The 144,179-nt window shown below is 43.8% G+C and overlaps 1 protein-coding gene across 1 annotated transcript; it reads right to left on the minus strand.

The window, feature by feature from the left end:
- Nucleotides 1-20,617: 20,617 nt before the first annotated feature.
- On the minus strand, nucleotides 20,618-111,567 carry LOC309550141 (von Willebrand factor A domain-containing protein 5A-like). Its single transcript, XM_082250580.1, has 18 exons — nucleotides 111,497-111,567; nucleotides 106,112-106,314; nucleotides 94,932-95,154; nucleotides 91,573-91,742; nucleotides 88,640-88,781; nucleotides 81,606-81,775; nucleotides 71,426-71,514; nucleotides 68,670-68,814; nucleotides 67,574-67,653; nucleotides 66,717-66,831; nucleotides 62,818-62,976; nucleotides 57,377-57,414; nucleotides 54,954-55,168; nucleotides 41,927-41,977; nucleotides 39,120-39,170; nucleotides 32,590-32,768; nucleotides 27,941-28,067; nucleotides 20,618-21,006 (listed from the first exon to the last, which is right to left on the minus strand). Exons 1-18 carry the CDS (start codon nucleotides 111,549-111,551, stop codon nucleotides 20,927-20,929), a joined length of 2,292 nt encoding a protein of 763 aa, XP_082106706.1. The 5' UTR covers nucleotides 111,552-111,567; the 3' UTR covers nucleotides 20,618-20,926.
- Nucleotides 111,568-144,179: the final 32,612 nt, after the last annotated feature.

The raw sequence follows: 144,179 nt of genomic DNA on the forward strand, positions 1-144,179 counted from the left end.
TGAGCTCAGGGCTCTGTGTTCAGTAGGGTTAAACTAAGGGCTCTGTGTTCAGTAGGGTTAAACTAAGGGCTCTGTGTTCAGTAGGGTTGAGCTAAGGGCTCTGTGTTCAGTAGGGATGAGGTCAGGACTCTGTGTTCAGTAGGGTTGAGCTCAGGGCTCTGTGTTCAGTAGGGTTGAGGTCAGGGCTCTGTGTTCAGTAGGGTTGAGCTCAGGGTTCTGTGTTCAGTAGGGTTGAGCTCAGGGCTCTGTGTTCAATAGGGTTAAACTAAGGGCTCTGTGTTCAGTAGGGTTGAGCTAAGGGCTCTGTGTTCAGTAGGGTTAAACTAAGGGCTCTGTGTTCAATAGGGTTGAGGTCAGGGCTCTGTGTTCAGCAGGGTTGAGCTCAGGGCTCTGTGTTCAGTAGGGTTGAGCTAAGGGCTCTGTGTTCAGTAGGGTTAAACTAAGGGCTCTGTGTTCAGTAGGGTTGAGCTCAGGGCTCTGTGTTCAGTAGGGTTGAGCTCAGGGCTCTGTGTTCAGTAGTGTTAAACTGAGGCCTGTGTGTTCAGTAGGGATGAGGTCAGGACTCTGTGTTCAGTAGGGTTGAGATCAGGGCTCTGTGTTCAGTAGGGTTGAGATCAGGGCTCTGTGTTCAGTAGGGTTGAGATCAGGGCTCTGTGTTCAGTAGGATTGAGCTCAGGGCTATGTGTTCCGTAGGGTTGAGCTCAGGGCTCTGTGTTCAGTAGGGTTGAGCTCAGGATCCTATCCAAGTGACTTGAGTTCCTCCACAAACTGGCCAAATTATGTCTTTATGGAGCTGACTTTGTGCATGGGCACAGTCATGCTGGAATAGAAAATGGCCTTCCCACACAGGGTGGAAGAGCAATTGTTTAAAATGTCCTTGTATTCTGTAGCAATAAAATATAACTAAAGGCAAAGCTTTTTTTTTTTTTCATTTTGGATAGAGTAAGGGAGGGTTTATAACCCCCATAAGTTTTTTTTTTTGTTTGCCATCTGTGTCCCATTGTGGAAATGTACCTTCACTTCCTGTCCCATAGCCAAAAAGGGAGTGACAGAAAATCCCTCCAAAGTGAGGAAATTCCAGAGTGTCACCAGAATTTCCCATTAGAAGATTTCCCCTTGATTACTGTTCTGATGTCAACCCAAAATATGGGATTTTCTTTTACTTTCACATTCGAGGATAATGATAAACAGGACTAACAGAGAGGGTAATTCTCCCTAATGGGGACGCAGACAGCTATAAAACTTGACATGGGGTTCTAATCGCTCTTAACTGTATCCAAAAAGGACAAAAAAAAGTTTTGCCTTTACCCTTTAACAGTACCCTTCACCAGAAACACCTGAACTCAATCATTTGGTGGCCGTATAGGTAGATGTGATGGGCAGGTGTCCACATAGTTTAGTGTAGTTGAATGCCGATGCAGCCATCAATAAAACTGGCCACAAAGCTATAGGTATACTTTTTGAATTATAGCTTGAGATATCGATCTCCATGATTAAACCCCGGGTGTTGGGCGAAACATGTTGGAGGTGTGGTCTGGATGAATCCAGCTGAGGCTGCTTTTACCGGCTAATTACTCAGGCCGGATGAGGTGTGCAGCAACCAGGCTATCTCTTACTATTTCTGCAGTATGCTTTGGGTCTGGCCGGACCCTTCCTCGGCCCCCATCCTCAATAGTCAGCGGCATCCAACTCATCAGACCTCGACAGCCGGAACGGGGACCCTTAAGCATTTATCATGGTATTCTCCTCTTATGATTTTCTGCTTTTGATGGCATTAGGTCTCAGATTTTTTCGAGCGTCAAACTATAAACGTTTGCATAAAATTACCATTAAAAAGCAATGCTAGTTCAGGGTTACCTATTTATGGCCTTGACTGGTGCTCACAATTATTCTGCCTTTCCTGATGGCATTGGGTGAAGCCACCTTTACTTGTATTCATAAGCAAGCCTAGGACATTTCTTATACCGGAGAAAATCTACCAGGCTGCCTCTGTTACAATTGTGGCCCCCAAGACCACCCTTATCTGCCCCTTCATCTGCATTGACATGGTTCAGAGCTTTTTATTGAGCACAACTCTCTGTTTCCATGAGTTTCTGACTGATCCTGTTTACGGAGGTTCGACCTCATACGTTTGAAGGCCGCCATGAATCAGTGTAGGATCACATGAGAGCTTTCACATCATCAGTAGGCAGCAATAGTGATGCCCTCTCTTTCGAAAAATTGAGTCCCTGAAAATCTCAGTGTAGGTCTTTTTGATCTGTAAAGAATCAAGGATCATGAATTCATGTGGTTTTTATACGAAGACATTTGCCCAGTGATGGCGAACCTTGGCACCCCAGATGTTTTAGAACTACATTTACCATGATGCTCAGCTACACTGCAGAGTGCATGAGCATCATGGGAAATGTAGTTCCAAAACATCTGGGGTGCCAAGGTTCGCCATCACTGTTAGCCTGTATCTGTAATATTTTTAAAAGAACATTATCTAGAATCAAAAAGTTAAAATTGTATCAGTTATTTTTTTTTCTTTATAGTAATCTAGAGCTGTGTATATAACATTTCCTTTATTCAAAGACAACGTTTCCGAGTTCCTCCCAGTATGGGTTGGGTTGTGTTGTAAAAATTACATTTTTTGAGAATGCTATCGATAGGAAAGAGATTGTGAGGCTTTAATAGGAATGGGGTCTCCTAATAAAAAATTGAATTTGCTGTTATAGGAACGGAGTGACGTGATACTAATGTTGCTAGGGTTATTGATGGGAAAGAGATTGTGAGGTTGTAGGAATGGAGGCACGTAGAAAAAATATTAGTTTTTACCAGAGTTATCTATGGTTGTAAGCTCTAACAACCATCTGATTCCTCCTGTATTGAATTGTATTGTAACTCTACTGTCTGTCCTCACGGAATGGAATCACCTAAAAAAAAAAAAATGAGTTTTTGCCATCGTATTGATAGGTAAGTGACCCTGAAGCTGTTGTAGAAATGGAGTCACCTAAAAAAAATTAGCTTTTGCCATCGTTGTTAATAAGAGAGTGACCCTGAAGCTGTTGTAAGTATGGGGTCACCTAAAATAATTTAGTTTTTGCCATCATTATTGATAGGAAGGTGACCCTGAAGCCGTTGTACAAATGGGGTTACCTAATAAAAATTGAATTTTTGCCATTATTATTGATAGGAAAGTGACCCTGAAGCTGTTGTAGAAATGGAGTCACCTAAAATAATTGAGCTTTTGTCATCGTTATTGATAGGAAAGTGACCATGAAGCTGTTGTAGGTATGGGGGTCACCTAATAAAAATTGAGTTTTTGCCATCGTTATTGATAGGAAAGTGACCCTGAAGCTGTTGTAGGAATGAGGTCACCTAATAAAAATTGAATTTTTGCCATCGTTATTGATAGAAAAGTGACCATGAAGATGTAGAAATTGGGTCACCTAAAAAAAATGAGTTTTTGCCATCTTTAATAATAGGAAAGTGACCCTAAAGCTGTTGTAAGAATGGGGTCACCTTATAAAAATTTAGTTTTTGCCATCGTTATTGATAAGAGAGTGACCCTGAAGCTGTTGTAGAAATAGTCACCTAAAATAATTGAGCTTTTGCCATCATTATTGATACGAAAGTGACCATGAAGCTGTTGTAGGTATTGGGTCACCTAATAAAAATTGAATTTTTGCCACCGTTATTGATAGGAAAGTCACCATGAAACTGTTGTAGAAAGGGGGGTCACCTAAAAAAAATTTAGCTTTTGCCATCGTTATTGATAGGAAAGTGACCATGAAGATGTTGTAAAAATTGGGTCACCTAAAAAAATTGAGCTTTTGCCATCGTTATTGATAGGAAAGTGACCCTAAAGCTGTTGTAAGAATGGGGTCACCTAATAAAAATTTAATTTTTGCCACCGTTATTGATAGGAAAGTGTAGATGAATTTATTGTAGGAATGGGGTCACCTAATAAAAATTGAGTTTTTGCCATCATTATTGATAGGAAAGTGACCATGAAGCTGTTGTAGGAATGGGGTCACCTATAAAAATTGAGCTTTTGCCATAGTTATTGATAAGAGAGTGACCCTGAAGCTGTTGTAAGTATGGGGTCATCTAATAAAAATTTAATTTTTGACACAGTTATTGATAGGAAAGTGATCATGAATCTGTTGTAGAAATGGAGTCACCTAATAAAAATTGAGCTTTTGCCATCGTTATTGATAGGAAAGTGACCATGAATTTGTTGGAGGAATGGGGTCATCTAATAAAAATTTAATTTTTGCCATCGTTATTGATAGGAAAGTGACCAAGAAGAAGAATGGAGTCACCTTATAAAAAAATAATGTTTTCCATTGTTATTGATTGGAAATAAATCGTGAGGCTGTTGTAGGACTGGAGTCAGCTAATAAAAATTTCGTTTTTGCCAGGATAACCGATGTGAAAGAGACCGTAGGAGGCTGTTGTAGGAATGAGGGTCACCTAAAAAAAACTGAGTTTTTGCCATCGTTATTGATAGGATAGTGACCATGAAGATGTTGTGGGAATGGGAGGGGGGGGGGTCGCCTAATTTCAAGTACCCCATGATGCAGGCACATATATCTTCTTTTGTCTTTACATGTTTTCCAAACAATCCAGTATGCTTTTAATTGTCTAAACATACTTAAAAATATCCATTTTTGTATATGAATTTTTTTTTTTCATAATAATAAATTCAGAAAGGGATTAAAGAAACGCCCATTGAACCACATAAGACGTACTTCCTGCGGTATGTGTAAAACATCTAATCAGGACTACGGTAGACCATAAAGATGATTAAAAACATATAAATACGGCATATCGCACTTATACAGGAAATAAAAGGCGGTAGCGCAGGTAAAGTAGCGTCCAGAAAATACTTTGTATAATAAAATGGATAAATGTACAGTACAGTAAGCAATAAAAGGTAGAACTTACCTGACGCCATGAATAGGAAGAATATTTTATACCACATAATGACACCGTTACAATCCTACAGAACACAGCTGTATTTGTGTTTTCGAACCATAAAAGAATGGGTGGGATTCTTCTGTGCTAATGGCTGAATTCTTAAAGCTATCCAATGGGTGGGATTGTTTTTGGTGTTTCCTGAAGGCACATGACCTGCTACAACCAATGGAGATCTGCCAGATCAGAAATCCCCCAAGCAAACATCCCTTTCCGGTAGCGCTGCCACGTTTCTATGATATCAAACAAAGGAAACTTCCATACTCCATTTTCTATGCCTGTGGTTTCTTCACATGAAACTTCTCGTACGCTGCTTCTGTACACCACACTAAGGCCTCTTGTATGCGAAAGTAATCATGTAGTGATCACTACTTCAGCTCCAGGCCTTTTCTGACACTTATTGTTTACAAGTAAAAAGTATTTTTTTGCTAGAAAATACCCAAGCATTAGATATATATATATACATATATATATATATATATATATATATATATACATATATATACACAGGGCTTTTTTTCAGCGGGAACGCGGGGGAAAGCAGTTCCGGGACCTCCAGAACTGAATGTATGTAATGGCAAGAGGTGCTGGGGTGTGCTGGAGGGTCTATTGATGCTGGCTAATAGGGAATCTATTGCTGCTGGAGGGGATCTATTTATGCAGAGGATGGGGGTCTATTGTTGCTGGGGAGGTCTTCTGTTGCTCATGGGTATTTATTGTTGCTGGGGTGGGTCTTTTGTTGCTGGTGGGTCAGTTGTTGCTGGGAGGGATTTATTGTTGAGGGAGGGATCTTTATTGTTGGCTGCTGGAGGGCCTATTGATGCTGACTACTGGGTAATCATGTGTTGCTGGAGGAGATCTATTTGTTTCTGGAGGGGATCTATTTGTGCAGAGGGTCTATTGTTGCTGGGGAAGTCTGTTGTTGCTGGTGGGGTATCATGTTGCAGGGAATCAATCATTGCTGGGAGGGATCTACTGTTGAGGGAGGGGTCTGATGCTGCTGGAGAGTCTATTGATGCTGGATGTTGGAAGTCCATTGTTGCAGGGGTGGATCTATTGTCGCTGGGGTGTCGATTGTTTCTAGATCTATTATATTGCCTTTCTTGTTATTGTTAATTCTCTAAAAGGGGTGGTACTGGGAGGTGGGTAGGAGGTGAAACCAAGGAATGGTGCTCAGGGGTGGGTAGGGGACGGAGTCAAGGGGTGACTCAGAAGGGAGGAGTTCCTGCACCTATTCTCTGAGAAAAAAAGCCCTGTATATAAATATATATATATATATATATATATATATATATATATATATATATATATTTAGCAGAGAATAAAATAAAATGGCGATTGTTGCAATTTTTATGTCACACGGTATTGGCGCAACTGTTTTTTTTTTTTAATGCAATTTTCTGGGGGGAAAAAATACACTTTAACCACTTTAAAGAGGTTGTAAACTCATTAAAAAAAATGTTTTTCCAACCTGAAAGAAAAACACATAATGAGCTAGTATGCATCACATACTAACTAGCTCATTATGAAATACTTACCTTAGAACGAGCCCCGCCGTGCCGCCCGCTTACCTGTATGACGGGCGACATGTTCAGTCGCCCGTCTTCCGGGATTGCGGCATCCGGCCATCTGATTGGCCGGACCCGCGATTACGTCACTCCCGCGCATGCGCGCGGGAGCCGACGGTCATGGCACGGGGCTCTAAAGGAACGGCACCAGTGGCCGTTCCTTCAGAGCGCATGCGCCAGTGACGTCACTGGCTGCATGTAAGGTAGATATCTCCTAAACGGTACATGTTTAGGAGATATTTACACTACCTATGGATAAGCCTTATCAAAGGCTTACCTATAGGTAAAAGTTGCAGAGGAGGGTTTACTTCCTCTTTAAGACCGGAAAGGATTTGGCCCCCTTTCCTGACCAGGCTCTATTTTGCGATTCGGTACTGCGTTATTTTACCGAACAATTGCGCGGTTGTGCCTAAATAAAATTGATGTCCTTTTTTTTCCCCCACAAACAGAGCTTTCTTTTGGTGGTATTTGATCACCTGTGCGATTTTTTTTATTTTTTGCGCTATAAAAAAAAAAGGAGCGACAATTCTTAAAAAAAAAAAAAACGAAAAAAAAACAATATTTTTCACATTCTGCTATATAACCTTCCCAAAGGAAAAAAAAAAATCAAAAATCAAAATTTTTTAACATTTTAGGCCAATTTGTTTTCTGCTACATATTTTTGGTAAACAAAATCGCAATAAGCGTATTTTGATTGGTTTGTGAAAAAGTTATTGCGTTTACTAACTACAGGAAAGATTTATGTCATTTTTATTGTTTTTTTTTTACTAGTAATGGCGGCGATCTGCGATTTTTTTTTTTTTTGGGGACTGCGACATTGCGGCAGACAGATCGGACCCTTGACTGACATTTTTGACACTTTTGGGGGGGACCAGTGACATTACTACAGTAATCAGTGCTATACATATGCACTGTTACTGTCAAAATGACACTGGCAGGGAAGGGTTTACATTATGGGTGATCAAGGGGTTAAATGTGAGCCTAGGGGGCCGATTCTGACTGTGGGGGGGCGTGGCTTCTGAAATGACCATAGAGACCTGTGATCCTATATAGAAGGATCACAGGCGCTCTGTGATCCTTCCAGAGAGAAGAACGGTCAGCTGTGTTCACAACAGCCGAGTGTCCTTCTCTCTCAGCGGGGAGCGATCGCGGGTGTCAGGTGGCTATAGGAGCTGCCTGCCCGCTGCATCGCCTTCCCCGCTGACGAGCGGGGGCGGGAGCTCGCCGCCCCCTATCCTCCTGAGAGGGAGCAACGTACAGCTATGGCGATTCGCCCAGGAGTGGCTGCCTTCTGCCGTACAAGTGCGGCGGACGCTCGTTAAGCGGTTAATGAATTTAAATGCAAAAACAATATGTAACCCAATCTTGTGGTAAAATATACAAGATGATGTTACACCGAGTGCACAGATACCCAACATTTCACGCTTTAAAATTGCGCACATTAATGGAATAGTGACAGACGACAATACTTAAAAATCTCTATAGGGGACACGTTAACATTTTTTACTGGTTACCCATTTAGAGTTACAGAGGAGGTCTAGCGCTAGAATTATTGCTCTCCCTCTAACGTTTGCAGAGATACCTCACATGTGTGGTGCGAAGATCGTTTACATATGCATGCGCGACTTGTGTATTTGTTCATTTCTGAGCATGAGCAAAGAGGAATGGGGGCGCTTTAACCACTTGCCGACTGCTCACTGAGCTGGTACTGCGGCACAGTGTCTCGTTATCGTCTGGCGACGTAGACCTACATCACCAGACTCTCCCCTCTCTCTGCGGCGCGCGCGCGCCACCGGAGGCTCGCTCCCGCTGTATTCAGACACAGCGGGAGTCGGGCCAGGGGAGCAGAGGCGGGGATCACCGCTGCTCTTCCCCGATCGTCGGGGATCGAGTGAGGAAATCCGCCCGCCTGTGTAAACAAAGCAGGCGGATCTCCTAAGTGACAGACAGGGACAGATCACAGGATTTAGCATAGCTGAACCTGCGATCTGTGTCTGTGTCACACAACCCCCTCCCCCCACACAAGTCAGTAAGCATGAGGCATACATTTAACCCCTTGATCACAATTAAAGTTAACCCCTTCCCTGCCAGTGTCATTATTACAGTAACAGTACATATTTATAGCACTGATTACTGTAGTTATGTCACTGGTCCCCCCAAAAGTGTCAAAAATGTTAGTTAGGGGTCCGATCTGTCCACCGCAATGTCGCAGTCCCGCAAAAAAAAAAAAAAAAAACGCAGATCGCCGCCATTACTAGTAAAAAAAAAAATAAACAATAAAAATGACATAAATCTTTCCCGTAGTTAGTAAACGCGATAACTTTTGAGCAAACCAATCAAAATACGCTTATTGTGATTTTTTTTTACCAAAAATATGTAGCAGAAAACAAATTGGCCTAAAATGTTAAAAAATGTTGATTTTTAAATTTTTTTGGGAATGTTATATAGCAGAATGTAAAAAAATATTTTTTTTTTCCAAAATTGTCGCTATTTTTTTCAAAAATTAAAAATCGCACAGGTGATCAAATACCACCAAAAGAAAGCTCTATTTGTGGGGAAAAAAAGGACATAATGTAATTTGAGTACAGCGTCGCACGACCGCGCAATTGTCCGTTAAAGTCACACAATGCCGAATCGCAAAATAAAGCCTGGTCAGGAATGGGGTAAAATCTTCCGGTCTTAAAGCGGTTAAAAATACGCTCATTGAGGATTTTTTTGTCAAAGACATGTAGCTAAATACATTTTGGCCTAAATATATGACAAACATTGAATATATTGGATATATTTTAACTGTCAAAGTAGAAAATGTCAATTTTTTCGCAAAATTTTCACTCTTTTTTTATTAATATCGCAAAAAATGAAAAGCGCAGAGGTGATCAAATACCATCAAAAGAAAGCTCTGTTTGTGGGGAAAAAAGGACGTAAATTTCGGTTGGGTACAGGGTTGCATGACCGCGCAATTGTCAGTTAAAGTCGCGCAGTGCCGAGTTGCAAAAAGTGGCCTGGACGTAAAGCAGGAAAATCCTCCGGTGGTAAAGTGGTTAAAAAAAAAAAGTATTTATTTTATTTTTACATATACCTTTTTATTTATTTTTTATCACTTTTATTTCTATTACAAGGAATGTAAACATCCCTTGTGATAGAAATAAGAGATGACAGGTCCTCTTTATGGACTTTTAATAAGACCCCTAATCTCTGCTCTACCTTTGAATGAAAAGGATGAAAAAAAAAAATATTGATCTTTTGTTTAAAAAAAAAAAAAGAAATTATTTACTTCCGCCCTAGACCAGAAGTGACTTCATGACATCGCTCCAGTCCTCCCAGATCATAGAGGTAATCAGAGACGATCTGGTCTCTGTTCACCTCTGTGACTAGCTGGGTGGACTGTTGGATTCCCAGGCTCGCCAGTAAGAAAGGAAAGCCAAAGAAACAGCGTGTACGTGCTGCCCAGGCCCCCCTGTCCCCCATCCCCCCTGCAGTGCTGCCAGCTGCCCTCCTCTGCTTCCCGCAGGCAGCTGCAAGCACACAATAGGATCCTTCAAGATTGAGAGTAGGGGAAGGGTCCAGTAAATATGTAATATTTACCAGCCCCTTCCTTTCCTGAATAAATACGAGTGATCAGTACTGATCACTCACTGTGTTCTTTAATACCTGCAATATTGGCTGTATGGGGTCCCATGTCAGGTTGTCTGTATGGGGCTCCGTATCAGGGTGTCAGTATGGGGCTCCGTGTCAGGTTGTCTGTATGGGGCCCCGTGTCAGGTTGTCTGTATGGGGCCCCATGTCAAGTTGTCAGTATGGGGCCCCTTGTCAGGGTGTCAGTATGGGGCCCCGTGTCAGGTTGTCTATATGGGGCCCCATGTCAGGTTGTCAGTATGGGGCCCCGTGTCAGGTTGTCTGTATGGGGCCCCCTTGTCAGGGTGTCAGTATGGGGCCCTGTGTCAGGTTGTCTGTATAGGGCCCCATGTCAGGTTGTCAGTATGGGGCCCCGTGTCAGGTTGTCTGTCTGGGGCCCCGTGTCAAGTTGTCAGTAGGGGGCCCCTTGTCAGGTTGTCAGTATGGGGCCCCATGTCAGGTTGTCTGTATGGGGCCCTATGTCAAGTTGTCAGTATGGGGCCCCTTGTCAGGTTGTCTGTATGGGGCCCCGTGTCAGGTTGTCAGTATGGGGCTCCGTGTCAGGTTGTCTGTATGGGGCCCCGTGTCAGGTTGTCTGTATGGGGCCCCATGTCAAGTTGTCAGTATGGGGCCCCATGTCAGGTTGTCTGTATGGGGCCCCATGTCAAGTTGTCAGTATGGGGCCCCGTGTCAAGTTGTCAGTATGGGGCCCCGTGTCAGGTTGTCTGTATGGGGCCCCATGTCAGGTTGTCAGTATGGGGCCCCATGTCAGGTTGTCAGTATGGGGCCCCTTGTCAGGTTGTCAGTATGGGGCCCCGTGTCAGGTTATCTGTATCGGGCCCCGTGTCAGGTTATCTGTATCGGGCCCCATGTCAGGTTGTCTATATGGGGCCCCGTGTCAGGTTGTCTGTATGGGGCCCCGTGTTAGGTTGTCTGTATGGAGCTCCGTGTCAGGGTGTCTGTATGGGGCCCCGTGTCAGGTTGTCTGTATGGGGCCCCGTGTCAGGTTGTCTGTATGGAGCCCCGTGTCAGGTTGTCTGTATGGAGCCCCGTGTCAGGTTGTCTGTATGGGGCCCCTTGTCAGGTTGTCTGTATGGGGCCTGTGTCAGGTTGTCTGTATGGGGCCCCGTGTCAGGTTGTCTGTATGGGGCCCCATGTCAGGTTGTCTGTATGGGGCCCCGTGTCAAGTTGTCAGTATGGGGCCCCGTGTCAAGTTGTCAATATGGGGCCCCATGGTTTATAACAGCAGTCCTGCCCGGATGTAATAATTTCCTGATGATTATACTCACAATCTTGTTGACAGAAAGATCCTGAGTGGAATGTTTTGTAAAGACCTTGCATAAACATGCAGATAGCGATGGCCTTGCGGTTCGCCCGGCGGTCGGTTCGCGGCAAATTTTGCTTGTTCGCAGCCCGCCAATTTTGCGAACACATGGCGTTGTTCGCGGCGCCCATATTAGTTTACATTGGGAAGAACTTTGACCCATGACACAGGTGGAACGGGACAGCCAATTGAAACATTCCAGCACATGGACATACCCCCTACCTTATAAATAGACCTGAACTGTCAGCCATTTCACATTCTGCTTTGTATCAGTGTAGGGAGAGGTTGGCGAGTACATCAGGGACAGATTGCCAGTGACACAAATGGCTCTGTTAAGATCCACAAAAGTCCTTTTCAGGGCTGGCATTTGGTATAGGTCTACAGTCTCTTTTCAGTGTAGGGACAGGTATGCTGTGTTCATCAGGGACAGATCGTCAGTGACACAAATCACTCTGTTAAGGTCCATAAAAGTCATTTTAAGGTCTGCAATTTGGTATAGGTGTGCAGTGCACTATATAGGTGTGTAATCCACGTATAATATACTTTGTAATATAGAAAGCATATTATAGTGGATTTGTATTGTGACTGGTGTGGTGAGCGTTGCTGCAGCAATACTACAAACAGTGACAAAAGCACTTTTAATGTATTATAACTGGTGTGATAGACCAGTGGCCCCCCAATACCACATATTGAAGTGGGGTGTTATCAGAGTATACTTTTATAAGTGTATTTGTGTCTTGCAACAATATTACCTCTTTTGCTGCATTTACTCTGCTACACACAGTGCCAAACTCACTGGCCAATTTTTTGAACAACTGGTGTGATAAACCAGTGGCCCCCCAATACCACATATTGAAGTGGGGTGTTATTTAACGGTATACTTTTCTAAGATTTTATTTTAGTCCTGCAAAAATTTGGCCTCTTTTGCTGCGTTAACTGTGCTACACACAGTGACAACAGTTACTGGTCAATTATTTGTAGAACTGGTGTGATACACCTGTGGCCCCCCAACACCACATATTGAAGTGGGGTGTTATCTGAGTATACTTTTTATAAGTGTATTTGTGTCCTGCAACAATATTGCCTCTTTTGCTGCATTAACTCTGATACACAGTGCCAAACTCACTGGCCAATTTTTTAAACAACTGGTGCGATAAACCAGTGGCCCCCCAATACCACATATTGAAGTGGGGTGGTATCTGAGTATACTTTCATAAGTGTATTTGTGTCCAGCAACAATATTGCCTATTTTGCTGCATTAATTCTGATACATACCGTGCCAAACTCACTGGCCAATTTTTTGAACAACTGGTGTGATAGACCAGTGGCCCCCCAAAACCACATATAGAAGTGGGGTGTTATTTAATAGTATACTTTTCTAAGAGTGTATTTTAGTCCTGCAAAAATGTGACCTCTTTTGCTGTGTTAACTGTGCTACACACAGTGCCAAACTCACTGGCCAATTTTTTGAACAACTGGTGTGATAGACCAGTGGCCCCTCCAATACCACAGATTGAAGCGGGGTGTTATATACCTTTTTCCAGATATACTGTGATTCTCTAGAGACTTTTGTCACAGGTTAATTTAAAAAATGACAGGCAGAGGAAGAGGCAGGCCCTTACGCAGTGGTGGTAGGGGTAGGGCAGGAGCAGTAGGCCGGAATCAAAGTGTGAAGTTTCAAAAGCCGTGTGCAATTACGTCAAAGGACGCACCAGACTTGGTTGAGTGGCTCACTCAGCCTTCCTCTTCTGCACCCTCCTCATCTTCTCTATCTGCACCCTCTTCACTCTCTGCTGTGTGCACCCCCAAAGACACCACCACAAACACCACCACCATATACCCTCCGCTTGAGTCACTGGAATTATTTTCTGATCCATCACAAGACATTTGCGATGCGCAGCCATTGTTGGCATCGGATCAGGAAGAGGAGGTAGCAACAGCCACCACTCAGCAGTCTGACGACAGTACCCACATCAGCCCAAGGAGGTTGGTCCCCGCTTTTGCTGCCTACTCCGAGATCTCAAATGTTAGTGGTGGGGAAGGTGACGTGGATGATGACGTGTCTATGGACATCACTTGGGTGGCCACAAGAGAGGAAGAGGAGGGGTGTTCAGAGGGAGAGACGGACCAGCAGATAGGGAGGAGAGGCAGGCGCACAAGAGGTACAAAGCAGACTGCAAATGTATCAGGAGCAGCCATCAACCATGTACAGTCACATCTGGCACTCACAGGACGCCGGCACATGGCTCCGCAGTGTGGGCTTTTTTTAAGGTGTCCGCTGCTAACAACAGTGTTGCCATCTGCAGCCAACGCATAAGTCCCGGTAAGCCCAACACTCACCTAGGAACAAATACCTTAAGAAGGCACCTGAACTCCCATCACCGAGCCCAGTGGGAGCAATGCCGTCAGAACCCCCAAAGTCCCACTTCAGGCTCTCACCGTCCAGCCTCTTCTCCTTCTCCTCTCTCCTCACAATTGTCCTCCACTCCACCTTCCATGATGCCGTCGTCACGTTGTTCTGGAAAAAGGCAGGCTTCTGTGGCCCAAATGTTGGAGCAGAAAAAAATGATGACGCCGAATAACCCTCCTGCCCAACGTTTGACTGCTGGCTTGTCGGAACTGATAGCCCGCCAACTGCTGCCATATCAACTGGTGAACTTGGAGGCCTTTCATAAATTTGTGGCCATTGGAACACCACAATGGAAAGGCCCAGGCAGGAAATATTTCTCACAGAAGGGCATTCCAGAGCTGTATGGCCATGTTCAGCGGCAAGTGAATATATCTCTGGCACACAGTGTTGGTGCCAAGATACATCTGACCACAGACACATGGTCTAGCAAACACGGGCAGGGAAGGTATATCACTTTTAATGCCCACTGGGTGAACCTTCTGATGGCCATCAAGCATGTAACCCGTGGCAACCGTGTAGATTTGGTTGTATCACAATGGATTTCATGCAGGCCTGCCTCTTCTTCTCCTCCTCCTCCATCCTCCCTCTCCTCCTCGGCTGACTCCTCCTTTTCCGCTGCTACCGTCTCTTCCACTGCGCCGCCAAAGATCCCCAGAACCTATTCCACATGCCAAGTGAGACGTTGCCATGCTGTGCTGCGTCTGTTGTGGAAGGACTTTTGTGGACCTATTAGCTAGCAATTTGTGTCTGTCCCTGCTCCACACAGCAAACCTCTCCCTACACTGACAAAAGACAGAATGTAAAATGGCAGCCAGATCAGGTCTATTTATAAGGTAGGGGGTATGTCCATGTGCTGAAATGTCTCAATTGGCTGTCCTGTACCACCTGATGGATGTGTCATGGGTCAAAGTTCTTCACAATGTAAACGAATATGGCGGTCGCGAATATCGCCATATGTTCGCATGTTCGGTGAACGAGCAAAGTTCGCCACGAACCGACCGCTGGGCGAACCGCAAGGCCATCTCTACAGGGCAACAGGCTATACATGGAGGTTCCTGGTTTATGTGGGTAAAGATAGTCATGTGGAGCCCCGCGACTGCCCAGACTACATAGGGAGCAGCGGCAAGATAGCATGGGACTTGGTGTCACCCTTATTCCAAAAGGGGTACCACTTTTAGGTGGACAATTATTGTACAAGCGTGCCACTTTTTAGACTTGGAATTGGCTCATGTGGCACCTTGCGATCTAATCACTGGGGCTTCCTCCAATGGCTTGTAAATATCCGACTTAGAAAGGGAATGAGAGAGCCTGCTTGAGAAATAATGAATTGCTTGCAAGTAAAGTGGAAAGACAAACGGGATGTTTTTGTTCTGTCTTCCATTCACGCAGACAAGACAATACAAATCACAACAGTGAGTGGTGTTCTTGAGGTGCTCTTTGTGTCCATTACTACAACCTTAACATGGGAGGAGTCAGGGCCTGACCAGCCCCAGTGGCGTAACGTGGGTTGTCAGCACCCAAGGCGAGGCAAGTAAATTGCGCCCCTATGCCGCGGACATTTAGCGCTCTCTGAGTCCCTTCCACTCATACAGAATTAAAACCCCTTATGGTACATGTTAGGATTTACAACTCTTTCTCTTTGTTCTCCTCTCTTTCCCTTTTATTTCTCTCTATCCAAATTTCTTGTTTTTATTCTCCATCTCTCTCTATTCGTCTTTCTTGTTATTTTTCCTATTCTTCCTATCCCTTTTTCTTTTTTCCTCCCCCTCTTTTCCTCTCTCTTCCAGGTATTCTCTTTTTATTCCTTCTCTTACTCCTTGTTGGGGGGTGGGGGGGGGGGTGAGTGGCAGTGCTAGGGAGGGTGTAATCAGTGGCAGTGCTGGTGGGGGGGGGAGAACAGGGGCAGTGCTGGAGGGGGGGGGGCAGGGGCAGTGCTGGGGGGGTGACAGCAGCCCCAGGGAAGACGGCCTACCGGGAAATTTCCCACTATCCCGGCAGGCCAGGGAGGGGTGGACCTGTGAAGCCAGACGCTGGTACTATATATATATATATATATATATATATATATTAAAAAAACAACTGCGATCACTAAAAGATATTCCTAAACAAGCTGCTGGCACTACAATACAACAATATTGTTAAAAACATCCAAACTATAAACAACGCCGCGCTAAAGATAACATTTGGGAAAAGTTAAGTTCAACATGTGTTATAACACATAATGTGTAATAAAATTGCAAAATCCGGTGCAAATATATAAACTGTGTAAAATGAAAATAGCAAAAGTGCTTATGTGCAAAAAGTCTTTCAATGAAGTTCAATGGTACTTTCACCTTTTCAATGGAAAAAAAGGTATAGTGCAAATAGGGTTGCAGAGACAATATATATCAAACAAGGAAAAAGGAAAAAGGAAAACCACAGCCAGTGCTTTAATCACCAAATGAAGAGAAATTGGGAGCGCTTACCAGAAATAATGGGTCTACTGTCGATGATAGAGAGTTGCATGAGCGACTCTCTGTCTATACGCGCAAGGGTATAGAAGTCTTGTTGAAATGGCCCTGGGTTTATGGTCCTTCTTCTATCAGCTCAGGTACTCAAAGAAAGAAAGAAGCTCCACATAGTGTGATAACGTCCAGAAATTAGTATTTATTGCAAGGTTAAAAAACTTACATTTTCCACATGAAAAACAAGCATTGGATAAGATCACATGTGTCTCAGAAAGCGCAGTATTGAGAGAGAAGCTCACTCCAACCCCAATTACGTTTCGTCCACCTGGACTTCATCTGGGGTATCCCAGATATGTGGAAAATGTACATTTTGTACCTGACGGGAGTGTTAGATGGATTAGCAGATTAAAATTAACTAACAAAGTGAAGCCAAACTTCAGCTCGCACTTTATAATCAATAAAGACATAATGAATAAAGGTTTGACATATATATATATATATAAATGGTGATTGCAAGCACCCCTGCCAATGGTAAATTGTTTGTTATATCCCTCTAACTGATACAGTACATCTGGAAGAGAGCTTGTTCTTTTCAAAAACAACCGACATACTGGCTGGATCACCAGATGACAATAGAAGAAAGAAAGCCTAAAATATAAAACAAATGCAGCCATCACATCTAAGAATTGGTAGGCGGCAATGTAATAAATGTAAGTTTTTGGGTTTAATATCACTTTATCCATGGTTTGGCTGTCTCAGCTACCCCGATCTCTCAATACGGTATTATATACAGAGTTGCTAATAGAAATCACAGGGCCCCGTTCAGCCTGCCTAACAGGGTCCCCCTCCTCTGAAAATATCAAATTATATTTTTGCTAAAATGTAACAGCTGTGATTCTATGTTTTTGCAGCCATGGAAGAAATTATACCCTGAACACGTCAAAGAAGACCAATTCAAGTGAATATTGACACAGAAGCAATATCTGCACCCTCACAGTGAGCGATTGACATTCCAGGAAGATTCCAGAATCCATCAGGAGAAGCCTTCCGCCATCTTGGTTCCTCAAGATGTCTACTCTTATAGCACTTTTCCACTGCAAGTACCGGCTCGGCTCCACTTGGCCCTGCTTGGCCCGGTTTGGTTTTTCCACTGCATGGTACCACATGGTACGGTGTAGGAACAGTTTGGTACGGTTTGCTTTTCCACTAAAATAGTACTAAAGTAAGTGGGTGGGATAACAACGATTCTCTGACCAATCAGTGGCTAGTAGTGACAAACAGTCAAGGCTGCATGCAAAGGATTGTGGGATATGGTACCGGAACGGCCCTCTTGGAACCACAACTGAGGTGGTACTGTTTTTGGTACTGTTTAGAGAGCCGTACCGTTCGGTTCCATGTAGTGGAAAAGCGTCGCCGTACCGAACCGTACAGTACAGAAGGGTATGGTGCCAGCTGATTGGAAAAAAGCCAACGTGGTACCAATATTTAAAAAAGGGCAGAGATATATCCCGGGTAACTATAGGCCGGTCAGCCTAACATCAGTAGTCTGCAAGATTTTGGAGGGGATGTTAAGGGACCACATACAAGACTTTAGTAATGAAAACTGTATTATTAGTAGTAATCAGCATGGATTCATGAAAAATCGTTCTTGCCAAACCAATCTATTAACCTTCTATGATGAAGTGAGCTGCCACCTAGATAAAGGAAAGCCTGTGGACGTGGTGTATCTGGACTTTGCAAAGGCTTTTGACACCGTTCCCCACAAACGCTTACTGTACAAACTAAGGAAGGTAGGTATGGACCATAAGGTGAGTACCTGGATAGAGAACTGGCTCTAGGGGAGAGTCCAGAGGGTGATGATTAATGGGGAATACTCGGATTGGGCGGGGGTGGAAAGTGGGGTCCCCCAGGGTTCGGTCCTGGGACCAATCCTGTTTAATTTATTCATAAATGATCTAGAGGAGGGGATATCTAGTACAATCTCAGTATTTGCGGATGATACTAAACTAGGCTTGCCAATATCTTCTATGCAGGATGTGGAAACCTTACAAGCGGACCTGAACAAAATAACGGGGTGGGCAACTACATGGCAGATGAGGTTTAATGTTGAAAAATGTAAAGTAATGCACTTGGGGCCAGAAACCAGAAAGAAAGCTACTCACTAGGGGGGGAACCTCTGGGTGAGTCAAGGATGGAAAAGGACTTGGGGGTACTGGTAGACAACAGGCTTGGCAGTGGCATGCAATGCCAAGCCACTGCAAGCAAAGCCAACAGAATACTGGGATGTATAAAAAAGGGGATTCACTCCAGAAATAAAGAGATTATTCTCCCGCTCTACAAGACTCTGGTCCGGCCACATCTGGAGTATGCTGTCCAGTTCTGGGCACCGGTCCTCAGGAAGGATGTGCTGGAACTGGAAAGAGTCCAGAGAAGGGCAACAAAAATAATTAGGGGAATGTAGGACATCAGCTATGAGGAAAGACTACAAGCACTGAACTTATTCTCTCTGGAGAAGAGACGATTGAGGGGGGATATGATATCAATGTACAAATATTGTACTGGCGACCCTAGCATAAGGAACAAACTATTCAGAGAAAGGGAATACAATAAGACACATGGCTTCTCACTAAAACTAGAGGAAAGGCGGTTTAACCTTAAAATGCGTAAGCTGTTCTTCACTGTAAGAGCGGTAAGGATGTGGAATTCTCTTCCACAAGCAGTCGTATCAGCAGGGAGCATTGATAGTTTCAAAAAACTATTAGATGGGCACCTTAGAGACCACAACATACAGGGGTATACAATGTACGGTTAGCAACAAACACACACACATCATAGGTTGAACTGGATGGACTGATGTCTTTTTTCAACCTCAGTAACTATGTAACTGTTCGGCCTGTAATGGTGCTTTTCCACTGCATGGAACCGAACGGTTCGGCTCGCTTTTGTGCTTTTCCACTGCTGGTACCGCATAGTACTATGCGGTACCAGCAGTGGAAAAGCACAAAAGCGAGCCAAACCGTTCGGTTCCATGCAGTGGAAAAGCACCATTACAGGCCGAACAGTTTGGGGTCCACGGAGGATTTAAGCAGCTCATTCCCGACTCTGACAAGTTCACCCAGCTGGAGGGAGGAAAGAAAAGTAGAAGCCGGCAGCACTGCACAAGGGTCACAAGTGTCAGCAATAGGGCAGTACTGCCAGCCCTCCTGTTTGGCAGGTGCCCAGGCCCCCCTTTTAAACTGATGAGGCCTGGGCCCAGTACAGGAGGGCTGGCTGTACTGCCTTGTCAGTGCCAGCGGCCCTGATTATATAGGAAGCTGATATATTGTAGCCTTGTACCCTGTATGACCTCCTATGAATGGATGGACTCAGACACTCTATAAGTTTTCAGCATATTCAAGTTTATTGTTAAAGTATTCTATCATTACCAAACATGAAAAAAATAACCTTGTAATGTCAATGCTGAATGAAATAAATAAATAAATACATCAAGAAATAAAAAAAAAAAAATGCTGTGGCAGGAAAAGTGTAATCTCGTTGTGGAGCCTACAAATGATCTTCAGCACTTTGCGCTTCCACGGTAGAAGTTCACTTTAGAGGCTCCCACCTACTAGTAAGATATTATTTCCTCTTTATATAAGTATTTCCCCAAGTGCTGGGTAATGTTTGTGTTCCTCTAATGAAAGATCAGTAATTGTGGGGCTCTCTAAAGCCTCGTTTCCACTGATCGGAACGGTTCGGGTCGGTACAGTTTCAAAGGGTTAGAATGGTCCGGCCTATTCAGGTGAGCGTTTCAACTGCAAGTCGAACCGCCAGGGGCCATGCGTGTTTGTTTTGCGCTTTCGTTTGACGTGAGCATTGGTGTTTTCCTATTCGCCAATCAGTGGAATGTATCGTGTGACGCCACCGTACCATACCATTTCCTATGGCCCTAAATCTGAAGGAGGACCAGGAATGGTGCGGTTTGGTTTGGTTGTATGGGCCACTTTCATAATGGAAACACTCAAAATAGCGTACCGCACCGATCCGACCCGTTCGTTGGAAACGAGGTATAACTAAGCCAAATACAAAGCAGCTTCTCCATCGTGCTTTCACATTTCACTCACTGCCCCCTACAGGTACAATCTAGAATGGCACCTTACCCATACAGCTATAAAGGCTCTCTATGAGCAGTGTTATATCTGAAGGAACACTCAGCAGGACAAGGACTCATCTCTGATTAATAGGGAGACTGTTAGTGGGCCTCTACTACTACACTGAGATTTTATTTCCGTTTAATGAAGAGTCTCCCTTTAATCTTTATGGATCTACAGATAAAGTGGTTTTCTCCTTTAAACATTACTTCAACAAAGTATTTCTCTGCGTGCGACGGAACATTGCAAACTACGCAGAATAGTAAAGAACAATGGCCTGTTAATGGTGCAAATGGTTATCATACGCTAACAGTAAACATCTAGCTTTGGTATCACTCACAGATACAGGAGCGGAGTACAAAGGTACAAAACTGTTTAGGCACAAAATGAAATGCAGCGACGTTCCAGGAAGATTCCAGAATCCATCCGGAGAAGCCTTCCGCCATCTTGGTTCCTCCAGACGTCTCCTCTTACAAGCCGAACACTTTGGGGTCCACGGAGGATTTCAGCAGCTCGTTCCCGACTCTGACAAACTCTCCCAGAGAGGAACCTGAGGGACACATCAAATGTCACTTTTATTTATTTCAAGGGCCGCGTAATGGGTGGTAAGTTACAATCTGATCTGAGAATTATTAAGTAGAACCAAGAGGCAGAAATAAATCCCATCGCAATAGATTTACTTTGACAGGGCGGCAGCTGCAGGCTCAGCAATGTAACTAAAGTTTACAAGCCTGCATGACCGCGCAATTGTCAGTTAAAGTCGCACAGTGCCGAATCGCAAAAAGTGGCCCGGACGTAAGACAGCAAAATCCTCCGGTGGTAAAGTGGTTAAAGCACAATTAAACCCGCCTATCCTTTACCGCCATGGAAACTGCTTATGTTTAAACTGCCATGGTGCTGCACATGCGATCACGTATGACACCCTGCCATTTGATGGTTTGACAGTTTGGTTGAGGACACTGCAAATGTGGCAGTTAGCAATCCCTGCATTCCAGGAACGTGACTATTTTTTGAAACTGGTAAATCAATGGGTTTAGTTCCACTTTATGATTTACTGCTGTTTGGGGGCTCTGGGCTTCAGCAAAATGGCAGTCTCTAGCAAGAAGCAAGTTGTTATGGGTAAAGTTCTGCTTTAACCATCTTAAGACCACTTGTAGATATACTGCGGCAGGCAGGCTCTCCTGCGCAAACCGTCGTACCTGTACGACAGCTCGCGGGAGCGGGCCTCGGTGCATGCGTGCACCACCAACGGCGCGATTGCATGCCCGCTCTCTAGCCCTGCAGCTAAGCAACAGGTCCAGCGGCCGCGATGGCCACCGGGAACCCGGCGATCGCTGCAGGGACTGACAGAAGGCGTTGTGCCGTTGTGAACACGGCACACCGCTTATCTGTCACTGATCGACACGGGGCTCCTGTGTTCCTGTTATTTCCAAAGAGAGGAGCCCTGTTTCCATCCACCAAGTCTGGCCCCCACACAGTTAGAATCACCCCCTAGGTACAAATTTAACCCTTTGATCGCCCCTGGTGTTAACCCCCTCCCTGCCAGTGTCATTATTACATTAACAGTGCATATTTTTAGCACTGATTACTGTAGTAATGTCACTGGTCCCCCAAAAAGTGTCAGAAATGTCAGTTAGGGGTCTGATCTGTCCGCCGCAATGTCGCAGTCCAGCTAAAAATCACAGATCGCCACCATTATTAGTTAAAAAAAATAAAAAATACATACATTTTTCCCCTAGTTTGTGGACACGATAACTTTTGTGAAAACCAATCAAAATACGCTTATTGAGATTTTTTTTTTTTTTTTTTTACCAAAAATATGTGGCCAAAAATGATGAAAAAAAATTGATTTTTATTTTTTTTTTTATTGGGAATGTGTTATAGCAGAAAGTGAAAAATACTGCTCTTTTTTTTTTTTTCTAAATTGTCACTCTTTTTTTGTTTATAGCGCATAATCAAAAAAGCACAGAGTTTCTGGTTGTTACAGTTGTTATAGTTTATAACTTGAATTTCTTATTAATGATCACCTAATTCTGGCTTATGTTCATTGCTTGACTTTGTTATCAATCCAAAGACTGTAACCTTCTCTAATATTGACATTTCTGTTCTGTAAGTATGTTCTCTTTTGTTTGCAAATCTAATAAAAATTTTATCTGTAAAAAAAAAAAAAAAAAAGCACAGAGGTGATAAAATGCCACAAAAAAAGCCCTGTTTGTGGGGAAAAAAAGGATGTTAATTCTATTTGGGTACAGCGTCGCACGACCACGCAGGTGTCAGTAACGCAGTGCCAAATCGCAAAAAATGACCTAGTCATTAAGGGGGCAAATCCTTTCAGTCCAGAAGTGGTTAAAAAAGGACCTGTAATGTGGAAGATATGCAAAAAAAAAAAAAAAACTAGCAGAGGACAAAGGACTAGTCAGCAGTGTCTCTCGGCAGCCGATCCTTTCCCCAATACAGTTTTACCATATTTAGTTCTGCACTGTGTTCTGCATGAGGGTGCCCATCTTAGCAGAGTCAGGACTATGCTTCCTCATGTCAGCCCCCACTCGTTCCCCGATGACTGATGATCTGAGGACTGATGTGGAAACAGCAGGTGGAGGAAGCACTGATCTACAAAATAAATAAAGCAGAAGCAGGGAGATCCTACCACTGCAGGTCCTCAGGTACAGCTTTCCCTCCAGCAAGGAGAACAGTGAGCAGCACAATAATCACATCAGTAAATCTCACTTCATATCTTCTGAGACTAGCAATCAGGGGCAGCAGTGCCTTAGATCTCACACTGCAGATATACAGCTAAAAGGCTACAGAACTGGAGCGCCTAGGCACAGGAAGTGCACTGTTATTTGTGAAGGGGGCGTAGGAAGTAACTTCAGTTGGCAAACTGACATCCGGTCCCAATAAGGGTTCTCACAATGGGGGAACGTTTGTGAACAGTAACTATATACAGTAAATATATTGGCGGTATAAGAGATGTCATCAAGATGTTTTATACATTGTACAAGGGTCTAAAGTATTGTAGGTAGGTATAATACGCAAAAAACAAAAAGAGGGAAAGGTAACCAAAAATTAGATAAATTTGAAGAAGTTTACCCACTCGCTCATAAGTGAACGGTACTCAAATGGCAAAACAGCATACTCAAAAAAGGAATGGGACAACTAGAAAAAGCGCCATACAATAGAGTAACAGGGGTATAACTACACAAAAATAGAGTCTCAAAGGAAAACACAACAACGGAACCACTGCTAATGAAAAATAGAAAATTTATTGAATACAAAAAGCAGAACACACGGTAACGTTGTAAAATACGATACAACACCTTCCACCTCACCACTAAAAATATACCACGTGGTGATTAAAAACAAAGGACAAACACAGATATAGTAGGTGGACTGCTGACACCTAAAGAGCAATCTGCATGCACATATGAGTAGCCGAATCACAAAGCACTAATGGATAGAGCACAAATCAATAGTGACCCCACAGAAGCTAGGATTCGGACGAAGGAACGTCACCTAGTGATAATCCAAAAAAGGAAAATCAACACTCAGGTGGTACACGATCGTCCGAAGCAGCGGAATCAAAAATTCAATCGCATGAAGTGATCGACCACTCAATGTGTCATGTAGGGGGTGCCAAACTGAATGAACACAAATTAGAGAGAGACTCAACAGAGGGCAGACACCCCGCTCCCACCAAGTGGATGCAGGGATGGCTGCGGACTGTTGAGCTAAAGGAGCTAAATCAATTAAATAAAGGTAGACGGTGTGACCAGAATCATGGAGGCAATATAACGAAAATAACCAAATTCAAAAATGGAAATGAAAATAGATAAATAACAAACCTGGGCGCGATAAATAAAACCAGATTTGCCTCACGATGAAAAAGCCACCGAGACTGGGCGCACCTTCAAACCTGCATGAGGGGAATCAAGACCAGCCTGGAGTGATTGGACACTGAATAAATAAATAACTAGAAATGCTGGAAGTCACACTGGGACTGTCATCTCAGAAAGACTGCACTCCATGAATAGGGATCAAAAATACTGAGCTGATGACACTGATAGAATGAACAACAAAGTAGCAAAACAGTACATTCCTTTTCCTTTTTTGGATTATCACTAGGTGACGTTCCTTCATGCGAATCCTAGCTTCTGTGGGGTCACTATTGATTTGTGCTCTATCCATTAGTGCTTTGTGATTCGGCTACTCATATGTGCATGCAGATTGCTCTTTAGGTGTCAGCAGTCCACCTACTATATCTGTGTTTGTCCTTTGTTTTTAATCACCACGTGGTATATTTTTAGTGGTGAGGTGGAAGGTGTTGTATCGTATTTTACAACGTTACCGTGTGTTCTGCTTTTTGTATTCAATAAATTTTCTATTTTTCATTAGCAGTGGTTCCGTTGTTGTGTTTTCCTTTCAGACTCTATTTTTGTGTAGTTATACCCCTGTTACTCTATTGTATGGCGCTTTTTTTGGGGTGACACCTCTTTTTCTAGTTGTCCCATTCCTTTTTTGAGGTATAATACGCAATAGCATTTAATCTTACACATTTTTACAAAAAAAGGAAAGAGGAAGGCGCCTCTATGTACAGTGTAAACCATTTATTGACATACAATTAGGAATCACTTACACGATCATTCGTGAGAGCAGGCATGAAGGGACATCTTGGAGGTTCCTTCCGGAGACTCCCTGTGGGGGGGGGGGGGTGGAAGGAGAGATGTGGAGCATTAAGGGGAAGGTCCCCAGCCAAGGTCACGGTGGAACGCATGCCTCGCTCATGGACCACAGGAATGTGGTGATGTCATGGGGGCGTTTCGTCGCCTGCATAATAACCATTGGTCTGACGAAGGAGCGTTACTGCGCATGCTCTGCTCTGAAACGCGCTACCGCCCCCACATTTCTGCGGTCCACGAGCAAGGCATGCGTTCCACCGCGTCCTCGGCCCAAGGCCTTCCCCTTAGTGCTCCACAACCCTCCTTCCATCCCTGGCTTCGGGGAAAGGGAGCCCGCAGGGAGTCTCCGGAAGGAACCTCCGTGATGTCCCTTCATGCCTGCTCTCACGAATAATCGTGTAAGTGATTCTTAATTGTATGTCAATAAATGGTTTACACTGTACTTAGAGGCACCTTCCTCTTTCCTTTTTATGTAACCTTTTGGAGCGTTCTTCTGCTCTCTGGAAGAGTGACCCTGGGGACAGCAAAGATACCATTTACCCACACAGGAGGCCAATATTGTGTGTTTTAAAGACTGATTGCTCCTACAGAACCGCCCTATGATCCTTATATTTTTGTAAACCTTACACATTGTGAGCATTGTTTGATCGTTAGCAATTCATTCGTAATACTTGTGTCCAGCACTCCATAGGGAGCTATTTGTTCCAAAACTGTAGTGACTGCTTACTACCATTGCTAGTGATTTTGGTAGCATGAATGTACAACAAAATGCTGCCCATATACTCCAGGCCCCAGGGGTGATGAAGAACCATTTACATCTAAACAGCTTCCAGTGCAATTTTAGAAACAAAAGCCATTTTGTACAGACAAAAACACTTAGAGGGTTATTAACCTCCCTGGAGGTCTGATTATGTCAGGGTTTCTGTGCTCAAAGCGATACATTGTTTTGCATGGAAATCTGTTGTTTAACATTTTAAAACTCACCTTCCCCTGCGATACCCCGCCGTCCTCCCCCATTGTCCTCCCCTGTTGTTCTCCTGCTGTGTGCTTGGCCAATGCCGGCAGCTGTCTACCAGTTCCCTTCTCAGCAAGCGTTGCGACGCAGGGGGGTGGAACCGGCGGCAATTTAAAAAGTGTAAATGCACCAAATGAGATGATACAAAGCTGTGATCCTAACGGATTACACTGTATCATCCCATTTCACCACAGGATTTCACCTGGTGACTTTTCTAGTGCCCTGCCTGTGCTTTTCCAGTTCTTTGTGCCTGGAAAATAGAGAACGACCATGGCGTCCAAAAAGCATTTTTTTTTTTTGTGCAAAAGCGCTTTTAGACGAACTGGAAAACAGCCACAGGGAAACAGAGCAGTGTTAATTTTGGCAGCAAATTTCAATTTAGTTTTAGTCTTAGTCTTAGGACTAAAATGGCATTTTAGTTTTAGTCCCATTTTAGTCTTCTGCAAGTGTTTTAGTTTTAGTCGTATTTAGTCAACTAAAACTCCAGTACATTTTAGTCGACTAAAACTCATTTTAGTCATCTATAATCAAATGGGTGTAGTTCAATTGTAATTTGTAATGCATTATTTAAGCATTTCTCTACAATTTCCAAACTCATTATATACTACTGCTGGTCCTGGAGTGAAAAATCTAATATGTTATTATTTATGGTATTAAGCTTTGAGCATGCACCAGTGTTAATTTTGGCAGCAAATTTCAATTTAGTTTTAGTTATAGTCTTTTGACTAAAATGCCATTTTAGTTTTAGTCGTATTTTAGTCATCTGAATTGTTTTAGTTTTAGTCGTATTTAACGAAATTAACACTGAAACAGAGTTACTTGAAGAACTGAGCGATAGCGATTGGTGGGAAAATTCGTCATCAGGTACGGAAAGTGAGGACAGCGACGATTCTGATATCTCTTTCTGGCACATCGCTCCGTTGGAAATTCTGAAGAATCATTTGGTATACTTCCCAATTTTTTTTTTGTTTTGGTGCAGAATGAGTAGTTTGAATATAATGAAGAATTTGATGAAACTCCTCATTCTACACCAAAACTAAACAAAATTTGGGAAGTATATCAAATGATTCTTCAGAATTTCTAACGGAGCGATGTGCCAGAAAGAGACATCAGAATCGTCGCTGTCGTCACTTTCCGTACCTGATGACCAATTTTCCCACCAATCGCTATCGCTCAGTTCTTCAAGTAACTCCGTTTCGCTGTCGCTGTTTTCCAGTTCGTCTAAAAGCGATATTGTGCAAAAAAAAAAAAACGCTTTATTGGACGCCATGGTCGTTCTCTATTTTCCAGGCAGAAAGCGCTGGAAAAGCACAGGCAGGGCACTGGAAAAATCACCAGGTGAAATCCTGTGGTGAAATGGGATGATACAGTGTAATCCGTTAGGATCACGGCTTTGTATCATCTCATTTGGTGGATTTACACTTTTGAATTTGCCGCCGGTTCCACCCCCCTGCATCGCAACGCTCGCAGGGAGGGAACCAAAAGGCAAGTGCTGGCAATGGCTGTGCACAGAGCGGGGAGAGACAGTGAGGACGTTGGGGAGGACGGCGGGGGATCGCAGGGAAGGTGAGCAACATTGTGAGGTATTCCCGAGTGTGGCTCGGGGTTACCGCTTTTGGTACTGAAAATTAACCCCGAGCCACACTCGGGAATACTGCCAGGGAGGTTAAACAAATAGGAAAACTCACACAAAGTGATGTCAATTTAGAAAGAATATGCTTATGAAAGTCCTATCATAGAAGATGGATTCTGATTGGTCAGTGATGGTACTGTAGTTTACACTCAGCATGTACCTGCTTTAGCCTTGACCCAGGAGACGGCTTTCCCCTCCAGCAGCTCCCACTCCTCTCTCTGATCCAGACAGGTGCTGTGAAGCCAGATCACCGCCAGGACCGTCACCCACACCGACACCTCCACATTCTGCAGAGGAGGGAAGTTTATTGAGTTTATTATACAAGACCTGAAATGCTACATATCTGGACAATTCTGGATTCTGAATACCTGCACTTTTGTTAGGCCAGACATCACCTAGATATGAATGCAGGAACCTATCTGGATTTGGAGAAGACACATGTGTGACCGGTACTGGGAAACGTTCGTCCAACGCCCAGGGCAAGGATGCAAAATTGCTCCCCCGCTTCTATGCTTGCTGCAGAGGGGCTGTACTTCCCCCCAGAGATGTATAGTAACTAAGTAGAACTACATCACTACTGTACTTAAGTACCGAAAGGCAGTATCTGTACTTTCCTAGAGTAGAATTTTTTTCTCCTACTTCCACTTTTACTTCACTACATTTTTTTCAATGATTTCAATACTTCTACTCCGATATTTTTTTTTTTGTGCTGCATAGTTACCCATTACAATTATAAAAACTACCACTGCCCGAACAGTAGATGGCAGGTTTCATGAAGCTCAAAACATGTGTATTATCAGCGCATACGAAAATAAACGCTACTGTATGTATAAATAAAAGCTGCATTTGAAATAATAAAAAACAATATGATGTTCAAACTTTTGACTTCTTTCTTTAATAACTACATAACACAGTACTTGTACTTTTACTTTCAGTACTTGAGTAGCAAAATTTAAAAAAAAAACTACTTGCAATACTTAAGTACAAAAAATGTTGAATACTTTAGTACTTCTACTCAAGTCATTTTTTGATCGAGCACTTGTACTTTTACTCAAGTATGGGTTTCGAGTACTTTATACAACTCTGCTTCCCCCCCCCCATGTCCATTCTCGGACACCTTGCTCCAGCTGCCCATGGTTAGCACGGAGAGTGCACTGCACATGTGCGGCCAATCGCTTGCTTCCTAGCAGCTACTGTATAAGACAGATGTGCATGCATGGTGTTGTTCTTTGTGTCAGCTGCCAGCAGATGAAGTAGAGAGTGGCCATGTCAGAACACAGTGTGAAAGCAATAGCTGTCAGACATGGAGCTGCGGCCTGCTGGTTGCTAGCAACTACTCTAGAGCATGCATGCGCCCAGGGCGGCTTTCCCTCCTGCCCACTCCTTGTCTTGGCTCTATGTGTGACAGTGACTATAAAATGCTCCCCACACTAAATGGCAACACAACAAGTCATATGACATCAGCATTAAAGAAAAATCGCTCTTTTACATACTTGTGACATCATCATAGGTTTCTGTGCTGTTTTTCTAAATGTTTAGCTGGTGGGAGGAGTAATCAGGGCTAAGAAAGAGGACTGAGTGACCAGCAATGCATGCTAATGTGGACCACCTAGTAAGGTCCCCTTCCTGTCATCCAGTCCTCTTTCTTAACCACTTTACCACCGGAGGATTTTGTTGTCTTCCGTCCAGGCCACTTTTTGCGATTCGGCGCCGTGCGAATTTTACTGACAATTGCGCGGTCGTGCGACGCCGTACCCAAACAAAATTTACGTCCTTTTTTTCCCACAATCAGAGCTTTCTTTGGGTGCTATTTGATCACCTGTGCGATTTTTACTTTTTGCGCTGTAAACAAAAAAAGAGCGTTTATTTTGAAAAAATAACAATATTATTAACATTTTTTTATATGAAATTCCCCCCCAAAAAAATGTAAAAATCTATTTTTTTTTTAATTTTTGGCCAATTTGTTTTCCTGCTACCTATGTTTGGTAAAAAAAAAAAATCGCAATAAGCGTATTTTGATTGGTTTGCGCAAAAGTTATTGCGTTTACTAACAAAGGGAAAGATTTCTGTCATTTGTGGTGTTTTTTTTTAACGCGTAATGGCGGTGATCTGCGATTTTTTTTTGCGGGACTGCAACATTGCGGCGGACAGATCGGACCCTTGACTGACATTTTTGACACTTTTGGGGGTACCAGTGACATTACTGCAGTAATCAGTGCTATACATATGCACTGTTACTGTAAAAATGACACTGGCAGGGAAGGGGTTAATTTTATTGGAGAGGGAGGGGTTAATGTATGCCTGGTGCTTACTAACATGTGGGGGGGGGAGGTGACTGAGTGACAGAAGGACAGATCGGATGTTCAGCTATGCTGAACACTCCGATCTGTCAGTCCCTGTCACTTAGGAGATCCGCCCGCTCTGTTTACACAGGCGGGCGGATCTCCTCACTCGATTCCCCGACGATCGGGGCAGAGCAGCGGCAATCGCCGCTGCTCCTCCCCTGGCCCGACTCCCGCTGTGAATGAAAACAGCGGGAGCGCGCCTCCGGCGGCGGGCGAGCGCCGCCTACAGGGGGAGGAGTCCAGCGACGTAGGTCTACGTCGCTGGACGGGAACGAGCCACTTTGCCGAAGTACGCTCCATGTGAGCGGTCGGCAAGTGGTTAATGCAGCCATGATGCTGTCTCATCCAGACCAGAAATTACATGGTGTTATTGAGATGCATTTAAACTTTGGGAAGAAACATAGAAGCACAGCTTCCTCTGAAGAAAATGAATTAGAATGTTTGCGGAGGTGGGGATTCAATAAGTACACCTTTATGATTCTGATCATTATATCGATCATTGGCATCATTTTTACACAGCACATGCCCTCCCGGCAGCGGTTAAAAATGTTGTCCTCTGAGACAAATAGCTCTGCAATCAGCAAAGCTCATGCTCCCTGCTAACCGGAAACCTCTAGCTCTGGCTCAGCAGGTGTAGTGTTGGGCCTCTGTAGAGAGACCACTGCTTCCACGCAGAGAGAACAAGGGTCCTTCTCTGTCGCATGCTGGCAGGTGACAGGCATTTCTATTCAGATTGTGGCTGCTTTCTAAAGAAAACCAACTACAAGATTTTTTGCACCTTTTGTTTTGATACCCTTGGAATGTATTGAGCTGATTAAACCACTTGCCGACCGCCCCACGCAGATTTACTGCGGCAGGGCGGCTCAGCTGCGCATGTTCACATAGACCTACGTGATTATGTGCATGTGGTTGCCGGAGCCTCGCCCCCACTGTGATTAGACACAGCGGGAGGCAGACCGTGGAAGGAACGGGCTCAATCCCCGATGCCCGCCCGTGATCTTAAGGGAAACTGACAGGAGAGCCGCCTGCCTACGTAAACAAAGCAGGCGGCTCTTCTGTCAGACAGGCACAATGCGATCCTGTGTCTCAGCTAAGCTGAAACACTGATCTCTGTGTGCCTGTCACAGAGCGCCCCCCCCACAGTCAGTAAGCACTTGATCACCCTTGATCACCCCCAGTATTAACCCCTTCTGTGCCAGTGTCATTTATAGAGTAACAGCGCATATTATTTAGCACTGATCACTGTATTGGTGTCACTGGTCCCCAAAAAGTGTCAGATTCGTCTGCTGCAATGTCGCAGTCCCGTTAAAAATCGCTGATCGCCGCCATTACTAATAAAAACAACAAAAAATAAAAAATAAAAAGTCCAAAAATCTATCCCATAGTTTGTAAACGCTGTAACCTTTGCGCAAACCAATTAATATACGCTTTTGGGGATTTTTTTTTTTACCAAAAATATGTAGCAGAATACAAATTGGCCTAAACTGATAGAAAAAAACAGATTTTTGAAATTTTTTTATTGGGAATTTTTTACAGCAGAAAGTAAAAAATATTGGTGTTTTTTTCAAAATTGTCGCTCTTTTTTTGTTTATAGCGCAAAATCTAAAAAACCGCAGAGTTGATCAAATACCACCAAAAGAACCACCAAAAGAAAGCTCTATTTGTGGGGAAAAAAAGGACATCAATTGTATTTGGATACATCGTAGTACGACCGCGCAATGGTTAGTTAAAGCAACGTTGTGCCGAATCGCAAAAGATGGCCTGGTCATTAAGGGGGTAAAACCTTCCGGGGCTGAAGTGGTTAAACTGAAAGTTGTGCTTCAATGGATTTCAATTGGCAAAATTCATGAAATGGTTTTAGGTGAGTGCATGAAGGCATCGAGCCAATAGGAATTTACCCTCATTTATAGCCAACTGCATGCTTATTAAATATATTATTATTGGCAAATTATTTTTTTATTTAGGTATTTGTTTACTATGGTTAGGGAAAAAAAATATTATTTAAAACAAATATTTTTTACAGGTTAAGATAAAATATGGCTTATTAGTATTACAGTAATCCCCCGCTCCATCGCGGGTCAGTTTTTGCGGTCCCGGTAATTCGCGGTTTTTTTTGTAATGTTATTTTACTATATAAATCATTAAAAATGAAATATTTTTGTGTTTTCCATAGCTCTTGCTATATCTCTCAGTATCTTTTATGTGTTTAAATGAGTTTCTATTGTTTTAAAAGTGTGTTTAAAGACCTTAAAATGCTTTTACACGTACAGTGACAGTAAAATAATCATGCCTACAATGCATTTTAATAGGGTTTTTCTATTTCGTGGAATTTCACTTTTCGCGGCTGGGTCCGGAACGTAACCCCCGCAATGGAGGGGGGTTTACTGTATTACCCATCGTTGTTTTCTGCCAGCAGTATAAAGTCTTCATACCCAGGGAGTAGATATGGTCAGGGATACAATACCTGGTCGGGGTTCCCGGTCTTTATGTCGGTCTCAGATATTCCCAGGACAGCAGAGATTTCACTGGTCAGGTTCCAGGATCCATCCGCGTTCTGCAGGGAGATCATCCTCACAAAAGCAGAGGTCTCCACTGAAACAGCAATCGGAGGTGGTGATGGCGGAGATGACGATGTAGGAGATTCTAAATAATAAAGTAACAAAAAGATAGGAGATATACTTAATAAAACTGGTGTCTGGGAGAGCACGGTAGAGATTCTTTTTGTGGTTCCCCAAGCCATCATAAGATTTCTCTATTCCTAAAGTGGAACGAAACTCTCTCAATCAACATGAATTGGTGGTTGCAAAGGCAAAAGTTTTTTGTTTTTTTTTTTACCTGTAGCACCTTTCTAGATAGGCTGTTAGGTAAATTTTGTTCTTTTTGGCTCCTTTGTAATTATTGGGGCAGTTGGTGATTTCATTTGGCTGTTCCAGATTTCACAGGCTGCAGGTTTGATTGCTCTCTCCTGCCTTCTAGAGGTTTCTAGAACATAGCAGGTGTGGAAAGGCAAATGGGCAGTATGAATATTTATTGTGCTGCAGCCAATGCCTGGGGAGATGGGTCCAGAAGGTGGCTGAGGACCACATAAATAGCGTAACCTTTAGAATAGTAGGGTCTTCCTGTTGAAGGGATTCCACTCGTCTGGGTGGAGGTGGCTACCCCCTACACACAGCAGTTCTACTGACTCAAGGTGATGTTCATTGAGGTCCCAGCTATGGCAGAGCCAAGGGGCCTACACCTGAAAATATCTCTGAGACTCTAAGACTTTACCTTAAGGATCCAGTTTGTAACAGCTTTATGGGAAGGTATCTGTGGGAAGCTGAATGGGTACAGCTTCTCCCTTGGCCTCATGAGTGTTGACTTTATTATGGGATCCTGGTGACTATGTGCTATTTGGATAGCTGGGTCAAGTAGTTTCCCTCCTGATGGGTCCTTACCTCTGGCTTCCCCAAGGGAGAACTATCATCATTACTTGTGCTAAACCTACCTCATAGTCCCTAGGTGTGAACCTTTAGACCATGGGTGTCCAACCTTTTGGCTACTCTGGGCCACATTGAGTGTAGAGAAATATTCTCGTGCCACATATAAAATATATACTATAGTTAAGGTATATAAGTAATAAAATGCAGCCGCCCCCCCCCCCCCCCCCACCAGCACTAATTTAACACAACTAGAGGATGATCCCTTCCGAGGCAGCCTCTGCCTACAGTTAGTTGTAAGCTGCTGTGGCCATGCCCCTGACCCGACTTCCTTCCTCCCCAGCAAAAAAAAGAATTGTCAGGGGGCAGTGAGCCGCACTGCCTGCGGATCTGGCCGCATGCGGCCCCCGGGCCGCAGGTTGAACATGTCTGCTTTAGACTGTTCCAGTCTATCTTTACCTGCACTACATACCTTAAAGAGGTTGTTTAGCCCCCCCCCAAAAAAAAAAAAAAAATGAAGTCAGCAGCTACAAATACTGTAGCTGCTGACCTTTAGTAAAAGGACACTTACCTGTCCATTGATGCCTCCTTCCAATTTTGCAAGCAATGTCCTCCAATGATACCAGATGGATCTATGGCAGACAGCTTCCTCAGTCTTCTTCTTCTAAGCACAGTATCTCTCCTGCGCTCAGTGTGGCGATTTTGGCTCTGAGAAAGAGGGTTCTCCCTCAAAACGCGTAAGCCAAGCCAGGTCTTTGTGGAGCCATTACGCCATCCAGCAGTAGAGAAGTGTTCTGGAGGTGATTGGTTCCTATTTCCTACATGCATGTATACACCTTACGTTTGTGAGTATAATGTACACTATCCATTGCGATTTTCATAAACTTTTTAGTGGTAACGTACAAGGTCGGTGCGCCCTTCTCTTGTTGTTGTTCTTCTTCTTCTAAGCACCTGGGTCTCAGCATTCCTTCCTCAGGTAGCCCACCTGAGGCTTCCTCATGGCAGCCCATGCTTGAGAGTGCAGCGTGCCCCCCTCAGACTGGACTCCTCCACTCTGGGACAAGATGCAGAGCTCTGTCTATCTATCTATCTATCTATCTATCTATCTATCTATCTATCTATCTATCTATCTATCTATCTATCTATCTATCTATCTATCTATCTATCTATCTATCTATCTATCTATCTATCTATCTATCTATCTATCTATCTATCTATCTATCTATCTATCTATCTATCTATCTATCTATCTATCTATCCACCTACCTAGGAGGGTGCTACATGTCTGAAGCAAGCACAGAAACTCTGGTGAGCCCCATGCTAAGAAACTAAGGTGTGACCATGGATCACCTGAGCTGGCAAGGTAAGAGTTAGGATGCATTCACACAAGCATTTAGCTATGGTGCGAATTCTGGTGGCAAGATTGTACTGAATCCTGGGGCTGGGATTGACAGCTATGTACGTTACAGGTGCACAGCTATCCATGATTGCCTGCACAGCCAGCAATTACCTGCAGTAATCTTGGCTGGATGCACTTTCACCACAGGTAAGAGCTTGGTCGCTTTGTGTGCGTCCAGCCATGATCACTGCAGAAAATCGCTGGCTGTGTGAATAGTGACAAATAGTAATAACACAAAAAAAAAAAACCACGCTAGGTTGATTAGTAAAATACAATAAGCAGCTGCTGTTCACCCAGTGGGGGAACAAACCAAAGCAAATTTATAAAACAGCACTTGCTAAATTAGATTAAAGAAACTAATAAAGTGTTAAACGTGCTAAAGAAAAAAACGTGCTAGATGAAATGTGTATCAACATGTGCAAAAAATTCCTTATATATATATAGGTCAATAAATAGATCAAATATAATCAAAAAATAATAATTAAAATGTATTATTTTAATAATTATAATAATAATTATTAAGTTAATAAATTAAAATAATAATTTTAATATTTAATAATAATATAATCAAAAAATAAATAAATAATTCAGTTCATAAATGAATGCCTACAATAATAAAGTTCAATTCATAAATAAGTGCATGCAATAATAATGTTCAAAGGATGTTCAAAAAACTGTGCAAAGGTGCCTTATTGTCTTAATGCTGAAAGGAGCTCATCTGTGCCAGGGTGCCACTCTCCCCTCTTGCACCCCTACTCACCAGAAATGAAGACCCCCCTCTGGGCCAATTGCAGCTTTAATAGTGAGTGTGGAGACCTGGGTACCATCCAGCAGTATAGTCTCAACGTATAGTTCAAGTGATAAAGGAAAAGGAATTGGCAGCACTCCAGGTTGAGTCAAAATCCAGATTTATTGACTGGACATCCAAATATGACAATCGTGACAAGGTAGACGCGTTTCACACACTGACTGTGTGCTTAATCATTACTATGTATTGAGTAATGATTAAGCACACAGTCAGTGTGTGAAACGCGTCTACCTTGTCACGATTGTCATATTTGGATGTCCAGTCAATAAATCTGGATTTTGACTCAACCTGGAGTGCTGCCAATTCCTTTATCAAGTTTCCACGGAGGCGAGCCGGGGCATGCACCGGTGTGAGTCATCAGGCAATTACACCACCTTGAGCAGTGAGTTCTTGTCTCTTCAATTGTATAGTTCAAGTGTCCAGAAATCGTATCCTTGGCAGGCTCAGCCCAAATAAAATAGGAGGATCGTAGTGTGATATTGTGATATTAAAGATTGTTTATTTAACCACTTTACCCCCACTCACTTTTCTGCTACTGCAGCAATGTGGCTCGTTATCGTCCAGCAACGTAGACCTACGTCGCTGGACTCCTCCCCCTGTAGGCGGCGCACGCTCCACGCTCGCACGGCTCCCGCTGTTTTCAGTCACAGCAGGAGTCGGGCCAGGGGAGGAGCAGCGACGATCGCCGCCGCTCTTCCCCGATCGTCGGGGAATCGAGTGAGGAGATCCGCCCGCTTGTGTAAACAGAGCGGGCGGATCTCCTAAGTGACAGGCAGGGACAGATCGGAGTATTCAGCATAGCTGAACATCCGATCTGTCCTTGTGTCACACAGTCACCTCCCCCCCCCCCCCCCCCCACACGTTAGTAAGCACCAGGCATACATTAACCCCTCCCTCTCCAATAAAATTAACCCCTTCCCTGCCAGTGTCATTTTTACAGTAACAGTGCATATTTATACCACTGATTACTGCAGTAATGTCACTGGTACCCCCAAAAGTGTCAAAAATGTCAGTCAAGGGTCCGATCTGTCCGCCGCAATGTCGCAGTCCCGCAAAAAAAAATCGCAGATCGCCGCCATTACTCATTAAAAAAAAAAACACCAAAAATGATAGAAATCTTTACCTTAGTTAGTAAACGCAATAACTTTTGCGCAAACCAATCAAAATATGCTTATCGTGATTTTTTTTACCAAATATAGGTAGCAGAAAACAAATTGGCCAATAATTTTAAAAAAAATTAGATTTTTACATTTTTTTGGGGGGGGAATTTCATATAAAAAAATTTTAAAAATATTGTTATTTTTTCAAAATAAACACTCTTTTTTTGTTTATAGCGCATGATCAAAAAAAATCGCACAGGTGATCAAATACCACAAAAAGAAAGCTCTGTTTGTGGGAAAAAAAGGGCATAAATTTTGTTTGGGTACGGCGTTGCACGACCGCGCAATTGTCAGTTAAAGTAGCACAGCGCCGAATCGCAAAAAGTGGCCCAGACGTAAGACAGCAAAATCCTGCGGTGGTAAAGTGGTTAAATAGATCGCAAGTATACTAACAAAGTAGCAGTAAAAATAGGCAGTAGGCAATAGTCTCGAGACGGCGTTCCAGAAGTTCTTGTATGCTATTGCCTATTTTTACTGCTAATTGGTTAGTATACTAAGCATGTTTTTTTAACATGTTTTACACTTTATTTATTTATTTGATCTCATTTAGCAAGCACTGTGTTTTATAAATTTGCTTTGGTTTGTTCCCCCATTGCATGAACAGCAGCTGCTTATTGTATTTTAGTCATCAACCTAACCCTGGTTAATTTGTATTATTACTATTTATCTCTTTTGAGTGTACCCAGCAGCTATGGAAGTCTTTTCATTGGTTAATAATCGCAATTTGAATGCTGATGATTTTTTTTCTCGCCAAATACTAACATTACAAACAGCCACAAATAGCTGTGGCTGCTAACAGCTTGTCATTCCACTGTACTTGTAGGCAGGTGCAGTGTACATTGTGGCACTGCAGACTGTCTTGGACATTAATTTACGCTTGATGCACAAATTGCATGAATAAATGCACTTTTGGATATTAATATAGCCAAGTGCAATCAATTCCGTTGTGCTAAAAAGCACAGTTCTCAGCTTTTTTGTATAAGGTAATGGAGCGTCCCTTCCCGCTCCTTGTAATGACAGCCGAGCGGCTTCTCAGCCGCATTGGTTGTCATTACAAGTCAGCCGACCTTCGGCTATGGACACCGGTACTGGGGTGATGCCTCTAGCTGCAGGCATCACTCCAGCACAGCACTTTCCCTAAATATCGGCAATATCGGTAACCTCAGGGGACGATTCCGATATTTTGGGTAAAGTGCATATCGTCCCCCGATATATCGGTGTTGCCGATAATCGGTTGATCCCTAATCTGGTTGGATACTGGCTCCCCATGTAACTTTGGGGGCCATCTTGGGTCAGGCAGAGTCTATTTAGGACTCTGGATTTCCGGGCTTGGTACGCATTTGTGAAGTGGCTAGTGTAGGGAGAGCATACCCATCTGTCAGGGACAACATCAGCGCCAGAGAGAGGTTTCGGAGAAGTAGGGAAAGAGCAGGGACTACGTCTACCTCTCCTGCAAGCTCATGTTTTGGTTGGACCAGCCAGGCCACATTCCGCTCTCCTTGGAAGGCGATGTCATCAGCTCTGGCCCTATTACTGTTCACCCTCCACTAAATTGACTGTAAATTCCCAGTCAGGTGAGCTCCTCTGCCGGGCTGTTGTTAGCAAGTTCTTCAGTACTGTACATCACGTACTGCATTCCGGACCTCTGTGTGTTTACTGCCGTCGCACCACTCTCCACCTACCCAGCATACTGGCTCAATGGCCACAGCTATCCATGACTGTTCAGACAACCAGAAATTACCTGCAGTGATCACGGCTTAACACACACACCTCTGGCAGGACACATGAGCAACATTTTTTTTTTGTCTTGTTTCCTGCCATGAAAATCTTGTGCTGACAAATCCCTGTCCCGGGCTGTGGTATCAAACTCTAACATGACCACTTTGGACAGGACATGGGGTCCGCCGGACCCACTGATTGGCTCCCGCTTTGCCCAATCACTGGGGTCGCTGGCTGGACCTGGAAGTGCAGAATCATATACCTGTACATGCTTCTGCAAAGAGGAGCCCTCACCCCGCAGTAAATGTACATGGGGCCGTCGGCAAGAGGTTAAATAAAGCAGTGCCACATTGCAAAAATGGCCTGGTCATGAAGGGGGGTAAGCCTTCCGAAAGGCAAGCAATTAAATAGATAAAACATGGGGAGACATGCAGGTAATGCAGATATTCTCTCAGACAAGCTTTACATAATAAAAGTGACCGTTCCTACCTTTAGTTTCCTTCTCAGGTGACTCTTCAGACCCCAAAAACAAATTTGTCGCTAAAAAAAGAGAAAAACGAATATTTTAATTTTGTCCTTTTTCATTCAATCTCTGACAGATTTCTCTTCTTGTTACTTGTTAAATATAGTTACATAGTTACATAGTAGGTGAGGTTGAATAAAGACAATAGTCCATCCAGTTCAACCTGTGTAGGTGTGTGTGGCCGTAATCATCTCACATAGCCCTGGATGTTCTGATCATTGAGATGCACGTCTAAGAGTCTTTTGAAAGCCACCATACTTCCCGCAGAAACCACCTCTTGTGGTAGAGAATTCCACAATCTTGTAGCCCTAACAGTAAAGAACCCCCTGCGTTGCCTGAGGTTAAAACGCTTCTCCTCTAATCGCATTGTATGCCTTCTAGTCCTAATGCAATCCCTTCGACTGAATAGCTTTTTTTCTATGCCGAGATCACCATTGAGATATTTATAAATTGCTATCATGTCCCCTCTCAGGCGTCTCTTCTCCAGGGAGAATAAATCAAGCGATTGCAGACGCTCTTCATAATTAAGGTCCTCCAATCCCCTAATTAGTTTAGTTGCCCTTTTCTGGTCTCTCTCCAGCTCCAACACATCCCTCCTGAGGACTGGCGACCAGAACTGGACAGAATACTCCAGATGTGGTTGCACCAGAGTTTTATAAAGTGGAAGGATTATAGTCTTATCTCTGGAATACAAATATGCTACTGTCACATGTCCTGGAGACCAGATAATTATTAATCTTTCTAAATGTCCCCAAATAATTCCTTCATAAACATCAGAGGCCAATTCTGAAAGCAGTTGTATCGGTGTGGAATGGGGGTAAACACCTAGTCTCATCCCAGGGTCTCCCAGACAGTCCATCCCTAAAGGATAACCCTTTATTGGAACAACTTCATACAATTCCTGATACTGTTTTATGGTAATTCCATGGCACCACAATCCTCTTAGATGTTTACCAGAAGAAGAAAATGTACTCCTTTACCTAGAGCGGTGGTCTCCAAACTAAAGCCCTTTGCTTGCTTTTATCTGGCCCTTGGGGCAATATTCCATACACTGACACCAACAACTGGGCATTTGTCCTCCCACTGACATCAATGAAGGGACACAATTTCTCCCAATGACACCAGCAATGGGGCACAATTCTTCCCACTGACACCAACAATCGGGCATATGTCTTCCCACGGACACTGATCCACTACATTGACCTGGGGAGGATTATGCCTGAGGAACATGCTGTGTCTGCTGTAACTGTTACAGCTTACAGTTTGGTGAGTGAGCATTTGATTAAGGTGGTGGCACTCAGTGTTTTCGTTACACTATAAGGATCTGCTGGAAGGTGGACGATCTTTTTTATTTAAACGTACACTGTATTGTCAAAAGTATTGGGACGCCTGCCTTTACACACACATGAACTTTAATGGCATCCCAGTCTAAGTCCATAGGGTTCAATATTGAGTTATCCCACCCTTTGCAGCTATAACAGCTTCAACTCTTCTGGGAAGGCTGTCCATAAGGTTTAGGAGTGTGTCTATGGGAATGTTTGACCATTCTTCCAGAAGTGCATTAGTGGGGTCAAGCAAGTTCCTCCACCCCAAACTCGCTCATCCATGTCTTTATGGACAAGAAGGCCTGGTTAGCAGTCTCCGCTCTAATTCATCCCAAAGGTGTTCTATCGGGTTGAGGTCAGGACTCAGTGCAGGTCAGTTAAGTTCTTCCACCCCAAACTCGCCCATCCATGTCTTTATGGACCTTGCTTTGTGCACTGGTGCGCAGTCATGTTGGAACAGGAAGGGGCCATCCCCAAACTCTTCCCACAAAGTTGGGAACTTGAAATTGTTCAAAATGTCTTGGTATGCTGATGCCTTAAGACAGGGGTGTCCAAACTACGGCCCTCCATCTGTTCAGGAACAACAATTCCCATGAAGCATTATAAATCTCTGACATTCACAAACATAACTAGGCATGATGGGAATTGTAGTGCGTGAACAGCTGGAGGGGCCAAGTCCAACCCCTGAAAAACAACCCCACACCATAATCCCCCCTCCACCAAATGATTTGGATCAGTGCAAAAAGCAAGGTCCATAAAGACATGGATGAGCGAGTTTGGGGTGGAGGAACTTGACTGGCCTGCACAAAGTCCTAACCTCAACCCAATAAAACACCTTTTTCATGAATTAGAGTGGAGACTGCGAGCCAGGCCTTCTTGTAAAACATCAGTGCCTGACCTCACAAATGCACTTCTAGAAGAATGGTCAAACATTCCCATAGACACACACCTAAATATTGTGGACAGCCTTCCCAGAGGAGTTGAAGCTGTTATAGCTGCAAAGGGTGGCCCAACTCAATATTGAACCCTACGAACTAAGACTGGGATGCCAATAGAGTTAATGAGAGTGTAAAGGCAGGTGTCCCAATACTTTTGGTAATATAGAGTAGATCAACTTTGATTCAAGTGAGACTTCACATTTAGCACATTGTTTATTTATTTTTTGACAGGTTTTTTGTTATATTCACTGGCACTGCATCATTTCACAATATTGTAAGTCTTGGGTATATCAAAACTCTGTTTGCCAGTGGCCAAAGAGTTATCACAGTGGAGATTCATTGCAATATGTTTAATATTTCTTAACGCTGCCTTGCTGATAAACATTACTTCCTGTGCCTGAAGAAAACAACTGATGAAGGTTTTTAGGTAGGGAACATCATGGGGCACCGAGCGATGGTGCCAACTTCAAGAACATGTGACTGGCCCCTTAGCAGTGTACAATCACATACCTGATAATGTCATTTTCTTAAACCATCCAACCATCTTATGTGGTGCTGCACCTGTACAATAAAGAAAAGCTTCATAAACATCAAGAAGGACAATGCTTTATAGTACCGTATATGTAAACCCAACATACAGTGGATCCGGAAAGCATTTACAGCGCTTCACTTTTTCCCCATTTTGTTATGTTGCAGCCTTATTCCAAAACGGATTACATTCATTATTTTTCTAAACATCCTACAAACAATACCCCATAATGACAACGTGAAAGAAGTTAGTTTGAAATCTTTGCAACTTTTTTAAAAATCCAAAAACTAAAAAACTCCATGTACATAAGTATTCACAGTCTTTGCCATGACACTCAAAACTGAGCTCAGGTGCATCCTGATTCCACTGATCATCTTTGAGATGTTTCTACAACTTGATTGGAGTCCACCTGTGGTAAATTCAGTTGATTGGACATGATTGGGAAAGGCACATACCTGTCTATATAAGGTCCCACAGCTAGCAGGGCATTTCAGAGCTAAAACCAAGCCATGAAGTCCAAGGCATTGTCTGTAGACCTCCAAGACAGGATTGTATGGCGGCACAGATCTGGGGAAGGGTACAGACACATTTCAGCAACATTGAGGGTCCTAATGAGCACAGTGGCCTCCAATACCAATAAATGGGAGAAGTTTGGAAACCACCAGGACTCTTTCTAGAGTAGTCCCCCCGGCAAAAGTGTTCGGGGGAGAAGGGCCTTAGTCAGGGAGGTGACCAAGAACCCCATGCTCACTCTAACAGAGCTCCAGCGTTTCTCTGCAGAGAGAGGAGAACCTTCCAGAAGAACAACCATCTCTGCAGCACTCCACCAATCAGGCCTGTATAGTAGAGTGGCCAGACGGAAGCCATTCCTCAGTAAAAGGCACCTGGAAGCCCATCTGGAGTTTGCCAAAAGGCACCTGAAGGACTCTCAGACCATGAGAAACAAAGTTCTCTGTTCTGATAAAACAAAGATTGAACTCTTTGGCCTGAATGGCAAGCGTCATGTTTGGAGGAAACCAGGCACCGCTCATCACCTGGCCAATACCATCCCTACAGGGAAGCATTGCAGTGGCACCATCATGCTGTGGGGATGTTTTTCAGTGGCAGAAACTGGGAGACTAATCAGGATGGAGGGAAAGATGAATGCAGCAATGTAGAGACATCCTTGATGAAAACCTGCTCCAGAGCGCTCTGGACCTCAGACTGGGGCGAAGGTTCATCTTCCAACAGGAAAATGACTCTAAGCACACAGCCAAAATAACAAAGGAGTAATTACAGGACAACTCTGTGAATGTCCTCGAGTGGCCCAACCAGAGCCCAGACTTGAACCCGATTGAACATCTCTGGAGAGATCTGAAAATGGCTGTGTACCGACGCTCCTCATCCAACCTGTTGGAGCTTGAGTGGTCCTGCAAAGAAGAATTTGAGAAACTGCCAAAAAATAGGTGTGCCAACCTTGTAGCATCATACTCAAAAAGACTTGAGGCTGTAATTGGTGCTAAAGGAGTTCAACAAAGTATTGGGCAAAGGCTGTGAATATTTATGTACATAGGATTTTTTTCATTTTGTGTTATTTTTAATAAATGTGCAAAGGTTTCAAACAAACTTCTTTCACATTGTCATTATGGGGTTTTGTTTGTAGAATTTGGGGGAAAATAATGAGAGTAATCCATTTTGGAATAAAGCTGTAACTAACATAACTAACATAACAAAATGTGGAAAAAGTGAAGCGCTGTGAATACTTTCCGGATTCACTGTATGTTTTTCTCGTTCAAAATATTTTTTTTAAAGAAATTTATGAACATACAACAAATTCAAGAAAGATGAGCAGGTCAGTGTCTAGATACATAAATAAGCATAACAAGGGTCCATAAAAGAGTAAAACATAGCTTACAAATATATGACCTGAAAATGCATTATAAAGACAAAACACAAGCGGTATTAATGGGAGAGGGGATAGGGCCAAGATCTCCACCCGGTCACCCCTACTGGGTTCAAACTGTTACCTGGGAGGAGAGCCGGCATGGAGGAAATTCCTCCTATAGACTTATCTACCATAACAATTATGGAACAAAAGGATGAATTCGTAGCTCGCTTGATGCAGCAAGAAGGACGCTAAGACATAAATTAGCTATGAAGGGTCTTCGAAAGATATCATGTATAAGGACCTGAGCTCCTATAGAGACACCTTGTTGTAGCCATATATTATTAGGCTGAACTGAGAAAAAATAAATAAACTGAATAAAAAAAAAACTTAAAAAAAAAAAACTTAAAAAAATAAGGCAGGGAAGAAAAAAGGTAAGAAGAAAGATGTAAGAGTAGAAAAGGATATAAAAGAAGATAGAGGGGTAAAGTAAAGAAAAAAAAGAAAGGGCAGGAGAAAGTCTGGAGGAAGACTCGGGAATAAAGTGGATATCCACATTAATATCGAAGCAATGTAGGCAAGGGCTTCACCAAAAAAGTAGTACATATTCGTTGAAGTCTAGGGGGAGAACCTTAGATATCCAAGGTCTCCAGATATAGTCAAATTAACCCAGGTCTGCATTATCCACGGCTGCCATTTTGTGGAACAATTCATGCGTTGCTTTATTTCTAGAAAATTTAGGAATGGGGATTTCCATGCCTTGGCAATTGTCTGCTTCGCCATTGTGAGGAGTTGAAAAAAAAGTTTGAATTGTCTGTGCATGAGAAAGTTTGATTTGGCGTTCAACAGAGCCGTCACCGGGTAAGGTAGTATTTGTGTATCAAACATCATAGTCCAAAAAGCTTACCCCAAAGTAAGGTGACAATCGGACATTGCCACCAAGAATGTAAGTGAGTGCCAATCTCCGAACAGCCACGGAAGCAGAGTGCCGATTGATTAGAGGCAAATTTAGCAATCCTAGGGGGAACCACATACATAAAAAAACGCGTCCTTCCAGGACTCGAGGATATCTGTGATGTCAGCGCTTCGCTCCGCCCTACGTGTTTCACCCTTACGTTGACATCGTCCAGGTGTTCAGGAGTCTCTGAAGGACAGTTTTTTTGTATGTGTGCCGGCCGACGCATATAATTTAAGCGATTTTAAAACATTATTGATGTAAGTGCAATTTTATTACTTGTGGAATACATGTTTACAATCTTACACTATGTGGAGCATGCTATGTTTTGGGGAACTCCTGGGACAAATCTTATCAGGAAGAGTGGTTCGCCAATGGTGAAAAGTCTGTGGAATCGGTATAGGCCCTGGTGGGGTACATAGCCACAAGCGCTAGTGACCTCCTGTAGTGGTGAGGTCCATATGAGCTTGTAAGCAAGCTTTTCAGCCTTTGGTGGTGGTATTGATTCACAGATCATGTGTTAAGGTGGTTGATGGTGGATACATACACCAGGTAAAATTATCACTTGTGGAATCAGTATAGGCCCTGGTGGGGTACATAGCCACAAGCGCTAGTGACCTCCTGTAGTGGTGAGGTCCATATGAGCTTGTAAGCAAGCTTTTCAGCCTTTGGTGGTGGTATTGATTCACAGATCATGTGTCAAGGTGGTTGATGGTGGATACATACACCAGGAAAAATTATCACATCACTTGTGGACATTTTTTCTTTCTTTTTAGTAGCATAACTCCTTAAAGCTATATAATTTGAACTGTGTCTATACCTCACATGAGAGTTGCTGCTTGTAATATTTATCTGATTTTGTTCATGATTTTATGTATTAGTGTGTTTTTTTTTTTCTCTCACAATTTTTTTCAATTTGTGGCCGATTGCTGACTCTCCATGCACTGCCCTCCCTTGGATGGGGGGTGCTCTGTGCAAAACCTTTGCAAAGAGCAGCTAAGTATAACGTGTTTGCTATTTAAATAAAATGAAGGAACAAAGCTTTAAGGTTCACTCTAACCATGAGTCCAACCCAACAAACGTACCTGTTCTGAAACAGGAACAAATGCTAATATATATAAGAACACATTTTTCATCATGTGGTTGCATCTATGGCAGAATTCCCAAAGCATGCTGGGTTTTCTAAAGTAACAGCACAGCAGAAGCAGAAAACACAATATAAATATGGCACTTACCAAATTTGGTCATCTTGCTTATAGGACTTGAAGAATCGACCAACTCACAGTCAAAAGAAGAACCGGACAACTTACAGTCACGTTCGAGTACGTTTTGTATGTTCGTTCTCATGATTGCTGTAAGATTTGAAAGATTGTGAGCTATAGGAACCAATACACACTCTTTATTTATATATTTGTGGAATCCTCGCCATGACATGCAAATGCCATCATCAAATCAGGAACAATTTATAGCACGTCTAAATCAAAAAAAAATTTATATTACAGCTTACCAGTCCTTAGATGTAGTGACTGAGTTAGTTTCCTCTTTTTTTCCCTTTTAGCATCATCCTGCAAATAACACCCATTATGTCTACACTTTCTCTACACCCAGGCTGGATTTCAAACATGTCTGCCTTTGTTCATCTCCATTACATGGTGGATGGATGGGGTTAGTATTTTACACAATAAAGATAAAGATATTTCTGATTCAATTTTCCATGGCAAGATCAACAAGTATTTTCTGTACTTGCTGACAATGTTCCTTGCTGGAAAAGAAAGGAAACAAATGCAGCTGGCATATCTAAGGACTGGTGTGGGCAGGCTGAAATAATTAGATACCGTAGCCAGTACCCAGCTTTAGGCTGGACAATAGCCAACCAAACTGGGCAATGTTCATAAGAACTGGAAGAACTTTTTTGTTTTTTTTTTTGTAATTTTTGGTGCCTCATACCAGGAAATGGGGACTTTACGGGCAAGAGTAAGGTAGATAATAGTTTGGTCAAGCAATTTATTTACAAAAATAAAATATTTACAGTATCGTATGAGATATTGTGAATGGGTGAAGGCCCATTGTGTGAATGGTGACGAAGGTATGGAAAATAAGTGACAGGTGAGTAAATAGGTGACATTTAATAGGACATTCTGCTCTGTTGTTCCATGTGTCTTAGGGAACTAAATTCAGAGGAGAGGTCCAATGAGTATTCCGACGCGTTTCGGCCGTACAAGGCCTTTTTCAAGGATGTATCACCACTTATTCATATTTTTTGTCCGCTTCATGCATGTATGCCTTCCCCGGAATTCCAGGAAGCTACAGGAACTTGTTCTGCTTTTTGGCTAGATTGATATTGTTTAGCCTGGGGTCCAATATGGTTCCCTTGTGTTTATAAAAATAAAGAAAAAAATAAAGAAAAAAGTAAAAAATAAATAAAATGATAAATAAATCATATTAACCACTTACCGCAAATCAACGTAGACCTATGATGGCTGCTATAAATGGCTGTAATGGGGTGATGCCACTAGCTGCAGTACCATTTTTTAGAGCCAGCGTCGGCTTTCAGGCGGTAATGACCGATGCGTCTCGGGAGCCACTCGATCCTTACCCCAGCGGTTGGGAGGGGGCGCTCCCCCCTCCCGCCGCCTTCCGCGGCTCTGAACGGGTCTCCTGTCCCACCAGGAGACCCGAGCAACCAGCCAGCACGTTCACCCACTGGTTAGAGTACCGATCAAAGCCGGATGCGGCTTCGATTGGGTCTCCGATGACGTAACCCGGAAGCAGCGTCCATGGCGTCACGTCCGGGTTACTACGCTGCTAAAGGCACCGAATTTAAAAAGTGACAGTATTCAAAAATGCCATTTTAAATACATTGAAGTGCAGTGGAGGGGTTTGGGGTCTTTGAGACCCCCGATCCCTCCATAAAGAGGACCTGTCACTGCCTATTGCTGTCACAAGGGATGTTTACATTGCTTGTGACTGCAATAAAAGTGATCAGATTTTTTTTCTTTTTAAAACCTGTGATAAAATTAAAAAAATAAATAAAACAAATAGGAAAAAAAAAATGTAACTGCCCCGTCGCCGTGAGCTCGTGCACAAAATAAAACGTATATGGAAGGCGTGTCTAAAAATGAAATCGCTGTTCAAACCACACATGTGAGGAATTGCCGCGATCGCCAGAGCGAGAGCAATAATTTAAGAAAAAGAGCTACACTCTAACTCTAAACTGGTAACTGTTAAAAAATTTTAAAGCGTCGTCTATGGAGATTTTTATTGACCGTAGTTTGTCGGCATTTTAAACCGTAACATGTAACTATACCACACACCCTTATGGTGTCAGTAGGTTAGAGATCGGTGTCTGTAATTTTATTGTTATTTTTTATTCTTTTTTACAATATTATTTTTTTTGTTAGCCCAGTTAGGGAGCTTTGGTGAAATATCAGGGGTCTAAACAGGGGTAATCTGCACCACAAGGGGTGATTAGGGTGTGCCCAGGCACACCCTGTGTGCACGCCTATGACAGTAGCAGACTTAGCATCAAACAAATAGCATAGTTTAATGTTGCAGAACTATGCATATCTAAACTGCAGCAATGTTAAGCCTCGTACACATTGGCCGATTGTTGGCCGACCGATCGGCCGTCTTTTGTCCAGTGTTGTTGTGTTGGTTGAAATGTGCTCTAGACTGCACACGAATTTTGTCGGCCAGCAACAACCAACTGCAGAAGTGATGTCATGTTCTGGTTTACGTTTCGTGTGTTTTTTCTTCTCTGACCATGCCCAGTCTTGATCATCAAAATCTGTACTGACTGACGAACAATCGGTCGTTATGCTGACGGCCAACAAAAATTTTATAGCATGCACACCAGATTTTGTTCGGCCGAAAAGTCGCAGTCGGTTGTCGAAAGCATCATACTAACAAGCCGACAATCGGCCGATCGGACGTTGGCCGAAAATTTACGGCCAACAATCGGTGCGTGTGTACGAGGCTTTAGTCTACGTTTTAACTTGGATAACTATTAATGAGCAGAGTGAGACCCAATTAACGCAATGCTAATGTTCTTGAGTGCACTCTACAGTGATACCTTAGAGATGGGTATCCATCAGTGTTCCTTAGAAGGTGAATCCAAATTACCTGGAGCCTGAGGGGTTGATTTGCTAAAGGCCAATAGACTGTGCACTTTGCAATGTTCAGTTGCCCTCTGCAAGGGCAGTTGCACCAGAGCAAATCAGGTAAAGCTTTACTTTGCAAAGAGTACCCAATCATGTGCAATAAAAAACAGCATTTTTGCTTGTACAGTACATAACTGGATAATGGAAGTCAGCAGAGCTTCTGCTCATTTACTAAGCTCTGGAGCAAATGCACTTGCAGAGTGTGCAGTCTTTTTGCCCTTAGTAAATCAACCCCCAAGTTTCCGGAACCTGACGTCTGGTACTGCTAACCGCCAAGTGTGTGGAGTCAGACCTGTCATCTGCCGGGAGTTCTGAGAGGAGATATAACACTTAACCCCTTATTACACCCAGTTTGCTCTGCGTGACATCATCTTTCACAATATACAAAAGCCCAAAAAAAAAAATGGGCTAACTTTACTGTTTCGGTTTTTTTTACAAATGCAGTGTAATATTTCCCAAAAAATGGCGTTTGAAAGACCGCTGCGCAAATACCGCGTGACAAAAAATATTGCAAGGACTGCCATTTTATTCTCCAGAGTCTTCGCTAAATATATATATATATATATATATATATATATATATATATATATAGTGTTTGGGGGTTCTAAGTCGTTTTCTAGCAAAAAAAATAGAATTTTTGTAAGACCTTACCGTAAACAGTCGCCGCCCACTCATACAGTCTTCACTACTGGGTATTGGTCTTATCCACAGGAGTAAAGACTGTATGCTTGGGCGGCAACTGTCAGAGGACGTAAGAGAAATGCAGTTTTTTAAATTTTCCTTGTATGTGATTTGATATTCCTTGCAAAGTGAAGCTTTACCTCATTCACTAAGCTTTGGAGCAACTGCACTTTGCAAAGTGCACAGTCTATTTGCCTTTAGTAAATCAACCCCCTAATGTTGGTGGTTGCCGGCTTCCAGTGGAGCCCTTCTGTGGATGGTGTGAACAGATCTGTCTCTTTTTAAGGGTGTGTGGTATAGTTACAGGCTGCAGAGTAATGAGCTGTCTATGCAAACTGGGTGTAATAAGGGGTTAAGTGTTATATCTCCTCTCAGAACTCCCGGCAGATGACAGGTCTGACTCCACACACTTGGCGGTTAGCAGTACCAGACGTCAGGTTCCGGAAACTTGGGGGTTGATTTACTAAGGGCAAAAAGACTGCACACTCTGCAAGTGCATTTGCTCCAGAGCTTAGTAAATGAGCAGAAGCTCTGCTGACTTCCATCATCCAGTTATGTACTGTACAAGCAAAAATGCTGTTTTTTATTGCACATGATTGGGTACTCTTTGCAAAGTAAAGCTTTACCTGATTTGCTCTGGTGCAACTGCCCTTGCAGAGGGCAACTGAACATTGCAAAGTGCACAGTCTATTGGCCTTTAGCAAATCAACCCCTCAGGCTCCAGGTAATTTGGATTCACCTTCTAAGGAACACTGATGGATACCCATCTCTAAGGTATCACTGTAGAGTGCACTCAAGAACATTAGCATTGCGTTAATTGGGTCTCACTCTGCTCATTAATAGTTATCCAAGTTAAAACGTAGACTAAAGCCTCGTACACACGCACCGATTGTTGGCCGTAAATTTTCGGCCAACGTCCGATCGGCCGATTGTCGGCTTGTTAGTATGATGCTTTCGACAACCGACTGCGACTTTTCGGCCGAACAAAATCTGGTGTGCATGCTATAAAATTTTTGTTGGCCGTCAGCATAACGACCGATTGTTCGTCAGTCAGTACAGATTTTGATGATCAAGACTGGGCATGGTCAGAGAAGAAAAAACACACGAAACGTAAACCAGAACATGACATCACTTCTGCAGTTGGTTGTTGCTGGCCGACAAAATTCGTGTGCAGTCTAGAGCACATTTCAACCAACACAACAACACTGGACAAAAGACGGCCGATCGGTCGGCCAACAATCGGCCAATGTGTACGAGGCTTAACATTGCTGCAGTTTAGATATGCATAGTTCTGCAACATTAAACTATGCTATTTGTTTGATGCTAAGTCTGCTACTATCATAGGCGTGCACACAGGGTGTGCCTGGGCACACCCTAATCACCCCTTGTGGTGCAGATTACCCCTGTTTAGACCCCTGATATTTCACCAAAGCTCCCTAACTGGGCTAACAAAAAAAATAATATTGTAAAAAAGAATAAAAAATAACAATAAAATTACAGACACCGATCTCTAACCTACTGACACCATAAGTATTTACACACAGATATGTGTTTGAGCTTTGGGGTGCACACCCTAATGTAGGGGTCTTCAAACGATGGCCCTCCAGTTGTTCAGGAACTACAATTCCTATCATGCCTAGTCCTGTCTGTGAATGTCAGAGTTTTATGATGTCTCATGGGATGTGTGGTTTCGCAACAGCTGGAGGGCCGTAGTTTGAGGATCCCTGCCTAATGCAATAGGCTGCGCACACCTATGGGTACTGTATACCTGTCAACACGCTAGGCGGGAGCCTCAGTTATACCAGGAAAGTGGTGAGCCGTTAGGCTTTCTCTCTGTGGCTGGATACAAGTTTTATTCATGCACTGATTCTTACATGCAGTGTGAGGGATTTTAACCCTAAGTGCCGGTTCACACTATTGCGATCACAGACATTGCATATGATTCGGAGCGCACTGCTCCTAAAATCACATGCCATGTCTGTGCCGGTGCAAATTCAGCCATACAGTTTGTATGGCTGAATTTGCACCGCAATTTGCAGTGAACACGCACAGGACCCTTTTTTTGGTCCACAGCAGAATCGGATCACATGGTGGTTCACACCAGTGCGATCCGATTCATGTGCGAACTGTCAGATCGTACTGCGATATGCAATCTGATCTGGGGGTGTCGTTTACTTTGAATTGATGGACAAAGAAGGGAGGTATGGGACTTTGATTGAGGTACAACTGAACATGAAAATTATTATTAAATTTATTATATAAATACATATAATGTAAAAACACTGCAACATATAAGTCTACAGAGATGAAACACACAGTAGATACAGTAATACATGATAAATCCATAATAAATACAATATTTCTAGGACCAAAAATGGATCACTCAAGAATACAATGGATATGCTATAACATGAATTCACTGTGTGCTTACAATCTTTACATACATCATAATTTTTTCTGAGATTGCTTCTCTCAGTACATCTGTTTTTTACAGTATATTTATTGATTTATATGTATACTTAAAGACCTTTTTGGCTTTCTATGTGCCTGTACCATCATGTTCTGAAGTGATACACCTGGAGTTCTGTTATTTGTCTATATTCTGGTTGTGGTCCTCTCCTCCCCATTGTCCCTTTGCTGGATATATTCCACGCCTAAGCCCCGGGTCAGGCTTCTCCTGGATCTGCCTCGGTCCCTCCTTTCCAGACTGGATTGCTCGTGAATTATGACACTGCATAAGGTAGAGTCTATTCTTACATATTTTCTAAATTATTTCATAATCTAAATTAGTACATTAATACAATCCATATTCTCATTTTATAGACATATATCTAAGCTCCTGATGAATGGACGGAGGTCCATGAAACGCGTCGAGCCTACAAACTACTCAATATTGATGTTTTATGATGTATGTAAAGATTGTAAGCACACAGTGAATTCATGTTATAGCATATCCATTGTATTCTTGATTGATCCATTTTTGGTCCTAGAAATATTGTATTTATTATGGATTTATCATGTATTACTGTATCTACTGTGTGTTTCATCTCTGTAGACTTATATGTTGCAGTGCTTTTACATTATATTTATTTATATAATACATTTAATAATAATTTTCATGTTCACTTGTACCTCAATCAAAGTCCCATACCTCCCTTCTTTGTCCATATATTTACACATAGGGATGGAGGCAACTGCACATTCTGATATGGCAAACCACTATACCCTTCCTTTTTTTTTTTGTAACTTTGAATTGACACCCCCGGCGTATCGCATATGGCAGTGTGAACTGCCTGTGCTGCGTGCAATGCGGGAACACGCAGTAGATTCGCAGTGTTCCCACATCGCAATAATGTGAGCCGGCACTGATTGTCATTGAATTAATATCCCAGTGAACGATATGAGAGTTCTTTTGACTTTATATGTACTGTACCATTCATGCGGGAACTATGTGTATAAGAACTGGGTGATCTGGAAGTGAGTGGAGGAGACAAGACCTCTGCACTTTTTATTCCCTTAACCACTTACCGACCAGTCACGTTGACTGTACTGCGGCACAGTGGTTAGTTATCGTCTGGCGACGTAGACCTACGTCACCAGACATTCCCCTCTCTCGGCGGCGCGCGCGCACCGCCGGAGGCTCGCTCCCACTGTATTCAGTTACAGCGGGAGTCGGGCCAGGGGAGGAGCAGCGACGATCGCCGCTGCTCTTCCTCGATCGTTGGGGATCGAGTGTGGAGATCCGCCCGCTTGTGTTAACAGAGCGGGCGGATCTCCTAAGTGACAGACAGGGTCAGATTGCAGGATTCAGCATAGCTGAACATGCGATCTGTCCCTGTGTCACTCAGTCACCTCCCCCCACACACGTCAGTAAGCACCAGGCATACATTAACCCCTCCCTCTCCAATAGAAAATTAACCCCTTCCCTGCCAGTGTCATTTATACAGTAACAGTGCATATGTATAGCACTGATTAACTGTAGTAATGTCACTGGTACCCCCAAAGTGTCAAAAATGTCAGTCAAGGGTCCGATCTGTCCGCCGCAATGTCGCAGTCCCGCAAAAAAAAAAATCACAAATCGCCGCCATTACTCGTTAAAAAAAAAAACACCAAAAATGACAGAAATCTTTCCCTTAGTTAGTAAACGCAATAACTTTTGCGCAAACCACTCAAAATACGGTTATTGCGATTTTTTTTACCAAAAATATGTAGCAGAAAACAGATTGCCCTAAAATGTTAAAAAAATTTTGATTTTTACATTTTTTTGGGGGGAATGTCATATAAAAAAATGTGAAAAATATTGTTATTTTTTTCAAAATTGTCGCTCTTTTTTTGTTTATAGCGCAAGAAGTAAAAATCATACAGGTAATCAAATACCACCAAAAGAAAGCTCTATTTGTGGGGAAAAAAAGGACATAAATTTAATTTGGGTACAGCGTTGTACGACTGCGCAATTGTCCGTTAAATTAACGCAGTGCCAAATTGCAAAATATGGCCTGGTCAGGAATGGGGTAAAACCTTCCAGTCATAAAGCGGTTAAAAATACGCTCATTGAGAATTTTTTTGTCAAAGACATGTAGCTAAATACATGTTGGCCTAAATATATGACAAAAATTGAATATATTGGATATTTTTTAACTGTCAAAGTTGAAAAATATTGTTATTTTTTCAAAAATTGTCGCTTTTTTTAATTAATATCGCAAAAAATGAAAATCGCACAGGTGATTAAATACCACCAAAAGAAAGCTCTGTTTGTGGGAAAAAAAGGACGTAAATTTCGTTTGGGTACGGCGTTGCTTGACCGCGCAATTGTCAGTTAAAGTCGCACAGTGTCGAATTGCAAAAAGTGGCCTGGACGTAAAGCAGGAAAATCCTCCGGTGGTACAGTAGTTAAAGGAACAATTTGCGCTTCTGACCTCTTTTGAGGTCTTTTACCGAAGGTGAAGATTGCACATTGCAAAGTGGCAGGTTTTTTTTTGTCACCACTGACTTGCCCTTGGAAGGCGATTCAAGTACGGTGTGGTATTAATGCAAATTGGTTTGGATGTGATTTCACGGACTATTAGGATTTCACATTTTTGCTATTTTGCACTTAAGTCCATTTATTATTGTGTTTGTAATATGATGTATGTTACTTTAATGTATTGATGTATTTTTATTTTTAATTTACATTCTGATTGATCTAATTATTAGGGGGCAGTGCTGCACTTTTTGGTTAGCAGAAAGATCTGCCACGGTCACCGTTGATAAAGAACTAAAGTGGAAGTAACAGTTTTTTTCCTTCCCCATGACGGGGCATGCAGTTATCTTCTACTGTGTAGCGGCACTAAAATATGAAAACTACATACCGGTACATTCAATTGGGATTTTCCTGTGCACGGGAGGACCCTCCATACATGTCTCGGTGTCCTTGTAAACAGCCACATAGGCTGTGAGAGAGGAGACAACACCAGACTGCAGACTGGTCTCCAAGATCTTCTTTTTCACCTCTTCAAACTCTGACTCTGGTCCATATTCCAGCTCAGAGATCAGAGCTTTGGCTGCCAGTCTGTGGATGGTGGGCCTGAAAAAAGATAAACAATGTGCAACACTGCTTCAGGTCAGTCTACCTTTATCTGCCCAAAGACCAGATGCTAGTCAAACTAATAATGCTTTTCACGCTACCAAGCACTTACCCATAGAGTCTTTGAGCAAGTGCTTGGCAGCACGAGACACATCGGCAGTCTAATCTCTTCTACTATATTGTATTTGCTTTAAAAGACATACTATAATAAAACAAGTTTTACCAGAGTGCAGTCACCCACTGTCTTTTGACTGAAAAAGGAAAGGCAGTGCATAAGGAGACCAATACTATGCCAGTCTATGGATATTGGATGAGAGAAGATAGACAGTGCATAATGAGACCAGTACTATGCCAGTCTATGGATAGTGGATGAGAGAAGATAGACAGTGCATAATGAGACCAGTACTATGCCAGTCTATAATATAGTAGATGAGAGAAGATAGACAGTGCATAATGAGACCAGTACTATGCCAGTCTATGGATATTGGATGAGAGAAGATAGACAGTGCATAATGAGACCAGTACTATGCCAGTCTATGGATAGTGGATGAGAGAAGATAGACAGTGCATAATGAGACCAGTACTATGCCAGTCTATAATATAGTAGATGAGAGAAGATAGACAGTGCATAATGAGACCAGTACTATGCCAGTCTATGGATGGTGGATGAGAGAAGATAGACAGTGCATAATGAGACCAGTACTATGCCAGTCTATAATATAGTAGATGAGAGAAGATAGACAGTGCATAATGAGACCAGTACTATGCCACTCTATGGATAGTGGATGAGAGAAGATAGACAGTGCTTGAGGAGACCAGTACTATGCCAGTCTATGGATGGTAGATGAGAGAAGATAGACAGTGCTTGAGGAGACCAGTACTATGCCAGTCTATGGATGGTAGATGAGAGAAGATAGACAGTGCTTGAGGAGACCAGTACTATGCCAGTCTATAAGTGGTAGATGAAAGAAGATAGACAGTGCATAAGGAGACCAGTACTATGCATGCCAGTCTATGGATGGTAGATGAGAGAAGATAGACAGTGCATAAGGAGACCGGTACTATGCCAGTCTATGGATGGTAGATGAGAGAAGATAGACAGTGCTTGAAGAGACCAGAGCTCAACAAGTCTGTGGATGATGGGTGGGAGAAGATAGACAGTGCATAAGGAGACCAGTACTATGCCAGTCTATGGATAGTAGATGAGAGAAGATAGACAGTGCTTGAAGAGACCAGAGCTCAACATGTCTGTGGATGATGGGTGGGAGAAGATAGACAGTGCATAAGGAGACCAGTACTATGCCAGTCTGTGGATCGTAGATGAGAGAAGATAGACAGTGCTTGAGGAGACCAGAGCTCTACAAGTCTGTGGATGGTGGGTGGGAGAAGATAGACAGTGCATAAGGAGACCAGTGCTATGCCAGTCTGTGGATGGTAGATGAAAGAAGATAGACAGTGCTTGAGGAGACCAGAGCTCTACAAGTCTGTGGATGGTAGGTGGGAGAAGGTAGACAATGCATAAGGAGACCAGTACTATGCCAGTCTATAATATAGTAGATGAGAGAAGATAGACAGTGCATACGGAGACCAATACTATGCCAGCCTATGGATGGTAGACGAGAGAAGATAGATAGTGCTTGAGGAGACCAGAGCTCTACAAGTCTATGGATGGTGGGTGGGAGAAGGTAGACTGAGCATGAGGAGACCAAATCTTTGCCAGGTAATGGATGGCAAGTGAGGGAAGATGAATTAGTGCATGGGGAGACCAAAACTCTGCAGTCTGTGGATGGATCTAAAAGAAGACAGACAGAGTGATAGGAGACCAAAGCTTTGCCAGTCTGCTGGTGGTGACCCTAAAAAGATAATCTCTGAAATGTTTCTCATTAATGTAGGATGTCTCATATTAAATACTGACCTTTCTGCATTCTGTATGTTTAGATGCAAAGGAAGGCTGTTCTTTATAATTTCATCATTAAACTTGTACTGCAGAAAGACCTCACCTTCAGCTTCAGTCTCCACCAAGGAAAAGAAAATTAAAGAAAATGTAAATTAAAAAATCTCTTAAAGTGGTTCTATGCATGAAGGTAAAAGAAAACCGTTTTTGGCTGTGAACCTACTGATTGCTGTGGCCAATCACAGCATAGATCTGTGTGTGTTAGTAAACACACAAGCCAGATCTGGCTGGTTCTTCTCCCTGATTTCACTTACCATTCAGAGCTGAAATCAGGGAGGAAAGCCAGGCAGATCTGTAAGTAAAAGCAGCACACATACACTTTTTAGGCACACAGTTAACCCCTTGATTCTCCTATTGGTCACCCTTGTCACCCAGCCAGTGGCATTAGTACAGTGTCAGTGTACAGTATTATCATTGATCACTGTATAAGTGTCACTAGCGATGTCAGATAGTGTCAGTTAGTGCCCCTCCCAGCGAGTGTCATTTAGCACCAGTTCAATATTGCCTGCCAAAAATACACAGCTGCAAGAAGGAGACAAAAAACGCACAGCCGACCTCGCATAATAACGTTTTATTGTAAATGTAATGATATCCTGCACTGGATATGCTAAAAGCTGTCGCAAGCAACCATTTTGTCACGGGCAACCATTTTGTTCAAAGAGGCCATGACAGGCAGACCAGATATACTCAGTGATATTTTCTCCCCCCTCTCCCTACCTCAATTAACTTAAAGAATGCAGGGGGCTGGGCCCTTCAAAGGAAACGTTATCTCAGCAAAGACAGGAAACCTGGCCAGAGGTTGTTCTTCCAGAACAGGCCAGTCGTAAAACTGAGCAAATCCATTAAGGCTGGCCAGAGCTGTGTCATAAATACCACGCAACCAAGCTGTTCATTAGAAAATGAAAAAATACACACACGATTCATAAATGCAGACAGGAACATGACACCTTAACAATAAGTATATATTTGGATGAGAAATGTCATACTGATTGAATTAAGACCATGCATGATTACCATATCACTTATGGAATAGAAGATAGCCATAAGAAATTCCCTGTGTGATAAAGTATCCACGTTTAGTATCTTTTGGTGTCAAATGACATGCTGAATGATAAACTAGCAGTTTAAAGAATGTAACCATTACATATTTCGAGATATTAAGAGTAGTATGGCTCTGTCAACAAAGGAGGTCTTGATATTTGTCATAAACCCAGGACAGCCCTTTGCCACTCTGTTGTAATTGGTCAGGGGTGTCCGTCACCGCCCCTTTGATCCTAGAGAAAAGCTTGCTCAAACTTTGCTATCAGGAGTTCTCATGGTAACATCAAGAAGGAACATCTATCAAGTTTGAGAACCGATCACAACTGGCTCAACTATTGAACTCTGAACTTTGATAACACTCAGGACATTGAATGCAAGTATCCTTACTTCTCAATTCTACCTTATTTTTCTAAATTGCTGAATTGTGTCTCTATTTCTTTGAAACACCTTTTTCTGTAAATATTTTATTTGCACCAATTTTAACCTTTTTATTATTAAACTTTATTTTGAAAAGTGTTAATCTTGTCCCTAAGCTCTTAATGCAAACTAACAAAGAACCTGCCTCTTGAAGAGTGCTACTGTATAGAATAAATCCTCTGACCATTCCTGTCTGCGGTGACAGTGCGTGTTACAGACGATTATTCTAAAATCATAATTGGTATTTCTAAAATTACGAGCGTCCTCTGGGCTCATAATAACGTAGAGGTGGTGGCAGTGAAAGGGTTAATTGCTTAATTAGCCCGGTGACAATCGCTCTCAGCCTGTTGGCATTTAGATTGTAGTCCCGCAAGCTGGAAAATCTTTGTGCAGGGTGCAGCTGAGAGTGGCATTGTTACGCAAGTGACGGCAGGGTGTGAGATTGGCTGGTCCTTGGTCACGAGTTAGTGAGAAGAGCAGGGATCTGATACCCACCCCCATCACAGTAAACACATAACAGTTCAATCACACACACTTATGTCCATTTAAAAATGACAGGCACTTCAGCAAGGACCTTCTCCCCCTCTCCTTCTCGGGTCATATATAAAAGGAGGCTGGGGAGGAGCAGGGGTGGGACCTGAAGAAGGAGGATTTGCCTCCGAAACATTTTGTCTTGACAGCCATCTAGCATCACAAGTGTTCCTTCCTACCCCTGTCTGGCATCCAGCGTTGCCTCGGCCGGGACTGAGGTGCACGTGCGCAGGCGGTAACAGCTGGCGCGTCTGTGCGCAGGCGCTTAGTGGACCCACACGCAGGCACCTGGCGTGGAGACCGGAGATAGACGGACCAGCAGTGGTGGTGTCCTGGGCTGATTGTCGGTTGTAGGGCTCACCAGAGGCCATCGGAGAGGGGGAGAAGGTCCTTGCTGAAGCGCCTGTCAATTTGATTGGACATGTGAGTGCGATTGAACTGTTATGTGTTTACAATAAAACGCTATTACGCGAGGTCGGCTGTGCGCTGTTTGTCTCCTTCCTGCAGCTGTGTATTTTTGACTAAGTCCGCCACCCAGTGGATCTAAGGAGGAGCTGCAACGACCAGGCACTGAAAGTAACGCATCACAGCAAGCTGGGGGCTGTTCATCAGCTCAGCACAAGTTCTGGTGATATACCACTATTTATGTGTGTATTGGTGTAATATGATTCCCGCCACACTATATAGATCATTAATCACCGCCATTACTAGTATAGTGTTTGTACGGATCAGTATCCTGGTTATAATCAGAACTGTACTAGTGTCCCCAATAGTATAGGGTCCCCAAAAATGCAGCATTAACAGGATCAGCCATGATCACTGCCAGTACTTGTATTTGGCCCTCCCCCACCCCACAAATGCAGTGTCATTATAATTTCTGATTACTGCCACCTCTGATACATTGTCTGCAAAACTGTGGTGTTAGCAAGATTAGGCCTGATCTCTGCTAGTACTAGCAGTTAATTTGGTCTCTATTGCACAAGAAGTTCCTGATTGCTAGCCAGAAGCTCTTATTCCCATGGTCATCACTAGGTACCTGTAAAGTTAGTGCCCAAAAAGTCCAAAAAAAAGGTACACTAGTGAGGAGGCCTACAGGGTTCTGAGCATGACAGATGAGAGGAAAGGGGAGGCATCACTGTCAGAATCAGGCTCAGAATATGAACCTGTAGAGAGCAGCAGCAACCCGACAGGTAGCTCTGATGATGGTGAAGAGGTCTCTGCTAAGGTCAGGCGTACCAGACCCCATGTTGCTGAAGTTCTAGAAACACATGATTAGATCAGATACTGCAAGACGCAAGCACTAATGCTGCACTACTTTTTGGTGATTTGGCAAGCACCAGCAGCCTAGTACATCCTGGCCTTTTGAACAATGGCGCTGCAGTATCTCATGGTAAAGTGGCAAGCACCAGAAGTGCAATACAAGCTGGTGAGGCGGCTAGTACTAGTAGCGTAAAGCCACTGCAGCCACCAAGAATTCAAGCACAGGCCCATGGAGCCCATAGTAGCCTTCGAGAGGTGCTTGCAAACCCAAACTGGCTGCCCCCAGATTAAGTAGCACCCGTTTCCCCCCATTAACAGCCTAGCCCGGGGTTCAGGCGGAAACAGCCAAAGTAACAATGCCCCTTAAATCTTCTGAGTTGTCTTTCACCAAAGACCTCTACAACTTGATTGTGGACTAAACTAATGTTTATTCCCAACAATACATCGCCACCAACCCTAATTCATACTTTGCCAGGGCATTCAAGTGGAAACCTATCACGGTTTCCAAATTGAAAACTTTTGTGGGCCTAACCCTTTTAACAGGCATTACAAAAAAATAAAAAAAATTGATTGCAGTTATATTGGTCTAAATACCAAATTCATCATATGCCTGTTTTTATGATTTTCAGTGACAATAACCCCTGTCTCTCACCCTCCTCATGCTCTCTCACCCTCCTCTCTCTCCCTCTTAACCCTCCCTCTCTCTCTCTGCCACCCCCTGCCCCCTTTTACACCCCTCCCTCAGACCCCCCCTTCTCCCTCTCTCACCCCCCCTCTCTCCCTCTTACCCCTCCCCCCTCTCTCTGTCACCCCCTCCCTCTTTTTCACTACTCCCTCAGACCCCCCCCCCTCTCTCCCTCTCTCTCTCTTTCTAACCTCCCCTCTCTCTCTTACCCCCCTCTTTCTCTCTCTCACTCCCTCACCCTCCCTCTCTCCTCCTCCTCTCTCTCTCACCCCTATCTCTCTCTCCCCCTCCTACTCCTCCCCCTCTCTCCCTGTCACCCCCTCACTCTTTCTCACCCCCACTCTCTCACCTCCCTCCTCTCTCTCTCCCTCTCTCTCTTTCTAACCTCCCCTCTCTCTCTCTCTCTCTCACCCCCCTCTTTCTCTCTCTCACTCCCTCACCCTCCCTCTCTCTCCTCCCTCTCTCTCCCCCCTCTCTCTCTCACCCCTATCTCTCTCTCCCCCTCCTACCTCTCCCCCTCTCTCCCTGTCACCCCCTCACTCTTTCTCACCCCCCACTCTCTCACCTCCCTCCTCTCTCATACCCTCCTCTCTCTCTTTATAACCTCCCCTCTCTCTCACCACCCCCCCTCTCTCTCTCTCACCCCCCTCTCTCTATCTCACCACACCCCTCTCTCTCACACCCCCCTCTCTCTGACCCCTTTCTCTTTCTCTCTCTGACCCCCCCCCCTCTCTCTGTCACCCCCCTCTCTATCTCTGTCACCCCCCCCTCTATCTCTGTCACCCCCTCTCACTCTCTCTCTCTCTGTCATCCCTCTCTCTCTTTTACCCCATCCCCTCTCTCTCTCTCTCTCTCTCTCTCTCTCTCTCTCTCTCTCCTTCTGTCACTCCCCTCTCTTTCTCACACCTGAGAAAGAGAGGGGGATGACACTGGGCAGACAAGGGACAGCTTCCCAGGCACACACTGCATAGGATGAAAGCAGGAACGGGAGAGGATTAAATAGGGAGACATCAGGGGACAGGAGGAACAACATACACCATCTATCCCTGCCTTGGAATGCTTATCCTACACTATACATCCATATCACCTCCATATAACAGAACGCAGTACAACTGCTGACTCCCCATTATATGATCATTAACCCATTAGGCCCCTTTTACACGATCAGTCTGATCAGGTCCACCTGTTCATTTTTCAGGCAGAACCAATTAGACCCTCCATTCTCCTCAATGGAGCAGTGGATGTAAAAAGACTTGTGTCTATTTACACCTACCTACCTCCAATCTGTTCCGATTTGCTAAAAACGAATGAAAGGGGAACAGTTCCCCTCTGTCTGATCAGATCGGAGGGCAGTTGGGTGTAAATAGACAATGAAGTCAGTTTACACCCAGCTGCCCACAGTGCAAAGCAGCTGTCTCTGTGTCTACTCTGCATAAGCCGCCAGGATAGGATGTGGTGTGGTGGGGGTGCTAAAATGGACTTTCGTCTAAGTAGACAAAAATCCTTGCACCGACTCTGGTTGAGTACTATATTTTTGTACCACAAGCAGAAACTAGCTTGATCTATGTATATACCCAGGTAGAGTATGACTAACCAATATCGTTCAGCCTGTGTCCATCTACCTCAGTCTAAGTTGTGGGACCGGTTAATTTCTGCAAGGCCTTGTCCTCACTAAACTTTGTAATCTCCATATAATAACAATTTTCAGCAGCCTTGAAGCTGAACTACCATACAAAATGTGATGTTCCCTGGGCCACTAACCTTTCCCTTTAGCATAGTGTAGACAATAGACCTTTGACCCTGGAAGATGCAGGTGGGGACATCAGACAGTATGATGGCTTCCACACCAGAAGGAAGGGTCCATGTGAGTAAGATGTCCTTCACAGGAGGCTGTAAGGAGTACTTGAGTGCCTGAAGCACCTAAAGAGGTTAGTAATAAAAAAGCAAACAAAAGGTTTACCAAAAGCAGAACTTGAGACAAACAGAACAAGAACAACAAGATAAACATGAATTACCCAGAATTAAAGACAAAATAATAAAAATTATATTAACCTTAAACCCAGAGATTTCCCCCACAGTAATGTTTTTTTTACCACTAGATGTCCTCAGTTTGATGGCCAACGTTGTTCAACCCACTTCATCTGAGCCCAGGACTGTGACTGGTCAGTAAAAGGAGAAGCAGCACAGTGATAAGATCTTCTCTCTGTCACTCTTCTCTCTCCTCCTATCTGCATGTTTCTTGTCAGCATGTAAATTTAATAGTTCTATGTATTGCTTCTTCCTCTTACACCCCAGCTCTGCTTTATCGGAACTAAAAAAGGCCAATGCCTGGTCAGGTACTTACATTGATTACATTTAAAAATGCACTTAAACAAATTAAACACAAAAAAAATGCATTTAAATATGCTTTAATGGATAGGGCAGCACAGTGGCTTGGTGATTAGTATTTCTGCTTTGCAGTACTGGGTATCTTGGTTCAAAGCCTGACCAGGACACCATCTGCATGACGTTTGTACGTTCTCCCTGGGTACAGTGGTTTTCTCCAGTTTTTCAAATACATGTTGGTAGGTAACTTGTCCCTAGTAGGTGTGTGTATGTATGTATGTGAGATAGGGACCTTAGACTGTAAGTTCCTTAAAGGCAGGGACTGATATGAATGTACAATATGTAAAGCGCTGAGTAAATTGTTAGCGCTATATAAATGCCTGTGATAAATAAAATAGAGCTATATTATTTTTTGTCCTTTCTATCTTCCTAGATTTAAGCTTTTACAAAACGGAGAATGTCTTATATCAGTGTATTAGCCCCCTTGTACAGTTCCCTCCTGGCCCACATGTACTATTCTCTCCTGATAAAAGAAAAGGAATTGGCAGCACTCCAGGTTGAGTCAAAATCCAGATTTATTGACTGGACATCCAAATTATGACAATCGTGACAAGGTAGACGCGTTTCACACACTGACTGTGTGAATGATTAATGATTAAGCAAACAGTCAGTGTGTGAAACGCGTCTACCTTGTCACGATTGTCATAATTTGGATGTCCAGTCAATAAATCTGGATTTTGACTCAACCTGGAGTGCTGCCAATTCCTTTTCTTTTATCAAGTTTTCACGGAGGCGAGGCGGGGAATGCACCGGTGGGAGTCATCAGGCAATTACACCACCTTGAGCAGTGAGTCCTTGTCTGTTCAATTGCACTATTCTCTGGCCACCCTGTACCTTTCCCTCCTGCCCCTGCCCTACTATTTTCTCCTTGCCCCTCTGTTATATACTGTTCCCTCCTGCCCCCCCCTGTACAGTCCCCTCCTGGCCCCCATGTACTATTCTCTCCTGGTCACCCTGTACTTTTCCCTCCTGTCTCCCCCCCTACTATGTTCTCCTTGCCCCCCTGTACCATACTGTTCCCTCCTGGCCCTCCCTGTACAGTTCCCTCCTGGTCCCCATGTACCATTCTCTCCTGGCCACCCTGTACTTTTCCCTCCTGTCTCCCCCCTACTATGTTCTCCTTGCCCCCCTGTACCATACTGTTCCCTCCTGGCCCTCCCTGTACAGTTCCCTCCTGGTCCCCATGTACTATTCTCTCCTGACCACCCTGTACTTTTCCCTCCTGCCCCCCCCCCCTACTATGTTCTCCTTGCCCCCCTGTACCATACTGTTCCCTCCTGGCCCTCCCTGTACAGTTCCCTCCTGGTCCCCATGTACTATTCTCTCCTGGCCACCCTGTACTTTTCCCTCCTGCCCCCCCCCCTACTATGTTCTCCTTGCCCCCCTGTACCATACTGTTCCCTCCTGGCCCCCCCTGTACAGTTCCCCCTGGCCCCCATGTACTGTGCTGTGCTCTTCTCCCCCCCCTTATGAATCCCCTGTGCTCTGCCCTGCTGACCCTCTGTACACTGCTTATCTTAAGTTTGAACCAGAATTGGGCATCTGTGCAAAAAAGTAAGGACAAGTTTCACATTAAGGAGGGAAGTTTTAATATTTATTCTATCGCTTAATGCTATTTTTAAAAATAATTGTTATATCTAGAGGAGAAGCGTTTTAACCTCAGGCAACGTGGGGGCTTCTTTACTGTTAGGGCTACAAGATTGTGGAATTCTCTACCACAAGAGGTGGTTTCTGCGGGTAGTATGGTGGCTTTCAAAAGACTCTTAGATGTAAATCTCAAGGATCAGAACATTCAGGGGTATGTGAGATGATTACAGCCACACACCTACACAGGTTGAACTGGATGGACTATTGTCTTTATTCAACCTCACCTACAATGTAACTATATCTAAAGCTCGCTGATCACACCGATGTTCCGTGAGCTGTAGATATAAAAATTATTTCAGTGGTTCCCCAAACTCAGAATGTTTGCCAAGGGTTCCTTGAAAGTAAAAAGATTAAGGCACATTCGTCTAAAGGGAGCTGTAGCTAAGAGACAGCCTCGAACAGTGGGTACCAAATCCAGGCAAAGAAGGGAAATCTCCTTTGAATATCATGGAGAAGGACATAGAGAAAAGAGAACAATGTCCTGGTTAAGGTGAAAGGAAGAAGGAAAAGAGGCCTCAAGAAAACCTTGTCTCTGTGTGGTACAAGAAAGGTTTCTGTATACGTAAGGCAGCCAGCTCAGAAACCCGCCTTGTAAATAAGAGTGGACAGAAGAACAACCCTGATAGTTTCAATGTGCTGTTTCTGAAGATCTTGCGTCGTCACTTGGGGGGGGGGGGGGGATGTATTTGGGGCATAATGTGACTGACTGAAGGTGTTCACCAAGGAGTCCGAGGCAAGCGTTTTTTTTAAAAACCACTGCTAGGGCTGAGATTTGACCATTTATGGTACTTAAGGCCAAATGCTCATCTAGAATAGACTGGAGAAAAGACAGGATTCATCCCACGGAGCACCTTCTGGGATGGAATTTTCTTGCACCATGAAGAATATGATTTCCATTTGCAGTGGTAGACTTGATTTCAAAACCAAATCACACAGACCCTTAACCCTCAGAACCTGGGCTTCAGCAGTCAGGCTGTCAAAACCAGCAACCAGGAAGCAGTCCAAAAAAAAAACGGTCCTTGATACAGAAGATCTTGATGCTCTGGAAGGGCCCACATTAAAATATGCCAAAAATCTCATGAGGTTTAAGTACCATGTCAACCTGGGTCAGTTCATTGCAGTGAGAATGACCTCCGTCTCAATCCTGGAAGGAGTTTAGAGGAGGAGCGGTTTAAATCAGGATAAATGATCCCACAGAATGACCGGAGCACCCACTATGAAGGCTAGATAATTCCTGCTCTTGGAGACAAAGATGCTCGATTTGTTTTTAAATCTGGAAGCCAGAAGGACCACCTATAGCCCCCACCTGCAACAGAGGTTTTTAAATACCTCTGAGGTGAAGGGGCAATGCTCTGGAGTCTAGGTGTTCATGCCTGAGGAAGTCCACTAGCCAATTTTCCACCCCAGGGATGGGTGTATGTTGTTTGTGAGTAATATAGTAGTGAGAGGAAGAAAACACAATAATATGGGAAGGGGTGGTAGGGAACGTGTATGAGTTTTGCATATATGACAACATTAAATAATAATATATGCACACCTACAGATGGATCCCTGCTTTCTTACCAATTTTATAAATCTATAACTCAAGGTCTGTCCTTCTAGGGGTCTGGTCTCCTGTTTACTCTTACCTTGAGTTGCATGCGGTCTTTGCCAGTGATAAACTCAAAGGTACCATTTCCTGCCCGGGCCATGCCTTTAATGAGGGCTGTGGAGGCTCCTTCACCGATCCCAAATGTAAAACACCTGAAAAGGGGAGACAAGTCTTAATACCTTGTACAGGTCAATTAGAACTAAAAGCTCTCTTGGATCAGACCATTCTGAAAGGCAACGCTTTGACACTTCCTGATGGTCCTGAAGTTTGCCAGGAATAAAAAAAATTCCTCTGGTCCCAGCCAAAAGGCCCTGCACTGGAGGCAGGTGTGAAAAAAGTGTGTACATGGCAGGGGAGGACTGGGCCAGTGGGCAGGGGGGCAATTGCCCCCTGGGCCACTCTGATATCCTGTAAAAAGGCTGCACTGCTTCTGCCACAGACACGTCTAAAGGATTCCTGGTGAAGAGAAGTAAAAAGTCTCTGCCACTGACCTACTGAGTGTGGGATGAAGACAAGGACAGAGCGCAGGCCTCCCTCCCCAGCATTGATGGTGTAAACTGTGTAGAGCAGAGGTCGGTTCCATGACCTACTTGAGACTCTCCTCCCCTGGCCAGCTCCAACCGAGCTGTCCCAGCTCCCCCCAAATGCCCCCTGCTGGCCAGGTTGGGAACCCGGATTTAGCCGGTGAGCAGAGAGTACCTGGAGTAGGGCTACAACATGGAATGGGGGTCAGGAGGAGGGAGAGTGAGAGGGGGGCCAAGTCACTGCACCATGTGCCTTTGGTTTGTACTTGCCCCCTGGGCTGAAAGTTGCCAGTCTGCCCCTGGTACATGGTGCAGTGGCCTTGGTGCCAAAATTTCAATATAAACAGAAGGATGGAATATTTATAATTACCGGTGTTTTTTAGAGTTTTTCTGAACTTCATCAATTACTCGCTTTGTGTTTCCGACTTCTCCATCCGTGAAGACAAACAGCTGGAGAGAGGACAGAGAGGGGATCAGATACAACAGTATAAGAAAAAACTCAACGGATTATATTGGCCTTGTTCACACGGGGCATATGAATATGTGCCTCCTGTCATGGCTGATTATCGGCGCAGGAATGCACAGGTGTTCCATGCATCCGCGTGCAGGCAGTGCCATGTATGTCAATTGGGACAAAGAAGCTGCATGGACACAGCCGCTGCTCCCATAGTGATGCAGGTGAACGGCCTCAAGCCCTGGGTGCATTTAGGGCCGTGCACACGCACAGATGTCACATGGGGTATGGATTCATATATCCCATGTGAATGAGGCCATGTGGTCCAGCATTGCTTAATGCATTAGTTACCCCAACATTTCATATTCCTGATATGTGCTTGCTGTACCATGTACTTGTATGAGAAAGTATCCTGTTCTCTTGTATTGCTTCCTTTGTGTGAAATCCCTGGTGACCCTGCTAGTCCCCTTGCTCTCCTATTAAAAACTGACCACACTAAGCAGGCAAACACTACATGCTCAGTTCTCTAGCTATGCTGAGAACTCAGTGTACTCTCCTCCAATGATCGGACTTGTCCTGGCACGCCCCCACTACACAGCCATTCACTGGGAAGCTCAGCGTGCTATGTTTCTCCGCCCCCCAGCTCTCATGCAGCTGAGAACAGAGGGAATGCAATAAAAAAGGAAAAAAATGTATTTAAAATGTTTTATTTTTATCAATAAAAAAATGTTTTGCCTTTCCATTCTATTTTAAACTGAATGGGTTGTTTTACAAGGTGATGGTTTACAATCACTTTAATTATAACTGAAAAAATTGAGCAATACAATTCATCAACACTTTATTTCACTCTCTTGCCTTAATATGCAAGTTCATACTAAAGTTATATTATAGAAGTACTCAAAATTCTGACTTATATTATAAGAAGGCTCTGTGACCCCCAAACCCTGAGTACTTGGAACTCTTTGTCACCACACTCAGCAGAAGCTATCAAATGTTTTACAGCCTCTCTGACCTGTCGGGGGTGCTCAGCTATCCCTGCTGTTTGGTAGATGTTCTTCAGGGGTTCGAGAATTTCTGTTCCTCCAAAGCTGGCATCCATTTCATTCACTTTCTTCACTGCCTCCTCCATGGACTGCTGTGTGTACTCCACACTCTCCCTGGGGAATGGTATTTAACAAGGGTATGTTATATGGTTGCTGGAGGGGATGTCAACTGCAACTTACACGGGGCAGATTTCAGGGTGATCGGGACCTAAAGAAGACTCTACAGAGGGCAAATATGGATGCAATCACACAAGAATTGACACAATTTTCTGAAGTGAATTTTGCTGTTGCATGCACATGCTTTACCAAGACCACACTTCGCTTCTCTGATGGCGGTCAATCAACTAAACGTTTCCAACAGTCCAAGAGTGAATAGAAATAATGAAAAATAAACAGCCAAACGGTGACTGAATTTGTTGCTGACACAAACAAAAATGTATTCCTAAAACAAATAGGGGGTACACAATAACATATAACCCACCATGCTGTAATTCAGTGTAATGAATATAGTGCAATAATATATAGCCCACCACATTTTACTTCATTGTAATACATACAGTATATACAGTATATATATATATATATACTGTATATATAGTACAATAACATATCACACCACACTGTAATTCAGTGTAATGCATATAGTACAATAACATATAACCTAGAATGCTGTAAGTCAGTGTAATGTATATAGCGCAATAATATATAGCCCGCCACATTATAAATTAGTGTAATATGTATAGTATTTTAATATACAACCCACCACACTATAATTCAGTGCAATATATATAGCACAATAATATATAACCCACCGCACTATAAGTGTAATATGTATACATAGGCGTGTGCACAGGGTGTGCCGGGTGTGCCTGGGCACACCCTAATCACCTAGGGCACATTAGCATTATCGCTCTGTTTGCCAGTGAGGAGATGGGAAAGATCTCCCTCGGACCTGCTCTGCCATAAGAGAAGTGCCACACACTTCTATTTCACTTTGCCAGCAGGGAGAGTAATGTACCGGGGCCATATACATGTAGGCAAACACATGCATGTGTATTTAAACTTTGGGGTGCACACCCTAATGCAATAGGCTGCGCACACCTATGTATGTATAGTAAAATAATATACAACCCACCACACTATAATTCAGTGTAATATATAGTACAATAATATATTGCCCACCATACTATAATTCCTTGTAATGTATAGAGTACAATAATATATACTCCGCCACATTGTAATTCAGTGTAATGTGTATAGTACAGTAACATTTAGCCCACCAAACTGTAATTCAATGTAATGTATATAGTACAATAATATATAGCACACCACACTATAATTCAGTGTAATGTGTATAGCACAATAATATATAACTCACCACACTATAATTCAGTATAATGTATATAGCACAATAATATACAACAGACAACTATATAATTCAGTGTATTATGTATAGTATAAAAATATACATCCCACCACACTATAATTCAGTGGAATATGTATAGTACAATAATATTTAACCCACCACACTATAAGTGTAATATGTATGGTAGAATAATATACAACCCACCACACTATAATTCAGTGTAATATGTATATTACAATAATATATAACACACCACACTATAAGTGTAATATTTATAATAGAATAATATACAACCCACCACACTATAATTCAGTGTAATATATATATATATATATATATATATAGCACAATAATATACAACCCACCACACTATAATTCAGTGTAATATATATATATATATATATATATATATATATATATATAGCACAATAATATATAACCCACCACACTATAATTCAGTGTAATGTATATAACACAATAATATATAACCCACCACACTATAAGTGTAATATGTATAATACAATAATATACAACCCACCACACTATAATTCAGTGTAATAAATAGAACAATAATATATAGCCCACCATACTATAATTCCTTGTAATATATACTACAATAATATATAGTCCACCACACTATAATTCAGTGTAATGTGTATAGTACAGTAACATATAGCCCACCAGACTGTAATTCAATGTAATGTATATAGTACAATAATATATAGCACACCACACTATAATTTAGTGTAATGTGTATAGCACAATAATACTGTAACCCACCACAATATAATTCAGTGTAATTTGTATAGCACAATAATATATAGCCCACCACACTGTAATTCAGTGTAATTTATATAGTACAATAATATATAAGATAATAGTGATGTGATAGCGCTGGTCAAAAATTCTTAGTAAATTATGTGAATAAAACTAACAGAAAGAATGTGTGTAAATAATGTCACATCAAACAAACAATAATCTTCACTATACCATCTATACAAAGCATGAAGCTATCCAAATGAGAAAAAGCTAGCATCAATGAAAACCTCCATGGTTCTGCTAAGCCACTAGACCATGGTTCAATAGCCAGGAAGGTCATGATCGGTAAGTGGTTGCTATTGCATCAAATGGACAATTTCCTGAACTGCAAACAACTTGAGTTCCAGTTTCTACCCAAAGCTCATCCCTAATGGTTACTCAGAGATTACCATGAGGCTGTTATGATGCATACAGCCATATACAATACATCATGTAATTGATATACAGAAGCCCATACTGTAAAAGTTCATAACTGATTTAAATCTTTGGAATAAAACTGCTTCACATACCGGTTACCCACAGTCCAACCTTTATACTCACGGGAAGAAAGACTCAAAATGGGAGCCAAAGCCATAAATATTAAAGTAACACCCGAGAGGTAAACTCTTCAATAGAAGAAGCAGTGTCTCCTGCATAGGAAAGACAATGACTGGGATGAAAAAGCCAACATATTGAACATACTTCAAATAGGCAAAGGTTAGCAGTGATATGACACCATGGGTCGTAAATTGGCCAAGCTATTTATGGTAATGGCCATGTTGAGAGAAACAGGCTCTGCTTACCTCCTTTGGTTAAATAAAAAGCCCATTGTTTACAGAGGTCAGTAACTCAAGCTGAAATGTACATTCACAGCCTAATGAGTTGGAGTATTGTCTTTCCCCTCCCTGCCTGCCTGCACAGATCGGAGCCATATTTTCTATAATGAAAACTGACATCCATGTGCACTATAATCTTATAATTAATCTCAGTAAAATTTGGAAACAAAACCTAATTGTATAACTGGACGCTTCCGCAGCACACACAGTTCACTTCACCTGACTTTATACAGTTACAAATCAAGCCCATGATCAAGTCATTCTCTGAACTTGACTTTTTTTAGCCAAATTAGGTCCCCTTATCTGATCATCAGGCATGGTCTTGAAGGCCAGCCATAGATGGAGCAAATTTCTATCCTGCAACCACGATCACCGCCATTACTAATTAAAAAAAAAAGAAAACGTCCATAAATCTATCCTGTAGTTTGTAAACACTATAACTTTTGCGCAAACCAATTGTTATACGCTTTTTGGGATATTTTTTTTTAATCAAAAATATGTAGCAGAATACAAATTGACCTAAACTGAAGTGGTTAAAGTAGAACTTTTTTTCATTTTGGATAGAGTAAGGGAGTGTTATATCCCCGGTCAGATTTTTTATTTTTTTTTTGCCATCTGTGTCCCACTGTGGAGATTTCCCTTCACTTCCTGACCCATAGCCAAATAGGAAGCGAGAGGAAATCCCTGCAAATTAAAGAAATTCCTTGGGGACTCCCAGATCACCAGAATGAGTGTCCCCATTGGAAGATTTTCCCTCTATTACTGTTCTGGGGACATCCCAAAATTTGGGATTTTCTTTCGCTTTCAATGATAATGATAAACAGGACAAACAGAGAGGGCGAATCTCCGGGACACAGAGAGCAATAAAAACTGACAGATGTTCTAATCCCTCTCCACTCTGCCCAAAACTAAAACAAATGTTTGCCTTTAGTTCTAATTGAAAACTGTATGCGGCCTGAAACAGCAAAAAACTTTGGTACCCAAAGTTGTCTTGTCAGAGCCTTCCCCAGGAGACAGTTGTTTCTTTTCCTTGAGCTACTTTGCATTGAGATTATTCTGGGCTCCTAGGCTAGCTGAAGATACCGATATCTCCACCGTGGGGACTTTTCTTCTTTATTTAGCCAAGGACTCAGTGCACAACATTCGTACTCGTTAACGAGGAACTCTGACTTTTAAAGCGATATAAGTTGATATTGTTTGTATAATGTATAAACACATATACCTTCAGGGTCTGTGAACTCTTGATTTTAAGGAGGCAGACTGGACAGTAACAAGACGCCTCTGTTCCCCCTTTATGCCCGAGCACATAGGTCACATTTAAGCCATTTAAGTTGGTTGAATTGTACTATTTATCATTTCCCTGTGACTTTGTGCTATACTGTTCTATATCATAGGTTTATTTTTCTATTTTTACTACTCGGTTATACTATTACTGTTGCTTGATGATAAAAAGTTCTTCAGTAAACATACTTTCTGGTTTACTACAGTTTGTGTCAATTTACTGCTGTGTTCATACTAACATTATTTGCTAGGTGTGCCAGAGGGGCCGAGACAGTTTTTGGGGTTGAGAGGTAGAGTACAGAACCAAACATACTCCTCCGGGGGTGGCACTACACATAGGGGCTCGTCTGGGATACCTTTACTCTGCTATCAAATCCCCCAGAACAGTACCCCTACAAACACCAAGATGGACCCTGCTGCTCCAGTGGTGTGAAGAAGAAAACAGCCAAGTGGAGCTGTGTGTAGTGATTATTGTCCCTGGAAGTGACTGGATTGAGGACCGGGTAAATCAAGCATTGGTTGCCTCAGGTCTAGGCCAGAGAATATACATTTTGAATGTGAAGACAGATCTTAGCTCCAATCATACCCAGTGGTGTATTTAGGTTTTGTGCTACCCTAGGCCTGACTAAGTTTGTGCACCCCCTAATTTAAATATGATCCACCCCTTCCTGTAAAGGCCACACCCTTCCTGTTTATGACCCGCCCTGACATCTGTACACTGCAGACCACAACCACAGTCTATCTGTGCCCATCAGCATAGCCTTATCGGTTCCCATAAGTTCAGCCTCATCAGTGGCCATCAGTACAGCCCCATCAGTGGCCACCAGTGTAGCCTATCAGTGCCCATAAGTGCAACCTATCATACCGGCAGGTAGCACTGTGACTGCTTTATGGGGGTGCCAGACTGATTTGCCTCCTGGACTCTGCCCTCTGGCTCAATTCGACCCATAATACTGGCACTAAACTAAAAGTGTAGCGCAAGTGGGCGGGGACCCTTTTCGTGCGGGAGCCTGGAGGAGGCTGTTTTTTTCATGCAGTGTGCAGCTTTTTTGCTGCCCCCCTGCAAAGTGCCGCCCTAGGCCTGGGCCTTGTCGGCCTAGGCCAAGATACAGCACTGATCATACCTATGTTCTGACAGAGTGGAAGAAGGGAGTTCCTGATGTCTTGTGGAAAGACAGTTTCCAACCAACCGTGAGCTCCAACACTGCTAATTCATCCGGATGGATCAAACTCTATTCCAGAGATCTCAGGATGCATCAAGCCAGATCCAGAGGTCACCACCGCAAAGCCAACTATATCCTCTGAAGATTTCTCCCCTAGTAGCTGAGTTTGGAAAACTAGTCAAAGGGCTCTTTAAGATTTCAGTAATGCCAACCAATTATGGTTATCCCAAACTACGGTTCTTCTCTTGGGAAGATGATTTTGATACCTGGATTGATCAAGCCAGCCAAGCGGGTGAGGAGAGGGAAGTGACTAATACAGTTAAGAGGCAGAGGGTGGTTCAGAGTCTGCAACAAGATAAAACGAAGTTGCACTGCTTCCAAGTGTCTAGAAGAGCTTCGTGAAATTTATGAAAGAGTTGAAGAGTGCACACAATTGATCTATCTCTTCAACAACACTTATCAAATGGAGGGTAAGAAGCTAACAGCCTATGTCCGGTGGCTAGATCAGATTCTTCATCAAGTCATAATGAAGGGTGGGATGGAAGCCAAAGCTGCAAATAAAGCCGTAATGTTACAGATACAAAGAGGGGCTTTATTGTACTACTACAGTCTTGTTGTACTACAGCTTCCAGCCCAAGGTTCAAGTGACCCCCTCACCTACTCTCAACTCATGAAGACTTTTAGAGAGGAGGAGGCTCTCATCGTAGCCAAGGTACTGGGTCCCGAGTCTGCCAAGGGTCCCAAGCATGGTACTACAGCTTACATCATAAAGTCTGGATCTGAACTAGAGACCAGCTCAGGGGAAGGGCCTACAGCCCCGTTGACACTTTGGCACAAGCCATAGCTCAGCTGGCACAAGCACAAACTATTTTACAGCAAACATTCTGAGGGATTCAGAAGACAGTGGGGCAAGTGATGGAAGCCCATGGCAATATGCAACAATCACTCTCAGAAGTGAAAGAGATGGTGTCCACCCTTGCAACTGAGAGAAGGGATGCTGCCTCTCCCACAGCCTAGAAATGTTATCATTGTGGGGAAGTAGGACATTTCATTGTGAATTGCCCAAATGGAGAGAACTTAGCAGATCTCACAGCAGAGGTGGCAAAAGCGTTGAAGCTGTCCCTCACAAAGCGGGCAGGAAACTTTAGAGGGCCCGGGTGAAGGAGCCAACCGGGTGCCCATCTACAGTAGCTAGCTCCAGAATCAACAACGTGCAGAGACCACAGCGGAGGTCCAAACCCTTGCAGAGGGCTCCCGTTGTGGCCTCTGAGTGACCTAGTAGCCCACTCCATTACACACATCGGAAGATCGATGCACACTAGACTCTCAGAGCTCAACAGAGACTCAAGCCGGATCAAAATTCCCAAAAGGAAGGAGTGCGGGTACAGGTCACAGAACAGGCCAAGGCTACTACTCCCTATAAGCTTCCTGCCAAACTAGTGGGACCTTCTCTTGTTGTTTCCATACAAGCAGAGGTAATGTACACCAAAGCCCTCCTGTACACTGGAGCTCAAGTGACCCTTCTCTACAGACTCTTCTACGATAAGCACCTTAAACACCTGCCATTGCAGAAGTTGGAAGAGTTAGAGATATGGGGCATTGGGACCCAAAACCTTCCCTACGATGGCTACCTGCCAATCAAGCTGATCTTTGACCCCCTCCATAGCTGGAAAGGCAGAGACTTTCGACACACTGGCAGTGGTCTGTCCTCACCCACTAGGGGTCAGCAAGAGTTCCCTGATCATAGGGACCAATACTGATCTTGTTAGAAGGCTGTTGAGCCCTCTTGTTCTGGAGCCTGGCACTTCAACTACGAGTGTGCATCCCATGCAGAGACAAGCCTACCAGCACCTGGTGCAAAAGCAGAGGGCCCCAGCCAAAGGAGTGGGGAAGATATGGCGTCTGGACTGGTGTGAGAGGGAGTTAAAGCCCGTCAGGTGGCTTGTTTATGAGCATCGGTCAAGCTAAGTTGGAAATAATCAGGCCCTTTCATTGTTCTTGAATAGGACAGTCAGAGAGAAGACAAAGTGGAGATAAGTCCTCCCCTGTGAAGATGCCGGTTCGAATGTTGCTAGAACAGGTGAATCCAGTCACCCCAGTCTCATCGTCTGATTTGGTGGGAGGAGTGAAGGATAGAATCCCTGTCAAGGAGTTCTACCCAAAGAATACTCCTCTCTCACCTGAATGGAAGGAAAGGGCCAAGGATCAGCTCCTGAGATGGCAGGCTGCATTCTTTAAGAGTGAGTTCAATGTGGGATGTGTAAAAAGTGCCCAACACCAGATCTGTCTTCAAGAGGATGAGCCATTCAGAGAAAGAGGGTGATGGATTCCTTTAGGGGACTTAGAAGACCTGCGTGAACAGTTGGCAGAACTGAAGAGAGCAGGTATCATCCAAGATTCTTGGAGTCCATACACTGCCCCGATAGTGGTGGTACGGAAGGAGAATGGGTCGAACTGAATGACCATTCCCGACCAATGTACCACCCCAAGAATAGAAGATGCCCTGCAGAGCCTGTCAGGGGCGAAGTGGTTCAGCGTGCTGGAATTGAAGAGCGGGTACTACCAAATCCCCATGACCCCTGAGGATCGGGAGAAGACTGCTTTCATTACCTCAGTGGGGTTCTTTGAATTTGACTGGATGCCTCAAGGCCTTTCTGGCCCTCCAGCCACAATCAAAAGGCTAATGGAGAAGACAGTGGGTGACATGAACCTAATTGAGTTGTTAATGTACTCAAACAACATCATCGTTTTCTGAAAGACTCTGGAGGAGCATGGAGGGCATCTAGAGAAGATTCTGAAGAGATTACACAATGAGGGGTTGAAACTGTCTCTGGAGAAGTGCCAGTTTTATCAAACCTCAGTCCACTACCTTGGCCACATTGTGTCTGAACGTGTGACCACCGACTCCCAGAAGCTGGAAGCAATCACCTCTTGGCCGAGGCCTACCAATGTGACCAAGCTTAAGTCATTCCTAGGATTCTGCTTCTATTACAGAAGATTAATTGAGGGATTCATTAAGATAGCTCGCCCACTCAATAAGCTTCTGAAAAGCGAAGACGAACCAGGCCTAACTAAGCCTGTCAGACCAGCTGGAGGGCCCAGGAAACCTTGAGAGTCTATTCAGGAACAATGGACTGCCCCGTGTGAGGAGGCTTTTAAGCAGCTGAAGTGGAGTCCAACAATTGTTCCAATCCTGCAGTTCCAACCAAGCCATAGGAATTACACGTTGATGCCAGTCGAGATGGGTTAGGCGGGGTGCTATATCAAGAACATGACGGGCATTTGCGGCTGGGCTCTGGTGTTCCTCCACTGTGGGGGGGCCCCAAAATCCTGGTCTGTACATCCACGGCAGGGTTGCTGGCTGCAGTAGTAAGCGGAGAGTGTCGGTTACACTCTCTCTTACACTGATTAGAGCCAGAAGCAGTAACAGCCCGATCGCCAACTCCTCCTCCCCCGTCCTCCTCTCCTCTCCTCTCCTCTCATCCTCTCACACTGACAGGACAGGAGAGAGAGAGCTAGATCTACTCTTCCTCCTCCTCCCCCTCCCACCCCAGTCCTCCTGTGTGTGTGCCTGCGGCTCGGCCTCCAATCAGATTGGAGTGTGGGTGGGGAAGACCAGCTGCCGGGAACAGCATGGAGAATAAATGTGGAAAATATGCAGGCTGCATAAGTCCTCCTTCCTTCCTGGGGTGAGTTCACTATCCATCCATTCACCCCCTCCCTTCTCTCTCCTGCCTCTAAATCAATATTGTATGGGGTCTTGTTAAACACCCACATGTATATATCATGTATTTGGGGGTGAGGGGGAGGGTAAATCCTGCCTATTTTGCTTTTGAGGATGAATGTCCAACAAACTGATTCGTTTTCCAATTTGGTAGCCTGTGTAGATGCGTTTGTTCCTTTTTGTTTTGTTCAATAATGTAAAGGGACCTCAGATTTAAGAGGTGCTCCGCAGACTCTGTTGTAGGGGGCTGTGGTGAGCTGAGACCCCCTTACATCAGAGTTCCTCTTTACACCAGAGTCCACAGCATCCCCCCTTACATCAGAGCACCCCCTTTCATCAGGTTTCCTAGAGCACCCCCTTCCATCAGAGACTCTTCCATCTGCAGACTCTGATGTAAGGGGGGCTCTGCGGACTGTGATATAAGGAGGGCTCTTCAGACTCTGATATATGGGGGGCTCTCTGGACTCTCATGTAGGGTTCTCTGGGATCCCTGATTAAACGGGAATCCTAGGAACTATGAAGTATGTGTGGGCTCTGATTACCAGAGACCCCCTAATATCAGAGTTCCCCTTTACACCAGAATCTGCAGTGTTCCCCCTTACATCAGAGTTCTCAGTGTCCCCCCTTATATCAGATTTCTCAGTGTTTCTCCTTAAATCAGAGTCTCCAGAGAGACTCTGATTTAAGGGAGGACTCTTGTCATTAAATCCATATGATTAGAAAAGTTATTTAACAACAAAATATATGTATAGTGTATACAACCAAAAAAATTAGCTGTGTCCCACTAAAGTGTTCATGTTTGGCATGAAGAAAAGGTGGCACCGCTACCCAAGACAGCATGAAGGGGGCCACTGCAGAACACGTGAAAGGGTCCCACTGCCCCTGAAATAGTGGGAAGGGCCTGGGTTCTGAGGGAAGGCCCTGGGACCAGAGTTCAGGGGGGCCCTTCATGTTTTTTGCACCGGGGCCCTGAAGGTTGTAGTTATGCCACTGGCCTGCGGCCTGTTGCCTATGTGAGCCTGGAGCCTGCCCCACAAACAAACTTGAGATTCTGGCCTTGAAGTAGGCAGTGGTAGATAAGCTGAGGGATTATCTGTACAGGGCAGACTTTGTGATTAAGACAATAATCCCCTCACAAACATCCTCACTACTGCCAAGTTGGACGCCACTGGTCACAGGTGGTTAGCTGCCCTGTTTGAGTTCACCTTCAGTCTGAAGTACCATCTGGGGGTCGGGAACAGAGAGGCAAACGCTTTGTCAAGAAGGCCCCATGGTTCTGGAGACTCCTCAAAAGTATGGACTCAGCTGACACCTAAAGATGTACAAGCTCTATGTCAGGGCACAGAATATCAGGCTGGAGGCAGATCTAGAGCAGAAGAAATTGAAATTAAAACCTGAGCCAAGAGAGCAGAGAGAGAGAAAAGAGTTATTCCCCCACCCAAGAGACTGACGTGTGATGTGTTGGGTGAGAACTCTGAGGAGGTCTTTGTCACCTCCCAAAGGACTCTTAAAGCGCCTTATCTCGCCACTGCAGATCTGGTGGAGAGTGACCCTAACTCTACCCCTGGCACATCTTACTGGGCCATTCAATTCAAAGTGGCCCATAAGCAGAACAACCTTCCTTCCTATGCTAATTGGAGGGAGGTTCCTCTGTCAGGTTCTTATGCAAATGTGAATTGTTTGCTGTCTTGTGTGTGTTAACCTGTTTTCTCCGAATGTACCCTGAAAGCATGTAACAGGTTCAGGACTCTGCCGCCTTTGGGGGACCAAAGGTTCTTTGGTGAGGGGAGTGTGTAGATGGTGCCGTTAAGCCCGCCTGTGTCCCACACATCCCGCTGGCTGCACTGATACATACACAGGCAGGCTGGCAGGGAGACACACAGCCTGTCAGCAGCTGCAGGGATTTCTCCTTCCTCCCTCTCCTCACTGAACTCTCAGTATGCCTGTCACAGGCAGCTGCCCATCCTGTTCCCCCACCTGCTTCCTCATTGGCAGGAGGAAAGGAGCCAATCCAGGGAGGACAGCAGGGGGCAAAGGATCCTGGGACATGTAGTCCCAAAAACTAGGCAGCCTCATTGTAATCCCACAGGGGCAAATTACACTGCCCAGCAGGCCACAGGGGTCAAGGAGAGAAAAACAGGAAGAGGCTGTCTGGGAGCTAGTGAGAGAAACCACGAGTGGAGGGAGAAGACTGGATGCCGAGGAAGGGTGCTGCGATCCTGAGTTGGTGTGACTGTTCCTGCCACAGCGCCAATGTCGGTGTTGGACATCCCACCAAAGAGAGGACCCCCAGGGTATTTCCAGGTGCGTATCTGCACATATCGCTGTGCCTTCCTGCTGTCAGATCGCCAGTCAGGCATTCCTAAAGAGTCTGTCATGTGGCATCTATCCCTTTGGGCCGTGGTGTCGCCAGATTGGTGAGCAGGCAGTAGCCCAACTTGCGCTAACTATTTCTAAGAGACCCTGCATGCAGACACCTTTACCCTGTCTTCTTGCCAGAGCCTTCCCCAGGAAACACTTTACATCAGTTTTTTCTTTTCCTTGAGTTACTTTGCATAGAGATTGTTCTGGGCCCTTAAGCTAGCTGAAGATACCGGACATTTCCACAGTGAGGACTTTTCTTCTTTATTCAGCCAAGGTCCCAGTGCAAGACATTCGTATTAGTTAAGGAGGAACTCTGACTTTTAAAGCAATATAAGTTGATATTGTTTGTATGTTGTATAATGCATATACCTTCGGGGTCTCTGAGCTTGGGATTTTAGGAAGACAGACGGGTCAGTAACAAGACGTCTCTGTTCCCCCTTTATGCCCAAGCACATAGGTACATTTAAGCCATTTAAGTTGGTTGAATTGTGCTATTTATCATTTGTCTGTGACTTTGTGCTATACTGCTCTATATCAGAGATTTTTTTTTTCTATTTTGACTACTCAGTTATACTCTTACTGTTGCTTGATGATAAAAAGTCCTTCAGTAAACATAGTTTCTGGTTTACTACAGTTTGTGTCCATTTACTGCTGTGTTTATAATAACGTTACAGTATTTGGTAGGTATGCCAGAGGGGCCAAAACTGTTTTTGGGGTTCAGAGGCAGAGTGCAGAACCAACCATACTCAAGCCAGTCCTCTGGGGGTGGCGCTACAAGTATAATAAATGTTTGCTTTTGGGTTTAATAGGGCTTTAATGAGAGACCAGAGGTTCATTAGACCCCTATTGTCACCTATGGACCCCTTGGATGAAATAACAGTGCTGCACTTGAAAGTGATGTAATACATATAGTTTCTGGGTTCATTTACCGGAGAGAGGATCAGTGATCGGATATTCAATGAGCTTTCTCTGCTCTACCCATCAACACCGGTCATGCCAGTCCCAACCCCGCTGGTGGGATACTGAAGCCCGGGTAGGCACTGTACATTCTGAGGACTATGTAAACCCTAAGATAAGACAATCTCCACCTACCTGGCTTTGGCTTGTACATGATGTCTGGGGCTAGTTATAGAATTGGTGGAACTGGAAATGCTAAACATTTCACAGCTGGGTGCAGGATGTTGCTCAGATGCTCAGAGGAAATGCTAAGCAGTAAAGGCAATGATCACTTTCATATAGGACAGCCCATGTTCTGCCTGATGCAAGATGACTGTTTTATCATAAACATGCAACTGTTTAAATTTACAACAAGCATCCTGAGACACTTTTTATAGCTGTTAATCTTAGATGGTCAGTTTGGTCTATTTACTGACCTTGGCACCCTGCATCCGCTGTAGGGAGTTTGGCTCAGAATTTATTGAATACTCCATACTGCCAGATTGGTCTACAAGGAAAATAAACTCGCCGCAATCAGACTGCACCTGTCCAGCTGGAAAACTTGGGTAAAAGTTCAACATGGCGACTGACTCCGCCATAATGGACCCTACAGAACACAGAGAAAATAAGATTGTAACAAAGAAACTAGGAACAGATTCATTTATTTTACTCCAACATATTCAACAAAGCTTTTACAGAGACCACCCACCAAACTCTTTTATGGCCTTAACCACTGCCACTTTTATTGGTATTACCAGCAAATTTGTGTCCGCCCATTTAGAGCGATTTAGGAGTGGGTGGGGTCTGTTTACTGTTGTGTAGTAATTTTGTTACCTTGTAGTGTAGTAATTTTGTTACCTTGTAATATTTAATTTATGTAATATACAGTAGTCTGTTTCTTGAACTTCTTGTTATACAATTGGGCCATCCAGGGTAGAAGTGGAGAAAAAAAGGACATTTAGGATCAAGGAAGAACAGATAAAATGAGACAATGGAGGGGGCATAGATGAAAGTAAAGGAGAACACATAACATATCCAGACAATACTTGTGGTCTACCAGTCAATAAACTTCCACATCCTCTAAAAATAGTTTACGTTTTGCCAATAATGATTAAACATCTCAGGTGTGTGCAGCAGAAATAAAGGTATCCCCTTTAGGGTATTTTCTTCATGGATAAAAAGCTGGTTTTAGAGCAGGGGTCTACAAACATTCTTAAAAAAAGGGTAATTTTACTGTTCTTCAGACTTTAGCAGAGCTGGTCCATGACCAGTGGGGGTAGAAAATGGTATGGTGTCAGTGGAATTAACAATGCCCCCTCGATGGTGCCAGTGGGAGGAATCGCGCCCCATCATTGATGTTAGTGGCAGGAATATTGTTGGTGTCAGGAGATGGCATAGTGCACCAAAGGCCAGATAAAGGCAAGCAAGGGCCTGCATCCAACCCTGTTCGGAGACCACTGTTTTAGAATATCTTGAAGTCAAGCATCGGCTCCTCCAAAAAGAGAAGCCTGTAGGCAGGTTGCCTACAGAATGTTAGATAAGCAGAGGGCTGGCCCAGGCTGGGGAAGGGGTTACTGTTCTTTGCCTCTGTTCCCTGGCTTTTTGGACCCAGTATATCCGCCCTGTGACATACATAAGGGGGAAGGTCGGGTTCTGGAGCTTTAACCCACTCAGGAAGACGCCGAGATTGCTGCAGAGGACCAGAAGGGAGGCATTAAAGTGGTTGTAAAGCCACTTGTCATGTCCCCACAATCCACTCTGTTAGGTAACAATATGTGCCCCACTGTATGTCCTTTATTTTAAAAAAAACTGATGTCTACCTCATAACAGAGCGCCTCCTGGCGCTCACGTAACTGGGCATTTCTCTTCTTTCCAAGTCTGACAGCTACAGTGGGAGGGGCCGAGAACTCCTGTTGACGTCAGCTGGGAAGAGGGGAGGAGAGGGGAGAGAGGCGGACGGTCACGTGAGCGTCGGGAGGCGCTCTGAAATAAGGTAGAAATCTGCTTTTTTCTAATAAAGGGCATACAGTGGGGCATATATTGTTACCTAACAGAGTGGATTATAGGGACATGACGCTGTTATGATAGCAGCAAGAGAGGAGGGGCGAGCCCTGCCACAGAGCTGACAGGCAGAGAGGGAGGGGGGAGAGAGGAAAGAGGAGATCTGCGGATGACATGGGCACATAAACGGACCACGGTGTCAGGACTCAGCAGCCATGACAAACTGTTGTCAGTTTACAGGGGGGAGGGCAGAACCAGGCAGAATCAGCCAGGTAAACCAGGTGATAAAAGTGGTCAAATTACACAGCACAAGCACTGCGCTGTGTGTGACATGCTTTAAAGGAAACAGATCCATTTTTTTTTTAGGGTTACAACACTTTAAAGAAGGAGTTAACAAATGTATGCATGAGGTCCATGCTAAGTGCACAGGCGATGGAACTACACTGGCTTGGTGGACAGGGCACGGTCTCAGCAGTGTCCCTCCAAATTGCACCATACAGAAGGAAAGTGTGTGTAGTGATCTGGATTGGTTAGCAATTCTACCTTGCAGCACAAGGGTCATTAGTTCAAATCCTAACCACAGCACTACCTGCATGGAGTTTGCATCTTCTCCCTTCGCTTGCATGGGTTTCCACCCCCACTCCAAATACATGTTGGTAGTTTAATTGACTCCTATCTAAATTTGCCCTAGTATGTGTGTAATGGAACCACCGACCCACACTGTTCTTGTGGGCTTCCGTCAGTATACGGCTTCCTCCAGTCTGAACATAGATATTCCAGCCGCCCTACATACAAAACCAGTCGACAACTTAGTTTGTATGTGTCTGAAAACAACTAACTCTTTATTGAACAAGAAATAGACTTTTTATACACTTGAGAAGTATGTCAGTCACTACATTAACAATGACCCAAATATTTACCAAAAACTTCACACAATGGTTAGATAACGAGGTACAGCTGACTCATGGCTAATCCCATCTAGACAAGGTTATCATTAACATGCTAATTAACTCAGCGCACTTAAACCAGCTGGGTTGACAAGACTGCCGGCAACAAAGCTAAAACAAAATACAAAATTACACATTATCCTAAGTATAAACACAGAACACCTTATTACACAGACAATGGCAAGAGACCCCAGTATCAGTCTGTCTGTCTCCTACATTGAAGTACATGGAATACACATCAAAGCAATGCTTTGATTATTTAGGAGTCACAGACTTCATGGCAACAGTCTACAACAGTCTATAGGTCTCACAGTGTAAAGTGGGATTAAATAGTTTAGAATAGAACTTTATAGATCTTGAAGTTAAGATATATTGTTGATAATTATAACTGTCCCATTTGAAGTAATCCAAACCATATGCTGTGTCCATTAAGTCCATCATTTCTTGGCCACCCTGTGCCCCTAATAGACACAGGGTGACTTACACATAAGAGGGGCCTAGCAAGCTAAGACAGGAATTTCCCAACCTCTCTAAGGTAAGCTGGGTTCCACAGGTCCCCCCAACCAAAGTGACTCCAATGTGTATGTATGAATGTGAGTTAGGGACCTTAGAGTGTAAGCTCCTAGAGGACAGGGACTGATGTAAATGTACAATATGTAAAGTGATCTTTACAATGTTGGCACTGTATAAATACCTGTAATAAACAAACCTGTTTGGGGGGGGGGGGGGGTCAACTGAAAACACTACTCTGGCATTATATTTAAAGAGACATTATAACAGAAGTATAAGAGTTGTCAGCCAGGCAACAGATCTGGGTTGGCCTGCTCAGCCATTCCTACCACCAGCAGGTTAAGTCAAACACAATTAAATGAGGATACACAAGTTTGAGATACCTTAACCATCCTGTAGTCTAAATGCAATCTTAAAAAAAAAAAAAAATTCACAAATTTTAGCATACAAGTGTTTTATTAACCGCTTGCCGACCGCCGCACGACTATTTACTACGGCGGTCAGCCCCTCGCAGGCAAAGCAACGTAGTACTACGTCGCTAGCCTGTGAGGGTCTAGGGAGCGAGTGCGCGCCCCCGGAGGCGCGCTCCCGCGCGGTCACGGAACACCCCGCGCGTGTGACCGGCGGACCCGTCGGTGCAGAGGGAGAAAGGCAGGCAGCTGATGTAAACAAGCCGCCTGTCATTCTCCCCTGTGTAGGAATAGTGATCATACGGTTCTACTATGTAGGACCGTTGATCACAGTTCCTACACCTCAAGCCACAGCCAATCACAGTTAGAATCACGCCCCTAGGGACACACATAACCCCTCCCTCTCAAAAAAAGTTAACCCCTTCCCTGCCAGTGTAATTTTACAGTAACAGTGCATATTTATAGCACTGATTACTGTAGAAATGTCACTGGTAACCCCAAAAGTGTCAAAAATGTCAGTCAAGGGTCCGATCTGTCCGCCGCAATGTCGCAGTCCCGCAAAAAAAAATCGCAGATCGCCGCCATTACGCGTTAAAAAAAAAAAAAACAACAAAAATGACAAAAATCTTTCCCTTTGTTAGTAAACGTGATAACTTTTGCGCAAACCAATCAAAATACGCTTTTTGCAATTTTTTTTACCAAACATATGGTTTGGTAAAAACATATGGTTTGGTATAAAACAAATTGGCCGAAAATGTTAAAACATTTAGATTTTTACATTTTTTGGGGGGGGGAATTTCATATAAAAAAAATTTGAAAAATATTGTTATTTTTGCAAAATTGTCGCTCTTTTTTTGTTTATAGCGCATGATCAAAAAATCGCACAGGTGATCAAATACCACCAAAAGAAAGCTCTGTTTGTGGGAAAAAAAGAACGTCAAATTAGTTTAGGTACAGCGTCGCACGACCGCGCAATTGTCCGTTAAAGTCACGCAGTGCCGAATCGCAAAATAGGCCCTGGTCAGGAAGGGGGTAAAATCTTCCGGGGCTTAAGTGGTTAAAGAATTATTGAATTTACCGTAACCAAGTGTTTTACAGTTAGGAGCTACTATCACGGACTGGCAGGTCAGCTTCAAGGTTCTTTTGTTCCCTTTTTGTGGAGTTTGCTAGTTCATGGGCGTCCTGTGCCTTTACCCTCTCCCCCTGGAGTTTGAGTATTAGCAATAAACTTCATTTTGGTACACCTTAAGGCTAGGTTCACACCTGCGTGCGGAGGTGCTCACACCAGGGGTCCATTGCGTCCCTGTTCATTATTTCAGGTCTGATTTCGGTCCGAATTTGTGGCTGAATTCAGACCTGAAATGGACCAGAAGACACACAGGACTCCTGTGCAATTTACTCCGCAGCCATCCCAGAGCTGTGTGAACCGGCTCCATTAAGAGCCAGTCCCAGGCTCCTGACATGCGAATTGGATGCAGCGAAATCCGCATCCAATTTGCATGAGTGTGAACCCAGCCTAAAGTGACTGGCCCCCATCTGTTCTGTTCTGTGCTATTGCCTAAGAAATATACAAACGGCAACCACCTGCCATTGTTGCACATGAAAGGACGCATGTCAAAAAACAACAAAAAAATTCCCAGCTCACTTACCTGCCAACCTGCAACAAACAGAATTGGCCCTTTCTAACAGTTCACGTTAAACACCAAGGGGTTTAGTTTGCACACATTTGCAAATAAATGCATAAGCTGCATAGCCACTTCATGACACCCCAGTGTACTGCAGTCCTAACTCTATAGATTTTGAGAGCCTCCTGTTTTAACATGAACTGTTAGACAGGACAATTCAGTTTGTTGCAGGCTGGTTGGTAAGTGAGCTGGGAATTTCTCTAAGTAATCTACACCCTGAGGGGAAATGTCAGCCCACCCTATTTCTGGGGGTACCATTATGCCTCCTGGAGGTCAGGAGTGGTGCTACATGTACTAACAGGACTAGAAAATATATGAAAAGCACATGTAGCCCGTAGGGCCTGCTGTAAGATGACTTCTCGGGCCTCCTCTGATTACCAGCACACAGTCACTTAGGGATTGTACATAAATCCCTCCTTACTACCGATGGCTCGTCACACAGTAAACAGTCCAGGGGTATTGGAGTACCCCACTATTCCCTTCTCCCATCCAAGTTCCAAAATAAATACTAAAAACCAACTGTAACTATTCACAATTGATAAGGAAAACTCTCACTTGTCTCAATAGTTTGCTTTTGGAAACAGCAGTGCCGTTTAATCCATGCTGCCACATGTATGGAAAGGGTTAAGTCTGCTTGCTCTTTTCTCTCCAGCAATAGACTTGAAGATCCTAATTCTCTTCAGGACACTCTCTAGCATCCCCTTTACTGACACCCGTCCAATGACTCTTCTAGCTCCAGGAGTGGCCCCCCTCAGGTCAGGCCCCTTGACACAGATCTGTACTCACTGTACTGCAGAATCAGATCCTCCAGTCTCTCCCCTTTCAGTCAACTTCCCTGGACCTCTGGGTTCAGCTCCTCACTGGCACTCTCTAGGCCCTCAGGTGGACCACCTGAGGCCTCACAACCCCTCTACAGAGGGGGAGGCAGTGGCCCCCTCCCTCCTGGACTTCACTATCTAGCCCATGGGTGTCCAACCTTTTGGCTTCTCTGGGCCACATTGAGTGTCGAGAAATTTTCTCGGGCCGCATATAAAATATATAATATAGTTAGTTAAGGTATATAAGTAATAAAATGCCGCCGTGCCCTTCCCGCGCGGCCGCACCCCCCGCACTAATTTAACACAACTAGAGGATGATCAAATGAAATGGAATCAGTATATGGAAGTTTACTTCTTCTAAGAGGTATTAAAGGAACACTCCAACCACCATGACCTCTTCAGTGATTTGAAGTGGTCATGGTGGTAGGAGTCAGAAGGACTCCACATGCTCACACCCCCCCCCCTCCACTCCGAGGCAGCCCTTGCCTACTGTTAGTTGGAAGCCGCTGTGGCCATGCCCCCGACCCGACTTCCTTCCTCCCCAGCAAAAAAAAAAATTGTCAGGGAGCAGTGGGCCGCATTACCTGGGGTTCCGGCCCGCATGTGGCCCCCGGGTCGCAGGTTGGACATGCCTGATCTAGCCAAAAGACTTCGAGCACATGTACTCCTGGCTTTTTTACAGTATCCCAGCATGCACTGAGACACTTTTCCTCTGCCAAATCACCAGGGCTGTATCAAAAGCCTGTGCACACATTTTTCAGGTTTCCTTCCACTGTCCAATATGCCTCCCTATTGGACCAGTGTGAAACACTCTGCAGACAGAACGAGTTGCATCCTGAGCACAATGAGCAGACCTCACTAACAGATCCTGCTCACTGGTAGGCAGAGAACAATATAGATTTACCTGCAGTCCTTCTGGTAAGCAGGCAGAGCTCGAAACTATAGTCTCCCACTAGCACCTACCTAGGAGGGGGCTACACACACAATTTATAACAGCAGCATTTATTATTATGTGGATATTGGCGCACAGTTTTGTGTTGTTTTATTAAACTGTGATGCAGAGTGCTAGTTGTAGATATCAAGTCAGTTTATTATGTTACCTGATAGGGTTGATCCTAATTCTTGAGCAACATCTGTAGATGCAAGTCCTGCCTCCACAGTGACGCTGGGTTTGTTCACATCCATATAATAGGCCAGAAATTCCACATCTCGATCAAACTTGTGCCCCTCCTCCAGTGACACCTGCACAGGTGAAATAATATAGTAGTTAGCACATTTGCTGTCCAACTTCAAGAATAACTAAAGGAAAAAAACGTTCTTGGGTTGGGCACTGTGAAGAGAGATTGGAACACGTGTCAGGTGTTTTTTGATGCCTGTGCCCCTATTAGGGAGATTTGCCCTATACAGTATCTCACAAAAGTGAGTACACCTCTCACATTTTTGTAAATATTTTATTCTATCTTTTCATGGGACAACACTGAAGAAATGACACTTTGCTACAATGTAAAGTAGTGAGTGTACAGCTTGTATAACAGTGTCAAATTGCTGTCCCCTCAAAATAACTCAACACACAGCCATTAATATATAGGTGCATCAAGATCCACAAAGCTCAAAGGCTAGAGACTCCTTCACGCACTAGCAGCGCTATAGTCCATGAATAGACATGAATCAATACATAAACGGATGAACAAATAAAGGGAAGTCCATGCATGCAGTCCCAGAATGTAAGGAGGTATTGGGAGTGGGTATATCCTTATAGAGACCCAAAAGCCTTCACCACACCTTCACCACACCGCCATTAATGTCTAAACCGCTGGCAACAAAAGTGAGTACACCCCTAAGTGCAAATGTCCAAATTGGGCCCAATTAGTCATTTTCCTTCAATGGCATCATGTTACTCCTTAGCGTTACAAGGTCTCAGGTGTGAATGGGGAGCAAGTGTGTTTAAATGTGGTGTTATCGCTCTCACTCTCTCACACTGGTCATTGGAAGTTCAACATGGCACCTCATGGCAAAGAACACTCTAGGGATCTTAAAAAAAGAATTGTTGCTCTACATAAAGATGGCCTAGGCAATAAGATTGCCAAGACCCTGAAACTGAGCTGCAGCATGGTGGCCAAGACCATAGAGAGGTTTACAAGGACAGGTTCCACTCAAAACAGGCCTCCCCATGGTCGACCAAAGAAGTTGAGTGCACGTGCAGAAGTTGGGTGCATACGATTTCCCTGATAGGAAGGCTTTTGTCATATTTTGAGATCTTGGGGGAAGGCGTTTTTCATGTTGCAAGATCTCAGGGGAGGACTTTTATCATATCGTGAGATCTTGGGAGAACGCTTTTGCCATATTGCAAGATCTTGGCGCCGCATCACGTCATGCACTCCATCTCGAGCATGCCCACTATGACTATTTGCAAGTTGACCCAAAAAAAGGATTTTTGAAATGGCGACATGGGAGCCATGATTCAGACAGCAGAAAGGGACAACGAAAAAGGAAAAAAAAAGGAGAGGTAGCATGGAGGTAGATATGTGTACTTATTCATGTTTTAGATTGTCTTTATGTATTTTTCCAAAAAAAGGGGAGGGGTCCTCTTTAAACTGCTATCTTCAGTATACAGGGATTGGCGTAATGACTGTAAAATTATAACAGGGCTTTTTCAAAAGGTGAGCCTGGATAATTTGTTATTTTCTTTCATGAGATACGGAACGAAACCCATTTAACAATTTCAGAAAAACGTCACATTAACGGAATGCCGGGAGTTCTAACTGTCACATTTGGTTGTACTCTCAGCCAAACTATCAAACCATCATTTGGCTGGTGTCATAACTGATCACATGTGCAGCAGCATAGCAGTTACAGGTCAAAAAAAAGCTAAGATGGCAGCTTCCTTGACTAAAAAAGTATAGGAGGGTTTAGTTCTGCTTTAAAGCAGATGTAACGGCTACCCAGGTGGTGAGAGGGTATCAGCCGTTGGAGACGTCCTTTTTCCCGGCAAGTCCCTGTGTAGTAATGGAGTAGTATAATCCCAACCATAAGATCCAAGAGGAGAGTCAGGTTCAGCTGTTGAACCACCGGGTAATAATGCAGTAAAATCCCCCTCCAGGAACGAGACAAAGTTACGTTTTGAAGGGTCAAGAAAAACTGTTTATTGAAACAAGAATACAGGCTTTTATACACCTGGGGAGTATATCAGACACTACTTAAACAATGGCCCAACATCCCCCCAGACAAATAGGTAAGGTCATTACCACACTTAACAAAAGCTGCCTCAGCCCAAATCCACATAATATAGGCAAAAGCGCATCGTTAATCAGCAGACATTCCGTCTCTAGGCTGGCCATACCTTGGCTTCATGGAATGTCCATATAAGGATTCACTTCCTGGGTCTCACAGTGCAAAGAGAGATATGATAGCAGGGAGTGTAAATAACCGAATGGTTGCTGGGAAAACCCTTCACACACACGAACGAGGTAAGCACAAATATACTCTGTCAAAGGTAAGGTTCTGTTACAGCAGAGTTCCACTCAAAAGTGGAACTTACGCTTATCTGTTTGCCCCCCACCTCCAGTGCCACATTTGGCACCTTTTGGGGGTGGGGTGAGAGTGGATACCTACTTTTGACAGGTAACCATCTCTACTTCCGGCGGACTCCGCCACGGCGAAGTACGTCATAAACCCGGCCTCCTCCTCCTTCGCCTGCCACTGCACCATTCCGAATGCGCAGCGAGCTTCGCGCATGTGCAGTAGGGAACCGGCCAAGAAGCCGCAAGGCTTCATTGCTGGGTTCCCTTATTGGCAATGGCGGCAGCAGCACCCAACAGCCGATGAAAACATTGGCTGGAGTGCCAACATTGCTGGATTCCAGGACAGGTAAGTGTTCTAATATTAAAAGTCAGCAGTTACAGTTTGTGTAGCTGCTGACTTTACATTTTTTTTTTTTTTTTGGGAGGGCTTTAACTGTGTATTAGAATTTTGTAGTTATCCTACGTTGTCAACAAAATAAACGAGCCTTCATACTATTTTGTGTCCTGCTCACCTTGGCGCCAATCTTGTCACTATCTGTGTACTCCAGAGGTGTGATTTGACAGTTGGACTCGATCTTGGCGATGCCGTACGCGGACTGGAAGTGAGCGTTCAGACTCAGCGTATACGGGATCCCACCAGCCGGCACTTCTGGACACGTGGCTGTTATGCTCTCCGCGTGATCTGAAAGACATAAGAAGGAAAAATCTTCCTGTACACAATGCAGATCAGAGTCATTTCATGTTACCATTTTCCTGTGGGATATGTTAGCCACTTTTGGAACGGAAGGTTTTACCCCCTTAATGACCAGGCCATTTTTTGCGATACGGCACTGCGTTAATTTAACTGACAATTGCACGGTTGTGCGACGCTGTACCCAGATAAAATTGATGTCCTTTTTTTCCCACAAATAGAGCTTTCTTTCGGTGGTATTTGATCACCTCTGCGGTTATTATTTTTTGTGCTATAAACAAAAAAAACAGCGACAATTCTGCTATAAATAATAACAGCCAATAAAAAAAATGTAAAAACAATTGTTTTTCATCATTTTAGGGCCAATATGTATCCTGCTTCATATTTTTTGTAAAATCCCAATAAGTGTATATTGATTGGATTGTGCAAAAGTTATCGCGTCTACAAACTAGGGGATAGATTTATGGTATTTTTATTTATTTATTTTTTACTAGCAATGGCGGCATCTGTGATTTTTAGTGGGACTGCGACATTGCGGCGGACAGATCGGACACCTAACTGACATTTTTGACACTTTTGGGGGGGGACCAGTGACATTACTACAGTAATCAGTGATACAAATATGCACTGTTACTGTAATAATGACACTGTCAGGGAAGGGGTTAACACTAAGGGTGATCAAAGGGTTAAGTGTGTCCCTAGGGGATGCTTTCTAACTGTGTGGTGGATGGACTCACTAGATGATCTGTGTTCCAAAATAGCAGGAACACAAGATCCCTGTGTTCATCTGTGTACAGAACGGCGGTCTGCCTTGTTTACATAGGCAGACCGCCGTTCTTCCTCCATGGACATCGATCACAGGTGGCCAGCGGACATCACATCTGCCGGACCCGCTGATTGGCTCCCCCTCTGGCCAATCAGCGTGTGCCCTTACTGGCGGCGCACATGCGCCCCCACTGGCTATTGCACGAAAAGATGTATAGGTACGTAATTTCACGCAATAGAGCTGACCTGCCGCAGTACATGTACTGCCGGCAGTTGGCAAGTGGTTACAAGATAACCTTACCTGGCCTATAGAGTGAAAATAGTGCTAAAATGCGGGTATTTTTTTAGACTTTAACTCCCTGTGAGCTTCCCTGTGCAGCTCCATGGATCCAGGCTGTACATGAAAGGCCTTGACTTTTGACATTAAAGTATATGTAAACTCTTACCCTGTAAAACAACCCTTTAATTTCTATTTTAAAATGTTTTTTAAATTGAATTTATTTTAAAACCCCCCTAGGCCGTGATCAGTTCACCTCCTCAGAGAAAAAAGTCCCCCGCTGCTCAAAGCCTCAGAGTATTTTCACAGACTCCCAGTATAAAAAACATTATAAATACCTTTTTCCCCCTTTTGTTAAAAGTGATCGCATCCCCTCTGTTCTCAGCTGCATAAGGGCTGGGGGAGGAATGGCTGTAAATGGCTGTGCAGGGGGAGTGTGTTAGGACATGTCTGATTTTTAGAGGAGAGCAGCCCAGCACAGCTAGAGAACTGACCACGCTGTGTTCTCCTGCTTAGTGTGGTCAGTTTTTAAAAGGAAAGCAGAGGGATTTCACACAAAGGAAGCAATACAAAGAGAACAGGAGACTTTCTCATACACAAACATGGTACAACAGCCACATATCAGGAGTATGAAATGTTGGGTTTACATACAGTACTGTCCTGTCCTTTTCTTTCAACTATCAAAAACCCAAATGTCTACTGCTCTGGTGGCCAACCCACCCTTTGACATTGTGTGCCCCCACAAGCCCCTGCAGCCTGTATTTTTCTTAGCTAGGTGCTTACTCAGGCAAGGATAGAAAAAATATTCTTTAGACTACCTGATCGGACCGCATCCGCATGGGGCAGCGGATATCAGCGGAGACATCTCCGCTGACACCCGCTGCCATCCGATTCGATCCTCTGTCAAATCCGGACGGTTGGAAACCCTATTTTCCATCCGTCTGGCGGATCGGAACGGATGGGATCAGATGAGAATGGACAGGCGGTCCGTTCTCATCTGATTCCCCCATAGAGGACAGCGGGGATCTGACAGCTCCATCTCCGCACGCAGAGCGGAGACAGAGCTGTCATCCACCTGCTCAACGAGGATCAGTGGATCGATCCCCCGCTGAGCAGACTGGAGTCCGTCGGCAGAACGGACAGGTGTGAAAGGAGCCTTATGCCTCGTACACACGCAACGATTATCGGCCGACCGATCGTTCCGACTTTTGTCCAGAGTGGTGTTTTGTTGGTTGGAATGTGCTCTAGACTGCACACGAAATTTCTCAGCCAACAAAATTCTACTTCAGAAGTGATGTCATGTGATGGTTTACTTTCCGTGTGTTTTTTCTTCTCTGAGCATGCCCAGTCTTGCTCATCAGATTTTTGTCTGCCGAAATCTGTACTGAATGAGGAACAATCGGCCGTTGTGTTGACGGCCAACAAAAATTTTATAGCCTGCACACCAGATTTTTTTCGCCCGAAAAGTCAGAGTCGGTTGTCGGAAGCATCATACTAACAAGCCGAAAATCGGCCGATCGGACGTTGGCCGAAAATTCCCGGCCAATAATCGATGCGTGTGTACGAGGCATTACTGAAACTGGAGCGTTCACAATCTGGTGCAGCTCTGCATAGAAACCAATCAGCTTCTAGTTTTTTCGTAAAAGCTTAATGGAACAAACTGAAGTTAGAAGTTGATTGGCTACCATGCTCAGCTGCACCAGATTTTGCACTCTCCAGATTTAGTAAATCAATCCCAGTGTCTGAAGTCACTGGCAGCTTTTTTTAGCATTACTTTTACTGAATAATATGTGCGTCTTTTTGGTGATATAATGGGCTGCACTTGGAGTCTCTATTATTGGGAAAGTTGACCTTCACCGCTCCACTACACACGGAAGTTCTGGCACTTGATATTTATTTGGGTTGGTTTAGTGTTGGGATTAGAATTTGTTTAGAAGTCAAGGCCCCATTATAGCATGGGCCAATGACAAAAAGGGCTCTATAGGGACACGAGAACTGGTTTGAAGATTAATACAAAGTACCCTGTAATTGCACGTCAACAAACATTTTAGGCCAGGTCAGATTCACTTGAGGGTCAGTTGTTCTTTAGGAAGAGCAAATCAAAGAATTAGGTTGAGAAAACCCCAGTTTATTTGTACCTATTGGGGTGTATCTCGGGTTGAGGATGGCTGGGAGTACAAAACGCACAGCTCCATCTGCCTCCACTGGCAGCTCCCGCACATATTTCATGGTGACCTCGGCCTCCTGGCCAGGAGGGAGATTCCCGACACTGCAGCCAAAGATGTCCCCTGAGCTCTCATCTTCCTCCAGGAGGAAAGCTTGCTTACCCAGGCTGATGGCTTCCTCATAGGTTTTGTGAGCCTGGAGAAGAGAGGAAGCAGCAACGGGTTACTGTCGTGTAATTTGAACATTTTTATAGCAGATTTGATTTGTAAATATGGTTTACATGCAATTTGGTTTCAGTTTTTGAAGCTGTGATGGCTGCTGAAATGTCCTCAAGACACTTTCACCCTATGATACCAAATTAGATTCTCAGACGACAGTCCCTCAGTCAGCTTCAGCAGCTTTCAGAAAAGCCGGCCTCCAGGTAGCCCACTTGAGGCCTCGACATTCCACAAGCATATGAATAAATTTCCTAGCAGTCAGATAAACCCCAACCACCCCCCAGGCCGTGATCTCCTTCTCAGGAAAAAAGACCCTGCTGCTCACAGTCTCAGAATATTTACACAGACTCCCAGTCACCATCTGGGCACCTCTCCCCAGGGATTGGCCAAGGCTGTATGAATATTCAGCTACTGATTAGACTCTTCCTGCCCACTAACTTCCAGGACAAGGGGAAGCAGCCAATCTTGCAGCCACTGAAACACCAAACAGACCAGAACAATCAAACACAGCCACGCGGGTTACAGTTATAGTGAGCCAAAACTAACTGAATACAGTGAGCTAGAACTAAATTTACCGACATCCTAGCACCTATCATCTAGGAGGGTGCTACAAAATTAAGAAAGAAGATCACCTAAACTGGACTAAACACAACTAAGGTAGCAACACTACTGATGTAAAGGTAACACGTGCATGGAAAAAAATCAGCATTGGTCTTCATACAAGCTCTGAGCCCTTGGACAATCTATTAATCTCCAGGTTGCCTATAGGGAGTCAACTTCTCAAGGTGAAATTGAGCCCCATCCCACCCCAACCTGACTACTTATTCTCACCTACTCCTATTCTTATATCTGATGACAAAGCCTCTTTTGGGCAGTTTACAGCTTTGGTTGGAAATCCACTCGGATCTACAAGGACTGAGGCATCAACAGGCATAACAGGCAAAGGGTGACCCAATGATGGTACTACAGGCCTAATGATATGTACTTTAATTACCATAGCACCCTCCAGTGTGCTACTAGTGTCAGAGTAGATAAACCATATTCTGACCCATGTTTAAACCCTGTGAGTTTTATTCTAGGTCAGGGTTATTAGAGTTCAAGGCAGCATGACTACAGACAGCTCTCTGGTGCCCCCCTCCCCCCAGTTCTGGAAAGTTAGAGAACATTCTGGAAACTAGAGGGCAGAGGCTAGTAGGGTTGTTGTGCATATTTAGGGGAGCTTAGCCAATTCCTAGGAGGTGGGCCTGGCAGGGGACTAAGTGAGCCCTTAAATAGGAATGAGTCATGCTGAGAAGGGAGTCGGTGGAAGATGGAGATGCAGTGCTGAAGAGACTGTTGGTGGACCTTGAGGCAGACCCCCTAGTCTGGGGGTGCTCTGCCCTGGGCCGGGGGTCAGTTGCTGGCCTGGAAAGATCCTGACAACGGGAAAAAATCTTGGAAGGATCCTTCTCTGAGAGGCAACGGGAGCATCATGGACAGTGTGAGTACTACAGCACAGTGCAGGAACTTACAATGGGAGAGACTGTCCCATGTAGCAGGTCTCTCTTGAAGATAGCAGTGTGCTTAATTCTTCAGCCTTGCCCTAGGAGATCTCTAGAGAGTCAGTCGGGTAGATTGGTGAAGAGAGTCAGTCAGGTAGACTGCTGAAGAAGCAGCCAGGTGGGCTTGTTTTTTTCTGCAGTGGTAGAGCTGGGACCAGTGTCTACAAAAAGGGAATTGGAGGTATTCCTGGATGCAGTTCACAACACATTGTGCTAAAAGGGACTGAGAGTTCCTAGCCTGTAAGCGGCTGTTGCTGATCTAACAGACTGTTAGCTACTAAGGAAGAAATAATTGGAGTTGTGAAGAGGATCAAGTGGAGCTGTATATAGGGAGGAAGTTGCCCCTGGTTTTGTCATTATCAAGTTGGGCATCCATAATTCCTATCCCCATCCAAGTTATTACTAGGGATGATCGAACAGTTCGGGTCGACCATCGGTTCGGCCCGAACATTGGGTGTTCGAGGTTCGGCCGAATTTAGAACTTTTTGCTCAAAAAGTTCGGAATTCGGCAACCAGAACCAACCAAAATGCAATGGGACAGGAAATGGGCTTGAAAAGCTCCAAAAAACAATAAGGTGAAACCACCCTTCTCCTGCGCTTGGTATCCAAGCCCCTCAACCACACTCCTCACGGGACTGACAAATGGCTTCTCAGATGGCTACGGTCTTGCTGCCCTTAACGGACTGGGGTCGTCCACCGGTACTACAAGCAAAAAGAACAAAGAAAGGGCGCACCGACCTAGCGCATTATCCTCAATAAAAGGCTTTATTTATGTAACATTAAAAAATGGCTACTCACAGACGTAGATAAACATAAGGCGTGTCAAGCTGATTTGCTCAATTGTCCGTGTTTAGTCCATATGATCGTCCATGACCGATGAGATGACTGACGCGTTTCGAGGCCTAGCCTCTTCCTCAGAGCCACTCAGTGTGGCCACTCAGTGGCTCTGAGGAAGAGGCTAGGCCTCGAAACGCGTCAGTCATCTCATCGGTCATGGACGATCATATGGACTAAACACGGACAATTGAGCAAATCAGCTTGACACGCCTTATGTTTATCTACGTCTGTGAGTAGCCATTTTTTAATGTTACATAAATAAAGCCTTTTATTGAGGATAATGCGCTAGGTCGGTGCGCCCTTTCTTTGTTCTTTTTGCTTGTAATGGGCTTGAAAAGGCCTGTGATTGGACCAGAACCATCAGTAAAAGCCAGTTGAGGGGCAGGAGAATGCTAGGAATGTGATTGGAGTGACTAGGGGGTCCATAGTCCAATCATTAGTGAATACGCCCCCCAGTATATAAGATCGCCCCCGCCAAATTCCTAGCATTCTTGTACGGGACATGGAAGAGAGTGGAATGCTGTTCTGTTCGAATGTGTTACAAAGTGTCATTTAGCTATTTTTAGTGTGAGGAAAGGGATATCTAGTGTAGTTAGAGTGCTCCTTTTACACTTTAGTTAGCTTCAAAAATGTAGTTTCTGTAGGGAAAGTGTAAAGTGTAAGGGGACCGTAGTGTAGTGTAAGGTTAACTGACAGTGACTGCTATGGAAGGGTGACAAAACCCTTCCATAGCAGGGTGATCGCTACAGAGAAATAATCATTTCTCTGAGTTGCTTCTGCACAGGGATATGGCTTCTCACCAACCAAGCATTTTTTATGCTGCAGGGGTTGCCACTGCCAGTGCTTTTTTGAGGACATGTTTGATGTCAGCCATGACATCTGAACATGCGTATAGGGGGTATATATACACATATATGTCTGTATTTATACCCCTAGACAGATATATAGGTGTGATAGTAGCAGAAATATATGCTTGCGCTAATGAAATCATTTACAGTAATATATTTCTGCTACTATCACACCTATATATGGCTAGGTGTCCATATACATATAAGTATGTGTGTATATATACCACTATACACAAGTTCAGATGTTTTGCCTGCCTCAAAAGAACCCAAAAAAATGCCAAAAAAAATGCTAGCGTCAAAAAAAAAAAAATGCCCAGGTGTGTTTTTGCTGGCATTTTGTGGGGGTTTTTGGAGGCAGGCAAAACATCTGAACTTGTGTATAGTGGTGTATATACACACATACATATATGTATATACACACCTAGACATATATAGGTGTGATAGTAGCAGAAATATATGCTTGCGCTAATGAAATCATTTACACTAATATATTTCTGCTACTATCACACCTATATATGGCTAGGTGTCCATATACATATAAGTATGTGTGTATATATACCACTATACACAAGTTCAGATGTTTTGCCTGCCTCAAAAGAACCCAAAAAAATGACAAAAAAACGCTAGTGTCAAAAAAACAATGCCCAGGTGTGTTTTTGCTGGCATTTTTTGTGGGGTTTTGGAGGCAGGCAAAACATCTGAACTTGTGTATAGTGGTGTATATACACACATACATATATGTATATACAAACCTAGACATATATAGGTGTGATAGTAGCAGAAATATATGCTTGCGCTAATTCAATCATTTACACTAATATATTTCTGCTACTATCACACCTATATATGGCTAGGTGTCCATATACATATACGTATGTGTGTATATATACCACTATACACAAGTTCAGATGTTTTGCCTGCCTCAAAAAAACCCCAAAAAATGCCCAAAAAAAAAAACGCTAGCGTCAAAAAAAAAAAAATGCCCAGGTGTGTTTTTGCTGGCATTTTTGGGGTGTTTTTGGAGGCAGACAAAACATCTGAACTTGTGCACAGTACCACTATACACAAGTTCAGATGTTTTTCCTGACTGCAAAGAACCCAAAAAAATGCCTGCTATTAAACCGGCAAGGTGTGAAAACCGAGAAGCCATACTCCTGTGCTGAAAGTGTTCTAATACAAACAATCTTTTTTTTTTTTATGGTTCTGGACATGTTACAGAGCTGAAACTTCACAGGTACACTGTTAGACCCCCCCCCCCCCCCCCAGACACAAAATCACACAAAAAAAAGTTCTTAAAAATTGTCATTTTTGATAAAAAAGCCAATTATTGAAAAAAAAAAAAGAGATTTTTGGATTTTTACTTTGGATTTCGTATCGGGGGGGTCTAAAAAGTGTACATGTGAAGTTTCAGCTCTGTAGCATGTCCAGAACCATAAAAAAAACAGATTGTTTGTATTAGAACACTTTCAGCACAGGATGTTGGCTTCTCGGTTTTCACACCTTGCCGGTTTAATAGCAGGCATTTTTTTGGGTTCTTTGCAGTCAGGAAAAACATCTGAACTTGTGTATAGTGGTACTGTGCACAAGTTCTGATGTTTTGCCTGCCTCCAAAAACTCCCAAAAAATGCCAGCTAAAACACACCTGGGCATTTTTTTTTTTTGACGCTAGCGTTTTTTTTGGCATTTTTTTTGGGTTCTTTTGAGGCAGGCAACACATCTGAACTTGTGTATAGTGGTGTATATACACACATACCTATATGTATAAACACACCTAGCCATATATAGGTGTGATAGTAGCAGAAATATATGCTTGCGCTAATGAAATCATTTACACAAATATATTTCTGCTACTATCACACCTATATATGGCTAGGTGTCTATATACATATAAGTATGTGTGTATATATACCACTATACACAAGTTCAGATGTTTTGCCTGCCTCAAAAGAACCCAAAAAAATGCAAAAAAAAACTCTAGCGTCAAAAAAAAAATGCCCAGATGTGTCTTTGCTGGCATTTTTTGGGAGTTTTTGGAGGCAGGCAAAACATCAGAACTTGTGCACAGTACCACTATACACAAGTTCAGATGTTTTTCCTGACTGCAAAGAACCCAAAAAAATGCCTGCTATTAAACCGGCAAGGTGTGAAATCCGAGAAGCCAACATCCTGTGCTGAAAGTGTTCTAATACAAATGATCTGTTTTTTTTTTATGGTTCTGGACATGCTACAGAGCTGAAACTTCACATGTACACTTTTTAGACCCCCCAGATACGAAATCCAAAAATCTCTTTTTTTTTTTTTTTTTAATTTTTTCAATAATTGGCTTTTTTTTTTATCAAAAATGACAATTTTTAAGAACTTTTTTTGTGTAATTGTGTTTCTGGGTGGTCTAAAAGGTGTACCTGTGAAGTTTCAGCTCTGTAGCATGTCCAGAACCAGAAAAAAAAGATCATATAGGTGTAAAAGGAGGGTCCCACATCCCTGTTCTACTGAAAAATTATCTTTTTTTTTTTAATGGTTCTGGATATGCTACAGAGCTGAAACTTCACATGCACACCTTTTAGACCACCCAGATACTAAATCCAAAAATTCAAAATAAAAAAATCTCTCTTTTTTTTTTTTTCAATAATTGGCTTTTTTATCAAAAATGACAATTTTTAAGAACTTTTTTTTGTGTGATTAATAGTTAATGGGGCATGACCCAGAACCCTAGGTACTTTTTAGGGGCATTTATTGGGTTTTAGGGCTTAAAAATTGTGTTTTTTGATTACCGAAGTTTGGGTCCCATTGATTTCAATGGGGTTCTGCAATCCGGGCCGAACTTTCGGGAAGTTCGGATGTTCTGGCCGAACCAAACTTTTCAAAAGTTCGATCATCCTTAGTTATTACCCCCCTAATTGAAAATAAATACACAAAATCTAAGCTTAAGGACTGTTTAATGTGTCCTGGATGAAAGCTGAATTTGTGATGTGCCTGGCTGCGCAGCTGTGGGAAAATCACCTGCAACCCCTATGGTGGTAGTGCTACATTTGGGGGTTCATGTCCAGGATTTCCCATGGTGCTCTGAGTGGCTGTTGCCCCTAGCAACCGGTAACCATCGAGCCAGTGGACTGTACTTTGTTGCTGAAACTCCACTGGGAAAACAGGAAGACGGAATTATTTTTCACTGCTGAAACTGTGACTGCTGCTGCATTAATCAAGTGGCATTGTCCATAGCAACCATTGTGAGTTGCTGCCAATTGGTGTTATACAGTGTACCCATGTGACTGGGATGGTTGCTACTACTAAAGCCTGCTGTATTCATTGAGAACTGTGATATGTGTCATCGCCAGTGGTAACCACAGCGGGCGATCGTGTTTGTGGATTATAAAGTGTCCAGCTGTCTGATTGGGGCTGGGGAAAGTGACTGTATGCTAAAGCGTTCTGCTAATCTCAGTGTAATGCGCATGGATTCGTCCGCTGTCACCTGTGGCAATTGGGGTGAGTCAGCGGGTTTCTGCAAGATCATGTCTCTCAGTTGTCCAACCACAGCTAAGGTTAAAGACTGTCCTAATCCTGCTAAAATCAGTGGGGCATGTGTCACATTTTTCACTGCTGCCGATAGCAATTACCATGGGCCTTCATTAGTGTCTTCACCCAGTTGTCCAACCATGGCTGGGATCAAGTGTCATGTCCTAACAAATCCTGCAAGCATCAGTGTGACAGTATTCACCATCACTGAAATTTAAAGACAGATAAGTAATGGTTTGGATTGCTTCAGTTTGTCAGACTTGTAACAGATGCATGTCATCAGCCCAAACACCTGTCTTCCACGGATTGTAAATCATGCTGATTTGCTCACATATTGTTTACGGTGGGTTCTCAGTATTTACACTATAATAATGTATATTATATCTTGTTTTACCTTTGGTGCCGGCAGTCTGGGCTTCCAGGCTGACTTAAGTACGCTGAGCTAATTAGCATGTGAATGATAACCTTTTCTAGATGAGATTAGCCATGAGTCAGCTGTACCTCGTTATCTCACCATTGTGTGATGCTTTATGTAAATATTCAGGTCATTGTTCATGTAGTGACTGTCATGCTTCTCAAGTGTATAAAAGTCTGCTACTTGTTTTAATAAAAGAGTTAGTTGTTTCCAGTATACAAGCTAAGTGTCAGGCTAGTTTTGTATGGCGGCGGCTGGGATTTGATATCTATGTTCATGACTGCAAGGAAGCCGTATACTGACGGAAGACCACAAGTACAGTGTGGGTCTGAGGTTCCGTCACAATCAGTTCATGTAAAGTGACTGGGTATGTAATAATTGTTCCTGCAAAATTAAGTCTGGTCGTGAAAGAATTACAGAGCGTGTGGGAACTGGCCTGCTTATCAGAGCTGCTGGCACTAGAAAGTCTGTGTGAGAAGCAGTGCTTCAGTCTGAAGCAAGCCCAGTACACCCAACAGGTGAAGAAAGAGAGGAGCAAGATGGAGGAAGGTGCACGAGTGTATCCCATGTCAACCTGGGTGCCTGAACTGCAAGAGGTGACGCTGGTCGATATACCGGGGTGCGCCTGCAGCATTGAGGGGTATTCACTCTTGGACTGACCAGAGGGACAGAGAGTTTGTGTCTGATGTATCCTGGCTGCAGGAGGCCACATTCTGGAAACTAGAGGGCAGAGGCTAGGAGGGTTGTTCTGCATATTAAGGGGAACTTAGCCAATCCCCAGGAGGTGGGCCTGGTAGGGGAGTAAGTGAGCCCTTAAATAGGAATGAGTCATGCTGGGATGGGAATCGGGTGGAAGATGGAGATGGAGTTCTGAGGAGACTGTCAGTGGCCCTTGAGACGAACCCCCTAGGCTGGGGGGGGGGGGGGGGTACAGTGCATTGCGATAGTATTCGGCCCCCTTGAACTTTGCGACCTTTTGCCACATTTCAGGCTTCAAACATAAAGATATAAAACTGTCATTTTTTTGTGAAGAATCAACAACAAGTGGGACACAATCATGAAGTGGAACGAAATTTATTGGATATTTCAAACTTTGTTAACAAATAAAAAACTGAAAAATTGGGCGTGCAAAATTATTCAGCCCCTTTACTTTCAGTGCAGCAAACTCTCTCCAGAAGTTCAGTGAGGATCTCTGAATGATCCAATGTTGACCTAAATGACTAATGATGATAAATAGAATCCACCTGTGTGTAATCAAGTCTCCGTATAAATGCACCTGCACTGTGATAGTCTCAGAGGTCCGTTTAAAGTGCAGAGAGCATCATGAAGATCAAGGAACACACCAGGCAGGTCCGAGATACTGTTGTAGAGAAGTTTAAAGCCAGATTTGGATACAAAAAGATTTCCCAAGCTTTAAACATCCCAAGAAGCACTGTGCAAGCGATAATATTGAAATGGAAGGAGTATCAGACCACTGCAAATCTATGAAGACCTGGCCGTCCCTCTAAACTTTCAGCTCATACAAGGAGAAGACTGATCAGAGATGCAGCCAAGAGGCCCATGATCACTCTGGATGAACTGCAGAGATCTACAGCTGAGGTGGGAGACTCTGTCCATAGGACAACAATCAGTCGTATACTGCACAAATCTGGCCTTTATGGAAGAGTGGCAAGAAGAAAGCCATTTCTTAAAGATATCCATAAAAAGTGTCATTTAAAGTTTGCCACAAGCCACCTGGGAGACACACCAAACATGTGGAAGAAGGTGCTCTGGTCAGATGAAACCAAAATCGAACTTTTTGGCAACAATGCAAAATGTTATGTTTGGCGTAAAAGCAACACAGCTCATCACCCTGAACACACCATCCCCACTGTCAAACATGGTGATGGCAGCATCATGGTTTGGACCTGCTTTTCTTCAGCAGGGACAGGGAAGATGGTTAAAATTGATGGGAAGATGGATGGAGCCAAATACAGGACCATTCTGGAAGAAAACCTGACGGAGTCTGCAAAAGACCTGAGACTGGGACGGAGTTTTGTCTTCCAACAAGACAATGATCCAAAACATAAAGCAAAATCTACAATGGAATGGTTCAAAAATAAACATATCCAGGTGTTAGAATGGCCAAGTCAAAGTCCAGACCTGAATCCAATCGAGAATCTGTGGAAAGAACTGAAAACTGCTGTTCACAAACGCTCTCCATCCAACCTCACTGAGCTCGAGCTGTTTTGCAAGGAGGAATGAGCAAGAATTTCAGTCTCTCGATGTGCAAAACTGATAGAGACATACCCCAAGCGACTTACAGCTGTAATTGCAGCAAAAGGTGGCACTACAAAGTATTAACTTAAGGGGGCTGAATAATTTTGCACGCTCAATTTTTCAGTTTGTTAAAAAAGTTTGAAATATCCAATAAATTTTGTTCCACTTCATGATTGTGTCCCACTTGTTGATTCTTCACAAAAAATTACAGTTTTATATCTTTATGTTTGAAGCCTTAAATGTGGCAAAAGGTCGCAAAGTTCAAGGGGGCCGAATACTTTCGCAATGCACTGTAAGTGCTCTGCCTCGTGTCGGAGCTCAGGTGCTGGCATGGGAAGATCCTGAAAACAGGAAAAGCTTGGAAGGAGTCTTCCCTGAGAGGCAGCAGGAGCAAGAAGAGGACATTATAAGTACTACAGCATGGTGCAGGGACTTACAATAGGAGAGACTGTCACATGTAGCAGGTCTCTCTTGACAGCGATGTGCTTAAGCCTTCTTTAGCCTTGCCCTGGGAGATCTCCAGAGAGTCAATCAGGTAGACTGTTGAAGAAGCAGCCATGTGGGCATCCCATAATTCCTATCTTCATCCAAGTTATCACCCCCCACAAAAAAAAAAACAAACAAAGCTCAAGGATTGTTCACTGTGTCTGGATGAAAGCTGAAGTTATGGTGTGCCTGACTGTGCAGCAGTGGGGAACCCTGTCACCTGCAACCCCTATGGGGGTAGTGTTACACACCAGTTTGATGAAAAGCCTAAAGCCCCGTACACACGCTTTGAAAATTGGCAGGGAATTTTCGGCCAACGTCCGATCTGCCGATTTTCGGCTTGTTAGTATGATGCTTCCGACAACCGACTCCGACTTTTCGGCCGAAAAAAATCTGGTGTGCAGACTATAAAATTTTTGTTGGCCGTCAAAACACGGCCGATTTTCGTGCAGTCAGTACAGGGAAAAATCTGATGAGCAAGTCTGGGCATGCTCAGAGAAGAAAGAACACAAAGAAAGCAAACCAACACATGACATCACTTCTGAAGTAGATTTTTGTTGGGCGAGAAAATTCGTGTGCAGTCTAGGCACATTCCAACCAACAAAAAACCACTCTGGACAAAAGACGGACGACCGGTCGGCCGATAACCGTTGCGTGTGTACGGGGCTTTAGGCTTCATGTACACTTGAACAACGTTGACCACCAGCCATGATTTTACCGTGATTTTGTGCCTTTTTTGGCTGGGGCTCAAAACGTTTCTACCCTAAACATGATTCCTCGGCGTTCAGGAGAGGAAGGTTAGGGATTAGTTGAACCTCCTCTAACCTCAGCAGCTCCTAAATGATCCTAAAAGCCTATGTGTACATTGACACATAGGCTTCTATGGAGTTGAGTTTAGGAGCGTTGCCAATAAAACGCCAAAAGTTCCAAAACTCAAGTTTAGGAGCTGCTAGTGTACATGGAGCCTTGAAGTGTATTATCATGTCCCAAGTGAAAATGTAATGTGTTCTGAAGAGTTTGTCTTGTAATCCCCATTACCTGCTCCTTCTCCTGGAGGTCGGCTACGATCTTCTTCCCTTCTATTGTGGCCTCAAAGCTGTAGACGGCGGAATCTTTATCCATGGGGAAGACAAAGACCGCTTCTATCGCCTTCTCCTCCTCATTCTTATACTTGAGAGTCGCTGATACATCCGCCACAAAGCCTTTCACCTGGACATCAACCCAGATCCCCTGCAGAGGAACTGGAAACACACACAGGAGAATCAGAAAATTATATCTGCTGTTTTGTATCTTATAAAATTATAGTGGCTGTAAACCTCAGACATGAAATACAATATATTGTCAAAAGTATTAGGACGCCTGACTTTACATGCATATGAACTTTGATGGCATCCCAGTCTTAGTCTGTAGGGTTCAATATTGAGATTGGCCCACTATTTGCAGCTATAACAGCTTCAACTCTTCTAGGAAGGCTGTCCACAAGGTTTAAGAGTGTGTCTATGGGACTATGGGTCTACGTATGACCATTCTTCCAGAAGAGCATTTGTGAGGTCAGGCACTGATGTTGGATGATAAGGCCTGGCTCGCAGTCTCGACTCTAATCCATCCTAAAGATGTTCTATCGGGCTGAAGTGCAGGCCAGTCAAGTTCCTCCACCCCAAACTTGCTCATTCATGTCTTAATGGACCTTGCTTTGTGCACTAGACTTGTGCAATTCATTATGGTCTGAATGTAAATTCAGATGAATTTTTGGTTACTCGGAGGTTCAGATGTTTCTGAATCGCCGAATAAAATAGTAATGAATATTCAGATGTATCCGAATCTCTGAATGAAATAGCAACGAATAGTAATGAATTTTGTTGAAATCCATTAAAATTTGTTTTGTTTATTCGTTTTCTAGCCAATTCCAACTTTTCAGGAAGATTAGAATTCAAATTGGTCAAAAAATAAATCGACCAATTCGAATTCTGTGTGATGAAATAGCTAGTTGTTAAGCAGCGGCCCGGGAAGCCAGCCACCCGCATCATTAACAACCATGAGTCATCTGTCAGCTGGCTTCCCCACTGAACTGACAGATGAATGTGAAAACAAGAATGCCAGCAATTGCACAGCAATAGAAAAAAAAAACAGGGTGCCCCCCCCCCCAAAAAAAAAAAAAAATTCATAGCAGACCCTTATCCAAGCATGCAGCCTGACAGGCCAGGAAAGGGACTATGCCAGGCCACATGCCCTTAAAGGGTTCCCACCTTAAGTAAAACAATAAAAATGAAAAATTCCTTTAAATATCGTGCCTAGGGGGGGTCCTCCTAGTCTGCCTGTAAAGTGACGCATCTGTAGCATGTATAGAATATGCTGTAGCAAAAATGACATTTCTAAAGAAATAAAAATGCATGAAATGACATTTAAATTGCCGGCAATACAATTCCCTTTGCCATGGGATCCCCCAAAATCCATACCAGACCCTTATCTGAGCGTGCAGCCTGGCAGGTCAGGAAAGAGGGGCAGTGAGCGAGGGCCCCCCCCCCTCCCTCTTGAACTATATCAGACCACATGCCCTCAAAATGGGGGGGGGGTGGGTGCTTTTGGGCGGGGGGGGGCTTGTTAAAGGGGGCTTCCAGATTCTGATAAGCCCCCTGCCCGCAGACCCCGACAACTACAGCCCATTGTTGTCAGGAAGAAGACCTTGTCAACATGGGGACAAGGTGCTTTGGGGGTGGGGGCGCAGAGCTGCCAGACCTGCCAGGCTGCATTCTTGGATAAGGATCTGGTATGGATTTTGGGGGGCACCCAACATTGTTTTTTTTTTTGTAACATTGCTCAATAGCCGGCATTCTTTTCTTTACATTCATCTGTCAGTGGGGAAGCCCGCTGACAGATAATGACTCATGGTTGTTAAGGACACGGGCGGCCAGCTTCCCAGCCCGCTGCTTAACAACCAGCTATTTCTTCACACAGAATTTGAATCAGTCGATCGTTTTTCAACCGATCCGAATTCGAATCATTCTGAAAAATTTGAATTTAGAAAATTTTTACGAAAACTAAACGAAAGTAAATGAGTTCCGAAACCAAACAAAACAAATTCCATAACTAAACGAAATTAGTAGCATAACGAATCTATCTGAAACAAAACAAAAACAAAATCATTTGGATCATTTGGTGGAGGGGGGGGTTGAGGTCAGGACTCCTTGCAGGCCAGTTAAGTTCCTCCTCCCCAAACTCGCTCATCCATGTCTCTATGGACCTTGCTTTGTGCACTGGTCCAAATCTTTTGGTGGAGGGGGATTATGGTTTGGAGTTTTTTTTTCAGGGGTTGGGCTTGCCCCCTTAGTTCCAGTCAATGAAACTCTTAAGGTGTCAGCACACCAAGAGATTTTGGACAATTTCAAGCTCCCAACTTTGTGAGAACAGTTTGAGGTTGGCCGTTCTTGTTTCAACATGACTGCACACCAATGCACAAAGCAAGGTCCATAAAGACATGGATGAGCGAGTTTGGGGTGGAGGAACTTGACTGGCCTGCGCAGAGTCCTGAACTCAACCTGAAAGAACACCTGTGGGATTAATTAGAGCGGAGACTGCAAGCCAAATGTGCTTCTGGAAGAATGGTCAAACATTCCCATAGACACACTCCTAAACCTTGTGGACAACCTTCCCAGAAGAGTTGAAGCGGTTATAGCTGCATAGGGTGGGCCAACTCAATATTGAACCCTACTGACTAAAACTGGGATGCCATTAAAGTTCATATGTGTATAAAGGCAGTGCTTTTGGTATTCTAGTGTATCTCCACCAACCTTTGGGTCCTGTGCTGAGCGACCAATCTGATGCATTGTCAGGATTATTGGGGAGATTAAATGAAAGAAATGGAATTATAACTATATATATTCTGTTTTTCATAGAGACTTTGAGCAGTGGCATCCATCTTGTTAAAAGGTTACTGAAAGTTCAAATCTCCTTTTAAGATGTCTATTCAGGAGATTTTAAAAAGGTTTCAACAGACATGCTGTTGTTGACCTAAAGTAATAAATAAATAGACTGTTGACTTTCTTTAGATTAAAGCCCCGTACACAGGTACTGATCGTCGGCCGAACGATCGGCCGTCTTTTGTCCAGGGCTGTCGTGTCTGTTGAAAACTGCAAAAGACTTGACACGAATTTTGTCGGCCAACAACAACAGCCGACTGCAGAAGTGATGTCATGTGATGGTTAACTTTCCGTGTGTTTTTTCTTTTCTGAGCATGCCCAGTCTTGCAAATCTGCTGATTGTCGGCCAAATTCTGTACTGACTGGCGAACAATCGGCCGTTCTGGTGACGGCCAACAAATATTTTAAAGTCTGCACAACAGATTCTGTTCGGCCGAAAATGCGCTGTCGGCTGTCGGAAGCATCATACTAAAAAGCCGACAATCGGTACGTGTGTACGAGGCTAAAGTCTAGCTGACGCTGTACCAAGATAATCTTATCTGTGTGGGTGCCCATGAACACTAGTCAAGTATTTTCTGTTTAGAACCATTTAAAAATAAGTTTTATGGATAGATTATAATCCTATGTAAGAGAATATTAACAATGAGTATATATATATAAATAACATACATAGATATTTAAGAAAACTTTCTATACTATATTTTGTTTCATATTCTTGCTAAATTCTAGTTTTACTTATATTGATGACTTCATGTAAAGAAAGGCTTAAGTGCTTTTGTAAGTAGTAGAGTTGTCATAAAACTTGTCTGACCTTGCCAAAGAGTCTAGAAAGTCTGGGATTGTAAGCTTTTTATCAACATAAGGGTTCAAAGTTTATCCGTAGGTAAATATTGCAATTGTATTCTATATACTGAATCTAATAGTAATACAATACTGCCCTCTTTGGTGACTTTGGTTAAAAAGTAATTTCCAATCAATATATATATATACATATATATATATATATATATATACACATATATATATATATATATATATACACATATATATATATATATATATATATATATATATATATATATATATATATATATTAATAATATATCCTTATTAAATGGCGTTACCAGGTTCAATCCTTACGTAGATACATGATGGAGATATTAGATGGACATGTATATACGATGAGAGTATGGATAGATTCTTACGTTGTTTTTATGATTATTCTTAAATGAAGAACTTATCATATAATTCTAATATCCAATATACTGGATGACTAGTAGAGGTGTCGCCCAATGACCTCAACAGTTAATGGATAAGTAATCCCAACCAATGGGGATAAAGTTCCTCCTTCTGGGTTCGGCTTATGGTAATTTTACTGCCCTTTTGTTCTATACAATATAAAAAGGGAAACCCAGATGTAATAGGACACACACACACATTACGACAACATTCATTACACTTACAACACACACGCTATTTACATCCATACACATACTCATCTATACATACTCCATCTTGCTCCATCCTTTATCTGAAACGAAACTCCTCCCTAACTGGCCACCATTTTGGGAAGGCAGCTAGCAGCCATTTTAAATGTGGTAAATATACCTTGCTGTTTATTTGATTATTATTTACTATTGTTTATCTCCTTCCTTATATGTTTTATATTTCATATTTAAGGGTAACGAGATTACAGTCCCAGCCGTATGAACCATATTAGATTTTTCTCAAAAACTGATTTTTGTTTTTATACATTTTTATTAATATCAGATTTAGCACAATATTAGCTATTTAGTCTCCCGTTTTGCATAGCCTATTCTCACTCCAACTGCAGCGGGGTGACTGTTGGCTGCGCAATTCGCAGACAATTGTGGTCTGATTATATAGAACACTTATCTATGGTTTCTACTATACCTGGGGAAAACGTAATCTTGCTTTCATTTTAATTTCATTATTGAGCTACATATCACATTGCATTTATCGTTTTAATTTTGTATTTTATGTCAAAGTTATCTCTTTGTGTCACCTCAAGTCTAATCATTTATTGTGAATACATGACTTATGAATAAATATTCTTATATATTCCCTACTGTAGACTGTTTTCACTAAGATTGGTATATGCTGTTAAAAAGAAATTAATTGATTAAAAAGAACTTGTTACATATTGATTTGTGGAAATAAGTTGAGTTTCTCCTACCTTACAGATCTTTGCTTATTTACATAAATGGGGACACTGTTATATCAGAGCAGTATAAATATTTTGACAGCATTGTGAACACAGGTGGTTGGCCTCTTGGCACGGGGGCCGGTCAGTGAAGGCTTTTCATACATCTTCTGATTGAATACAAAGCGTTCTCTAATTGAATGAGATGGAGATTTATGTGACCACCCCTCACATCTGCAGAATGGAAATCACCAAATTCAACCTTCGTGTGTCCTCCAGGAAAAGTTTGAAAAATCAAGGCTGAGGGCCCACACAGTAATCTGCTGTTGCTTATTCACTCACCTGGTTGGTGGGAAGCCACGATGATTAGGCCACAACATGTAGAAAATGGCGGCATTATTGCGGGTTATCTGAAGGGAAATAAAAAATACAATAAGTGTCAGATTTTATGGCTTCAGCCTGACTACGCTTATTGCTGACTCTTAGACCCCATTCACAGCTCAGCGTTTTGTAGTTTGAAGCTCCATAACGCTGGAGGAGAAAAACATGATTAAAGATTATTCTCTATGGAGACGGTTCACATCTTCACTCCGTGTCGCCTGAAGCCAAACGCCTGAAGCTCAAGAAAGTTCTGGAGCTTTTTTTTGTAGCCTGAATCATGTAGATTGGTGCGTTTTTGAAGCATTTTTTGTTCCATGGAAATGCATGGAAACTCTTGATTTGAGAGTTTTTCTGCGTTTTTTCTGCGAATAAAGTCCCAAGTGTATATAGTTGAAGCCTAAAGGAGTATCCCACCCATTCCCTGAGAGAGAGAGAGAGAGAGAGAGAGAGAGAGAGAGAGAGAGAGAGAGAGAGAGAGAGAGAGAGAGAGAGAGAGAGATTCTCTATCGTCCATTGACAGACGCAGCCTCATCTTCTTCAGCTGAATGGGACGTTTCAAAGCAATAAAGGCATGAGGGGTGGGAAGAACGCAATCAGTCAATCAATCACACCATGCCATATTGCCATCCATAGTAAATATGTGCAGTGCAATGCAGTATAAAACTCACAACCAATGGTCAGCTGCCTCTGCTTGCTGCCGCCGCCCGCCGCACAGCTAATCGCTCTCTGTCTCGGGCCTAACTCAGACCTGAGCGGAGGAAGATCACTCTGCCAAAGAAGGAAATAGGCAGCCAAAGTTGCAGGCTGCTGGGACTTAAAGTTGAGCCACCGTTCGGATAGGGCCCGGAAAACAAATGCGCCCGAAATTGATAAAAAAAAAATTCCCTCCACTCGCACCAGCACAGAGGTCAGATAGGGGTCCAAAAAATAGCAATTACATCCCTGCTAGTAAGAGTAGCAGAGCGGGGCCAGTGGGTTGGGTGTCACCTGGTGCATTAAACCATGGTGTCACCCCCCGGCATCTCTCCTGCCACAGAGACTGCAGGCACCATACAGGAGACAGTCACAGACTGCAGGCATCGTACAGGAAACAGTCAGAGACTGCAGGCATCATACAGGAGACAGCCAGAGACCTCAGGCATCATACAGGAGACAGTCAGAGACTGCAGGCACCAAACAGGAGACAGTCAGAGACTGCATGCATCATACAGGAGACAGTCAGAGACTGCAGGCATCATACAGGAGACAGTCAGAGACTGCAGGCATCATACAAGAGACAGTCAGAGACTGCAGACATCATACAGGAGACAGTCAGAGACCTCAGGCATCATACAGGTGACAGTCAGAGACCTCAGGCATCATACAGGAGACAGTCAGAGACTGCAGACATAGTAAAGGAGACGGTTAGAGATTTCAGGCATGCCAAAGGAGAGGGTCAGAGACTGCAGGCATCATACAGGAGACAGAGACTGCAGATATTATACAGAAGACACTCAGAGACCGCAGGCATTATACAGGAGACAGTCAGAGACCTCAGGCATCATACAGGAGACAGTCAGATACCTCAGGCATCATACAGCAGACAGTCAGAGACCGCAGGCATTATACAGGAGACAGTCAGACACCACAGGCATCATACAGGAGACAGTCAGAGACTGTAGACATAGTAAAGGAGACGGTTAGAGATTTCAGGCATGCCAAAGGAGACGGTCAGAGACTGGAGGCATCATACAGGAGACAGAGACTGCAGATATTATACAGAAGACACTCAGAGACCGCAGGCATCATATAGGAGACAGTCAGAGACCTCAGGCATCATACAGGAGACAGAGACTGCAGATATTATACAGAAGACATTTAGAGACCGCAGGCATTATACAGGAGACAGTCAGAGACTACAGACATCATATAGGAGAGAGTCAGAGACCTCAGGCATCATACAGGAGACAGTCAGAGACTACAGACATCATATAGGAGAGAGTCAGAGACCTCAGGCATCATACAGGAGACAGTCAGAGACTGCAAGCATCACACAGGAGACAGTCAGAGACCTCAGGCATCATACAGGAGACAGTCAGAGACCTCAGGCATCATACAGAAGACAGAGAATACAGACATCATACAGAAGACATTTAGAGACCGCAGGCATTATACAGGAGACGGTCAGAGACCGCAGGCATCATACAGGAGACAGTCAGAGACTGCAGGCATCATACAGGAGACAGTCAGAGACCGCAGGCATCATACAGGAGACAGTCAGAGACTGCAGGCATCATACAGGAGACAGTCAGAGACTACAGACATACTATAGGAGACAGTCAGAGACTGCAGGCATCATACAGGAGACAGTCAGAGACCGCAGACATAGTAGAAGTACTGTGGATGGTGTGTTTGCAGTCAGTGTAAATATCTCTGGGGAAGCCTGTCCTCCCTCTCTCTAGAATAGGCCTGTGTGATTCCTCCCCCCTCCTCTCTCCCTCCTCTGTGTGCAGCTATGGCAGTAGCTCCCCGCACTTACATTGGCAGTGTCGTGGTCCAGATGGCCGGTCTCCTCACACTCCCAGCCCTTCCATTGTCAGTGGGAAGTACAGCACTATAGGTGGAGGCTGGTTGTTGGGATGCTAGATGGGCCCAGCAACCAATCATTTTGGCAGGAGGGACTTAGACGTGCTGGGAGCTCTGCCACTGGTGCAAGCTTTTTACCCGAAGACTACCAGACTGATTGTCTCTGAGGCTGCCCGGGCCCCCCTGCTGAGCTGTACAACAGGGCCAGTTGTACTGGCTTATCAGCGGCCCTGTGGTCAGAGACTGCAGGAGATAGTCAGAGACTGCAGACATACTACAGGAGATGGTCAGAGACTGCAGACATACTACAGGAGATGGTCAGAGACTGCAGACATACTATAGGAGATGGTCAGAGACTGCAGACATACTATAGGAGATGGTCAGAGACTGCAGACATACCACAGGAGATGGTCAGAGACTGCAGACATACTATAGGAGATGGTCAGAGACTGCAGACATACTATAGGAGATGGTCAGAGACTGCAGACATACCACAGGAGATGGTCAGAGACTGCAGACATACTACAGGGGAGATGGTCAGAGACTGCAGACATACTATAGGAGATGGTCAGAGACTGCAGACATACTACAGGAGATGGTCAGAGACTGCAGACATAGTACAGGAGATGGTCAGAGACTGCAGACATAGTACAGGAGATGGTCAGAGACTGCAGACATACTACAGGAGATGGTCAGAGACTGCAGACATTCTACAGGAGATGGTCAGAGACTGCAGACATTCTACAGGAGATGGTCAGAGACTGCTGACATACTGCAGGAGATAGTCAGAGACTATAGACATACTACAGGAGATGGTCAGAGACTGCAGACATACTACAGGAGATGGTCAGAGACTGCAGACCTACTACAGGAGATGGTCAGAGACTGCAGACATACTATAGGAGATGGTCAGAGACTGCAGACATACTACAGGAGATGGTCAGAGACTGCAGACATACTGCAGGAGATGGTCAGAGACTGCAGACATACTGCAGGAGATGGTCAGAGACTGCAGACATACTACAGGGGAGATGGTCAGAGACTGCAGACATACTATAGGAGATGGTCAGAGACTGCAGACATACTACAGGGGAGATGGTCAGAGACTGCAGACCTACTACAGGAGATGGTCAGAGACTGCAGACATAGTACAGGAGATGGTCAGAGACTGCAGACATACTACAGGGGAGATGGTCAGAGACTGCAGACATACTATAGGAGATGGTCAGAGACTGCAGACATACCACAGGAGATGGTCAGAGACTGCAGACATACTATAGGAGATGGTCAGAGACTGCAGACATACTATAGGAGATGGTCAGAGACTGCAGACATACTACAGGAGATGGTCAGAGACTGCAGACCTACTACAGGAGATGGTCAGAGACTGCAGACATAGTACAGGAGATGGTCAGAGACTGCAGACATAGTACAGGAGATGGTCAGAGACTGCAGACATACTACAGGAGATGGTCAGAGACTGCAGACATTCTACAGGAGATGGTCAGAGACTGCAGACATTCTACAGGAGACGGTCAGAGACTGCTGACATACTGCAGGAGATAGTCAGAGACTATAGACATACTACAGGAGATGGTCAGAGACTGCAGACATACTACAGGAGATGGTCAGAGACTGCAGACATAGTACAGGAGATGGTCAGAGACTGCAGACATAGTACAGGAGATGATCAGAGACTGCAGACATACTGCAGGAGATAGTCAGAGACTGCAGACATTCTACAGGAGATGGTCAGAGACTGCAGACATACTACAGGAGATGGTCAGAGACTGCAGACCTACTACAGGAGATGGTCAGAGACTGCAGACATACTACAGGGGAGATGGTCAGAGACTGCAGACATACTATAGGAGATGGTCAGAGACTGCAGACATACTATAGGAGATGGTCAGAGACTGCAGACATACTACAGGAGATGGTCAGAGACTGCAGACATACGACAGGAGATGGTCAGAGACTGCAGACATACTGCAGGAGATGGTCAGAGACTGCAGACATACTGCAGGAGATGGTCAGAGACTGCAGACATACTACAGGGGAGATGGTCAGAGACTGCAGACATACTATAGGAGATGGTCAGAGACTGCAGACATACTACAGGGGAGATGGTCAGAGACTGCAGACCTACTACAGGAGATGGTCAGAGACTGCAGACATAGTACAGGAGATGGTCAGAGACTGCAGACATACTACAGGGGAGATGGTCAGAGACTGCAGACATACTATAGGAGATGGTCAGAGACTGCAGACATACCACAGGAGATGGTCAGAGACTGCAGACATACTATAGGAGATGGTCAGATACTGCAGACATACTACAGGGGAGATGGTCAGAGACTGCAGACATACTATAGGAGATGGTCAGAGACTGCAGACATACTACAGGAGATGGTCAGAGACTGCAGACCTACTACAGGAGATGGTCAGAGACTGCAGACATAGTACAGGAGATGGTCAGAGACTGCAGACATAGTACAGGAGATGGTCAGAGACTGCAGACATACTACAGGAGATGGTCAGAGACTGCAGACATTCTACAGGAGATGGTCAGAGACTGCAGACATTCTACAGGAGACGGTCAGAGACTGCTGACATACTGCAGGAGATAGTCAGAGACTATAGACATACTACAGGAGATGGTCAGAGACTGCAGACATACTACAGGGGAGATGGTCAGAGACTGCAGACATACTATAGGAGATGGTCAGAGACTGCAGACATACTATAGGAGATGGTCAGAGACTGCAGACATACTACAGGAGATGGTCAGAGACTGCAGACATACTACAGGGGAGATGGTCAGAGACTGCAGACATACTATAGGAGATGGTCAGAGACTGCAGACATACTACAGGAGATGGTCAGAGACTGCAGACATAGTACAGGAGATGGTCAGAGACTGCAGACATAGTACAGGAGATGGTCAGAGACTGCAGACATACTACAGGAGATGGTCAGAGACTGCAGACATTTTACAGGAGATGGTCAGAGACTGCAGACATTCTACAGGAGATGGTCAGAGACTGCAGACATTCTACAGGAGACGGTCAGAGACTGCTGACATACTGCAGGAGATAGTCAGAGACTATAGACATACTACAGGAGATGGTCAGAGACTGCAGACATACTACAGGAGATGGTCAGAGACTGCAGACCTACTACAGGAGATGGTCAGAGACTGCAGACATACTATAGGAGATGGTCAGAGACTGCAGACATACTACAGGAGATGGTCAGAGACTGCAGACATACTGCAGGAGATGGTCAGAGACTGCAGACATACTGCAGGAGATGGTCAGAGACTGCAGACATACTACAGGGGAGATGGTCAGAGACTGCAGACATACTATAGGAGATGGTCAGAGACTGCAGACATACTACAGGGGAGATGGTCAGAGACTGCAGACCTACTACAGGAGATGGTCAGAGACTGCAGACATAGTACAGGAGATGGTCAGAGACTGCAGACATACTACAGGGGAGATGGTCAGAGACTGCAGACATACTATAGGAGATGGTCAGAGACTGCAGACATACCACAGGAGATGGTCAGAGACTGCAGACATACTATAGGAGATGGTCAGAGACTGCAGACATACTATAGGAGATGGTCAGAGACTGCAGACATACTACAGGAGATGGTCAGAGACTGCAGACCTACTACAGGAGATGGTCAGAGACTGCAGACATAGTACAGGAGATGGTCAGAGACTGCAGACATAGTACAGGAGATGGTCAGAGACTGCAGACATACTACAGGAGATGGTCAGAGACTGCAGACATTCTACAGGAGATGGTCAGAGACTGCAGACATTCTACAGGAGACGGTCAGAGACTGCTGACATACTGCAGGAGATAGTCAGAGACTATAGACATACTACAGGAGATGGTCAGAGACTGCAGACATACTACAGGAGATGGTCAGAGACTGCAGACATAGTACAGGAGATGGTCAGAGACTGCAGACATAGTACAGGAGATGATCAGAGACTGCAGACATACTGCAGGAGATAGTCAGAGACTGCAGACATTCTACAGGAGATGGTCAGAGACTGCAGACATACTACAGGAGATGGTCAGAGACTGCAGACCTACTACAGGAGATGATCAGAGACTGCAGACATACTACAGGGGAGATGGTCAGAGACTGCAGACATACTATAGGAGATGGTCAGAGACTGCAGACATACTATAGGAGATGGTCAGAGACTGCAGACATACTACAGGAGATGGTCAGAGACTGCAGACATACTACAGGAGATGGTCAGAGACTGCAGACATACTGCAGGAGATGGTCAGAGACTGCAGACATACTGCAGGAGATGGTCAGAGACTGCAGACATACTACAGGGGAGATGGTCAGAGACTGCAGACATACTATAGGAGATGGTCAGAGACTGCAGACATACTACAGGGGAGATGGTCAGAGACTGCAGACCTACTACAGGAGATGGTCAGAGACTGCAGACATAGTACAGGAGATGGTCAGAGACTGCAGACATACTACAGGGGAGATGGTCAGAGACTGCAGACATACTATAGGAGATGGTCAGAGACTGCAGACATACCACAGGAGATGGTCAGAGACTGCAGACATACTATAGGAGATGGTCAGATACTGCAGACATACTACAGGGGAGATGGTCAGAGACTGCAGACATACTATAGGAGATGGTCAGAGACTGCAGACATACTACAGGAGATGGTCAGAGACTGCAGACCTACTACAGGAGATGGTCAGAGACTGCAGACATAGTACAGGAGATGGTCAGAGACTGCAGACATAGTACAGGAGATGGTCAGAGACTGCAGACATACTACAGGAGATGGTCAGAGACTGCAGACATTCTACAGGAGATGGTCAGAGACTGCAGACATTCTACAGGAGACGGTCAGAGACTGCTGACATACTGCAGGAGATAGTCAGAGACTATAGACATACTACAGGAGATGGTCAGAGACTGCAGACATACTACAGGGGAGATGGTCAGAGACTGCAGACATACTATAGGAGATGGTCAGAGACTGCAGACATACTATAGGAGATGGTCAGAGACTGCAGACATACTACAGGAGATGGTCAGAGACTGCAGACATACTACAGGGGAGATGGTCAGAGACTGCAGACATACTATAGGAGATGGTCAGAGACTGCAGACATACTATAGGAGATGGTCAGAGACTGCAGACATACTACAGGAGATGGTCAGAGACTGCAGACATACTGTAGGAGATGGTCAGAGACTGCAGACATACTGCAGGAGATGGTCAGAGACTGCAGACATACTACAGGGGAGATGGTCAGAGACTGCAGACATACTATAGGAGATGGTCAGAGACTGCAGACATAGTACAGGAGATGGTCAGAGACTGCAGACATACTACAGGGGAGATGGTCAGAGACTGCAGACATACTATAGGAGATGGTCAGAGACTGCAGACATACCACAGGAGATGGTCAGAGACTGCAGACATACTATAGGAGATGGTCAGATACTGCAGACATACTACAGGGGAGATGGTCAGAGACTGCAGACATACTATAGGAGATGGTCAGAGACTGCAGACATACTACAGGAGATGGTCAGAGACTGCAGACCTACTACAGGAGATGGTCAGAGACTGCAGACATAGTACAGGAGATGGTCAGAGACTGCAGACATAGTACAGGAGATGGTCAGAGACTGCAGACATACTACAGGAGATGGTCAGAGACTGCAGACATTCTACAGGAGATGGTCAGAGACTGCAGACATTCTACAGGAGATGGTCAGAGACTGCAGACATAGTACAGGAGATGGTCAGAGACTGCAGACATATTACAGGAGATGGTCAGACACTGCAGAAATACCACATGAGATGGTCAGAGACTGCAGACATACTACAGTAGATGGTCAGAGACTGCAGACATAGTACAGGAGATGGTCAGAGACTGCAGACATACTGTAGTACAGGAGATGGTCAGAGACTGCAGACATACTGTAGTACAGGTAATGGTCAGAGACTGCAGACATCCTACAGGAGATGGTCAGAGACTGCAGACATAGTACAGGAGATGGTCAGAGACTGCAGACATATTACAGGAGATGGTCAGACACTGCAGAAATACCACATGAGATGGTCAGAGACTGCAGACATACTACAGTAGATGGTCAGAGACTGCAGACATACTACAAGAGATGGTCAGAGACTGCAGACATGGTACAGGGGATGGTCAGAGACTGCAGACACACTACAGGAGATGGTCAGAGATTGCAGACATACTACAGGAGATGGTCAGAGACTGCAGACATACTACAGGAGATGGTCAGAGACTGCAGAAATTCTACAGGAGATGGTCAGAGACTGCAGACATACTACAGGAGAGGGTCAGAGATTGCAGACATACTACAAGAGATGGTCAGAGATTGCAGACATACTATAGGAGATGGTCAGACTGCAGACATACTACAGGAGATGGTCAGAGATTGCAGACATACTACAGGAGATGGTCAGAGACTGCAGACATACTACAGGAGATGGTCAGAGACTGCAGACCTACTACAGGAGATGGTCAGAGACTGCAGACATTCTATAGGAGATGGTCAGAGACTGCTGACATACTACAGGAGATGGTCAGAGACTGCAGACATACTACAGGAAATGGTCAGAGACTGCAGACATGGTACAGGAGATGGTAAGAGACTGCAGACATACTACAGGAGAGGGTCAGAGACTGCAGACATTCTACAGGAGATGGTCAGAGACTGCAGACATTCTACAGGAGATGGACAGAGACTGCTGACATACTGCAGGAGATAGTCAGAGACTATAAACATACTACAGGAGATGGTCAGAGACTGCAGACATACTATAGGAGATGGTCAGAGACTGCTGAGATACTACAGGAGATGGTCAGAGACTGCAGACATACTACAGGAAATGGTCAGAGACTGCAGACATGGTACAGGAGATGGTAAGAGACTGCAGGCATTCTACAGGAGATGGTCAGAGACTGCAGACATTCTACAGGAGATGGACAGAGACTGCTGACATACTGCAGGAGATAGTCAGAGACTATAAACATACTACATGAGATGGTCAGAGACTGCAGACATACTACAGGAGATGGTCAGAGACTGCAGACATACTACAGGAGATGCTCAGAGACTGCAGACATGGTATAGGAGATGGTCAGAGACTGCAGACATACTACAGGAGATGGTCAGAGACTGCAGACATACTACAGGAGATGGTCAGAGACTGGAGACATACTGCAGGAGATGGTCAGAGACTGCAGACATACTACAGGAGGTGGTCAGAGACTGCAGACATACTGCAGGAGATGGTCAGAGACTGCAGACATAGTACAGGAGATGGTCAGAGACTGCAGACATACTGTAGTACAGGAGATGGTCAGAGACTGCAGTCATACTGTAGTACAGGTAATGGTCAGAGACTGCAGACATCCTACAGGAGATGGTCAGAGACTGCAGACATAGTACAGGAGATGGTCAGACACTGCAGACATGGTACAGGAGATGGTCAGAGACTGCAGACATACTACAGGAGATGGTCAGAGACTGCAGAAATACCACATGAGATGGTCAGAGACTGCAGACATACTACAGTAGATGGTCAGAGACTGCAGACATAGTACAGGAGATGGTCAGAGACTGCAGACATATTACAGGAGATGGTCAGAGACTGCAGACATAGTACAGGAGATGGTCAGAGACTGCAGACATACTGTAGTACAGGAGATGGTCAGAGACTGCAGACATACTGTAGTACAGGTAATGGTCAGAGACTGCAGACATCCTACAGGAGATGGTCAGAGACTGCAGACATAGTACAGGAGATGGTCAGAGACTGCAGACATATTACAGGAGATGGTCAGACACTGCAGAAATACCACATGAGATGGTCAGAGACTGCAGACATACTACAGTAGATGGTCAGAGACTGCAGACACACTACAGGAGATGGTCAGAGACTGCAGACACACTACAGGAGATGGTCAGAGATTGCAGACATACTACAGGAGATGGTCAAAGACTGCAGACATACTACAGGAGATGGTCAGAGACTGAAGAAATTCTACAGGAGATGGTCAGAGACTGCAGACATACTACAGGAGATGGTCAGAGACTGCAGACATAGTACAGGAGATGGTCAGAGACTGCCGACATACTACAGGAGATGGTCAGAGACTGGAGACATACTGCAGGAGATGGTCAGAGACTGCAGACATACTACAGGAGGTGGTCAGAGACTGCAGACATACTGCAGGAGATGGTCAGAGACTGCAGACATATTACAGGAGATGGTCAGAGACTGCAGACATAGTACAGGAGATGATCAGAGACTGCAGACATACTACAGGAGATGGTCAGAGACTGCAGACATAGTACAGGAGATGGTCAGAGACTGCAGACATACTGTAGTACAGGAGATGGTCAGAGACTGCAGACATACTGTAGTACAGGTAATGGTCAGAGACTGCAGACATCCTACAGGAGATGGTCAGAGACTGCAGACATAGTACAGGAGATGGTCAGAGACTGCAGACATATTACAGGAGATGGTCAGACACTGCAGAAATACCACATGAGATGGTCAGAGACTGCAGACATACTACAGTAGATGGTCAGAGACTGCAGAAATGGTACAGGGGATGGTCAGAGACTGCAGACACACTACAGGAGATGGTCAGAGATTGCAGACATACTACAGGAGATGGTCAGAGACTGCAGACATACTACAGGAGATGGTCAGAGACTGCAGAAATTCTACAGGAGATGGTCAGAGACTGCAGACATACTACAGGAGAGGGTCAGAGATTGCAGACATACTACAAGAGATGGTCAGAGATTGCAGACATACTATAGGAGATGGTCAGACTGCAGACATACTACAGGAGATGGTCAGAGATTGCAGACATACTACAGGAGATGGTCAGAGACTGCAGACCTACTACAGGAGATGGTCAGAGACTGCAGACATTCTACAGGAGATGGTCAGAGACTGCTGACATACTACAGGAGATGGTCAGAGACTGCACACATACTACAGGAAATGGTCAGAGACTGCAGACATGGTACAGGAGATGGTAAGAGACTGCAGACATACTACAGGAGAGGGTCAGAGACTACAGACATTCTACAGGAGATGGTCAGAGACTGCAGAAATTCTACAGGAGATGGTCAGAGACTGCAGACATACTACAGGAGAGGGTCAGAGATTGCAGACATACTACAAGAGATGGTCAGAGATTGCAGACATACTATAGGAGATGGTCAGACTGCAGACATACTACAGGAGATGGTCAGAGATTGCAGACATACTACAGGAGATGGTCAGAGACTGCAGACCTACTACAGGAGATGGTCAGAGACTGCAGACATTCTACAGGAGATGGTCAGAGACTGCTGACATACTACAGGAGGTGGTCAGAGACTGCAGACATACTACAGGAAATGGTCAGAGACTGCAGACATGGTACAGGAGATGGTCAGAGACTGCAGACATTCTACAGGAGATGGTCAGAGACTGCAGACATTCTACAGGAGATGGACAGAGACTGCTGACATACTGCAGGAGATAGTCAGAGACTATAAACATACTACAGGAGATGGTCAGAGACTGCAGACATACTATAGGAGATGGTCAGAGACTGCTGACATACTACAGGAGATGGTCAGAGACTGCAGACATACTACAGGAAATGGTCAGAGACTGCAGACATGGTACAGGAGATGGTAAGAGACTGCAGACATACTACAGGAGAGGGTCAGAGACTGCAGACATTCTACAGGAGATGGTCAGAGACTGCAGACATTCTACAGGAGATGGACAGAGACTGCTGACATACTGCAGGAGATAGTCAGAGACTATAAACATACTACATGAGATGGTCAGAGACTGCAGACATACTACAGGAGATGGTCAGAGACTGCAGACATACTACAGGAGATGGTCAGAGACTGCAGACATACTACAGGAGATGGTCAGAGACTGCAGACATACTACAGGAAATGGTCAGAGACTGCAGACATGGTACAGGAGATGGTAAGAGACTGCAGACCTACTACAGGAGAGGGTCAGAGACTGCAGACATTCTACAGGAGATGGTCAGAGACTGCAGACATTCTACAGGAGATGGACAGAGACTGCTGACATACTGCAGGAGATAGTCAGAGACTATAAACATACTACATGAGATGGTCAGAGACTGCAGACATACTACAGGAGATGGTCAGAGACTGCAGACATACTACAGGAGATGCTCAGAGACTGCAGACATACTACAGGAGATGCTCAGAGACTGCAGACATACTATAGGAGATGGTCAGAGACTGCAGACATACTACAGGAGATGGTCAGAGACTGGAGACATACTGCAGGAGATGGTCAGAGACTGCAGACATACTACAGGAGATGGTCAGAGACTGCAGACATACTACAGGAGATGGTCAGAGACTGGAGACATACTGCAGGAGATGGTCAGAGACTGCAGACATACTACAGGAGGTGGTCAGAGACTGCAGACATACTGCAGGAGATGGTCAGAGACTGCAGACATATTACAGGAGATGGTCAGAGACTGCAGACATAGTACAGGAGATGATCAGAGACTGCAGACATACTACAGGAGCAGAGGCGGACTGGGCCGGGAGGCAGGGAGGCGATTGCCCTCCAGGCCGCTCTGATGCTTCCTAAAAAGGCCACTCGCTCCGCACCGATTCCACCCCTGCAGACAGGCAGGACACCCGCCGGCCGCCGCTACATTGTGTTATACTTGCGGAGCATCACTGCTCTGCTGCAGCTCTGCAAGTATACTATAATGTAGCGGCGGCCGGCGGGTGTCATGCCTGTCTGCAGGGGTGGAATCGGTGCGGAGCGAGTGGCCTTTTTGACTGGTGAGTCCAGTCACTTCCCTGTCAGGCGGAGTGATCTCCACCCGACAGATGCTTTCTAGTCCCGGCCGAGTGTGATGTCATCCAGAGGCCAGGAGGCGGGAAGAAAGGACGGAGGAGAGTGTTTCTGCAAGGAACTGCGAGGAGCCAGCCCAGTGAAGCCCTGTGGAATAGTGAGTTTTCAGAGGCTGCTCAGGCTGATAATACACCTTACATAAGGCAATGTTATGTCAGTGTTGTAGATGTGTGAAATGGCTCAAGTGATTAACTCATTGAGGCGAGGAGTTAATTTACAATGCTGTTTGTAAAATGCAGCATGGAGGGGGTTAATGTACTGCCAATGGCCACTAATGCATTAGTGACCAGTGACAGTTAATTAACCCCTTTGTGCTGCATTAGTGACAGTGGCACCAGTGTCAGTGTTAATTAACCCCTGTATTGTGCAGCATGAAATGGTTAATAAACACTGACACTGGTACAACTAATGCAGCACAAAGGGGTTAATGACTGCCACTAGTCACTACTGCATCAGTGTCCAGTGGTGTATTTTATTTTTGTGCTACCCTAGGCAAGATTTAAATCGGGCACCCCCATCTAAATGTATCCCACCCCAGCCACAGTATACTGTTCTTGTCTCGGGGTCTGATGAGGAAGCCACAGCTGTTCACAATGAATGGCTGCGGCTTCCTTATCAGACCCTGGGACATGAGGGCAGAGGATGGGGGTCAGTGGGACATAGGACGGGGTCAGCAGGGCAGAGAATGTGGCTGCAATGGTAAGCACTGATCAGGAGCAATAAATAAGCTGGATTGATATGCAGCACTAGTAGGTGGCAATGATGGACACTGATAGGTGGCACTGATCAAGCTGCACTGATGAGGCTGAGCTTATATGCACTGGTGAGGCTGCATTGATGGGCAATGATCAGGCTGCACTGATGAGGCTGCACTGATGGACACTGGTGGTGCTGCGTTGATGGGGACTGATGAGGCTGCATGGAAGGAAACTGATGAGGCTGCACTGGTGGACACTGATGAGGCTGAAAAAGTGAAAAAATGTGGCTCTCAACAGCTTGATAAAACACAAAATAAATTATTCCAATGTGCAAACGTTCGTGCAAAAAAACTGTTTCTAGTGTCCAAAAAAAAAAAAGGGTTAAGCAAACAGCCAATGATGGAAACACAGACTTGATAGGAGTGAATCTCAAAAAAGCCTCCACCTCCACACGATCACCCAGTGAAATGTATAGGTACCGCTTACCAGAACCACTGGACCCCTTAGTTATAGGGGGTCAAACACGCTTATTGATCCACATCAGATCCGACCTTGCACATCCCCCTCTCACACAGGCGACAGTGTCTAGCCAAATCGATGGAGCATTAAAGAACCAAGTCATAGATGGAGAGAAATGACAAACAGGCTCTCATGGTGCAGTATTACTCATCAAAGGATCATTTTCAGTTTGCTGTGGATAGGAGACCCAGCTCCACGCCTGCGTTCCTTAGACCCGGAAGTTTACGGTCTCACGTTCCCAATCTAAGGGTCTAAGGAACGCAGGCGTGGAGCGGCGGCTCCTATCTCGCCTGTGTGAGAGGGGGATGTGCAAGGTCGGATCTGATATGGATCAATAAGCATGTTTGACCCCCTATAACTAAGGGGTCCAGTGGTTCTGGTAAGCGGTACCTATACATTTCACTGGGTGAGCGTGTGGAGGTGGAGGCTTTTTTGAGATTCACTCCTATCAAGTCTGTGTTTCCATCATTGGCTGTTTGCTTAACCCTTTTTTTTTTTTGGACACTAGAAACAGTTTTTTTGCACGAACATTTGCACATTGGAATAATTTAATTTGTGTTTTATCAAACTGTTGAGCGCCACATTTTTTCACTTTTTCATTTGTCACGTTATTCACGTTGATTTTGCAGCTCGCAGAGTGGAAGCAATTTCACCCTAAACACATTTATAGATATGAGTAGTGTTTATTTATTTATACATCACATTCATTTTGCGCAGTTTTTGTTGGGTTCACCAATAATCTTCTTTCACTGATGAGGCTGAGCTGATGGACACTGATCAGGTTGCATTGATGGGCACTGGTGAGGCTGCATTGATGGGTACTGATCAGGCTGCATTGATGGCAACTGATAAGGCTGCACTGGTGAGGCTGCATTTATGGGCACTAGCGAGGCTGCATTGATGGACACTGGTGAGGCTGAATTGATGGGCACTGGTCAGGTTGCATTGATGGGCACTGGTCAGGTTGCATTGATGGGCAATGATCAGGATGCCTTGATGGGCACAGGTGAGGCTGCATTAATGGGCACTGATGAGGCTGGACTGATGGGCACTGGTGAGGCTGCATTAATGGGCACTGATGAGGCTGGACTGATGGGCACTGGTGAGGCTGCATTAATGGGCACTGATGAGGCTGGACTGATGGGCACTGGTGAGGCTGCATTGATGCATTATTTTTGTTAAACCTCCTTTGTTGCTATTAACATTAAATTATGTTACCACATTGTATCATATTTGTCTTGCTTTATAACATCAATATCCGTTATAAACCAGGTGGGCATAGATGGTGAGCTCGGTGGTTCAATGGGCCACTTGACTGGACTTGCCCCCCAGGCCCAAGGCTGCCAGTCCTCCCCTGTACAGGAGATGGTCAGAGACTGCAGACATATTACAGGAGATGGTCAGAGACTGCAGACATAGTACAGGAGATGGTCAGAGACTGCAGACATACTGTAGTACAGGAGATGGTCAGAGACTGCAGACATACTGTAGTACAGGTAATGGTCAGAGACTGCAGACATCCTACAGGAGATGGTCAGAGACTGCAGACATAGTACAGGAGATGGTCAGACACTGCAGACATGGTACAGGAGATGGTCAGAGACTGCAGACATACTACAGGAGATGGTCAGAGACTGCAGACATGGTACATGAGATGGTCAGAGACTAAAGACACACTACAGGAGATGGTCAGAGATTGCAGACTTACTACAGGAGATGGTCAGAGACTGCAGACATACTAAAGGAGATGGTCAGAGACTGCAGAAATTCTACAGGAGATGGTCAGAGACTGCAGACATACTACAGGAGATGGTCAGAGACTGCAGACATTCTACAGGAGATGGTCAGAGACTGCAGACATTCTACAGGAGATGGTCAGAGACTGCAGACATACTACAGCAGATAGTCAGAGACTGCAGACATACTATAGGAGATGGTCAGAGACTGCAGACATACTACAGGAGATGCCATGGGATGTTGGCAACCCTGGTGTAGGGGGGCACAACTCTAGTCCTTGCATACAAGGGTAGCTCTATAGGATTCTGCAAGAGAAAGGAGCCACCCTAAGACCAGAATCATGGGGCAGAGGTCATGATATCAGCTTAACATAGGGAAGGAGTAAAAATAAAGAAGCTGCATACTCAGTAAGTGATCACATCAGCTGCTGAAACACTGAGGGTGTAATATCACTTTAAAAACCATCACTTACCTAATCTGTGAACCAGTGGCATCTTAAGAGCATTATAGGCCCCCTTGCAATGCAGTGCACTGGGGCCCCGCCTACACAATCACCCACGAGAATAGAATTGCAAATTATCGATAAGGCGATATTTATTGGTGCAACAGTGCCAGGCTAATGACAGCTTCCAAGTTGGGCGGCTGGGTCCGGTGAACACACACATGGACGGGAGTCAGACTCGACTGCCCTGTGTGTGCCTGTTCCCGTGGAGGTGGACAGGCATTCCTGCAGTTGTGGGCTCCCCCTCCACGGCTCAAGTGGCCTGACAGCAGCGCAGGGCCGACAGGCGCTTGCCACCTGCTAAGTTCGGTGGCGGGATGCACACGGGAATCAGGACTATTGCTTGGCTGGGGCTGGGCAGGTGGGGCCCCCCAGGCAAGTGGGGCCCCTGGGTAACTTCCCAGCATGCCCATTCGGTAAGATGGCCCTGCTGTGAACGGCCAGTAGCTTGTGTCATAGTGAAAGGTCGTTACAAGCTACGTCATGGAGCACTTTACCAATTGCACCATGGAGAACTTTACAAACCACATCATGAAAGACTTTACAACCTACACCATGGAGGACTTTACAAACCACATCATGGAGGACTTTACAAACTACACCATGGAGAACTTTACAAACTACACCATGGAGGACTTTACAAACTACACCATGGAGGACTTTGCAAACTACACCATGGAGGACTTTACAAACTACACCATGGAGGACTTTACAAACTACACCATGGAGAACTTTACAAACTACACCATGGAGAACTTTACAAACCACATCATGTAAGACTTTACAAACTACACCATGGAGAACTTTACAAACTACACCATGGAGAACTTTACAAACTACACCATGGAGGACTTTACAAACTACACCATGGAGGACTTTACAAACTACACCATGGAGAACTTTACAAACTACACCATGGAGGACTTTACAAACTACACCATGGAGAACTTTACAAACCACATCATGTAAGACTTTACAAACTACACCATGGAGAACTTTACAAACTACACCATGGAGGACTTTACAAACTACACCATAGAGAACTTTACAAACTACACCATGGAGAACTTTACAAACTACACCATGGAGGACTTTACAAACTACACCATGGAGGACTTTACAAACTACACCATGGAGGACTTTACAAACTACACCATGGAGGACTTTACAAACTACACCATGGAGGACTTTACAAACTACACCATGGATGACTTTACAAACTATACCATGGATGACTTTACAAACTACACCATGGAGGACTTTACAAACTACACCATGGAGGACTTTACAAACTACACCATGGAGGACTTTACAAACTACACCATGGAGGACTTTACAAACTACACCATGGAGAACTTTACAAACTACACCATGGAGGACTTTACAAACTACACCATGGAGAACTTTACAAACTACACCATGGAGAACTTTACAAACTACACCATGGAGGACTTTACAAACTACACCATGGAGAACTTTACAAACTACACCATGGAGAACTTTACAAACTACACCATGGAGGACTTTACAAACTACACCATGGAGGACTTTACAAACTACACCATGGAGGACTTTACAAACTACACCATGGAGAACTTTACAAACTACACCATGGAGAACTTTACAAACTATACCATGGATGACTTTACAAACTACACCACGGAGGACTTTACAAACTACACCATGGAGGACTTTACAAACTACACCATGGAGAACTTTACAAACTACACCATGGAGGACTTTACAAACTACACCATGGAGGACTTTACAAACTACACCATGGAGGACTTTACAAACTACACCATGGAGAACTTTACAAACTACACCATGGAGGACTTTACAAATTACACCATGGAGGACTTTACAAACTACACCATGGAGGACTTTACAAACTACACCATGGAGAACTTTAATAACTACACCATGGAGGACTTTACAAACTACACCATGGAGGACTTTACAAACTACACCATGGAGAACTTTACAAACTACACCATGGAGGACTTTACAAACTACACCATGGAGAACTTTACAAACTACACCATGGAGGACTTTACAAACTACACCATGGAGAACTTTACAAACTACACCATGGAGAACTTTACAAACTACACCATGGAGGACTTTACAAACTACACCATGGAGGACTTTACAAACTACACCATGGAGGACTTTACAAACTACACCATGGAGAACTTTACAAACTACACCATGGATGACTTTGCAAACTACACCATGGAGGACTTTAAAAACTACACCATGGAGGACTTTACAAACTACACCATGGAGAACTTTACAAACTACACCATGGAGGACTTTACAAACTACACCATGGAGGACTTTACAAACTACACCATGGAGGACTTTACAAACTACACCATGGAGGACTTTACAAACTACACCATGGAGGACTTTACAAACTACACCATGGAGGACTTTACAAACTACACCATGGAGAACTTTACAAACTACACCATGGAGAACTTTACAAACTACACCATGGAGGACTTTACAAATTACACCATGGAGGACTTTACAAACTACACCATGGAGAACTTTACAAACTACACCATGGAGGACTTTACAAACTACACCATGGAGATCTTTACAAACTACACCATGGGGAACTTTACTAACTACACCATGGAGGACTTTACAAACTACACCATGGAGGACTTTACAGACTACACCATGGAGAACTTTAAAAACTACACCATGGAGGACTTTACAAACTACACCATGGAGAACTTTACAAACCACATCATGTAAGACTTTACAAACTACACCATGGAGAACTTTACAAACTACACCATGGAGAACTTTACAAACTACACCATGGAGGACTTTACAAACTACACCATGGAGGACTTTACAAACTACACCATGGAGAACTTTACAAACTACACCATGGAGGACTTTACAAACTACACCATGGAGAACTTTACAAACCACATCATGTAAGACTTTACAAACTACACCATGGAGAACTTTACAAACTACACCATGGAGGACTTTACAAACTACACCATGGAGGACTTTACAAACTACAACATGGAGAACTTTACAAACTACACCATGGAGGACTTTACAAACTACACCATGGAGAACTTTACAAACTACACCATGGAGGACTTTAAAAACTACACCATGGAGAACTTTACAAACTACACCATGGAGAACTTTACAAACTACACCATGGAGAACTTTACAAACTACACCATGGAGGACTTTACAAACTACACCATGGAGAACTTTACAAACTGCACCATGGAGGACTTTACAAACTACACCATGGAGAACTTTACAAACCACATCATGTAAGACTTTACAAACTACACCATGGAGAACTTTACAAACTACACCATGGAGGACTTTACAAACTACACCATGGAGGACTTTACAAACTACACCATGGAGAACTTTACAAACTACACCATGGAGGACTTTACAAACTACACCATGGAGAACTTTACAAACTACACCATGGAGAACTTTACAAACTACACCATGGAGGACTTTACAAACTACAACATTGAGGACTTTACAAACTACATGGAGAACTTTACAAACTACACCATGGAGGACTTTACAAACTACACCATGGAGAACTTTACAAACTACACCATGTAAGACTTTACAAACTACACCATGGAGAACTTTACAAACTACACCATGGATGACTTTGCAAACTACACCATGGAGGACTTTAAAAACTACACCATGGAGGACTTTACAAACTACACCATGGAGAACTTTACAAACTACACCATGGAGGACTTTACAAACTACACCATGGAGGACTTTACAAACTACACCATGGAGGACTTTACAAACTACAACATGGAGGACTTTACAAACTACACCATGGAGGACTTTACAAACTACACCATGGAGAACTTTACAAACTACACCATGGAGGACTTTACAAACTACACCATGGAGATCTTTACAAACTACACCATGGGGAACTTTACTAACTACACCATGGAGGACTTTACAAACTACACCATGGAGGACTTTACAAACCACACCATGGAGAACTTTAAAAACTACACCATGGAGGACTTTACAAACTACACCATGGAGAACTTTACAAACCACATCATGTAAGACTTTACAAACTACACCATGGAGAACTTTACAAACTACACCATGGAGAACTTTACAAACTACACCATGGAGGACTTTACAAACTACACCATGGAGGACTTTACAAACTACACCATGGAGAACTTTACAAACTACACCATGGAGGACTTTACAAACTACACCATGGAGAACTTTACAAACCACATCATGTAAGACTTTACAAACTACACCATGGAGAACTTTACAAACTACACCATGGAGGACTTTACAAACTACACCATGGAGGACTTTACAAACTACACCATGGAGAACTTTACAAACTACACCATGGAGGACTTTACAAACTACACCATGGAGAACTTTACAAACTACACCACGGAGGACTTTAAAAACTACACCATGGAGAACTTTACAAACTACACCATGGAGAACTTTACAAACTACACCATGGAGAACTTTACAAACTACACCATGGAGGACTTTACAAACTACACCATGGAGAACTTTACAAACTGCACCATGGAGGACTTTACAAACTACACCATGGAGAACTTTACAAACCACATCATGTAAGACTTTACAAACTACACCATGGAGAACTTTACAAACTACACCATGGAGGACTTTACAAACTACACCATGGAGGACTTTACAAACTACACCATGGAGAACTTTACAAACTACACCATGGAGGACTTTACAAACTACACCATGGAGAACTTTACAAACTACACCATGGAGAACTTTACAAACTACACCATGGAGGACTTTACAAACTACAACATTGAGGACTTTACAAACTACATGGAGAACTTTACAAACTACACCATGGAGGACTTTACAAACTACACCATGGAGAACTTTACAAACTACACCATGTAAGACTTTACAAACTACACCATGGAGAACTTTACAAACTACACCATGGAGAACTTTACAAACTACACCATGGAGAACTTTACAAACTACACCATGGAGGACTTTACAAACTACACCATGGGGGACTTTTCAAACTACACCATGGAGAACTTTACAAACTACACCATGGAGGACTTTACAAACTACACCATGGAGAACTTTACAAACCACATCATGTAAGACTTTACAAACTACACCATGGAGAACTTTACAAACTACACCATGGAGGACTTTACAAACTACACCATGGAGGACTTTACAAACTACACCATGGAGGACTTTACAAACTACACCATGGAGGACTTTACAAAGCACATCATGTAAGACTTTACAAACTACACCATGGAGAACTTTACAAACTACACCATGGAGAACTTTACAAACTACACCATGGAGGACTTTACAAACTACACCATGGAGGACTTTACAAACTACACCATGGAGGACTTTACAAACTACACCATGGAGAACTTTACAAACTACACCATGGAGAACTTTACAAACTACACCATGGAGGACTTTACAAACTACACCATGGAGGACTTTACAAACTACACCATGGAGAACTTTACAAACTACACCATGGAGGACTTTACAAACTACACCATGGAGAACTTTACAAACCACATCATGTAAGACTTTACAAACTACACCATGGAGAACTTTACAAACTACACCATGGAGAACTTTACAAACTACACCATGGAGGACTTTACAAACTACACCATGGAGGACTTTACAAACTACACCATGGAGGACTTTACAAACTACACCATGGAGAACTTTACAAACTACACCATGGAGGACTTTACAAACTACACCATGGAGAACTTTACAAACTACACCATGGAGAACTTTACAAACTACACCATGGAGGACTTTACAAACTACACCATGGAGGACTTTACAAACTACACCATGTAAGCATTTACATACTACACCATGCAGGACTTTACACACTGAACCATGCAGGACTTTACGCACTGCACCATGGAGGACTTTACACATTGCACCATGGAGGACTTTACACACTGCATCATGGAGGACTTTACACACAGAATCATGGAGAACTTTACACACTGCACCATGGATGACTTTACACAGTGCACCATGGATGACTTTACACACTGCACCATGGATGACTTTACACACTGCACCATGGAGGACTTTACACACTGCACCATGGAGGACTTTACACACTGCACCATGGATAACTTTACACGGTGCATCATGGAGAACTTTACACAGTGCATCATGGAGAACTTTACAAACTACACCATTCAGAACTTTACGGACTACACCATGGAGAACTTTTCAAACTGCACCATGTAAGACTTTACAAACTACACCACACAGGACTTTACAGACTACACTGTGGAGGACTCTACAAACTACACCATGCTCAACCTAACAAACTACACCATGGTGAAATTTACAAACTATACCTGGGAAGATTTTGGGCCATTTTGGGGCGTTTTTATGCTCCAAGAAGACAAATCCTATTCATTTCAAAGGCCCCTGTTCACATCTGAGTGTTTTGATGTTTTAAGCAAAACGCCCAATGCTCAAAAAAGTACACAAGCTTCTTTTTGGGCAGATTACAGGCGTTTTTATTATTTTCCATTGGTCACTTGTCAACCTAAAAACGTCTGCACAAAAACACCTGTAAAAACGTGAATAAAAACGCCTAAAAAAGGCCTGTAAATAGCAACACCAAGATGTGAACGTAGCCTTAGGGGCTTTAGAGGAAACAATTTACTGAAGTCACCTTTGATAAATTGCTCCATTGTAATCATCACTGTGCTGCTTCTCCTTTCACTGTCCAGTCACAGGCTGGGGGAGGGTTTGGGATGACCTGGGGCTCAGAATAAGGGAGGAAAATAATAAAGGTCATCAGAAAAAAGAACTGCAGGGGAAATCTATGGACTGAATGTGAATATTGCAGAAAAACCTGGGTTTCTTATTTTATTTTATTTTGTTTTATTTAACTTTTTTAATTTTCAAATTATTATTTTTTTTTTTTTTTTATTACATACTATTTATTGAGAAAATAAATGTTGTCTTACATGAAACAAATAAAGTAACATTTATAAGGAACAAAGGTATACAGTACATGACATTGTTGAAATAGCTATTTATTTTATCTTGTAATTGTTGGCTGGAGGTCTTTAACCACTTAAGCCCCGGAAGATTTTACCCCCTTCCTGACCAGGGCCTATTTTGCGATTCGGCACTGCGTGACTTTAACGGACAATTGCGCGGTCGTGTGACGCTGTACCCAAATGAATTTGATGTCCTTTTTTTCCCACAAACAGAGCTTTCTTTTGGTGGTATTTGATCACCTGTGCGATTTTTTGATCATGCGCTATAAATAAAAAAAGAGCGTCAATTTTGCAAAAATAACAATAAACAATATTTTCACATTTTTTTTTATATGAAATTCCCCCCCCAAAAAATGTAAAAATCTAAATTTTTTAACATTTTAGGCCAATTTGTTTTATGCTACATATGTTTGGTAAAAAAAAATCGCGAAAAGCGCATTTTGATTGGTTTGCGCAAAAGTTATTGCGTTTACTAACTAAGGGAAAGATTTTGTCTTTTCTTTTTTTTAATGAGTAATGGCGGCGATCTGCAATTTTTTTTTGCGGGACTGCGACATTGCGGCGGACAGATCGGACCCTTGACTGACATTTTTGACACTTTTGGGGTTACCAGTGACATTACTGCAGTAATCAGTGCTATACATATGTTACTGTAAAAATGATACTGGCAGGGAAAGATTTAACTTTATTTGAGAGGGAGGGGTTAAGTGTGTCCCTAGGGGCGTGATTCTTACTGTGATTGGATGTGGCTACTGGTGTAAGAACAGAGATCAACGGTCCTACATAGTAGAACCGTGTGATCTCCATTCTTACACAGGGAAGAATGACAGGCGGCTTTGTTTACATTAGCCGCCTGCCTTTCTCCCGCTCTAACGGACGATCGTGAGTGCCCGGCGGACATCGGGTCTGCCGGGCACAGGCGCGCGGGGGGTCCGTGAGCGGGGGCGCGCGCTCGCTCCCCAGAGCCTCACAGGCTAGCGACGTAGACCTACGTTGCGTTGCCTGTGAGGGGCTGACTGCCGACATAAATCGTTGTTAGGCAGTCGGCAAGTGGTTAATAGGTTTGTGAGATCCAGCGGTGAGATGTGCTGGAAGCAAATTGCTTTATTATTGTAGTGACTGTATAGTAGACACTTGTATATTGTATTATATGTTCACCACCTTCACCCATACATACCATATGTACAGTATGTATACTCTATACAATATATACATATTACAGTGCATCCGGAAAGTATTCACAGCGCTTCACCTTTTCCACATTGTGTTATGTTACAGCTTTATTCCAAAATGGATTAAATTCATTATTTTCCTCAAAATTCTACAAACAATCCCCCATAATGACAACGTGAAATAAGTTTATTTGAAATCTTTGCAAATTTATTAAGAATACAAAACAGGAAAAAAAATCCCATGTACATAAGCATCACAGCTTTTGCTCAATACTTTGGTGAAGCACCTTTGGCACCAATTACAGCCTCAAGTCTTTTTGAGTATGATGCTACAAGCTTGGCATATTTATTTTTGGGCAGTTTCTCCCATTCTTCTTTGCAGGACCTCTCAAGCTCCATCAGGTTGGATGGGGAGTGTCGGTGCACAGCCATTTTCAGATCTCTCCAGAGATGTTCACTTGGGTTCAAGTCAGGGCTTTGGCTGGGCCACTCAAGGACATTCACAGAGTTGTCCCGTATCCACTCCTTTGTTATCTTGGCTGTGTGCTTAGGGTCGTTGTCCTGTTGGAAGATGAACGTTCGCCCCAGTCTGAGGTCCAGAGCGCTCTGGAGCAGGTTTTCCTCAAGGATGTCTCTGTACATTGCTGCATTCATCTTTCCCTCAATCCTGACTAGTCTCCCAGTTCCTGCCGCTGAAAAACATCCCCACAGCATGATGCTGCCACCACAATGTAGGGATGGTATTGGCCAGGTGATGAGCGGTGCCTGGTTTCTTCCAGACATGACGCTTGGCATTCAGGCAAAAGAGTTCAATCTTTGTTTCATCAGACCAGAGAATTTTGTTTCTCGTGGTCTGAGAGTCCTTCAGGTGCCTTTTGGCAAACTCCAGGCAGGCTGCCATGTGCCTTTCACTGAAGAGTGGCTTCCGTCTGGCCACTCTACCATACAGGCCTGATTGGTGGAGGGCTGCAGTGATGATTGTTCTTCTGGAAGGTTCTCCTCTCTCCACAGAGAAACGGCTGGAGCTCTGTCAGAGTGACCATGGGGTTCTTGGTCACCTCCCTGACTAAGGCCCTTCTCCCCCGATCGCTCAGTTTGGCCGGGTGGCCTGCACTAGGGAGAGTCCTGGTGGATCCAAACGTCTTCCATTTATGGATGATGGAGGCCACTGTGCTCATTGGGACCTTCAATGCTGAAGATATTTTTCTGTACCCCTCCCCAGATCAATGTCTCTATAAAGTCCTGTCATGGAGGTCTACAGACAATTCCTTGGACTCCATGGCTTGGTTTGTGCTCTGACATGCATCGTTAACTGTGGGACCTTATATAGACAGGTGTGTGCCTTTCCAAATCATGTCCAATCAACTGAATTTACCACAGGCGGACTCCAATCAAGTTGTAGAAACTTTGAAAGGATGATCAGTGGAAACAGGATGCACCTGAGCTGAATATTGAGTGTCATGGCAAAGGGTGTGATACTTATGTACATGGGATGTTTGTTTGTTTTTTATTTTTAATAAATTTGCAAAGATTTAAAACAAACTTCTTTCAAGTTGTCATAAGGCTACATTCACACCTGAGCGTAGCGTTTTTCGCGCGTTTTTTTACCGCGATTTTACCGCGATTTTTGCGGCGTTTTTTACCGCGATTTTACCGCGATTTTTACCGCGATTTTTGTGCAGGCGTTTTTAGATTGAATAGAGATCAATGGAAAACGCCTGTAATCTGCCCAAAAAGAAGCTCATGTACTTTTTTGAGCGTTGGGCATTTTGTATACAGCGTCAAAACGCTCAGATGTGAACAGGGGCCATTGAAATGAATAGGATTTGTCTTGTTGGGCGTTTTGAGAGCTGATCCTAGAGCAGAAAAACGCCCCAAAAATGCCCCAAAACGCCTAGATGTGAACGGAGCCTTATGGAGGATTGTTTGCATATATATATAATGTCTGTCTATATGTAATGTGTATACAATGTCTGTCTATATGTAATGTATATACAATGTCTGTCTATATGTAATGTATATACAGTGTCTGTCTATATGTAATGTATATACAGCATCTGTCTATATGTAATGTATATACAGTGTCTGTCTATATGTAATGTATATACAGAGTCTGTCTATATGTAATGTATATACAATGTCTGTCTATATGTAATGTATATACAGCGTCTGTCTATATGTAATGTATATACAATGTCTGTCTATATGTAATGTATATACAGCGTCTGTCTATATGTAATGTATATACAATGTCTGTCTATACGTAATGTATATACAGAGTCTGTCTATATGTAATGTATATACCGTGTCTATATGTAATGTATATACAGAGTCTGTCTATATGTAATGTATATACAGCGTCTGTCTATATGTAATGTATATACAATGTCTGTCTATACGTAATGTATATACAGAGTCTGTCTATATGTAATGTATATACAGTGTCTGTCTATATGTAATGTATATACAATGTCTGTCTATATGTAATGTATATATAGAGTCTGTCTATATGTAATGTATATACAATGTCTGTCTATATGTAATGTATATACAATGTCTGTCTATATGTAATGTATATATAGAGTCTGTCTATATGTAATATACAAACCCGATTCCAAAAAGGTTGGGACACTGTACAAATTGTGAATAAAAACCGAATGCAATGATGTGGAAGTTTCAAATTTCAATATTTTATTCAGAATACAACATAGATGACATATCAAATGTTTAAACTGAGAAAATGTATCATTTTAATGGAAAAATAAGTTGATTTTAAATTTCATGGCATCAACACATCTCAAAAAAGTTGGGACAAGGTGATGTTTACCACTGTGTGGCATCCCCTCTTCTTTTTATAACAGTCTGCAAACGTCTGGGGACTGAGGAGACAAGGTGCCCAAGTTTAGGAATAGGAATTTTGTCCCATTCTTGTCTAATACAGGCTTCTAGTTGCTCAACTGTCTTAGGTCTTCTTTGTCACATCTTCCTCTTTATGATGCGCCAAATGTTTTCTATGGGTGAAAGATCTGGACTGCAGGCTGGCCATTTCAGTACCCGGATCCTTCTTCTACGCAGCCATGATGTTGTAATTGATGCAGTATGTGGTCTGGCATTGTCATGTTGGAAAATGCAAGGTCTTCCCTGAAAGAGACGACGTCTGGATGGGAGCATATGTTGTTCTAGAACTTGGATATACCTTTCAGCATTGATGGTGCCTTTCCAGATGTGTAAGCTGCCCATGCCACACGCACGCATGCAACCCCATACCATCAGAGATGCAGACTTCTGAACTGAGCGCTGAGAACAACTTGGGTTGTCCTTGTCCTCTTTAGTCCGGATGACATGGCATCCCAGTTTTCCAAAAAGAACTTCAAATTTTGATTCGTCTGACCACAGAACAGTTTTCCACTTTGCTACAGACCATTTTAAATGAGCCTTGGCCCAGAGAAGACGCCTGCGCTTCTGGATCATGTTTAGATTTGGCTTCTTTTTTGGCCTATACAGTTTTAGCCGGCAAAGGCGAATGGCACGGTGGATTGTGTTCACCAACAATGTTTTCTGGAAGTATTCCTGAGCCCATGTTGTGATTTCCATTACAATAACATTCCTGTATGTGATGCAGTGCTGTCTAAGGGCCTGAAGATCACCGCCATCCAGTATGGTTTTCTGGCCTTGACCCTTACGCACAGAGATTGTTCCAGATTCTCTGAATCTTTGGATGATATTATGCACTGTAGATGATGATAACTCCAAACTCTTTGCAATTTTTCTCTGAGAAACTCCTTTCTGATATTGCTCCACTATTTTTCACCGCAGCATTGGGGGAATTGGTGATCCTCTGCCCATCCTGACTTCTGAGGGACACTGCCACTCTGAGAGGCTCTTTTTATACCCAATCATGTTGCCAATTGACCTAATATGATTCAAATTGGTCCTCCAGATGTTCCTTATATGTACATTTACCTTTTCCAGCCTCTTATTGCTATCTGTCCCAACTCATGAAATCCAAAATGAGCCAATATTTGGCATGACATTTCAAAATGTCTCACTTTCAACATTTGATATGTTATCTATATTATATTGTGAATAAAATATAAGTTTATGAGATTTGTAAATTAGTCCATTCCTTTTTTACTCACAATTTGTACAGTGTCCCAACTTTTTTGGAATCGGGTTTGTATATACAGCGCCTGTCTATATGTAATGTATATACAATGTCTGTCTATATGTAATGTATATACAATGTCTGTCTATATGTAATGTATATACAGAGTCTGTCTATATGTAATGTATATACAGAGTCTGTCTATATGTAATGTATATACAGTGTCTGTCTATATGTAATGTATATACAGCGCCTGTCTATATGTAATGTATATACAGTGTCTGTCTATATGTAATGTATATATAGAGTCTGTCTATATGTAATGTATATACAGAGTCTGTCTATATGTAATGTATATACAGAGTCTGTCTATATGTAATGTATATACAATGTCTATCTATATGTAATGTATATACCGTGTCTATATGTAATGTATATACAGCGCCTGTCTATATGTAATGTATATACAGAGTCTGTCTATATGTAATGTATATACAATGTCTGTCTATATGTAATGTATATACAGCGCCTGTCTATATGTAATGTATATACAGTGTCTGTCTATATGTAATGTATATACAGCGCCTGTCTATATGTAATGTATATACAGAGTCTTTACAGAGAAAGCGAGGTTGGATGACTGACAAGGGTGCACCTATTGCCAACCAGTACCACCACATCCCCAAATTATTAGTAAAACAGAAAAGGGTGTTCAATGAACTGACTAAGCAGCCGAAGAACCACCAGGGAGGTGGGACTTTTAAGGTGGATGGTTATGGCACAGACAGACAAACAAAAGATAAGTTTAAAAATCCATTTTATTACATAGTACATTAAAAAAGGACATATCCAGTAAATGGTCAACGAGAAAATTGATCCATAAAGAGGTAGATACAATTCATACAGACACTGTGATGTAGCGAACCAAGGAGGTATATGGGGTCACCGGGGTCCTACATGTTTCGCCATTTCAATGGCTTCGTCAGGGACCAAATGGCTTGTGACCTCTCACAATAGTTCTAGGCATTAACAAACAGAATGTGTTAAAAACATTCAATTTTGCGTATATAAACGCACATATCACAGATCAATACATTGTTTCAATGATTAAGACATGTACAAATAAAGTCATTCAAAACTTACCAACACATAAATATCAGAAACGATACAGCTGTGAACTGCATTATTGGTCATGCGTGCGAAACGGTACTAGACCATCCCCGGGTCCTGGACGGACGCAGGGTAATGAGTGCCCACACGGGCCAAGCCAATACTGGACCGGGCCAGGACAGAATGGCTGGCTATTGTGTCAGATACAGCAGTGGTAGATGGAGAGTCCCAGCCTCTGAAAAAGGAGGAGGACAGATCGCAACCAAATTAGAATTGCACTTGATTAGGGATAACAATACTTCTACTGAGCTATTAAATAGCCGTGTGTGTGGCCAAAGAAAGGAGTAAAGCGAAGCGACCGATCAAAATCGGTCGCAAGGGGAAACCTCTTCAGAAATAAAGTACGTGTTGGGGTGACTGGGAAAGGGTGATTCCAGAGAAGAGGAAAGATGTGAATAGTACCAACAAGGTTGATAAAAGGAGGGGCCATGAGGTGTAAGGAAAGAGCGTAAGAACCAGAAGTGTGAAACAGATGAACCAGGCAGATATAGGAATAGTGTCCGATATAAGTGAAGTGAAAACGGAGGTCCCAAACATTGCTACAATAGCCAGTATAAACTGGATGAAGCAGAGCAAGAAACCGGAGGTGAACTAGACATCAAATTAAAAGTAAAGAGGAAGCCCATAGAGAAAGGTGAGTAATAGGGCACATACCGCCAAAGTAATAGACCAGAGATAGTCCCGCCAAACGGAGCTACTTACCAAAAGCAAGAGAAGTTTCCAATGCGTTCCGCGCGCTGCAGCGTCAGGTAGTCGTGACCTGATTATGCTGCGCCGCAGTCGGTCCTTAAATGGTCCGGTCCCGCCGGAAGTGACGCGGCCATGACCGGCCTCTGTATGTCACTTCCGGCGCGGGCGCCATCTAGTGACCGAACACAGGCGAGTCACGCAAAAGCGTGAGAAACGCCCCGTTCGGTCCAAACATCCGCCCCTAAGGAGGGCGGACGCGGGAGCCTTAGGGGGAGGAGTGGGAAACCCCGCTAAACCACCCCCCACCCCCGGCTTGGCGCCCGAGCATTGGCCAAAGGCCAAGGGGCACGCACAGGTACCAGTAATCCGTATAAGCACGCTACAGCCAAAACACAGAAGACAGTTTCACATCAAATAAATAACAATTACCAAGATTGTTAATTTAAGCACCATAGACACAGCCCAGAAAGGGGTTGTGTCAGGGTGCCGAATGCACAAACAAATATCAATGGTTACCTAATGCAAAATTGCATAGGGGAAACGAATGAGAATTCGTTGAAAAGTAAGGAAAGGAAAAAGAAAAGGAGAAGAGGAATGAGAAAAGGGGGAATAAAGGGGATGTGGGCAGGGAGGGAAATGAAAAAAGAGAAACCGGAGGACCAAGAAAGCATAGGGAAGCGTTACTGCGCACATATTATTGCAGGAAAGGTTTATATGATATGGCGGTATTTTAGCCAGGGGATTTAGTAGCCTGAAGCCTATAAATCCACTTGACCTCATTTTTAAGTATGTTATTATCAAAGTTGCCGCCCCGTGGATTGCGTTTTATTACTTCCAACACGGAAAATTGTATTGCGTTTTCATTTCCCTCCCTGCCCACATCCCCTTTATTCCCCCTTTTCTCATTCCTCTTCTCCTTTTTTTTTTTCCTTTCCTTACTTTTCAACAAATTCTCATTTGTTTCCCCTATGCAATTTTGCATTAGGTAACCATTGATATTTGTTTGTGCATTCGGCACCCTGACGCAACCCCTTTCTGGGCTGTGTCTATGGTGCTTAAATTAACAATCTTGGTAATTGTTATTTATTTGATGTGAAACTGTCTTCTGTGTTTTGGCTCTAGCGTGCTTATACGGATTACTGGTACCTGTGCGTGCCCTTTGGCCAATGCTCGGGCGCCAAGCCGGGGGTGGGGGGTGGTTTAGCGGGGTTTCCCACTCCTCCCCCTAAGGCTCCCGCGTCCGCCCTCCTTAGGGGCGGATGTTTGGACCGAACGGGGCGTTTCTCACGCTTTTGCGTGACTCGCCTGTGTTCGGTCACTAGATGGCACCCGCGCCGGAAGTGACATACAGAGGCCGGTCATGGCCGCGTCACTTCCGGCGG

Source organism: Pelophylax lessonae, assembly GCF_965119305.1.
Source record: "Pelophylax lessonae genome assembly, chromosome: 1".
In the NCBI taxonomy this organism is placed as follows: Eukaryota; Metazoa; Chordata; class Amphibia; order Anura; family Ranidae; genus Pelophylax; species Pelophylax lessonae.

Coding starts and splice junctions, on each gene's coding strand:
- LOC309550141 (XM_082250580.1), bottom strand. CDS start 111,551: ATGCCGCCATTTTCTACATGTTGTGGCCTAATCATCGTGGCTTCCCAC. Junction 66,832..67,573: donor AAAAACTCTAAAAAACACCG/GTAATTATAAAT, acceptor TCCCCTTTTCAG/GTGTTTTACATTTGGGATCG. Junction 39,171..41,926: donor TAAGAAAATGACATTATCAG/GTATGTGATTGT, acceptor CTCTTTTTTTAG/CGACAAATTTGTTTTTGGGG.